The sequence below is a fragment of the Glandiceps talaboti genome, chromosome 18, assembly GCF_964340395.1.
Source record: "Glandiceps talaboti chromosome 18, keGlaTala1.1, whole genome shotgun sequence".
Lineage (NCBI taxonomy): Eukaryota > Metazoa > Hemichordata > Enteropneusta > Spengelidae > Glandiceps > Glandiceps talaboti.
The window spans coordinates 378,685-505,000 of record NC_135566.1 but is presented as its reverse complement, the minus strand read 5'-3'; the positions used below and the strand labels follow the sequence as shown (position 1 = coordinate 505,000).

The 126,316-nt window shown below is 36.0% G+C and overlaps 11 protein-coding genes across 15 annotated transcripts in view; 7 read left to right on the top strand and 4 right to left on the bottom strand.

Annotated features, from left to right (window-relative positions):
• The window catches only part of LOC144449192 (glutathione hydrolase 1 proenzyme-like), an 8,703-nt gene extending 5,783 nt beyond the window's left edge, over positions 1 to 2,920 (top strand). Inside the window, exons 7-10 of the mRNA XM_078139695.1 lie at positions 315 to 502; positions 965 to 1,205; positions 1,559 to 1,672; positions 2,774 to 2,920. Coding sequence (XP_077995821.1) covers positions 315 to 502; positions 965 to 1,205; positions 1,559 to 1,672; positions 2,774 to 2,920 — 690 coding nt within the window. The remainder of the gene's footprint in view (positions 1 to 314; positions 503 to 964; positions 1,206 to 1,558; positions 1,673 to 2,773) is intronic.
• A 4,296-nt stretch (positions 2,921 to 7,216) lies between these two features.
• On the top strand, positions 7,217 to 27,283 carry LOC144448880 (glutathione hydrolase 1 proenzyme-like). The gene is made up of 11 exons (XM_078139220.1): positions 7,217 to 7,414; positions 11,669 to 11,947; positions 12,620 to 12,846; positions 13,419 to 13,611; positions 14,128 to 14,288; positions 15,271 to 15,417; positions 16,328 to 16,464; positions 17,494 to 17,681; positions 18,310 to 18,550; positions 19,885 to 19,998; positions 26,422 to 27,283. Exons 1-11 carry the CDS (start codon positions 7,404 to 7,406, stop codon positions 26,566 to 26,568), a joined length of 1,845 nt encoding a protein of 614 aa, XP_077995346.1. The 5' UTR covers positions 7,217 to 7,403; the 3' UTR covers positions 26,569 to 27,283.
• A 7,826-nt stretch (positions 27,284 to 35,109) lies between these two features.
• Positions 35,110 to 37,884, top strand: LOC144449207 (sodium-dependent glucose transporter 1A-like). The gene is made up of 3 exons (XM_078139714.1): positions 35,110 to 35,367; positions 35,853 to 36,138; positions 36,534 to 37,884. The coding sequence occupies exons 1-3, from the start codon at positions 35,110 to 35,112 to the stop codon at positions 37,772 to 37,774; spliced, it is 1,785 nt and encodes a 594-aa protein (XP_077995840.1). The 3' UTR covers positions 37,775 to 37,884.
• Positions 37,885 to 40,276: 2,392 nt separating this feature from the next.
• Positions 40,277 to 46,419, top strand: LOC144449205 (protein SSUH2 homolog). Its single transcript, XM_078139712.1, has 11 exons — positions 40,277 to 40,380; positions 40,984 to 41,100; positions 41,328 to 41,397; positions 42,526 to 42,652; positions 42,958 to 43,018; positions 43,755 to 43,942; positions 44,151 to 44,260; positions 44,726 to 44,818; positions 45,122 to 45,224; positions 45,722 to 45,832; positions 46,211 to 46,419. Exons 1-11 carry the CDS (start codon positions 40,353 to 40,355, stop codon positions 46,355 to 46,357), a joined length of 1,155 nt encoding a protein of 384 aa, XP_077995838.1. The 5' UTR covers positions 40,277 to 40,352; the 3' UTR covers positions 46,358 to 46,419.
• LOC144449493 (uncharacterized) lies at positions 46,138 to 52,576 on the bottom strand. Its single transcript, XM_078140035.1, has 2 exons — positions 52,465 to 52,576; positions 46,138 to 51,255 (listed from the first exon to the last, which is right to left on the bottom strand). Exon 2 carries the CDS (start codon positions 51,218 to 51,220, stop codon positions 49,394 to 49,396), a length of 1,827 nt encoding a protein of 608 aa, XP_077996161.1. The 5' UTR covers positions 51,221 to 51,255; positions 52,465 to 52,576; the 3' UTR covers positions 46,138 to 49,393.
• Positions 51,950 to 66,365, top strand: LOC144449491 (sulfite oxidase-like). Of its 3 annotated transcripts, none has more exons than XM_078140034.1 (4): positions 51,950 to 52,053; positions 59,716 to 59,854; positions 60,694 to 60,747; positions 61,713 to 66,365. In XM_078140034.1, exons 2-4 carry the CDS (start codon positions 59,757 to 59,759, stop codon positions 63,472 to 63,474), a joined length of 1,914 nt encoding a protein of 637 aa, XP_077996160.1. In that variant the 5' UTR covers positions 51,950 to 52,053; positions 59,716 to 59,756; the 3' UTR covers positions 63,475 to 66,365. The 3 variants fall into 3 exon arrangements, with proteins under 3 accessions (XP_077996160.1, XP_077996159.1, XP_077996158.1); XM_078140033.1 differs by lacking the exon at positions 51,950 to 52,053 and adding an exon at positions 52,653 to 52,749; XM_078140032.1 differs by lacking the exon at positions 51,950 to 52,053 and adding an exon at positions 56,620 to 56,760.
• A 1,600-nt stretch (positions 66,366 to 67,965) lies between these two features.
• On the top strand, positions 67,966 to 84,091 carry LOC144448974 (uncharacterized). The gene is made up of 7 exons (XM_078139363.1): positions 67,966 to 68,108; positions 68,827 to 68,994; positions 76,437 to 76,623; positions 77,168 to 77,249; positions 77,971 to 78,255; positions 79,233 to 79,488; positions 80,376 to 84,091. Exons 2-7 carry the CDS (start codon positions 68,930 to 68,932, stop codon positions 81,001 to 81,003), a joined length of 1,503 nt encoding a protein of 500 aa, XP_077995489.1. The 5' UTR covers positions 67,966 to 68,108; positions 68,827 to 68,929; the 3' UTR covers positions 81,004 to 84,091.
• A 1,092-nt stretch (positions 84,092 to 85,183) lies between these two features.
• On the bottom strand, positions 85,184 to 88,094 carry LOC144449007 (vacuolar protein sorting-associated protein 29). 2 transcript variants are annotated; one of them, XM_078139403.1, is made up of 4 exons: positions 87,655 to 87,737; positions 87,143 to 87,334; positions 86,671 to 86,906; positions 85,184 to 86,153 (listed from the first exon to the last, which is right to left on the bottom strand). In XM_078139403.1, exons 1-4 carry the CDS (start codon positions 87,655 to 87,657, stop codon positions 86,039 to 86,041), a joined length of 546 nt encoding a protein of 181 aa, XP_077995529.1. In that variant the 5' UTR covers positions 87,658 to 87,737; the 3' UTR covers positions 85,184 to 86,038. The 2 variants fall into 2 exon arrangements, with proteins under 2 accessions (XP_077995529.1, XP_077995528.1); XM_078139402.1 differs by lacking the exon at positions 87,655 to 87,737 and adding an exon at positions 88,075 to 88,094 and having other exon boundaries at positions 85,185 to 86,153.
• Positions 88,095 to 88,230: 136 nt separating this feature from the next.
• On the top strand, positions 88,231 to 97,832 carry LOC144449459 (cell cycle checkpoint control protein RAD9A-like). Of its 2 annotated transcripts, none has more exons than XM_078139993.1 (13): positions 88,231 to 88,352; positions 88,921 to 88,991; positions 89,368 to 89,523; positions 90,088 to 90,202; positions 90,569 to 90,668; positions 91,605 to 91,711; positions 92,700 to 92,806; positions 93,487 to 93,551; positions 93,867 to 94,031; positions 94,425 to 94,532; positions 94,963 to 95,159; positions 96,333 to 96,529; positions 97,233 to 97,832. In XM_078139993.1, the coding sequence occupies exons 1-13, from the start codon at positions 88,319 to 88,321 to the stop codon at positions 97,338 to 97,340; spliced, it is 1,530 nt and encodes a 509-aa protein (XP_077996119.1). In that variant the 5' UTR covers positions 88,231 to 88,318; the 3' UTR covers positions 97,341 to 97,832. The 2 variants fall into 2 exon arrangements, with proteins under 2 accessions (XP_077996119.1, XP_077996118.1); XM_078139992.1 differs by having other exon boundaries at positions 94,957 to 95,159.
• A 1,388-nt stretch (positions 97,833 to 99,220) lies between these two features.
• LOC144449598 (protein phosphatase PTC7 homolog) lies at positions 99,221 to 110,261 on the bottom strand. The gene is made up of 6 exons (XM_078140164.1): positions 110,021 to 110,261; positions 105,120 to 105,299; positions 104,422 to 104,617; positions 102,869 to 102,992; positions 100,304 to 100,433; positions 99,221 to 99,336 (listed from the first exon to the last, which is right to left on the bottom strand). The coding sequence occupies exons 1-6, from the start codon at positions 110,259 to 110,261 to the stop codon at positions 99,278 to 99,280; spliced, it is 930 nt and encodes a 309-aa protein (XP_077996290.1). The 3' UTR covers positions 99,221 to 99,277.
• Positions 110,262 to 116,676: 6,415 nt separating this feature from the next.
• LOC144448952 (protein phosphatase PTC7 homolog) overlaps positions 116,677 to 126,316 on the bottom strand; it is a 25,638-nt gene continuing 15,998 nt past the window's right edge. Inside the window, exons 5-6 of the mRNA XM_078139336.1 lie at positions 123,582 to 123,711; positions 116,677 to 122,671 (exon numbers count right to left, since the gene is read on the bottom strand). Of these exons, the coding sequence (XP_077995462.1) occupies positions 122,613 to 122,671; positions 123,582 to 123,711 (189 nt within the window). The 3' untranslated portion in view covers positions 116,677 to 122,612. The remainder of the gene's footprint in view (positions 122,672 to 123,581; positions 123,712 to 126,316) is intronic.

The following is a 126,316-nucleotide window of genomic DNA, read 5'->3' as shown; positions in this document are numbered from 1 at the left end:
TCAAGCATACTGAAATATTTGAAAGCCTTTTTAGTTTAGTTGTGTTTACACCACACCACTATCACTATCACCACGCCACTCCTTCTCTCTTTCTTTTCCGTCACTCACTCACTCACTCACTCACTCACTCACTCACTCACTCACTCACTCACTCACTCACTCACTCACTCACTCACTCACTCACTCACTCACTCACTCACATACTCTCTCTCTCTCCCTCTCTCTCTCTCTCTCTCTCTCTCTCTCTCTCGCTCTCTCTCTCTCTCTCTCTTTTGGTGGCTGATGCGATCTGTACACCTTTATCTTTTATTCAGCTGTTACGTAATATGACGTCACCTGAATATGCCGAGAGTCTCCGAATGAAAATCGACGATGACCGAACTCACAATTACACCTACTATGGTCCAAGTTTTTATCTCAAAGACGACGCAGGAACATCTCATCTCTGTGCTGTAGACCAATATGGAAATGCGGTTTCTGTTACTTCCACGATAAATTTGTAGTATGTAATGTTCACAGTTCGAAAACAATTTTAGTCTGAGCTCTGGCAACAGCATGCGTATCTATGGTCTGAGAAGAAACCAGTCTCCGAATCGGTTACCCAGACCATAGACCCTCCACCTGATGGAGGGTCTATACCCAGACTCGTGTTATGTCAGAGGAGTCTGTGTATTAAATCCACACTAAGAAGAAATTGCTCGTTGCTTGGGAAGAAATTCATCTTGTTTATCCAGACTTATCAGAGGAGTCTGGGTAGCCGAGACTGATAAGAAATTGCTCGCACGGAATGTTTATTCAAAAGATTAGAAATACAATTCTTGACATCAGACGGTCGTTGTCAAAGAAGTACTGGACCGCCGTGTTCATGGTAAACACGCTATGATTATTACCTTGTTAGTCTACAAAATACCATATCTTTTATTGCATTCACACATTCAATAAATTTCCATTCCTTTTCTTTTAGTTTTGGGTCAAAGGTGAGGGGACTCAGAACTGGCATTATCTTCAACAACGAGATGGACGACTTTTCCTCTCCAAATATTACAAACTCTTTTGGTGTACCGCCCTCAGAGTCCAACTTCATCGAACCAGGAAAGCGACCAATGTCATCCATGGCCCCGACCATTGTGGTTGATGAAGACGGGGATGTCCAGTTAGTGGTCGGATCGGCTGGTGGAACTAAAATAACTACAACAAATTCACTGGTATGTGAAAAATACATTGTTTGGTTGATGCATTCCTCTTTTCTTTGAAAACGTCAAAGTCAATTCGAGAGTGAACCTGACTTTGAATGTTGTCACAACCAATACCAACTATACATTTATCTTATTTGAAAAGCTGTACAATCGTACAGATAGATGCTAAAGCTTGCCCTTTACATATCCACCATTAATCACAGTCATAGACACAAGGAGTACGTATAATAATATGGTGTAGCGGTGGTCTAGATCTGGATATATAACCCTAATCTTTTCAAAGACACTTTAGTGTGTGTAAGTTATTTCCAAGAACATGGTGGTTTCTAGATAACAGTCAATGTGTGATTTGTTTTCAATAGATAACAGCTAGGACATTGTGGTTTGGGGATGATATCAAAGATGCAGTGAGCAAACCTCGATTTCATCATCAACTAATTCCACACCGTGTTGACTATGAGTCTGGCATTGATGAGGTGAGTAGTATCAATATAATTCCACACCGTGTTGACTATGAGTCTGGCATTGATGGGGTGAGTAGTATCAACTAATTCCACACCGTGTTGACTATGAGTCTGGCATTGATGAGGTGAGTAGTATCAACTAATTCCACACCATGTTAACTATGAGTCTGGCATTGATGAGGTGAGTAGTATCAATATAATTCCACACCGTGTTGACTATGAGTCTGGCATTGATGGGGTGAGTAGTGTCAACTAATTCCACACCGTGTTGACTATGAGTCTGGCATTGATGAGGTGAGTAGTGTCAATATAATTCCACACCGTGTTGACTATGAGTCTGGTATTAATGGGGTGAGTAGTATCAACTAATTCCACACCGTGTTGACTATGAGTCTGGCATTGATGAGGTGAGTAGTATCAATATAATTCCACACCGTGTTGACTATGAGTCTGGCATTGATGAGGTGAGTAGTATCAACTAATTCCACACCACACCGTGTTGACTATGAGTCTGGCATTGATGAGGTGAGTAGTATCAATATAATTCCACACCATGTTGACTATGAGTCTGGCATTGATGAGGTGAGTAGTATCAACTAATTCCACACCACACCGTGTTGACTATGAGTCTGGTATTAATGGGGTGAGTAGTATCAATTAATTCCACACCGTGTTGACTATGAGTCTGGCATTGATGGGGTGAGTAGTATCAATATAATTCCACACCATGTTGACTATGAGTCTGGCATTGATGAGGTGAGTAGTATCAATTAATTCCACACCGTGTTGACTATGAGTCTGGCATTGATGAGGTGAGTAGTGTCAATATAATTCCACACCGTGTTGACTATGAGTCTGGCATTGATGAGGTGAGTAGTGTCAATATAATTCCACACCATGTTGACTATGAGTCTGGCATTGATGGGGTGAGTAGTATCAATTAATTCCACACCCGGCAGACCGAGTTTAAATCTGCAGTGAATGAGTACAAACAGGACGTGGACCTTACTTTTATACTTTTAAATACATTAAATTTAAAGTTACTGACAAAATGATTTGAGAATTCTAACGACATTTCATCCCCCACCCCCACCCCACCCCGAATCATTTCAGGAAATAATGAATGGGCTGAAAGGCTTTGGTCATGACACAAACGTTGTTAGTAGCATAGCAGCAGCGACCGGAATCCGACGAACCAAGGATGGACTGGAAGCTTACTCAGACGATAGAAAGGCTGGAGGGTTCCCTGCTGGATTTTAGAAGATTAATGAATGTACGACACAGCAAATGCCACATCTTGAATGTGTTGAGTATTCAGCTATGCATCATTTCTGTATGGTAAAACATCATTATCTTAGAAACACTTTGCGGACACATGAATAATTTACATCCTATTCACGATCACTGCATTATCCGTAATAGACAAAATGCCTACACTTTCGATTAGAATTTGTTGTACCTTCAAGTTTATTTTACAAGACTGACATGTGACATTTTCATCACAAGAGCGCCTACAACGGCGAATCGTTCGGTCGAGTTTACCTTCAAACTGGATATGCATTAATTCAAAACTTAAAAACACCAATCTATTGATGATAATGGTGAACTTAATGCACAAGAATTACTGTAACATTCTTTTACAATACTTTGTCTGCTAAATGGCTTTGATTGTAAGAGTTGTTTATTATAGTGGCATGTGAATATACATTATAAATAAAAAGAACAGAACATTAATACATGACCCAGTCCATAGGCTTATTTGTCACTGTGAAATTAAATAACTACTCTAAAAACCAGAAAAATGGAAAGAGCACAACCACAACAAGTAAAGAAAGGTAACAATACTATGGTGAAATATACAAATGATTACACCTTCTGGTGCATGCTTGTTGAATAAATTTACTAAGTTGCTCTGGGTTTATTGATCATTTGCATGGCTCATTAAAGTTAGCAAGATGATTTCAGAAATCCTCAGTGAATGCAAATATTACCACACGCTTTGATCGCTTTGTGTACCGTGTATTTCTATTATTTGTTTATATAAAACTGTAATAAACTGGTACTGTCAGTGGTTACGGTGAATATGACATCATACTATATACATCTGCAGTGCTGCTGACCTTTTCTGTGTGAGGAATGAGAAGTGTCTGGGTCATTCTTTCATGCTGTTGTACTCTTTCATCATGTCTGATCACGGCATAGCTCTATTGTTACGTGACTGGTTTCTTAATGTCATAATTGCATTGTGCAGTAGGACTGCAGTCACTGTAGGCATTGTACTCAAGTAATGTCTGTGGCCTGGGTGAATACAGCTCGATTTCTTTATTTACCTCGTTTACTTTGTTTACTACTGTCGTTTTTCGATTTTGTTATTTCGGGAACAGAGGACAGTAAACGAAGGATATCGAGGTAAACAAAGGAATCGAGTCATATTCAACATATAAGATTTAGATTTAATGAGACTAGCAGGTCATGAAACAATGATTGGGATCAGCTAGTAGCAGGTCGCCTGATCTTCGACACATACGTAAGCCTTTAGAAAATATAACCGCTCCATCGAACTCACATAAATTTGTGTTCCAAGTATTCTCAGGCCTCTATGACCCCTTCAGAAAGCTCGTCAGTTAGTTAACGATGATGTCAGATTGAAGGAAAATGTATGCCCTCGCGAAATGTTTGAAAAGTTACCTATCTCTAAACACATGGATGACTGTAATTTATCAGGAGAACCGTATATAGTCTCATTGGAAATTAGATTATATCTGATAATATTCATCTGAAAAAGCCAAGGAACTGTTTAAATAAAGTTTTTGCTCTGTGTTGCAAAACTTGTCCTCAGCCCTGTTGGCGCGAGACTCGTCAGCATAATTACTTTGCAATTTTACAACACAGATTGCAATTTAGTGGTGAAGCAAATACCCATGCATACATACATACATACATACATACATACATACATACATACATACATACATACATACATACGCAATATATATTTGATTGTTACGTTTCGAACTGTACATTTGTGGGTTCTGTTTGAAGATGACACTGTTTGCAGCACATATATGTACAGTACAGTGCAGTACAGTACAGTATAGTACAGCACAAGGCAGGGCAGTGCATGCAGGGTAGTGCAACTAACTAGTTGTCTGTGGTGTAACACAGTATAGGACAGGACAGGACATGACAGCGGCACAGTACAATGATGCATTAACTTTGGCTTTGAGACATTTTAGGGTCTCATCTTTTTTCTATTCTTTTGCCTTTACTTGATCTTGAATAACATAAAACTATGTCTACATTGAGCTAAAATATTACACTACACCAGTAATGCCACTTATACCAATACATTCACTTGACTGACTGGTAGGAGGGAACCTACCGTATATTAGGGAGCGATCAGTTTTTACGGCCGGGGGGGGGGGGGCGGCAAATCAGAGGGGGTCACCTTAATTTGGGACTCAAAGAAGGGGGGTCATCTTTTTTACGAAGGGAATAAGGGGAGGGGGGTCACCTTGTTTTCAACTAAACAAAATCATGAGCCATGCTCCTGTACTTAAATGTTCATACATTTAATATCATAACTAGGCCAAAGCCCCTAAGCACGCACAGCTGGGTAGATTTATTTGTGAGCGGCTGCCTCACGATGATATCATAGATAGCGCTCTCGGCGTGGAGATTGCACTTCGTACATAGAACGCACATGCGTAGTCATTGTACCGCAATGCATCCTTGGGTAAAACCACCAAAAAAACATCGCATAGTATATAGGACACGCATGCGTACTAGTCATTGAGCCGCTATGCTGCCACTTGCAGCCGTTGTGCGAGCTATTAAACAAAAAATGTATGTGCATAAAATAAACCATAAACAAAAATTGTCAGATTGAAAAATGGGAAAAAAATTTGTTATGCACTAAAATACATTGATTGTGCCAATAAAAGAGCTATTTTTCCTCACTACATACTGGCTTTGTATTCATAGCACTACATAATACTACATACTGATTTGAAATCGATTGTGCTGTGTGCAACAATTTTACCAATTTAGTTAGAAGGGGATGGGGAAGGGGTTCTGAGGCCTTACTAAAAGAATGTTTTTTTTACCTACTGATCTCACCCCTAATGTGTTGATTTATCATACATGTACAAGCTATTGAACTGTTACTTTGCATAGCTATAGTACGAACTACATGTCTTATCAAAAATTACTTTTTAGTGTTTGTGTTTCACTTCTTCTCTGATACCTGTGACCATCACCAAGTTTAAAATGTTACCAGGCTACATGTGAAACCCCCTTTTTTCTTGCTATTGTTTTACACCATAAACTACCAAGAAAGAAATATATTCCAAGGTGAGCACAATATTAATCGGATTCTCGGAGAATATATATTATGTGAATGACTGATAAACAAAGTTATAAACACAGATTTGTTTAATGATGATCTAGTAGCCAGGACTTCTATAGTACTGACACGGTGCAAAGTTATGAGGAAAATTAGATTTTACATCTCCCCTGGAATATCTAGTATCCACATTGAGTGACTGTATACTGCAAGTACAATTTTGTCAGCAGATCATAATATTACATTTCCTTGTTATTAGAATGTATTTATTTTCAAGGCTATCATGTTGCCAGCAATATACTGGACAACATAGCCAATAGTAAGTAAATTGAATTAGTAATCTAGTTTAGAAACTGCTGTAGTACAGAAAACATTTTTATGACATTTTTTAATTTCTATTTTGAAACAATGACATTTATCACATTTCATTATTCAAAACCTTTCAAAAATATTTTGGTTAAAATTAGCAGTGTGGTCAATGAATGGGGTGGGGTGGGGGTGGGGTGGAGTTTTTAGTCAGTGCCATTTATGAACAGGACAAACAAGCGCCTTGAGGAGTGCAAACGTGTACATGTATGGAAAGCCGCAGTTGTGTTAAGTCTAAAGAAAACAATATATTGACTAGTATATGATGTGAACATATCTTTATATGATGTAAACAATTCATTATATGATGCAAGTACATCATTATGTGTGACAGTTATTGACATGGGTTTACAAGTATGTTATCTCCTATTTATAATATTGTACTTGATAATTAGCTGAATTAATCAATATTAATAGTTCACTCAATCTAAGAGATATCCTAGAACTTTTGGTTACTAAAACATGAATATTTTGTATGTCCGTGAACAGACAATCATACTTCTCATAGGGTTCCTATCTAAAGAGCTTTATACATGTGAAGCAATATGTTTTGGTTAGCAATTTACCAGTTACACTTAAAATTACTGAAAATGTAACATGTAAAATTAACTATGCAGTGTGCGATATTATGCTTTGAGAATAGAGTGTCTTTTGCAAAAACGAAAAGAGTGTTTCTTGTCAACAGATGGGGAGGGGGGAGGGTTGGATTGTTTTGTGGATGAATTGCAGGGGGGTCACTATTTTTAAGTACACCATGAACAAAAAGTCACCGGCCCACCCCCGGCAGTAAAAACTGATCGCTCCCTTATACTTGTCAAATGTGCCATTCTTAAAAGTAGTGAACAACGTCACATGACTACCGCACAACAGAAAGTAGGCGATAGACGTTCACAACGCAATTTAAAAATTCCGAGGACGTTAGACAAGTTCTGACAACGTCGTCGGCTGACACATTGAGAAAAGTTTCAACATAAAACAAAGAGGCTGGTTTTGATTAATTTCGGTGTTTGGTAAATTACGGGAGAACAAAACATGGTTAAAAGGTAAGTTAAGAGGCAAATACCATGGTCGCACTTTACACAAACGACACTGGACACATAAACATTCTCGTCTACCACCGCATCAAATCTTTGTATTTACATCATGTTCAAGATCAATGCCGTCATTGGCAGGATCAATGTCATCATATATATATATATATACATTATGCAGGATCAATGCCGTCATTGGCAGGATCAATGTCATCACATATATATATCATGCAGAATCAATGCCGTCATTGGCAGGGCACACAGTCGCATGTGGACTAAATATTCAATTTAAGGCAGGATAGTCCTAGAACAAAAGATTCGTGTTATTTGGCATTTATGACAATTCATGCACCGTCACCAGCCACATACTCGTATTAGAATGCAATGGCCGGTGACGATACTTTCTTCATTTATTGATAAATGCTGTTTGTATCCATTGAATCGATTATTTCTATCGATGTGCATTAAGTGGTGTGTACACGGACAGTCCATATTTGCATTTGTCGATTCGCCTCCGCTGGTTTTCTTTGTTATGTCACAGACAAGTATTAAAGTTATGTGTAAGACAAGCTATAAGCCAACGGTTTCGTCTCATTTTACACGTATGACAAATAAACTTTCCCTTAGATCTACCACCGCGGCAACGTCATACACTTACGTGTAAATGAAGACGACGTTCGTACAAGAAAAAACGCCCAGAACAGCTATAGTTTACAGGTGTCGTTAAACATCAACATGATTGAAGGACGTTGTGTTGATCTAGCCTCGGATCTAGGCATTTTATCAGGACACTTTAGGCCTCTTTCCTTGTCGTTTGCAGGCTAGACCACAGGCTGTGTCAATATCCAAATATATAAGTCCTGAAACTTAATGCTAACTCGTTAAAGGCATCTGTGCATGCACAGTCATTTGTCCAATTTAAATCCGTATCTTGTTAGTGCCAGTGGTGCCGCTATCCTGGTAGAGTTCAAACTAGTCAGCGAAGTGAAGTTAAACCAAGATAACTTTTCAATTGACAAACATCTTGAAGCCAGGGTATAGTTTCTAACCATTCCAATATTCTTTGTATTTGTGTTGATACTTTTTGTCTGCTACAAGATGTTCTAACTACAATCTTCTTCGTATTTGGGTTGATATTTTTGTCTGCTACAAGGTGTACTTACTAGTCAACTTCCGGCTTGAGTAAATGGCGCTTACTTCGTTTAGGTTTCAGTCCAGTTTTTTTCTAAACCACTCGAAAACTTGTTGAAGGTAGTTCAGGTGCTCGTCAAATGTTCTTGAGAACAGTGTGACATCATCAAGGTACACGAGATATATCTCTCATTTAGTCCATAGGGTGATTGGTACCAAAAAGTGGTACCAAATACGATATTTTCACCAGTGATGTATAATGCAATTCTAATATCAAATAATTGTAGCCTCGATAAAAACGACTCTATTAATTGAAATGTACTAGGTGCATTGCACAGATCAATGTATAACATTATATTCGAAAAAAAGACCATTATATGTAATAAAGGTTGTCTGCACTCTGTCTCCAGATGCAACTTCTATTTGCCAATAACCATATGCAAAGTCCATGGTTTAAAAGTACTTATCAAGTGCATCTAGTTGATTAGATGTTTACAAAAATAGTTTTCTTGTTTCAATATCAAATGGTAGCGTTTGCATACAATAGCTTTAATTCTCTTGTATAGAGTATTATGGGGTCATGGTCTCGAATATGTGCATGTATTACCAGCTTTTACCAACTTACTGAAACATGCTTAAGTAGTCTCTGGCAGGACCATTGCATTATGGGTTGGGTATATTGCATTTGCATATGACATATTTTCTCTACGTAACGTGTTTTTATTCGTAGTCCTGCTTGTACTTGTCCCCGAAGTGGTACAAGGACGTGCATGCATCAATTTACGTCATCATACTACAGTCTTCAATTCTCTACCAACACTCCTTAATTCACAAATCTTTGAATAGTTCGTCACGTCAATGCAATAAGGTCGCATCTTTGTCATATAATTTATGTCAGTTACGACCTTATTGAACTGAAGTGACTATTAACTTTTGAAATACAGTAAAATTCACTGATTTACCAAGTAATTTATGGCGCCGGTCATACGTTCAGCATTGGGGTCAAACTGGGGTCAAACCAAACCTTTGAAATGTGATATTTAGTATAGCATCATAATCGAATCTACAAAAATAGTTGGCTTCTATTTTGCTGCAATTTTGCGGATATAATACAATGTCGTGCAATTTTGTGTATTATCTTTACAAATTGTATCTTTTGATGTTGTTTTTCAAGACATTCAAGTTACTAAGGTCAAGAAATGATCTTTGTGCTTTGTTTCTGTATGCAGTCTGGGTCTTTCTGCATTGTAATTCAAATTTTCAACTGACATGTCTCCTGTTAAGATATCCATTAGTACATATAATTTTGGAGAACACGCCAGGAATTGGTGAGAGAGACAATTCAGTGGTTGAGCAAAGCGAGCGCCACCCCCACCCCCAAAAAGGACTGGATTCTAGGCGACGTACACTCTTACTCACCTTTGGAGTGATAAGATAAAGCAGATATAAATAACTACATTCAATTTTGTAATCTCTATTATAACCAAACTATTCAGATATCGAAGCTCTCAGTTTTGTAGAATATCTGCAAAATGGTGGAAATGCTGACTGGCTGGCTTCAAGCCAAACTTAAGCACATATGTCCTGCACAATTATTGCTCTATTGAGTGAAGTATACTAGCATTTATTTGTTGTGTTGTCCAATGGTCAATCTGTGTTACACGTATATACGGTGGCCCACAAGTGACACCACAAACGCTATACCTCTATATGCATTATAGTCTAGTCAAAGTTAGGCTTGACCTTGACTTAATTGCAACAGAAATTCATTTTAGTGAATGCTCTGAATTTTATGCTGAACAACAACATTATCGACAAGCTAGAAAAATCTAAGTGTTGGAACATGGCTAAAATGAGTTTTATTATGTTCATGAAATATTGTGTGTGTAAAAACCCATGCAAGTAACCTGTCTATGGATAGCTCTGACGATGGCTAGTTACCCTAATACCATCGTGTGATCATAAAATCATCCTATGTAGCGTAAACGTGCTTAATGTTTTAGTAAGTATGTTAATTAATTAGTGTGTCATAGCATATAGCCTATACAATATATTCCAACATATGTTTAATGCTAAATTTCTCACTAACCAAACAATATAATACTATGATATGCAACATAAACTGATTTATCACAGCATGTGTAATTAATGCACTTCATGAGATGCATGAAAAAAGAAAATAGTTAGCACAGAGTTAAAGCAGCATGAACTGCAACAAACTTATATATCAAAATTAATTTTGTGTAAAGTGTCCGAGAAGAGTTAAAATACTGAGCATGATTTGCCATAGAAAGGCAAAATAAAAGTTAAATAATAAATCATGGTATCAAATAACACTTAAGTAGAGATCAAATAGTAAAAATGTTGATGTAAAAATAAACTATACAGTGAATAATATAATATTACAGTCATTATTGACATCATGTCACAAACTATATACAGTGAATAATATAATATTACAGTCATTATTGACATCACGTAACAAACTATATGCAGTGAATAATATAATATTACAGTCATTATTGACATCAAGTCACAAACTATATGTAGTGAATAATATAATATTACAGTCATTATTGACATCACGCATGAATGATAGAAATACAATGTATACAATGCATATTTATGTATATACATAGCAAAGAACTTAATGCAAGTCTAATGATATTTTTGTGAGCCCATGCGCAAAATTTATAGAGTATTAAACTTTGGCGTTCATAATATTCATGATACTTATTCATAAACATATTTGATGACCGGCAATGTTATGGTTATGTTCCTAGATACTGAATGACAGGTGTACACGTGTTGTTCCTCTCAAAATCTACCAAAAACATAATGTTGCATATGCGTTTGAAACTTAAATGTAATATTGTATAAGCTATATGCTATTCATGGTACATTAATTAACATACTTACTAAAATATTAATGAAAATGAACAATAGTAGATCGAGCTAAAAAGTTAGAAAACATGTATATATATGATTGCATAATGTAATGTATATTATAAATATATAAGGTGTAGTATGAATAATATGTGCTTTTCGCGTGCATGTGTGTTTATGTGTTTGTGTTTGTGTGATATTGCACGACTTTAATATATACGTTTTTCTGCATCTCCTTTGTCTCTGTAGTCGAGGTGTTTCAAAACGTCACGTGATTGCAATAGGACTATCAGGATTCGTGTTCGGCATTGGGGTTGGCCTTCTCATAGTGTTTATGTTTGATGACTGTTCTTTCTCACGATGTGACTCCCCTGAGCCAATTATCACCACTACTGTCATGGTAACCGAGAAGGCAGAACTGACAACCGAACAACAGAAGGAAGAACTGACAACCGAACAAAGTGATAAGTATTTCTTCAAAACTGCAGCCGTGGCTGTAGATAATGGAGTGTGCTCAGAAGTAGCAAGGTATTGAAGATTCAATTCTTTAAAACATACACGAGACAAGAATGATACGTACGTATGTATGTATGTATGTATGTATGTATGTATGTATGTATGTATGTATGTATGTCTGTTTGCCTGCCTGCCTGCCTGAGCTGTCTGTCTGTCTGTCTGTCTGTCTGTCTGTCTGTCTGTCTGTCTGTCTGTCTGTCTGTCTGTATGTATGTATGTATGTATGTATGTATGTATGTATGTATGTATGTATGTCTGTGTGCGCGCGTCCGTGCGCCGTGAGTGTATTGTAATGTGTATTCATCTATCATTCAGAGAATCCGGTGATTTTATGAAACGATTCTGCTTTAAGTACGCGTCATATTGAACACAGTTATATAAAATTCAATGGCAATCGAGAGAGGCATATAACGTAGCTAACTAGTAATGTAAGTCGTTCTCTTTGTAACATTGACATGGTCGAGAGTAAAAAGCACATAGTTTTATCCAACCTCAACCATGGATGTATCACTAATACTCCAGTACTACTACTACTACTACTACTACTACTACTACTACTACTACTACTACTACTACTACTACTACTACTACTACTACTACCACCACTACTACTACTAATATATAATAATTACATCCATTTTCTGCCTGTGGTAACATTTGACCCTGGTCTTATTAAAATTTCAGGGATATTTTGCTGGATGGAGGCAATGCAGTTGATGCTGCCATAGCAGGTCTTCTTTGTTGTGGTATCGTCAATTCATATAGTAGTGGTATTGGAGGCGGGCACTTCATGACCATTTACAACCGAGAAAGTGGTAAAGTGGAAATCGTCGATTCTAGAGAAGAAGCCCCCTCTGGTGCTACTGCAACTATGTATACAGACGACCCACGTCCCGATGCTTCCACTTATGGTAAGCCATTTTACACAAAAGTAAAACGTTTTCTGTATGTACTACAATCGTTTATAGCATACATATCAAGTGTAAAAGTATACTGTTTCATTTGCTAATTGATCACATTACAAAGGCCACGTGCTAGGCTTGTAATAAACCAATTGAAACAATATACTTTTACATTTGATATGAATGCCATAAACGAATGTAGCATATAGAGAACGAAAGTGTTCTACTTCAGTTTTACTCTTGAAATAAAATAAAATAAGGTGATAAAAATAAAATAAAATAAAAATAAAATGATCGACAGTAATATGGTGTCGTAGGTGGCGCTCATATAGTTTACGTTATCATATAGCCTATTGGAGCGTCACCAAAGATTGTACAATGTATTTTACAGTCTACCTAGCAAGTTTTGTATGTGTACCAAAATCTATATATATATTTGGGGATTATTTTGGGGAAATATTATTTTGGCAATAAGTTTTAATAACATGTATACACAATAATAATGTAGAATCACATTATTTTAGTTCAGTCATTTGTGTTCCATGTGTGTTATCTCATTATGTGTTGGACGATATTTACAGGCGGTTTTTCAGTTGGTGTTCCTGGAGAAATCGACGGTTTCTGGAAGGCCCATACTAGACATGGTCAACTACCTTGGAAAGATCTCTTCGAACCGGCTATCAAATTAGCTGAACGTGGCTTTACAGTTGGACCTGCACTTGCAAATGCTATACAATTCAAACAAAAAGAAATACGCGAAATGGAAGGTTTGAGGTACACCTATCAAACTTACTTATAATTTCATTTGATGATTACATATTATTCTCCAATATTTTTCTTCATTCAGCCAAGGTAAATGAGTTGCCTGTAGGAGGCCATTTAGCAGCTAAAAATTTAAAAAACCATACACACTGTTGAAAGCCATGTAATATATTGTCTTCAATACCGTTCAAGAGATATATATACACAACATATTCTCTGGCAGTCACACACCTCATGATAATACTTCATAGGTTTGGGAACCTATTGTGGCAAAGCGTCAAGACATTTTGCAAATGTACTTGGTAAACGACTGCTCCTGGGATTAAATTTGGTTAAAACTCAGACAACTGAAAAAAGTGATCAGAGTCTGAACTGAGCAAGGGTGTATGTGGTGTTTAAAGAGAGTAATATGTATTCAATTTTTACTCAGTAACATCGATCGATCGAATAATAACATTTTACAATGAAAGTGGTGATAAAACTTACAATATGTTGTAACGTTCTTTTCGTTCTAATAATGTCTACCAGTGAAATTTTCCTGCATGAAAACGGCACTCTAAAACTAGAGGGTGATATCATGTATCAGCATAAACTAGCACAAACCTACCGTGAGATAGCTAATGGAGGACCCGAGGTTTTCTACACTGGTAGACTGGCAGATGATATTGTGGCTGATATACAGGACCATGGTAACAGAATGGTTATATTCAAATGATTAAATGTCATTAACATGAAGGGTCTATTATATTGCATGCTGTCTGTCTGTCTGTCTGTCCGTCTGTCTGTCCTTGCAAGTTCATTTCTCTGACGTGTGTCAGCCTTTTCAACAAATTTGACACAAAGGTCATGTACTTGTGAGGACACGTACTGGGACATATGCATTCCACTTTACGCAACCTTAATATTTGTGGCAAAATCTGGCCATATTTATGATAAAAATATCACATTTTGCCTCTTATCACGCAAGGATTTCTACATACGGACACCATACTATCCTCTACTTCACATTATCAATGGCAAGTTTATAATCAGATATTGACCTTTGACCATAACCACATTTTAAAGTCAAATAGCAAACATTTATCTCTCTATCATCTCAAAAAGTTTGCCATACAACAAACCAGCTGGGTACTTTGTATTTTTTTGTGGATTATAAGCTACATAAACATACTTTATAGGACATTTGTACTTCATTTGTACTTTTTTATCACACCCACCCACGCACACACACACACACACACACACACACACACACACACACACACACACACACACATATATATATATATATATATATATATATATATATATATATATATATATATATATATATATATAATATACTTAATTCAAATGAGTAAGGGTGATGTACATGTAACAAGTTATTACTCAGAGTTTCACGCTTCAAGCGATCATTAGTGTGGAAGTAGAAGTACAAGTAGAAGAATTGAAGCAATGGTTTTTCAGCTTTCATATGTTCACACAGAGACAAAAGCACAACATAACCTTCCGGTACCAAAGAAATACCTAAAACCCATCATGAATGTTATCATACTATCAGAGATATTGTTGACACTGATGGTATAGTGAATAATAACACATTTTAGTAAGTTGTGCTTCAACGTTAACACCGCTAGTGTTATTTAAAATTGTATTTCGGTATTGATTTAGATGGCATTATCACCAAGGATGATATGAGAAATTATCGGGCTAAACTTAAAGAGCCATTGAAGATCAAGTTTGATGGTTATACGGTCTACTCCCCACCACCTCCCTCCAGCGGCGCTGTTATTTCGTTGATATTAAATATTCTCAAAGGTTAGTTATCATTTCACTCGTATTTTACACCTTAATTGTCATGATATTCATAATAAAAGTGGGTGATTATGTACGGTTAACACATACACATTTTTTTGAGATCATTTTGACAATGAACATCTCCTTTATACCATACAAATGTAAACGGCAATACCTGTTGTTTTTACACCATGGCATTTCTGATATTTCTATTTTGAAGTGTACGTATTGGCAAACCCTCTGAAGATGAAGATTTAGAGATAATTGGTTTTAAATCTTGCATACTTGTAGTTGTAACAATGTGGACTTGGAAAATAGTTCGCTAAAATGTAGTCCCCAATTCTGTTCTTTTTCACCGACATAACTGTATCAAACGTAATCATTAAAAATGTGAACATTAGGTCTTAAAAGAAGTTGTCCCATTTATACAACCATACACACCTCCGGTCTCACCCTACTAGCCAGTAACTTGAGATGCCTCGGGGTCCCACACTACGCAAACCAAGCCAGTAACAAGGGGCGACTCGAAGTCCCACTCTACAAGAACCTAGTCAGCCACTAGCTAGATATATGGCTTGGGTGCGACTCTACAAAAACCTAGTCAGTAACTAGGGACGTCTTTGGGGTCACATGCTACGAAAACCTAGCCAGTAACTAATGATGCTCAAACAAAACTTCGTTTCTAAGCAGAAATTTAAATCATCATCATCATCATCATCATCATCATCATCATCATCATCATCATCATCATCATCATCATCATCATCATCATATGTGATGATGTAAAATCAACATTTAAATGTCAGAGAACATTCCCTTTAATACTACACAATCCCCATATTATAGAAGATAGGTTACAATTTATCAACAATTTTCATGATATAGAACGTCAGTTCCAACCTGTCTATCCCTAATTTGCTTAATATTGTAGGTTACAACTTTGATGAAGAAAGTATTGAAAATAACAACATGAACATCGTAACATATCATCGAATAGTGGAGGCCTTCAAGTTCGCGTATGCTAAGAGATCTTTGCTTGGTGATCAAGACTATGTAGACATTGAAGAAGTAAGTTGTTAAGATAATTAATCCTACATTTTCAGTCCATTCAACATCAAGTTTGACAAAAATATACTTATGGCGCCTTCAATAATTACAAGGGGCTTGGGAATGGGGGGGGTCCACTTTTTATAGAAATCGGTTCTAAGGAGAGGGCCATATTTTAGACAATGGGCTCAGGGCGGGTCACATTTTCCTTCGACTAACTGCATTGTCTAGCTTAGCATTATTTTGTGGTTTTGGCATCTATGCACAGTTGTGTGCAAACTCCATGCAATATAGCCAATATAGTGGTAGGTGCACACTTAGTGACTCCACAAAAAGTAGTATTATTTTGTTTGTTAACATTGTGCTTAACATTGTTATTTTAGCTATGTATATGTGGTGCTCAAAACATCTATCTATCTATCTATCTATCTATCTATCTATCTATCTATCTATCTATCTATCTATCTATCTATCTATCTATCTATCTATCTATCTATCTATCTATCTATATATATATATATATATATATATATATATATATATATATATATATATATATATATATATATATATATATGTATATATATATATATTGTTCAGCATCATGTTTGACAGCATTTAAATAATTTTTTAAAAATATTTTAATGGGAGGGTCACATTTTGGAGAACGGAAATTGAGGGAGGGTCACTTTTTAGCATGACGGAATCAGGGAAGGGTCGCGTTTAATGCAACAGCCGTGGCCTGATTTCCCCTGGTCCTCTCCACTTGTAATTACTGAAGGCTCTCATATCTTGATATGAGAGCCTTCTCATATCTGATAATGTCCTATATTAACGGGGTGAAATCTAGTAAGAATATTTAGAAAACGTTTGGCTTGATTTGTGTTTATACCATGTCTGTCTGTCTGTCTGTCTGTCTGTCTGTCTGTCTGTCTGTCTGTCTGACTGACTGACTGACTGACTGACTGACTGTCTGTCTGTCTGTCTGTCTGTCTGTCTGTCTGTTTGTCTGTCTATCTCTCTCACTGAGCTGACGTGATTTCTTTTCAGCTGTTATATAATATGACGTCATCTGAATATGCCGAGAGTCTCCGAATGAAAATCGACGATGACCGAACTCACAATTACACCTACTATGGTCCAAGTTTTTCTCTCGAAGAGGACGCAGGAACATCTCATATTAGTGCTGTAGACCAATACGGAAATGCGGTTTCTGTTACTTCCACGACAAATTTACAGTATGTAATGTTTATCGTCAATTCCAAATAATCTTTAATAGTCTCTGGCAACAGCACGCATACGATGCATGGTCTCAATATAAACTACAGTTGAAAAGCAGGCATGTAATTGATTGATCGATCAATCGACTGATTTCATTGATTGATTGATTGATTATTAGATTGAATGATTTATTGATTTTTGAATGACATATACTCTCTTTTATACCAGTTTGCACATCACTGAGTGTTTGTTTGGTTTTATTAATAAGTTAAGTGATAAAGCAAATTGTGGGGTAACCAAACGGCCTGGTAATTATGAAATTAGGGGTGTAGTTTTATATCACCACAAAAATCAATGTCAATTAATCAATATCACACGAAACATAAGCTATGTTTAACCACAAAACTTAATAATTCAATCGATCAAGTAATCAATTTTACCTTATATTTTATGCTTTGCTTCCAATATTGCATTGTGTACTGTTCTCCACTAACTAACCAAGTAACTATGAACTCTCTCTCTCTCTCTCTCTCTCTCTCTCTCTCTCTCTCTCTCTCTCTCTCTCTCTCTCTCTCTCTCTCTCTCTCTCTCTCTCTCTCTCTCTCTCTCTCTCTCTCTCTCTCTCTCTCTCTCATTTTCTTACAGCTTTGGGTCAAAGGTGAGGGGACTAAGAACGGGCATTATCTTCAACAACGAGATGGACGACTTTTCCTCTCCAAATATTTCAAACTATTGGGGTGTGCCGCCCTCGGAGTCCAACTTCATCGAACCAGGAAAGCGACCAATGTCATCTATGGCCCCGACCATTGTGGTTGATGAAGACGGGGATGTCCAGTTAGTGGTAGGATCGTCTGGTGGAACTAAAATAACTACAACAAGTTCACTGGTATGTGACAAAAATACATTGTTGGATTGGGGGTGATGTTCATGCATAATTGTTATCATCCAGTTGTCTATCTGGTCTTATATAAATTCCATTTTCAAAACGTCACAGTCAATTAGAGAGAGAGAGAGAGAGAGAGAGAGAGAGAGAGAGAGAGAGAGAGAGAGAGAGAGAGAGAGAGAGAGAGAGAGAGAGAGAGAGAGAGAGAGAGAGCGAGCGCGCTAAGTGTATTTGATTAACGAAATATGCACCTTAGAAATTAAAATGTCAAACTTTTGCTATAATTACGTTCTTCAAGAAAACCCAAGCCCGTTTTCAAAGAAAAAAAACAAGAGATCAACGTACATATTTTTTTTTAAGTAGAGGTCAAAATTATAATTATCAAAATTCAGTCATTTTAGGATTCACCATGAATACTGTTGTAAACTGTATAGGAAAGTAAAGAATGCTGATTTCCGGGATAAAAAAACGAAATGACTTTATTATTTCAAAAGCACTAGCAACAAGGTTTCATATGGCAATATGTAGTGATAGATTTGAATGACTTCAAAAATATATGTTTGTTTATTGCTTTATATAGAATGGTAACACAACAAAAGAAAAAGAGTTTACCGAATACACACATACAAACAAAGAGATTTGACCAAGTAAATTCGGCAAGTCCACTTTCTGAGATGGATGTCCAGCTTGTCATTTATTCTTGCAAGATACAATTCGGTTTCATGCAATGTCTTAAGAACTAAAACAAGACATGCGAAAGATTGGAATACGCACTACTAAACAAAGAAAATGTAAAATGACTTATTCCCTTGGATTACCCCAAATCATGCAAAGTTGGGTGTTGAAGAGATCCAAAGTGATCCTCCTGCAACATTTACAATATCTTTATGAACACATAACTCCTACTCTCATCAAACTCCATTGGTTACCAGTTCGTTCTAGAATCGACTACAAGATCTTACTCCTGACTTACAAGGCAATTCATGGTCTTACACCGGAGTACATTTCCGACCTTATACAAGTATACATACCAGCTCGCACCTTACGCTCAAAGGACAAAAACCTTCTTACGACAACAAGTTACAAGCAAATCAACTACGGTGGACGTTCTTTCGCTTATGCTGCTCCAAAGCTTTGGAATACACTGCCAACTGACATTAAACTTGCACCAACTATTGATTGTTTCAAAAGAAAACTGCAGACATATTTGTTTTGTAAAGCCTACGGTGTTGATATTGTTGATAGGTGTATAGAATGTTGTGTCGAATCTTACATTGAAATTCCCTTGATTTGCTATCTATCTAAACCTTAAAACCAATTCATTTTGTTTTCAATAGGTAACAGCTAGGACATTGTGGTTTGGAGATGATATCAAAGATGCAGTGAGCAAACCTCGATTTCACCATCAACTAATTCCACAGCGTGTTGACTATGAGTCTGGCATTGATGAGGTGAGTAGTATCAACTAATTCCACACCACACCGTGTTGACTATGAGTCTGGCATTGATGAGGTGAGTAGTATCAATTAATTCCACACCATGTTAACTATGAGTCTGGCATTGATGAGGTGAGTAGTATCAATTAATTCCACACCGTGTTGACTATGAGTCTGGCATTGATGAGGTGAGTAGTATCAACTAATTCCACACCGTGTTGACTATGAGTCTGGTATTAATGGGGTGAGTAGTATCAACTAATTCCACACCGTGTTGACTATGAGTCTGGCATTGATGAGGTGAGTAGTATCAATTAATTCCACACCGTGTTGACTATGAGTCTGGCATTGATGGGGTGAGTAGTATCAATTAATTCCACACCGTGTTGACTATGAGTCTGGCATTGATGAGGTGAGTAGTATCAACTAATTCCACACCGTGTTGACTATGAGTCTGGCATTGATGAGGTGAGTAGTATCAACTAATTCCACACCGTGTTGACTATGAGTCTGGCATTGATGGGGTGAGTAGTATCAATTAATTCCACACTGTGTTGACTATGAGTCTGGCATTGATGGGGTGAGTAGTATCAATTAATTCCACACCGTGTTAACTATGAGTCTGGCATTGATGAGGTGAGTAGTATCAACTAATTCCACACCACACCGTGTTGACTATGAGTCTGGCATTGATGAGGTGAGTAGTATCAATTAATTCCACACCATGTTAACTATGAGTCTGGCATTGATGAGGTGAGTAGTATCAACTAATTCCACACCACACCGTGTTAACTATGAGTCTGGCATTGATGAGGTGAGTAGTATCAATTAATTCCACACCATGTTAACTATGAGTCTGGCATTGATGAGGTGAGTAGTATCAACTAATTCCACACCGTGTTGACTATGAGTCTGGCATTGATGGGGTGAGTAGTATCAACTAATTCCACACCGTGTTGACTATGAGTCTGGTATTAATGGGGTGAGTAGTATCAACTAATTCCACACCGTGTTAACTATGAGTCTGGCATTGATGGGGTGAGTAGTATCAACTAATTCCACACCGTGTTGACTATGAGTCTGGCATTGATGGGGTGAGTAGTATCAACTAATTCCACACCGTGTTGACTATGAGTCTGGTATTAATGGGGTGAGTAGTATCAACTAATTCCACACCGTGTTAACTATGAGTCTGGCATTGATGGGGTGAGTAGTATCAACTAATTCCACACCGTGTTGACTATGAGTCTGGCATTGATGAGGTGAGTAGTATCAACTAATTCCACACCGTGTTGACTATGAGTCTGGTATTGATGAGGTGAGTAGTATCAATTAATTCCACACCGTGTTGACTATGAGTCTGGTATTGATGAGGTGAGTAGTATCAACTAATTCCACACCGTGTTGACTATGAGTCTGGCATTGATGAGGTGAGTAGTATCAACTAATTCCACACCGTGTTGACTATGAGTCTGGCATTGATGAGGTGAGTAGTATCAACTAATTCCACAGCGTGTTGACTATGCGTCTGGCATTGATGAGGTGAGTAGTATCAATTAATTCCACACCATGTTAACTATGAGTCTGGCATTGATGAGGTGAGTAGTATCAATTAATTCCACACCGTGTTGACTATGAGTCTGGCATTGATGAGGTGAGTAGTATCAACTAATTCCACACCACACCGTGTTGACTATGAGTCTGGTATTAATGGGGTGAGTAGTATCAATTAATTCCACACCGTGTTGACTATGAGTCTGGCATTGATGGGGTGAGTAGTATCAATTAATTCCACACCGTGTTGACTATGAGTCTGGCATTGATGAGGTGAGTAGTATCAATTAATTCCACACCGTGTTGACTATGAGTCTGGCATTGATGAGGTGAGTAGTATCAATTAATTCCACACCGTGTTGACTATGAGTCTGGCATTGATGAGGTGAGTAGTATCAATTAATTCCACACCGTGTTGACTATGAGTCTGGTATTAATGGGGTGAGTAGTATCAATTAATTCCACACCGTGTTGACTATGAGTCTGGCATTGATGAGGTGAGTAGTATCAATTAATTCCACACCGTGTTGACTATGAGTCTGGCATTGATGAGGTGAGTAGTATCAACTAATTCCACACCACACCGTGTTGACTATGAGTCTGGCATTAATGAGGTGAGTAGTATCAACTAATTCCACAGCGTGTTGACTATGAGTCTGGCATTGATGAGGTGAGTAGTATCAACTAATTCCACACCACACCGTGTTGACTATGAGTCTGGCATTGATGGGGTGAGTAGTATCAACTAATTCCACAGCGTGTTGACTATGAGTCTGGCATTGATGAGGTGAGTAGTATCAACTAATTCCACACCACACCGTGTTGACTATGAGTCTGGCATTGATGGGGTGAGTAGTATCAACTAATTCCACACCACACCGTGTTGACTATGAGTCTGGCATTGATGAGGTGAGTAGTATCAACTAATTCCACACCACACCGTGTTGACTATGAGTCTGGCATTGATGGGGTGAGTAGTATCAACTAATTCCACAGCGTGTTGACTATGAGTCTGGCATTGATGAGGTGAGTAGTGTCAATTAATTCCACACCACACCGTGTTGACTATGAGTCTGGCATTGATGAGGTGAGTAGTATCAACTAATTCCACACCACACCGTGTTGACTATGAGTCTGGTATTAATGGGGTGAGTAGTATCAATTAATTCCACACCATGTTAACTATGAGTCTGGCATTGATGAGGTGAGTAGTATCAACTAATTCCACACCGTGTTGACTATGAGTCTGGCATTGATGGGGTGAGTAGTATCAACTAATTCCACACCACACCGTGTTGACTATGAGTCTGGCATTGATGAGGTGAGTAGTATCAATTAATTCCACACCGTGTTGACTATGAGTCTGGCATTGATGAGGTGAGTAGTATCAATTAATTCCACACCGTGTTGACTATGAGTCTGGCATTGATGAGGTGAGTAGTATCAATTAATTCCACACCGTGTTGACTATGAGTCTGGCATTGATGAGGTGAGTAGTATCAACTAATTCCACACCACACCGTGTTGACTATGAGTCTGGCATTGATGGGGTGAGTAGTATCAATTAATTCCACACCGTGTTGACTATGAGTCTGGCATTGATGAGGTGAGTAGTATCAACTAATTCCACAGCGTGTTGACTATGAGTCTGGCATTGATGAGGTGAGTAGTATCAACTAATTCCACACCGTGTTGACTATGAGTCTGGCATTGATGAGGTGAGTAGTATCAACTAATTCCACACCACACCGTGTTGACTATGAGTCTGGCATTGATGGGGTGAGTAGTATCAATTAATTCCACACCGTGTTGACTATGAGTCTGGCATTGATGAGGTGAGTAGTATCAATTAATTCCACACCGTGTTGACTATGAGTCTGGCATTGATGAGGTGAGTAGTATCAATTAATTCCACACCGTGTTGACTATGAGTCTGGCATTGATGAGGTGAGTAGTATCAACTAATTCCACACCACACCGTGTTGACTATGAGTCTGGCATTGATGGGGTGAGTAGTATCAATTAATTCCACACCGTGTTGACTATGAGTCTGGCATTGATGAGGTGAGTAGTATCAACTAATTCCACACCACACCGTGTTGACTATGAGTCTGGCATTGATGAGGTGAGTAGTATCAACTAATTCCACACCGTGTTGACTATGAGTCTGGCATTGATGAGGTGAGTAGTATCAACTAATTCCACACCGTGTTGACTATGAGTCTGGCATTAATGAGGTGAGTAGTATCAACTAATTCCACACCGTGTTGACTATGAGTCTGGCATTAATGAGGTGAGTAGTATCAACTAATTCCACACCGTGTTGACTATGAGTCTGGCATTGATGAGGTGAGTAGTATCAACTAATTCCACACCGTGTTGACTATGAGTCTGGCATTGATGGGGTGAGTAGTATCAATTAATTCCACACCGTGTTGACTATGAGTCTGGCATTGATGAGGTGAGTAGTATCAACTAATTCCACACCACACCGTGTTGACTATGAGTCTGGTATTGATGAGGTGAGTAGTATCAACTAATTCCACACCGTGTTGACTATGAGTCTGGTATTGATGAGGTGAGTAGTATCAACTAATTCCACACCGTGTTGACTATGAGTCTGGCATTGATGAGGTGAGTAGTATCAACTAATTCCACACCGTGTTAACTATGAGTCTGGCATTGATGAGGTGAGTAGTATCAATATAATTCCACACCGTGTTGACTATGAGTCTGGCATTGATGAGGTGAGTAGTATCAATATAATTCCACACCGTGTTGACTATGAGTCTGGCATTGATGAGGTGAGTAGTATCAATATAATTCCACACCGTGTTGACTATGAGTCTGGCATTGATGAGGTGAGTAGTATCATAGACCCTACACCAGTTGGTGTAGGGTCTATGGTAGTATCAACTAATTCCACACCGTGTTGACTATGAGTCTGGCATTGATGGGGTGAGTAGATATCAACTAATTCCACACCGTGTTAACTATGAGTCTGGCATTGATGAGGTGAGTAGTATCAACTAATTCCACACCACACCGTGTTGACTATGAGTCTGGCATTAATGGGGTGAGTAGTATCAACTAATTCCACACCGTGTTGACTATGAGTCTGGCATTGATGAGGTGAGTAGTATCAACTAATTCCACACCGTGTTGACTATGAGTCTGGCATTGATGAGGTGAGTAGTATCAACTAATTCCACACCGTGTTAACTATGAGTCTGGCATTGATGAGGTGAGTAGTATCAATATAATTCCACACCGTGTTGACTATGAGTCTGGCATTGATGAGGTGAGTAGTATCAACTAATTCCACACCGTGTTGACTATGAGTCTGGCATTGATGAGGTGAGTAGTATCAACTAATTCCACACCGTGTTGACTATGAGTCTGGCATTGATGAGGTGAGTAGTATCAACTAATTCCACACCGTGTTGACTATGAGTCTGGCATTGATGAGGTGAGTAGTATCAACTAATTCCACACCGTGTTAACTATGAGTCTGGCATTGATGAGGTGAGTAGTATCAATATAATTCCACACCGTGTTGACTATGAGTCTGGCATTGATGAGGTGAGTAGTATCAACTAATTCCACACCGTGTTGACTATGAGTCTGGCATTGATGAGGTGAGTAGTATCAACTAATTCCACACCGTGTTGACTATGAGTCTGGCATTGATGAGGTGAGTAGTATCAATATAATTCCACACCACACCGTGTTGACTATGAGTCTGGCATTGATGAGGTGAGTAGTATCAACTAATTCCACACCGTGTTGACTATGAGTCTGGCATTGATGGGGTGAGTAGTATCAATTAATTCCACACCGTGTTGACTATGAGTCTGGCATTAATGAGGTGAGTAGTATCAACTAATTCCACACCGTGTTGACTATGAGTCTGGCATTGATGGGGTGAGTAGTATCAACTAATTCCACACCATGTTGACTATGAGTCTGGCATTGATGAGGTGAGTAGTATCAACTAATTCCACACCGTGTTGACTATGAGTCTGGCATTAATGGGGTGAGTAGTATCAATATAATTCCACAGCGTGTTGACTATGAGTCTGGCATTGATGAGGTGAGTAGTATCAACTAATTCCACACCGTGTTGACTATGAGTCTGGTATTAATGGGGTGAGTAGTATCAATTAATTCCTCACCACACCGTGTTGACTATGAGTCTGGTATTAATGGGGTGAGTAGTATCAATATAATTCCACAGCGTGTTGACTATGAGTCTGGCATTAATGAGGTGAGTAGTATCAACTAATTCCACACCGTGTTGACTATGAGTCTGGTATTAATGGGGTGAGTAGTATCAATTAATTCCTCACCACACCGTGTTGACTATGAGTCTGGCATTAATGGGGTGAGTAGTATCAATATAATTCCACAGCGTGTTGACTATGAGTCTGGCATTGATGAGGTGAGTAGTATCAACTAATTCCACACTGTGTTGACTATGAGTCTGGCATTGATGAGGTGAGTAGTATCAACTAATTCCTCACCACACCGTGTTGACTATGAGTCTGGTATTAATGGGGTGAGTAGTATCAATTAATTCCACACCGTGTCGTGTTGACTATGGGTACGTATAAATTTTCTTTCTTTTTCTTCCACTATGTATTTGAACCATTTGAATCCTTGCATTTGAAGCTGTCAAACAAAATATTTAGTGGCTGTCACACACAGTGTCCATCGTTTATTGTTCAGTCGTGACTTTACTTATTACTAAAAACAACAAAAAACGATTGTAGAATTCAAACTCTTTAAATCTACAGTGATTTGAGTACAAACAGAACGTGGACCTTCAAATTACGTGCATTTTAAAAATGAAAGTTACTGAGAAAATACGTTGAATTATTTCAGGAAATAATAAATGGACTGGAAGGCTTTGGTCATAAAACAAACGTTGTTAGTAAGATAGCAGTGTCAAACGGGATCCGACGAACCAAGGATGGACTGGAAGCTTACTCAGACGATAGAAAGGGTGGAGGGTTCCCTGCTGGATTTTAGAAGATTTAATGGTACGACACAGCAAATATCACATTTGGAATTCATTGTAATCAGTTGTGCAAAAATTCTTCATAATATTTGTATACTAAAACATCAGTATCTTAGAAATACTTTGCGGACACATGGATAATTTACTTCCTCACGATCGCGATCACGATTTTTACCAGACTGACGTATTCGACATTTTTTTATGACAACTTCAGACAAGAGCGCCTACAACGGCGAATCGATCAGTCAAGTTTACCTTCAAACTGGATTTCCAATCAGTGTATGCATTTATTCAAAACCAAATTATTACCAAGAATAAAACACCACAATAATTGACGATAATGTTGAACTTAATGCACAAGAATCAAAGGGGTATTTTTGGTAAATGGGTTTGATAATAAGAGTTGTTTATTATAGTGGCATGTCAATATACATTAACAAATTATTAATAAAAAGAAAAAAAAGAACAGAATATTAATACATGACCCAGTCCATAGGCTTATTTGTCACCATGAAATTAAATAACTAATCTAAAGAAATGCAAAAATGGAACGAGCACAACCACAACAAGTAAAGAAACGTAACAGTACGACAATGACATATACAAACGAATACACATTTTGTTGGTGTATGCTTGTTGAATACAGTATATTTACTAAGTCGTTCTAGGTTTATTCACAAATGTATAAGATTCAAATATCTATTCACTGTAAACCACATCCCAATAAAAAAGCTATGCTTTATAATTACTCTATATTAATAGATGAATCCATACAAAATATATAATGCAAACAGTGGAGAGAGAGAGAGAGAGAGAGAGAGAGAGAGAGAGAGAGAGAGAGAGAGAGAGAGAGAGAGAGAGAGAGAGAGAGAGAGAGAGAGAGAGAGAGAGAGAGAGAGAGAGAGAGAGAGAGAGAGAGAGAGAGAGAGAGAGAGAGAGAGAGAGAGAGAGAGAGCGAGAGAGAAATGTCATGGCAAAATAAATGTGGTACCATGCTCTTGATATTGATGGAAAAAGTACATTTTCTATTTTGGGAGACATACAGACTCCTTCCTGTCATGTCAGGGAGTGAAATGAAAGTGAACTTGAATGCTACACTGTAAGTCACAGTCATCCCGATTTGACGTAAACTATTGATTTGTAAGAAATAAATAGACAGACACGTAATGTAATGAAAAGATGTGGACAAAAATCAAAACAACTTCGGTCAGTAGGGCTTACAGGTGATGTAGCGGGGTTCACGATGAAGTTAATTTAGTAGCTTGGAGCCTGCTTTGCAGATGGTTCTAAATACCTGTAACTGTGTACGTGTGTCTTGCCAGCTACATCGTAATAAAGTTGTCAGTCTTGTCAACTGATCAAAGTTGTCATTGTACGTAAATAATTTCAGAAGACAATGGGCGAATTCGAAGACAGGTGGAATGTTACTGAGATTAACATTCATTCAGATTGGAATCTACGAACGTTGGAAATTCGACGCTGTGATTGGCCGATGACTGGTTCAGACCGCAATCGCACAAAGTGTTCTCACATTCCCATAGCAACACTGCTGTGCCCATCGGGTAAAACATGTGCTGTGACGTATGAATTACCACTTCGCATTGTCACATCAAAACTGCATACAGTCGACAATTTCTGGTTGATGGTGAAGTTGCTACTCCTCTTTCCAGCGTATTCTCCGTTGAATGACAAGATTAGACGGGTCTTACAACAAAAGAGTCAACCGCTGCCGTTTACGGAGCGAAGTGTGGGCGAATCGATACTGCCTTAAGATAATCCAAAGACCGTAAAATCATGGTAAGTTTACCTTATGTGTCATTATTTGACAACTGACCCTAATGTCCATCAAAAGGGCAGTTCGTCCACGGATAGGTAAACATGTGGGGTACTCGACTTAGGAATTCTGAGAAAACACAAATTGAAAGAAATAGATAGTAATGGTACAGACATCACTAAGGATTTGTCAAATTTTAACGTCAAATATTGAATGATAATTGAAAAAATGAAGCAAACCAACCCAAAATATAATTTTAAAGGCCAATATTAGTACTAGGTTATGTAGTTAGTTTCGTAACTAAACATAAGGAGTAACAAGGGTGAAAGGAAGTTTTTTCAATAAAAGGTACAAGATAAGAAGACTGTTTTATTAACGTACCATACAAGAACGCAGTTTTGAATTTGTATGACAAAATTATGCTTCAAAAGACGAACAAATCTCGCCATGTAAGATGTCCAATGCTATTTAGAACTACGTTGCTGAAAACCAGCATCATAGGCTGTTTCTATTAATATAGGCTGTGTTTTTGACAATTTTTTTGACGGCATCCCCCCCCCCCCCGATATAGTTCCAGTGTAACCTACCACTGTCACTGATGGTACCGCATTGTACATGTCCCCCCCCCCCGATATAGTTTCAGTATAACCCACCACTGTCACTGATGGTACCACATTGTACATGCCCCCCCCCCGATGTTGTTCCAATGTAACCTACCACTGTCACTGATGGTACCACACTGTATATGCCCCCATCCCCGATGTAGTTCCAGTGTAACCTACAACTGTCACTGATGGTACCACACTGTATATGCCCCCATCCCCGATGTAGTTCCAGTGTAACCTACAACTGTCACTGATGGTACCACACTGTATATGCCCCCATCCCCGATGTAGACTGTATATGCCCCCATCCCCGATGTAGTTCCAGTGTAACCTACTACTGTCACTGATGGTACCACACTGTATATGCCCCCATCCCCGATGTAGTTCCAGTGTAACCTACAACTGTCACTGATGGTACCACACTGTATATGCCCCCATCCCCGATGTAGTTCCAGTGTAACCTACTACTGTCACTGATGGTACCACACTGTATATGCCCCCATCCCCGATGTAGTTCCAGTGTAACCTACAACTGTCACTGATGGTACCACACTGTATATGCCCCCATCCCCGATGTAGTTCCAGTGTAACCTACAACTGTCACTGATGGTACCACACTGTATATGCCCCCATCCCCGATGTAGACTGTATATGCCCCCATCCCCGATGTAGTTCCAGTGTAACCTACAACTGTCACTGATGGTACCACACTGTATATGCCCCCATCCCCGATGTACACTGTATATGCCCCCATCCCCGATGTAGTTCCAGTGTAACCTACAACTGTCACTGATGGTACCACACTGTATATGCCCCCATCCCCGATGTAGACTGTATATGCCCCCATCCCCGATGTAGTTCCAGTGTAACCTACTACTGTCATTGATGGTACCACATTGTACATGTCCCCCCCCCCCCGATGTAGTTTCAGTGTAACCTACCACTGTCACTGATGGTACCACATTGTACATGCCCCCATCCCCAATGCAGCTCCAGTGTAACCTACCACTGACGTCACTGATGGTACCACATTGTACATGTCCCCCCTCCCCCATGTAGTTTTAGTGTAACCTACCACTGTCACTGATGGTACCACATTGTACATGTCCCCCCTCCCCCATGTAGTTTTAGTGTAACCTACCACTGTCACTGATGGTACCGCATTCTACATGTCCCCCCCCCCCCTTACTAAAAGAGTCGTCACTATTTGACAATATAATCATCCCTCATATCCGCCGCCACCACCACCACCACCACCACCACCACCACCACCACCACCATGTCAAGTCATAATGACATGCCACTACATCCACGTAAATTAATTAGTTTGTACAGACATGGTTAAGGATATATTTTACTACATGTTTATCTAACACCCTTTTTTTCCTATAAATTATTTTTAAAGGTGACATATAAGTCTATTAGGTTGAGAGGTTATCCATTAATTGTTCAGAGAATGTTTACTTCATGTTACTGTGATAAATAAATGAATTACTTGTTGTGTAATAGCCACTTAATTACTAGTACTTATAACCATTTTTCTTCCCTCCATGTAGGGAATACAAATTTTCAAACGATTTTGGTCGGCGGTAAAGCGTACAGTGATGACTGGGCTACTCCTTCTCGGAGTGCCGGTCTGGGTTGCTGTAGGAATACCCATACCAGGATTCTCCAAGAAACCAGAAAATGGTCAGGCGACAACGAAAGACCAACAGGAGTGATCAAATGAATATTAACATTTGCAACAACGGTGCATACAACCATATCTGCCTCATACTAAAGTAGTATGGCAGTACAACGATATCTAATGACTGCTGTATTATTCATGGAGGAACATATACACTATACAAATATAACCATTGCAATAAACTATGGTTTCTTGTAATTCTGTGTATTAATATTGTAATTGGACTCCATCTATTCCAACAACATGACTCTATTTGATCAAACTTTAAGATTTATTGATGTATAAACAAGACACGTTATTGAACATTTCGTTAAATGTGTATTGTGTTATTAATTTGATATTTGATGAAAAGACTGCATCTAGACTATAGATAGACCCATGGGTACATGTGCCTCTCACCTTATGTTTGCATTCACATCATATCATATGGTAGACTGTTAGACACGTCATATCGTTTCGCCCTCATTGGCCAGGTCTGTTTGAGTGCTAGCTGATGGGGTGACACGACACTTTGTATCTTACAATACAATAATACAATACAATACAAAATAAATACCATATATCTTTATTATCTCAACTTGGGCAATTCTTTGTGCGACAGTACTTGGAGAATAAAGCCATATATGAAAGATATTTCAAACAAGGTCACAATATACATTACAATGGAAACAGTAAATACAGTTAAAAAATGAAGACAATCACAAATTAAAAACAGATACATTAAAACAATGGAACAATGAGTTACTAATCATTTCTGAAAGTGCCTGCGACGGGATTGTAAAACTTCAAGTTCCTGGTGAAGGGGTGCTGATTGTTGCTAAAAACGTGTTTTTCGTACAACTTGGCAAGGCTAGTCTGTTGTACACCAGTGATTTTACTACAAGTGTTAACAATTCTACTAAGCCTATTTTTGTGTTCTACATTCTTATTTCCAAACCAGCAAATTATGGAGAAAAAGAACTTAAAATTAATCTTACTGAATGATCTATAAAAGAGAATTAACATATTTTATTTTTTTATGTCAAGTTTTGAAGAAATTCAATTTCCTTCAGAAAAAATAAGCACTCTTGACTTTTACGTAACATCATATCAGTGTTAGTCTCCCATCTTTATCTACCAATGAACCCAAATATTTATAACCCTTCACTTTTATACCTTTCATGACTGTTGCCTTAGGTTGTGGTGCATCTCTCCTGAAATCTATTCACATGTATTTGGTCTCATCAATATTCAGTTCGAGAAAAGAAGTAAAATTCATACCAATTAACAACGTCATCAATTGCAATCCCATGATCGCTTTCGTGATCTTGGAGCAAACTAAGAGCAAACTTGGAGCGATTTCTTGGAACTTCACTTATACACGAACAAATACATGGATAAGTAATGAAAGGCTGTCCGCTAGTCGAGTTTTTCAACGTTTTATACATACACAGTCGTTATCCATACGTGACTAAACATGTGGTCACAAAATCCCTTGCAAGTTTTCCGATCATTCTTTTACAGAAATATCAACACAAACCATATGAACAAATAAAAATAGCCAATTTTCTGAAAGTACCAGTCTCAATTTATCATTATTAAACTGAAGTTGAAGGACAAAACTCCCCCAAACTATATGGTGCACTATCGACATTGTCAGAACCGATGTCAACATCCCCACTCCATCACATCATCCCCATTATCTGAACCACACTGTTCTCTCTTCATTCCCGGGACCCATTCATTCCTCACACCGAAACTATTCACTGATTCACAGCATGGTTGTCAGCAGTGATAAGACTGATATGTTCAGATACTACAGTACAATATCGCTAATGGTAGGGTGTGGCAGCAGTGAGATTTGATAGTGGTGGCAGCGATGGGATGCCAAGAATCACAAAGTAATGCAAAGTCAGACAATACAATGAGTCAAAGTAAAATGTGACCCTCCCTTATTTTCAACATGGCTCTCTCTCGAGAAATAATTTGTAAAAAGTAACCTCCCCCTTAATTCCCCGGCCCTACCCCATTGTGGCGATGGGCCATCCGGCGTAAACATCCCTAACTAACAAAAGCGAATGACCATCAAAAGAATAAGTTAGGTTGTTTCGATATAATGGTCATACAAGTAGTTCTAGCTCTGATTGGGATGAATATACTTATGGCAGAAGCGTAAAGCATTACCGGGCCACAGCATGTACCGGGCCATTGTTTTAGATATACCACTGTACTAGTAGTAATAATAATACGGATAGAAGTGACGTTGATGAGATAAACCGGCAGGTTGAAACGAACGTGACATTTCCAAAACCATGTGCCTCACTTGAATTGTACAGAATTGTATCAAATACGCGACTGCTACATTTAGGATTTAAAGAAGAGAGATCAATATTGGGATGTAAACATAATCTAATGATTATATCTAGTGAATTTCAGCAAGTAGAAACCTGATGACGTCACTATTAGTTTCTAGCCAAATGTATGCAAATACGTTTGACTTTTAGCATGGGACTTCTACATATTAGAGGCATAACGTATTACAATAACCTTGAATACAAATTGAAAATAAAGGCAACACATTTGTTATGTTGTCAGATACCGTTTTGTGAAAGCACAAAAAGTTATAATTAAGTTGGAAACACATAGTGTCTATGAATGAATAGTCAGATGTTTGGTACAAAATGACAGTTATGTGAAATTGAAGTATAAGATGTTATTCTTCAGAGGTATGTCTTTGTGAAGCTCCACATCTTTTCTGGAAGAATACAAGAATCAATAGGCCAATTACCATCACCACTAGAAGGCCGGGGCTCGAAACAAACCGGTTCCCATCATGATGAGCGCCCTCTAAAGTCTACCATAGCATCATGTCATTTCCGACTATTTTTGTATGTATTCGTATATACATAATAATACAAATGTACGTGCGTGCATGCATGCATGCATGCATGCATCCATATGCATAGAGTTATTCCGCATCTGACTATCTTTTGGTGAGAAATTGCTGTCTTTTTTTTGCATTGCCGGCGATTGACCTCCATATTAACATACCGTATGCAATGTCAAGGTCACATTACTATTGTTCCATATGCATTGTATTTAAATTTGTGTCTGGGCTGCTATCGCTGGAACGATGTGTGAGCCGGAGTTCCCCTGTCTGTATTTTCAAGGTGAGTACCTTTATAATACCTATGTATTACATGTAAGTAATATCAATACAGTTGTACTTTCATTGCCCAGATCGATGATATACAGTCTATAACTCATGACTAGTTGTACAATATCGCACTCTGTTCAGACAGACCCGTCTATATCACGAAAGCCCAGCTGTCAAGATATTATCGTGATTACATAAAGCCCCGTTTGGTTCGTACTCTGACAATTTTATCAACGTGGTTGCGTTTAGTTGTCAAACTGACAGGTTCGGATTATACGTCGCCTGAACATTTAGTTTGCATATATGGTAAGGTTCATTTCAATACAATAGCAGACCTCCATAGGAATTTATTCCAACACATAGGAATTGAATGTAAGACAAACAGACGATACACATTCATGATATACTGGACATATCTGTGTATGTGTATGTTGTTTAGGGAAACTACACGTATATATTTGTAACATCAGTGCTAGAGACGATTTCGCAATATTGCAAAGTGGGCTGTGAACGGTATCTTAAAGCCTGTCGTCATTCACCCTAAACAATGGTTGAAGACCTTAGTTGACACGTATTGTATGTATGTATGTATGTATGTATGTATGTATGTATGTATGTATGTATGTATGTATGTATGTATGTATGTATGTATGTATGTATGTATGTATGTATGTATGTGTATGTATGTATGTATGTATGTATGTATGTATGTATGTATGTATGTATGTATGTGTGTGTGTGTGTATGTATGTATGTATGTATGTATGTATGTATGTGTGTGTATGTATATATGCACGTATGTATGTACGTATGTATGTATGTATGTATGTATGTATGTATGTATGTATGTATGTATGTATGTATGTATGTATGTATGTACTTACGTACGCACGTATATGCGTGCGTGCGTGCGTGCGTGTGCATGGTATGGATTTGACTGGTCTACTGACAAAAAGACTGATCTTGTAATAACCTGGCTGATTGACGGAATGACAAACCCAACTCTAGTTTGATACTTACAAGATCATCTATGAAACAATTTTTTTAAATAGACATTGCCACTGTAGAGTTTTAGTATGTACACGTTTCGTTCAGGGGCATTATTGCGTGTTAAACTATCGAAGTCCACTTCTATAGTTGTGATAAGTGTTCAAGAACACCACCTAATTCCTATGAAACTTATTTTGAATTTATCAATAATGTAATGAGTGTTCTTTCTCAACAGGTCGACTTCCACATTCTGGCCATAATTTTCAAAAACACAAAGTATGAAAACGTGTTAATAAAGTAGTTATTACTGTAACAGTACTACTACAGCTGACAGTTGTGAAATTCGGACAATTTATCGTTATGTCGCAAATTAAATATTGCCGATCCATTGACAATGAGTTCGTTATTTTTACGAAACTCGAAACTCAAGTTGATAATGACAGTAATAACTGTGTTCCTGAGAAAGCAGACGACACTAATTCTAAAGATACTAGTATTAAATTTACACGGCTTCACGACGAAGTGAAGAACTCACAACAGGAGCAAGATTGTAGTAAAGAAAGACTTCCAATTTGCAAGTTAACAGCTGTTACTCTGTCTCTTGCATTCTTCAGTTTGGTAAGTTTAGTATTCTCAAATTTTGTGAGAGTGAGATGTGGTATTGTTTTGCAGTTTATTTGAACAGGCTTTCAAGAAACCACAGACATTTCTTCCTTGTTTGTGAAGAAACACTAACGGACAGAGAAACCACCAAATTAACCACCAAAGAAAACTAATACACACATACACGCGCGCATAGACGCACAATCGCACGCACACATATAACATAAGGTAAATTTCAATGTATATCAGAAATAGTTCAGTCGTCTAGAGGAGATCTTGTTTGAATCACAGTATAACATTAGGCGAAGTTGTACAAATGAAACGAAGTTGGAAGTCATAAAGCTATTACAGTAAAGGTTACCTCAAGATCATGCGTGTGCGAGCACACATACCTACATAGGGACATACACAGATGTATGCATATATGTGTTTGAGTATACTTTGTGTATTTTGTGTGTTTGCGATTACATGATAAATGTTTATTTATTTTTATTATGTAGGGTTTATTCTTAGCAATGATTGGTCCAAGCCTGGTTGATTTACAGCACAATGTTGGCGTGTCCTTCCAGTATATTACATTTGTATTTACAATCCGTAGTGTCGGCTATCTCTTTGGTGCTCTTATTGGAGGCATTCTTCAGGACAGACTGAATGCCTATCTTATCTTAGGATTTTCACTTGTCGGACCTGGTGTAACGGGATACATTATTCCCTGGACACAAAGTTTTACAACGCTCCTGATACTGATGTTAGTCTCTGGAATGTTTCTGGGATCCATCGACACAGGTACGTAACAACACATGTGATGTGATGTGATGTGATGTGATGTGATGTGATGTGATGTGATGTGATGCGATGCGATGCGATGTATGCGATACATGATACGATATATGATATATGGTATATGATATGATACGATACGATATGATATGATATGATAATATGTTATGGTATGAGTATGTGATCTGATTATGATATATGATTTGATTTGATGTATGATATGATATGATATGATATGATATGATATGATATGATATGATATCAGTATTTTGTGTTTTAGCATATGTTCATGGTGTATTGATATATACAAAGATTGTTAGGCTGATCTATATTCTATGTATTTCATAATCCATCAGAATATTTCACTAGACCATCATAATATAATCACTATTCTCCTTCAGGTGGTAATACATTATGTGTAAAGCTGTGGGGACGAAAGTCAGCACCATTCCTTCAAATGATGTATTTCACCGGAGCCCTTGGTGGAACTGTGTCTCCATTGCTCATCGCAGCTTTCGTCGACAGTAGCGTGGTAGCTGGCGGCGAAACTTTGTTGCAGACAACGATCCCACCATCCTCATTATCAGCTCTACCAGATGACCTTAATACATCATTATCACAGTTCATTCCGGTCTATTCTTTCGACAATTCTGAAGTTTGGAATTCTACTAATACACTGCCAATTCATAGAACGAACTTCGTCAGTGAATTGCCGACACAATCTGCTGAAAATACAAATAACGTTTTATATAGAAGTATGATGGTGTTTGAAAGTAATAACTTAAACATAAAATATAATTTCTCGACCGGTACAACCGAATCACATGTTATCGTTCTGAATGGTACCAATGGTGATAATACGTTTTCGTCATTCCTTTGGATTCCACATTTTGTCGTATCTACGTTCAGTATTGTAGTGTCCTTTCCATTCTTTCTGTTATTTCTTAGAACACATGCTGAAAAGTACAAACAGGGTAAAGAAACTCTGACAGTTGTATCCCAAATACAACACAACTCTTCTTGGAAGATTTCATTTGCTGAAAAAGTGCAATTGTTAAGCTTACTAGGTGTTTTCCTCTTCCTATGTGTGGGTCATGAGGTTGTTATCGGTGGTTTTATTTACACGTTTGCACTGTCATCTCAGCTCAACTTTACACCACAACTTGCCAGCTATTTAAACTCTGCTTTTTGGGGAAGCTTTGCACTTTCACGAGCCTCTGCCGTTTATATTGCAACAAAGATATCTCCAACTACGATTCTAGGTGTCGATCTCGCCGGTTGTCTGATTGCATCTACACTATTACTGGCATTAGGAAACAACCATAGAAATGTTTTATGGATTTCAATCATTGTTCTTGGTATTGCCGTTGCTCCCATATTTCCAGCAAGTGTAAGTTGGATTGAAAGACGAATTACAATGACTGGTAAAACCACTGCATCATTTATTGTTGCTGCATCGGGATCTGAAATAGTTTTACCATGGATTTTAGGGATTCTGTTCCAGAAATTTACATTATCAGTAATGGTATACGTCATTTTCAGTCTGTCAGTTGCCGCCATTATCGTTTTTATTATTATGCAAGTCAGGGCAAAGAAATTTACATATATACAAGTCCCAGTTTATAATGGTGTTGTCGTGTAATGGATGATATTTACTTATATCAATATAATTATAATCCAATTTTCGTTTATCAACTTTATTTTTATTTACATGTGTAAAGATTTAGTCTGTAATGGGACATGAGCTAACTTCAGACACTAATTTTTCTAAATTTTAAATACTTACAAAAAACTTGTAATGAGTATTCATGTTGATTTTAGCACTGAAAATATAGCATATAATATGAATATAGCACCAACAGATTTGAAAATTGTTCATTTATTCTGTGACCCTGATGTGAATGGCACTCTTTATGGGAACCGAAAGGGTACCTTATCAAATACTTGATTTGTTTGACTGGTATGCTACAGATGTCATGGTTACAAGTGATATTCAGACATATTTCAGTAACTACAATAGAATTAGGCATTCTTCATTTGAATGATAATAAGCTGACGTTAGCATTCCAAAGACAAAGTCACCAGTGTGTCCGATTTAAGACAAAGTCACCATTGTGCCCAATTTAAGACAAAGTCCCCAGTGTGCCCAATTTAACACAAAGTCACCATTGTGCCCGATTTAAGACAAAGTCACCATTGTGCCCAATTTAAGACAAAGTTACCAGTGTGCCCGATTTAAGACAAAGTCACCATTGTGCCCAATTTAAGACAAAGTTACCAGTGTGCCCAATTTAAGACAAAGTCACCATTGTGCCCAATTTAACACAAAGTCACCATTGTGCCCAATTTAAGACAAAGTCACCATTGTGTCCAATTTAAGACAAAGTCATCATTGTGTCCAATTTAAGACAAAGTCACCAGTGTGTCCAATTTAAGACAAAGTCACCAGTGTGCCCAATTTACGACAAAGTCACCATTGTCCGATTTAAGACAAAGTCACCATTGTGTCCAATTTAAGACAAAGTCACCATTGTGTCCGATTTAAGACAAAGTCACCATTGTGTCCAATTTAAGACAAAGTCACCATTGTGTCCGATTTAAGACAAAGTCACCATTGTGTCCAATTTAAGATTATTGCAGTCTCACAACCCAGAGTATTTTTTCTGCTAACGCAATGAATTAAAATAGAACCAGAAAATGTGTAGTGTGTAACTGCGAGTCATGTGATACATGCTTAATTAAAATGACACCCAAATTAAAGAGAAAAATGCTGCAATATTAGTTGTGACTCGAAAAGTCGAAAATATTTCACATACACAGCACAGCCTTGTCGTCCTCTAGTTGCAGACGGAGTAAGTCTGGACTCGATTCTGACTATATATGTCCCTCTCATTGTCAGAACCAAGTTCCCTACTCCGTGTGCAAGCAAGTCTAGTTGTCCTCGTTATGGAAAAGACATTTAGTGTGTTTTTGAGCAATTCCTCGGTAGATCAAAACTTCTAAGGATTATTATAAAGTGACCCAGTCTATAACAAGTTAGATTACATAGCATACACGTACACTCACTCAGACTTCTAATGTGCAGCAAATCTAACTAGACATGGCCACGGTGTATAATGAAAGTAGTTAAATAATTATATACCAATACTGTGACCAGTTACAATATTTGTCATACCCTTATATCTGCATATAAATGAGGTGAGCTCCAATTACTAAACCTTGATTCAAAATATCTACCTACCTACCTACCTACCTACCTACCTACCTACCTACCTACGTATCTATCTATTTCCAAGGATAATCTACGGGACGAATACCAATTTCAGGCTCCAACAACAACAACAACAACAACAACAACAACAACAACAACAACAACAACAACAACAACAACAACAATAATAATAATAATAATGAATTAATATACACAACTAACACCATAATATGGGCAGCACTTGAAAAACATGACAAAACGATTTGTTTGTAGGGACAGTAAAAATACACCAAACATAGCAACTGAAAAATAGAGTCAAACAGCATCAATGCAAAACAGTGTTACGAATCGAAGTAAAAAGGCATGGGGGGGGGGGGGTTAAACATATCAATGGATATACATATATACATAATACATTTAAGTCAGTCAATTCATTGCATTTCTTCCCATCTGTGGCAATAGCAAACAAGATATTGTACATGCATAAATAGAGATTTAAGATAATATAGTGGCGTATGTAACAGCTTTCTAGACTCAGTGAGTAAACAATCTATATATATCAACTCGTAAGATCTTTTACAATGGGTGACCCCATTTGCTTTTAATACCTTTTTGTTAAAGACGACAGTGAAAGGTAAGGAAGAGGTCATAGTTCAAAGTGGAAATACAAGAGAAAGGAAGTGGGTCATATTATCATCCTGTATCAACCTGTGGATTTTTCCATTACGTTTTAGTTATAATCACACATACTTGTCTACATTATTACCATCTGTACTCCTATCTGCCAAACCACGAATTATCTAGGATACGATATATACCCAAAGTTAAGATGAAGCGGTCATGTTTCAGACGTCAGCAGTGACATCGATAACCAAAATAAGTTTATAGTTGTTAACTCACTGATTCTTCCCATTTGGTTTACTACAGAGTATATGCTGAATTAACTTGGTCTACCAATTTATGGTCAAAAAGCAATACACGTCAAAAGCAATTTACTCGATATCCTTGCATGGACCAACCACCGTCTTACGACCAAGGTAAGTTCTTTACAGACAAGGTGTGATTTGATTACCAGTGGACTGTTGTCTAAGCATTTACTTGATTCTTTTACAAAATACAACACCGACGGGGTTACTTTTGTGTTTCGCTCCTATATACGATATGACATTTTTACACTCTCTCCGGCAATGTCAGTATGTCAAATATGCCATTATAGAGGTGCCCTGCACAGTTTGGGTGTAGAGAAGCAGTCAAGTATTCACAGTGTTGTTTGTAATTGTATGAAAGTCAACAATTGGGAACCATTTATCACTAAAACCATTAGTGCTCTCGTTACAACAGAAGCTTGTTCATATGCAATGTAAAGGAAAAGCAATGTTTCTCGCTTCCCAATGTGATTAGTTGTAGGATTCTCCTGTGTGTGTACGTGTGGTGTCTAGTTGAAATGTGTCTCATCGAGATCTTTATATTAAAAGCATCATGTCCCATTAGTGAAACGCCCAGTTTGTGCTGTAACTGCTTTGGACTGACCCTACTACTATATACTGCCCCACTTCATCAATACAAAGGGGGCATTTCGTGTGTTGTTCACCATATCAAACACGTACCAAACACTGCACTCTTCACGTTGTTATTTTCAGCCCAAGCAAGGTCACATGATGGCCAAGCAAGAGGTGAGGGTGTTGATGAAAGTGGTGTTGATATTAACATAGATGGTAATGCTGCACCTCCAGGATATGAAACATTGGGTTTTACAGGTAACGATTCAGACTAAGAGCTTAAGTTTATAACAGTGACCAAATCAACCATAACGGTATATTTGGTTTGGCTTGCTGACTCTGTATGTATCAATGTGTGGATTGATGTTGTTGAATTATTCATATATGTATATGTTAGGAGGGATGAATAGGTGGAACTTCAAGGATGGTGTTGCAAGACTCGGAAAACAAAGCTTTAGAAGACTTATACTCTTTTATTTCCTTAGATACAAGTGTTCCCCCACCGCCATATACAAGCGTTGTTCAACCTGATGCATCACTGCGTCAATTTACACCGTAAGTATATAATAAAGTTAATGTCTATATTATACTATATTCATTAGAAAATGATTTTTTCTCCTTAGATGTACAACTTTTATAGCAGCATTAAGTAACACTATGTCAATTGTTTCTTTGTGCTAAAGTAACAGTCAATTGTTTCTTTGTGCTGAGTAACATTGTGTCAATTGTTTCTTTGTGCTAAAGTAACACTGTCAATTGTTTCTTTGTGCTAAGTAGCATTGTGTCAATTGTTTCTTCTTTGTGTTAAGTAACACTGTGTCAATTGTTTCTTTGTGCTAAAGTAACACTGTCAATTGTTTCTTTGTGCTAAGTAGCATTGTGTCAATTGTTTCTTCTTTGTGTTAAGTAACACTATGTCAATTGTTTCTTTGTGCTAAAGTAACAGTCAATTGTTTCTTTGTGCTGAGTAACATTGTGCCAATTGTTTCTTTGTGCAATAGTAACTGTCAATTGTTTCTTTGTGCTAAAGTAACACTATGTCAATTGTTTCTTTGTGCTAAGTAGCATTGTGTCAATTGTTTCTTCTTTGTGTTAAGTAACACTGTGTCAATTGTTTCTTTGTGCTAAAGTAACTGTCAATTGTTTCTTTGTGCTAAAGTAACTGTCAATTGTTTCTATGTGCTAAGTAACACTGTGTCAATTGTTTTTTTGTGCTAAGTAACACTGTCAATTGTTTCTCTGCTAAATAGCAGTGTCAATTCTTTCTTTGTGCTAAGTAACACTGTCAATTGTTTCTTTGTGCTAAGTAACACTGTCAATTGTTTCTTTGTGCTAAATAACACTGTAAATTGTTTCTTTGTGCTAAATAACACTGTCCATTGTTTCTTTGTGCTAAGTAACACTGTTAATTGTTTCTTTGTGCTATGTAAAAATGTGTCAATTGTTTCTTTGTGCTAAAGTAACACTGTCAATTGTTTCTTTGTGCTAAAGTAACACTGTCAATTGTTTCTTTGTGCTAAGTAACAGACAAATCTACAAAATCAGAAACACAAGAGGGGTCAATTCATAGTATGTTTGAAAAAATAAGACTTTTCATGAATAGTAAATAGCTTTTTGTATCTTGAGAAGGCTCCTAAATGGAAGTATTAACAGTGAAAATCCAACTTTTTGAAATACTTTCAGAATCAATTTAAGTGAAGATGAAGTCAGAGAAGCCTTACTGAGTTTTGTACAGGATCACCGTTGTCATAGCAACAGAGCAGCACGGGAAATGAACATCAATAACATCCTACCTTCCAGTGCATTACATGTAGGTACTAAATTGCACTATGTACAGTATGTAGGCTTGTAGTGTTATGCCTATCTGCCAGCATTCACTAGTAAGTGGACACTGTCATGGTTTGGGGTAAACTACAAATACACCACGTCTTACAATCTCCATTTATACCACTTAGCAGTTTTTCATAAATTTGTTTTGTGTAGATTTCTTTACAGTTTCAAAGAGAGAGCGGATGTAACTTATAATTGACACGTCTGTTTTATACGACTTATAATCCTAAAACTGAATGTCTATTTCATATGATTTATTATCTGAAATTTGATCTTTTTCCACAGTATGAGCTATTGACATTCACAGAGAGTCGAACAACAAAGTTTATGCGTATTCCCTTTAACGGTGAGTTTGGGTATTCTATTTACGTATTACAACAACTGTGTGTCTTGACTGAGATTTGGGTTAGCAATTTACATCATGACATACCTCGGTAGAGTCCATGGCTACCACATTATCATCATACACAATACCCAATTAAGCCTTTATCTTCTTCTCTTTCATTTTTGTAGGACAGGATGGTTCATAACAGATATGTTGGGTTCAGATTTCTCTAGTCATGTTGATTATTGATATTGTATGTTCTGGTATTTGCATTTAATGCCGCAAACCATAACATCCAATGTATTGATGAGGCTTACATCTCTTTATCAAAATGACATTCATTACCAAGAATTCGCTACTGTCCATGATGTTAGGTCATAGCGACAACTAAAACTCACGGAGTTACTGCTGATCTCAATTTACTATCATTCTACATTGATCAACTCCATTTCAGTTCATTTTAGTTCCATGTTTTCATGATTGTTGTATAATTGCAAACTATACATGGATGACTCTTGGTGAGCAAATAATTATTGCAATTTCACATAATTATACAACAAGACTTGTGATTCGCTAGGTTGAATAAAAGTCCCCTGAACATGTTCACAAAATATTAAATGTTAGTCACTGTACCCATAGATAAAATATTAAATGTTAGTCACTGTACCCATAGATAAAATATTTTTTGTCCTGAATTATTTGATGGTTGCATCTAAACAATTTTTATTTTTATGAAATCTGCAAATATGATATTTAGGAGAAGAAGTTGATGGCCCTTCCAATGGAACCCCACCAAATGCATGGGATGTTTCGTGTTCACCGAGAAAATTATTTGAACCAGATGTACACTTTGTTGAAATTCCACACACAGCTACCGTTGGGAAATGCCATCGATGTAATGGGTCAGGTGAAATGAAATGTGTTCGCTGTTCAGGCACGGGAATGGTAAGATTGCATTCTGATGATATAATCTTGAAGACCATGATTACAGTCAACTTATATATATATAACTTGTGTACTGATTAAACAAAACACATGCTCTGGATGATTCATACACCCATCTATGTACAGATCTTTTTATTTGAAGTTTTGGTCATTGTATACATTTTAGTATGAAATCCAGCATGTGATATGTGCTACCCTTTGCTTTCAGTTTAAATGCACTTTATGTGGTGGACGAGGAACCAAGAGTCAATTTAATAGTAGTCTTAAAGAATGGGCACCAGCCAAATGCTACTCATGTGATGGCAGTGGACGATCAAGGTCAGAACAAAAAATATTCAATAATATAAAGTCATATATTTTCCTTGCATGCTTTCAAAATAAACTGGCAAATACATGGGTGATTGTGAGATAGTAAATTCTCGGATGGATAGATGGACAGACACAAGCAAACAATTGATTCAGTGCCTCTTTTGCTTCACCACTGAGTCAGTAATTGAGTAGTGAGTTACTTGCTGTTCCAAAGCCAAAGAATGGATACGTACGTACATACAGTAAACATACATAAAGACATGCATGGATGCATACATAGATACATACATATACATACATATGCACATACATACATACCTTCCCTTACAAATACAATATTTGGTAAATGATAACGTATAGTTGCAATGAGTCTAACTAACACAGTCAGATAACATACATAACATGGAAAACATATTGCTGTACATATCACTATGTATAATAATTATATTACCTTCATTTTCTTTCTCCTGGCAGTTGTACAAATTGTTTTGAAAGAGGAAAATTGACATGTGCAACATGTTGGGGTGCAGGGAAGATAACAAAGTTTGTGCAGATGACTGTCACATAGTGAGTTCAATATACATATATGAATAATTCAACACCATCAATCTTACTAGATGGGTATGTGGATTATCCCCCTATCTGCCCCATTCTCTCGCAAGCCAGACAAAATATTTCCGCTGATGCAACAAAAAATATATGATGCGTCTTAGACGATGCCATAAAAGAGAAAGAGGCTCTGGTTTACGATATACAAAATATCTCTACCTTGAATGTAATTAATACAAGTCTTCTTACAAGTTCTTACAAGTATAAAAGGAAGTATAATCTGATGATACACCTAAACCAATCTTCTTTCGCCCCATTTAGTAAAGTTCACAAAAATAACTGTGTTGTTGAACATTCTGACTTTCCAAGTGAATATATCCAAGGGATTGAAGGAATGACTATCTTTGAAGAGACAAAGGACATGGTAAGTAAAATATATGATAAAAGACAACACAATGGCAAATTGAAACTAATGAGAATGTCAAATTGAGAGTATGCCTTTCTGTGTGCATGCATATACTTACTTACACACACATTAGATTGCATTAGACTACATACATACATACATACATACATACATACATACATGCATACATACAAACACACACACACACACACACATATATATATATATACATATATATATATATATATATATATATATATATATATATACATACTGTATACATGCATACATACATGCACACATGCACGCACACATACATACATACATACATACATGTACATACATACATACATACATACATACATACATACATACAAACACACACACACACACACATGATGATGTGGGGTCTAAAGCTATATAGCTATATAGCAAGTTGAATACAGCAGAATGATTTGGGGTTTCCTAAAACTGAAAAAAATTGTATCAGGATGTATTTATCCGTTTATCTATAGGTACTGCCTATTGTTACATATCCTGATGAAGAGTTGGTGGAAAACTCAAAGCGACTTGTTAGCTTACATGCCAATAATGCTGAGGATAACATGAGGAAAATTGTTAAACAGGTAAAATAAAATGTTTCACTTATTATACTTAACCCCTTCAATAGAATAATCTTTGTTAGTTGCAACTTTTATAGCACATAACACAACTTCCTCTCAAAATTTAACACCAACCTAAATAAATATGCAAATACACACACACACACACACGCACGCACACACACACACAAATGCACACTCACATCAGACAATAGCAGACAGACTGTCATTATGTTGTGAAAACAACTACATTTGTTGATAACTTTTTTTCACAGTACTAATTTACTCAGATCTTATTAAAGTTTAGATAACTATTGTTCATGGATGCTATTCTTGTACATTTCTCTTAATTGTTTGATACTAAACTGATATTCTCATTTCGCATGTTTTATATTTTCCTAGCGACACCAAATTAAAGCTGTACCTGTGTCAGAGGTTCACTGGACATGGCAAAGCAAAGGAAGCAGGTTCTGGGTTTATGGTCAACAGAGATATGTGTATAGTCCCAAATATCCACATAAACGTTTTAAGGGCTGTGTCATTTCATAAGCTATGTGAAGTTGTCTTATAACTATGTATGATGTCACTTGGTTATTGATGCTTTCGAATGTGATGGACAGTTTATATGTGAAACACAAACCTATCAAATGAAAGTACTCACTTGCATACTGAAATTCTTATATATACACAGAAGAAGGGTGACGGCCATAATAACATGCATTGTATTTTTAACTTTATCACACTTACACGTACATAGAAAATTGAAACAAATGTTTGAAATTCCAGCATTACATTACGTACAAAATTTAGATTTGTTAGTCGTAAGATTTACCAGCAAATCAATAATGAATGCTCCGATGTATGGCTTTGGTTAATAACATCCATTATTCTCTTTATCCATTATTCTGTTCAGTCTTGGCCCTGAATGGTCTGGAACTCAACATGTTTTCCATAATTGAAAGTACATTAAATAATACTTATACAAACTAATCTAATAAGTAGTAATGAAAATTTCTGTCAAAAACATTTCTTGGAAGGGAATCCCACATTTTAGTTGATGTCTCATCAGCATTGTTAGAGACATACTACAATCTAGTCAATCTAGTAATTTTAACTGAGGAAATGCATCAAAATATCTTCTGGTGTTATTTCCAAATAATAAAGTTTGCGTTGACCTCGAACTGAACGAGTAATCCGCCATGATATAAAACAGCTTGATTTCAAAACCTAAATTAATCACCATGTTTTTCAACAAAATTACCATACTTAGATTTGTAAAATTTAAATACAAAAAGGAAATGAAAACCTTGGAGTTTTATTAGTAGAAGTGATATCAATGTGAAGCTTAATGCAGTTCCTTGTGCCATTTGAGTTGGAGGGTCAAGCTTGAGAAAATGTCATATGTAAATGCAGCAGTATTGAAGCCAATCATATAAGATTTCTGTCATTGACTACAAATGCTTACGTATGGTTCAGTAAGTAGTAAATCATAAGTAACATTTTGTTTTCATACAGAAATGACAAAATATTTGCCCAAGTTCCAAACCATGTCCATTACAAGAAAGCTGTGAATGGCATTTTCAGAACCTAATATTTTGAGGAAAACATATTTGCTTAAGCTACACATGCCAATTTTATCTAACTGAGTTTGTGTATATTGTATACATATATATTCTCTGTATTCATCCATCAGTTTATGTATAATATTTATTCCACTGTCGTTTTTACTTTCTCTCTTGTTATATGTTGATATGATTTTGAGTTTGTGGCAAATAAAATACTATTACAAATATATCCATCTTATCTTATATTTTAATAAATTTACCATGCATGGGCAATCACCATGGCAGTTTTCAATATACTTATTGGTTGTGTTCTGAATTCAATCATTACACATAAAAATCTTTTACATCCAAGGACAATTCAGGTACTTGTATACACCATAACTTGATGTACGAGTATGGCTCAATTTCTTTTATTTATCTCTTCTTGACTCATTCCCTGAGCAACAAATTTGAAAAGAAATAACATTAAACAGAGAAAATAGAGATAAATATAGAAATCAAACTGTATTCATCATATCAGATTTTACTCATATTAATTAACACTAAATTGGATGTGGTACACATTATATAAATATTACAACTAAATATCTCTTTGGAAGATCTTGTATTAATGTATGCTATTATTTATTTGTGCATATTAAAGTCCAATAAAAAGATTTAAAGGTAAATGACACTGACATTCCACTACTATGGGTTGGTAAATGACACTGATGTTCCACTACTATGGGTTGGTAAATGACACTGATGTTCCACTACTATAGGTTGGTAAATGACACTGATGTTCCACTATTATGGGTTGGTAAATGACACTGACGTTCCACTACTATAGGTTGGTAAATGACACTGACGTTCCACTACTATGGGTTGGTAAATGACACTGACGTTCCACTATTATGGGTTGGTAAATGACACTGACGTTCCACTTCTATGGGTTGGTAAATGACACTGACATTCCACTACTATGGGTTGGTAAATGACACTGACGTTCCACTATTATGGGTTGGTAAATGACACTGATGTTCCACTATTATGGGTTGGTAAATGACACTGACGTTCCACTACTATGGGTTGGTAAATGACACTGACATTTCACTACTATGGGTTGGTAAATGACACTGACGTTCCACTACTATGGGTTGGTAAATGACACTGACGTTCCACTATTATGGGTTGGTAAATGACACTGACGTTCCACTTCTATGGGTTGGTAAATGACACTGATGTTCCACTACTATAGGTTGGTAAATGACACTGACGTTCCACTACTATGGGTTGGTAAATGACACTGACGTTCCACTACTATGGGTTACTATTTTCCAGACACTATCAGCTGCGTATATTCAAAACACTGACACCCACTCCCACCAGCCAGTTGAAACTGACCACCTTACACCATTACTACATAGGACAGTAGCTATTAATTGGTATATGTTACAATTTTTCTCAAGGTAATTTTCAATGTTGGGAAATCTGTGATCATATTGATCAATGTTCTTATGATTATGTTACTATAAAAAATTATTCCTTGGAATAGTAGGAAAATAAGTTTCTCTTTGATCAGGTAATTTCAGAAAAATATGTTATATGTCTCTATCTGAGAGATAAGGGTTGGACTACAACACTACTTTTTACTTATAGTTTTATTTTTTTATACTACATATATGGAGATTTAAGAAGTAAATCTCTCTACCAAGTTACATGTCTGGCTCACAATTTTTCTTGTCGAAAGTTGATGACAACACATCAATAAATGCTAATACAAAGTGTTGTACTGGGTGTGTCATAATTTAGTGGACTAGACCATTGACTAGTTTTCCTGTCCTTTTTTTGGTTTCATGCTTGACTGGTTGTCTTGAACAGTTGTCTGCTAAATTGGCTTTACCTAGTACATATACAACACATGAACCCCAGTGGTTTTATCCCATCTGTTAGTATATGCTAGATGAGTATATGAACCCCAGTGGTTTTTATCCCATCTGTTTGTATAGGCTCTGAGACTTGAAAGGATCTCTAGGAGCAGTTAATTTTGGGGACAAAAAAGTTTCAAAGCCACTCGTATATGCCTTTTCATTTTCTCTTTACTGTCAGGTTGCACTGCCTTACCAGCTGTAGACTGATCTGAACTTGATATTGAGGTTTCTGGAGGATTACGTATAGACAAGGTTGTATTGGTGAGTGGGTCATACACTTTTGGATTGCTATCTTTGCAAGAGTCCCTGTACCATACACTGCAGAGGTCTGGGTCAATTGCACAACCCCATATTTTTCCACCAATAGCAACTGTTGTGTCTTGATTAAAAAACACATCCTTCTCCCTACTATAACTATTGTCTGATTCTGATTGGGGGAATGAATTGACCCCTGTAACAATGCCTTTTGTAGGATCAATGATCACAGAGTCAAACCCATCAAATATTGCTCTACGACGAGCATGCACTATCTTCATTTGGTTATCTTCAGAGGACATAAAAAACATGTTACAACCGTCATCATTGGTAGCCAGAGTCTTAGGATCTGTCCACTTTCCTTTGGTCACGTCAAACAAAGTGTAACTGACACACCGGTCCACTTCAAACATTTCACACCCTGGAAACCACTTTAACTCTAGAGCAAGAATATGTGTGGCACTGCTTACTGCACCCACTACTGCTGAACCTTCAAAGCAATATTTATCAGCATCCCTTTGGAGTTCTGTATATGGGAGAGGGGGTGGTTCCAAAGTGTACCATTCACCTCTTTGGGGATCAAAGCATAAATGCTGACCAGGTTTGCTTGCTTTTCCCTGTATAATAAGATGTAGCTTATTACCTACTTGTACTGGATACAGCAGAGATGGTGTAAATTGTATTGATTTCTGTTTGGTTGTTGGGTGTAAGACTTCCCAAACTTTCTTTCTGATATTGTAGCAATATATGTGATCTAAATATATTGTTGCTATGTCATCTTTAGAACCGGGGCCATACCTAAGTAAGTGCAGTCTTCGCCAGTATTCCTCTAAAGAGTAGTAATAATGAGTATCAACATTACGCCGCCCGGTAAGATCAGCATGTGCTTTCAATAAGAACACACAGTCATTGACAGAAAACACAGCTGGCATTGTACAGAGCTTTGCCATTATATCTGCAGGTACAGTAGTTAAAGTTTCCCAAGAAGATGATGTTTGTTGCCACATATTTACTGTTATGTTGGTTTTAACTTTACTTTCCTCATTATGCCCACGATATAAAGTAAATAATTTTTTTGCTACAGATTTGGTATTAACTGTATACTTCTGATGTTCCATACAGCAAAGGGTAAATGTTTCTGTACCCTTGTATGGCCCATATTGGATTTGATCTTGCAGGTCTTTTGGTAATTCCTTGAAACCTGGTGAATTCCAAATCTGACCATAATGTTCTCTCATCCATTCATAGATAACCAGTCTTAGTGGTTCCTGAAATCTCTCATCAACGGTGACCACTGTGTCCAGGTATTGTTTCCATGTTGTGATTGCTATTGAACTGTAGATCAATGATATGAATTTTGACATACCCTCAGTGACTTGAAGGAAGTCTGCACCAGCAATAACTTCATTAACATTACAAGGAGTTACGGAGAGGCCCTCATTATTTATGTATGCAGTCAGTACTTTCATTGCATTGACAGTTGGAACCTCTTTCAACTCGATATCAGTGTTGTGCTTTTCAAAAAAGTCAGACTCGAACAATACCTTGAAGTACTCGCTTTGTTGTTTGAGAACTTCTCTATTGAATTTAAAGTTCATACCACTAATTTTTACTGTGAAATCACTCATATCACTTGGTGAGGGTAAATTACAAGGTTCTTGATAACTGGTCAGTTCAGCCATAGCTCTCCTATACTGGAAACTGAATCAACAAGTATCTAATGAAAGAAGAAAAAGAAGACATTGTAGAATCTGTATTAATAAAATTAAATTGTTGTGTATCTTTTCCCCAATCTGTTTTCTTCATTCAGTAGAGGAAAATATGAATAACACAATAGGCTTTATCCCTATGAGAAGACAATTAGTGCGAGTAGTGACAAAATATTTATATTTATTTATTTTCAAACTAAATTTGAAAAATAGAGCCAAAAGTGCTGAGTCACAACTACATACTTTATGCAAAGGTCAAAGGTGACAGATGGGACATTACTAAGCCAAGATGGCTTGATCAGTAACCATCATTATTTTATTTTGTAATAAGACATTATTGTTGATTGTTGCTATGGATATGGCCATTGTTGCTATGCACATTTGTTACTATTTTTGAACTGTCTGGGCCATCAGTGTTGCTACATTAATTGTAATATATAATGTTTGGCTGTTGCTATGTGTGTGATATTTGTTGCCAGGTGTACTTGTATTTATTTATTTATTTATTTATTTATTTATTTATTTATTTATTGTTTGTAAGCTCAAGAAATTGAATACAGTGTTATCTTTCTTTCTCGTCCTCGCACACGCCATCTAAAATCATGCGCGTCACAGTTTCTTTTGCAAATAGGAAGAGTGGTTGATACCATTTACCGGCCTGGGTACGGGTATACGGGATAAAAGCATGTATTGTTCTGTACATAGGATCCAGGAAGTCTGTCACTCCTCCCGGAATAACTACTTAAACTAGTAAGGCGTAAAAAAATTGTGTGGTTCCGATTACATTCACTTTTAAAATAGGTGGGGTAGGTAGATTTTTTATTTATTTATTTATTTTCATCATGTGTGTGTCTAGTTCAGGTTTTCCATTGTTTTCCAAATGGTCTGTGTTGTTTATTTCTTCCCGGATTGTACAGCCATAATAAGATTGAAAGAATAGTTTTATATGTTTTTTTTATGATGATGTCAGTTTCCGCATCCACTATTTCTTGCGATCGAGACTTCACGATTTTATTATTATTTTTCTCGAATACGTAAAAAAAGTTTAGGGTCGGCGTGAAAAACTAGGTGGGGTAATCGGAACCAAACAATTCTATATGGCTATGAGTATATGTATAGTATCCGGGTTTAATTTTGTCAGTCCAGTTGCGTGTACACTGATTTGATAGTAAATATAAAACACTGTACGAGTAGTAAGATTGGTAAAACTGTCTTACCTGCTGGTATGGTAGATGGAGCACTCAAAACCAAAGGAAACGTAGATACCATCCAGTCCCCGGATCTGAAATTTGTGTACAATCTGTGTAGACGACAAAGCACATTTGCGGGGCCGTGTGGCCATGCGCATGTCGGGAATAGCGCCACCAGCGTTAGTTCAAAACAGTGTGAAGGCCTTTTCCACCAACGTGATATGGCTACGTAGGAATGGACTGATATTTCACACAATGGTTACATTTTAGTCGAAATGATAACGCTTGGGGTGTAGATTACGAATTAATGAGGTAAGCAAAAAGATACTGACGAAACCTACGCAAAATTTACATCATACAGACTGTCTAACGTGTGATGTTTTTCCTGTTTCACGACGATTACCAACTACCCAAACTAACTGGAAAGGTCATGACCTAGACAGAGCTGCAGAGTTCCCAAATCAATTTTGAATTTGACAGTTTGCAAATATTTTCAAATATTTTTATTCAACATTACTTTTACCACATTATTTTTGCATGAAGTCTTTCAGCCAAACAATAGACGTGGAATACACGGGACTCGATTCTGACAGTGCATTTAAAATTTCATAGATTATCATTTACTAATTTAGTAGATTCATAGATTCATTCTGACTTTAATTAATAGGCCTATCTGGCCCGTACTGTCAGCTGTCTGCCAACTTAGTGACGAGGTTCCTGTGTACTGCAGTCTCTATATAGTAAAGTGTGATTACTTTTTTCCTTATAATCATAATACAAGGATTGGTTTTCCCCCAGTTTATCTAGACGACTTTTAAACATCCGTACAGTTGATGATGATACCACATTGACTGGCAATTTGTTCCATATTTCAACTAATATGTACATCATTGTGCATGTCCCTAAAGAGAAGGACATTGTCAGAAACGGGTCCCAACTTACTCCGTCTGTTAGCAGTCCTTACTAACGAGTGACCTGCCAGACAACATGACATATGATGAAATTAGAGATTACGTAACCACAGCCACTTGAATCATGTCACAATATTGTTCAATGACCCTGTTCGCTTATATTTCTTGAATAGTATTCAAGTGCCTTTGGGGGAGAGTCCAAGGTAGTCTCTGACTTGAGTATGGAGTCAGATATATGTGGTCGGTATGACTCTGTTCTCACTGAGTCAGAGATCCAAGTGGTCTCAAATGTGCGAACGATGCATTTGAATAAAAGTGGGCCCTGGTGAGTCCTGTCATTTTACCAGGGTTCCCCATCAAAATTATGGTATAATGTATTGGAAACTATGGCAGTTTTACCATATTCCCCCTTTCTGTTGTGTGGGTTCCCCAACCTTGGGAAAACCAAACTTTGATAAGAGTAGTGTGGTGATGCCTGCTTGTCATTTACCTTCACAAACAGAAATCATAGGTATTTTGTTGTTATGTTATCTTGCAGTCCTAGATGGCATTTGAGTTCACCATTTGTGACAAAATAATGTTTCCCAGGAAAGGGCATATCCTGTTTGCATTGTGATCTGTGATTTTGCCACATAGCCTCGCTATCAACGGCAACCATGCCCCAATGGCATTTATCATCGTTCCTGTTTGCAGATAATTTACATAATATTTGCTGTGTGTAACTTATTTACCTCATTTGAATATAGTCGCTGACTTATGTTATCACTCCCTATTGCGACCAATCAAACCAATCAATTTTAGTGTATAATTTTCAAACCACATTAATTATTTGCTGTTGATAGCATTACAAGCAATTAGATAGTGAAGCAAAATCACACATCACGATGTTAACAGGGTAGACATGTCAACAAGTCATCACTATTGTAGAGAAAGAGGTGATAAGAATATTTTTGAAGTGTTTTACACAAAAGAGATACAAACATTACCATGATAGGTTGACACATGTCAATGTTCCTATGAACCTACTAGGATAACCTATAACCTATGATTTGGAAATGTCAATAATAGTCGAGAACAGTTCTTTTGTGAAGGCTTTGGAGTCTTGTAACATATGGGTGTTGCAGTATCAGTTCAAAATTGCACTGATTTCTATGTCATCCACCATAATGTGGATGGGAAACCTAGGTACAACATATGGAAAACTTAGATAACCCCCAGCCCTAATTAGCTACACCTAAGAATGATTACTGACAGTGTATAACTGGCTATTTGTTCAACAAGAATGCTAAAACTGTTGTTTTTACCAAGAGAGATACAGTTGTCAAGAGTACAACCGCTAGGAGTATTTTTCATTATTTATATACTAGTACAAATGTATTAGATTGAGCTACCAGAGAAATGCAACATAGTTTGATAAACGAAATGTCTAGTACCACCAATGTCCATAGTGACAATACAATGTAGCCACTCCTCACTCAAATGGCTATTGACACTACCTGTGATATTTCTCTTCTTTGGATATTTTTCCACAAATAAATTACACAGCCCCTTCAGTAAGCTTGTGATGTCTACCTCAAAACACTAAATGGAAACATATTAATTAATGAATTGTTTAGTTTCTCACATATCATCAATGATACAAATGCCTGTAACTCAGCCTTGTACAATGTAGTACAGGTATATGAACGTACTGTATTAGGCCGATTCCCATACTTATATCCCCCCCCCCCCCCACCCATGCCATTTTCCAAAATAAATATCACACAATTGCACAAGTGCTTCTTCAGTAAATATCATTTCATTTTTCGTGCCACGCATTATAGATACTTATACATGTTACATATTAATTGTTATGCCTGACACCAATGCTTCACCCGCAAGACATTGATCCAGCGATCGTGGTGGACATTCCACAAACAAACCCTAAAGTATCTCTTTGGGATGAGGACAACAGGTTGTCAGCTGTCACACTGCATATTAAATAAAACTAACCAGTATGAACTTTAGTTACACAGGTTAGTGTTCTGGCAGCTGACCGTTTAGTTTAGTTGACATATCAATAAATCAATTTCAACCAGTCATCATGAAGTAGGTTCAGTATATTCAGACTGGTTGTCCTACAAGAAGTGACACTGGGACAGTTTCAAAATTGAGTGCATGATTTATATAATGTTACCGTCACCAATGGTTTTTAATGTAATAAGTTTAAGTTTAAGATTAAGTTTATTTATTTTCTAAAGCGCCTTTTCTATTTAAAATATTCAAAAGCGCTGCACATAAAATACAAAAACATAAATAAGGTGAATGCTACAAAGACAAGTATATCGTTAACACCCTTAAAATGTCAAATGTTAAAAGGATAGTGAATGGTCATTAAAATTATAGACTGTGACTTGTTATAACAGCCTTAAAAATGTCAAATATTAAAACGACCGTAAATGACCACTAAAATAATATAAATTACCTCCTTTATCGCTAAGACTTTAATCCATAGTACTGCTACAAGTTTCAATCCTATGCACAACATGCACTTGTATTTGAAGATGGCAATAATAAAGAGTAATACTCTAGAATAGCTAGGCAATGCAAGTAGTTTCCAATAATACCAGTACCATAAATTGAGGTTGTTCAACCCTTTAAAATGATGTGAGGTGGAAACAATGCTGATCTTCACAAAATCACTAAATGTAATATTGATTGATTGATAAGTTTTGTACCAACATTTCTTGATGAATTGTGCCAACTTAATGTTTTAGATCTATCATTGCATACAATGTATAATTCACCTTGTAGACACTATGGAATTTGGTATTGAGGCGCAATTTTATCTTGATCAATGCTTATCCCTTATGTCTGTGTTTTTGTTGATATTTGATGTCTTTGGAAAAGGACACTCAAAGTATGTTGTAGTGTACCAGGTTTCTGAGCAGGTTACAAAAACAATGTACCTTTCTGCAAGTAAAAATAGCTCAGTTTCACCAGGTCCATCACTGCACTATAGCTCCTAACCTATCAGTTACATGTAATTAGTACTATACTCCAAATCATGACATTGTCTGCCATGTTGCCCATAGAAACCAGGGGAGGTTATAAAAAAATACACCCAGTCAAAGTACAAATAGTTCAATGTCCTCGTTTTAGATAGTGATATCAAAACAGGGAAGCATTTGATAACAACCCAGTCATATGCAAATTATGACTAATTTAATATTCATGACGTGGTGGGGTCAAAGCAGGTTGTTTTCAAGCGAATGTTGTTTACGTCGATTCACATGTGACTAGTCAAAACCAGATCTCTGGTTAAAACTGGTTTGATGATATTACAGCAACTACAGTGAAAAGACCTCTCTGTGCATGAATTTCTCTCAACCATTCCATATTGACCAAGTACTCAGAAAGAAGTTACCATCAGGTATGCAACATTTTAGAGAAAAATTTGCCTTTTACAAAAACAGTGTACTTTTAAAACGGGGTTCACAGCCTGTATCATGATACACTGTATGTTAGATTAGAGAATGGGTCGTAGAGGTTATATCATTTTCACTTCTTATGTAATACTAAGGCATTGAATACTTATTCTTTTATAGCATTGTTTTGGCAGGCCTATTCATGAATTCACAAGGCAGGGGCTAGCATATTGATTTTAGAATTATTTTGAAGATTTACAGTATTCCTTCCTATTAAATTCTGTACTAAATTTCAGGGATATAATGATGATAGTGGTGATGTATACGTGTATCCTTGATTTGTTTTTGTTAGTCAAACAGATAAACAACTTGAAATGGTACAAGTAAAATGTATTTATCAAAATAATAGCATAATCATTTTGATGTTAAACATGTAGCATATATGTATATTAATTAATGAGTACATTGTAGTTATAATCATAATATTTCAGAGTGAGATGGTTGATTTGGCATTTTGTCAAATTTTGGTGCATGTTATTGTACAGTTTTCAAATATTATTTGGGGGAGACAACTAGATACTGTATACTCTCATAGACAAGTGATATAAGATATGATCTATTGAAAATTCTGTGAAATTCTAAAATTTGTATTTGAGGATTTTTTTTCGTATTGCTTTTTGTAAATACAGTCCCACTAAGAAACACCTCATTCAAAGTTACCATGTGTATCATCCTATCAGCAAAAAATAGGCCCATACATGTATATGCAAGCACAAAACAGACAATGTCTTTTCAGTGAAAATTAAATTTAAAATCCATATAAATAATGTCCACATTTTCTCACTGCCTGAAATTTGTAGTCTAGAGGCTATCCTTGGCGTCAAAGAGTGAGAAGGGTTCAAAACTATGGGTATTCTCTAGAGTAGAAATCTGTTGATAGCTTTTGCTGTTGTCGGTATTGCTTGTTTTTTGTTTGGAGTCTGTTAGATTAGAGGATTGCTTTCTCTCTGTTCTTTGACTTTTTTATCTTTTTGTTTTGTTTTCTGGAAATTGTTAATACCAAGACCATTGTTTGTGTAGTGTAAAGAGTATCAAAATATATGCGACGTGTTTAAAAAACAGGAAAAAAGATGATGTCAAGTTGAAGCTGATGTTTGACACAGTGTTTGGAAGGAAGGACAATCAAGATTTACCAGTTAATACCTGACTCGGCCCATCGCCAACTCGGCCCACACCCTGCCAACTCGGCCCATTGCCAAAACACAACCTAAATAATTTTCATTTTCCCCAGTTGCAATATGTTCTTGTATAGAATCTATCAGTCTTGAGACCAGTTGATTCCGTATTCTATGCAAAACATACAAAAAATGGGAGCTCAGAGTCCATGTCCCAGGCAGCAGTTTGAATTTTCTCATTTGCATGGATTAAACAATGTGCTTTATATAGGGGTGTATCGTCTGTAAATGACACTGGCATTATCATTAATGATGGTGGAATAATTCTCTATATGTTGTCTGTCATGTCTTCTGTATTTATGAATTCAGAATATGTGGGCATATACATGATATATGATGACAAAGTAGAAACTGTACCCCCACCAACGAACTCTACTACATGGTGGGCTGAGTTGGTATCACTGAGTTAGCACAGGTAGGCTGAGTTAACAATCAGATGGGCTGAGTTGGCAATGGGCCCCTGGATGGCGATAGGCTGAGTTGGATCTACCCTGATTTACTTTGTTATATTTATAATTATGTTGATGAATTAATTTGGTAGATTTAATGGCCATCATATGTTAACATTATAGTATTGGTAAGATATTCTTTAAGTAATGGATACCTGAATTTCAAAAGCAGAGAAAAACTGTCTTCAATCACTGATAGCACTGCAGAATAATTTTGCAGAATAATAGATTTTTAAATCATGTCAGTGCACATATTTACTCCAAGAGATTTGCCTATCTCACTTGCCACACTGGCCAGAAATCTATAAATGTTATCATGAAATCTGATGGATAGATGTAGTGTTGAAGGTCAAAAGATAACTCCAAAACAAACCTAATGATGTAGTTACTAGTTATGAATATTAGAACGTTTTGGCTACATTATAGGTATTGTGTGTGATTTGTTATTGTGTTCATGTAGAGTAGAATTTAATATGCTTCACATTTCTTTTGTGTTAATTATGTATCTTCTCATATACCAGTATTAGCCCTAGCCCATCCTATGTACATCATATTGTTTATTGTACCTCATCAACAATTCAACCATGGTAACCAACAAATCTTGAAGTCTAAAGCACAAATTTGAAATTTTGAACTGTCAAGTTTTTGTGGTTTGCCTGTCTCATCAACAACTCTTATCACATATAAACAAAAACAAAACAAAAACACAAACAAAACAAAAAGCTCAGTGTAAATAACTTATGTCAGGGCTACTAGTCTTGAGATAATAATACTATCACAGACAGTTTTTAAATTTTAGACTGACTAGAATGTAACTTATCATCAGTTTACATATTTTAGCAGTAGCCTTAAGCTTTGAACCATTACGGTATGTAAGGTGAAGGACATGGGGTCAAAGAATCCATTGATAGACAAGTATTGTACTTTGTTTACAAAGTTTATGTACATACATGTACAGCAACCAATACATTTAGGAATAATTGCATCATAATAATAGTAGAAAGACGATATTATGTTAGAATCAAACATGCTTTTTTTAATATTATAACATTGTAAATGTCGAATCTGCTTACTTTGTTTACCAAACAGTAGTTAGTCATCATCCTCAATCACTGTCTTTTCTTTGTGTCATTCATGCATATCTATTTCCATTGCAAAATATATCAGCTTTTTAAAAAATTGTTATAACCAATTTCAGTCAACCAGAAATAGAAAAGAATTTAATACTGAGAGCTTTTATATATTATTTATTATTTATAACTATTATATTTTGCAGTTCTGAAGTGGATTGGTAGCACAGGTTAATAATGTAATAAGATGGCATCTCTAACTACAAAACTTCCAGCCAGGTCTCTCTCCTGTACAGCAGGAACTGTCTCAACTTTTAGAGCTTTAACAAGCAGAACACATATCTGGTAGGTACATGCACTGATGAAGATTTTCACCTTATTTCACCTACATGTTCACTTATTGGCAGTATGCCCTCTGTTGATAGCCGAATTGTGTTGTTGCGAGTCAAAATGAGAAAAACTGGGATCTCTTGTGAGTCACCACATAGTGAGAGATAGGGGAACACCAAATTTTGATACGTCACTAGAAATTGTGTGTGTCAGTGGCACGTCAAATTGGCTTAGAGGACACACTGGTCACCACATAGTGAGAGATAGGGGAACACCAAATTTTGGTGCGTCACTAGAAATTGTGTGTGTCAGTGGCACATCAAATTGGCTTAGGGGGCACACTGGTCATCACATAGTAAGAGATAGGGGAACACCAAATTTTGGTGTATCACTAGAAATTGTGTGTGTCAGTGGCACATCAAATTGGCTTAGGGGGCACACTGGTCATCACATAGTAAGAGATAGGGGAACACCAAATTATTTTGGTGCGTCACTAGAAATTGTGTGCGTCAGTGGCACATCAAATTGGCTGTGAGGGCACACTGCTTATCAGTCAACAGAGGGTAACTAAATAATAGAACTTATTGGCCTTGGTATGTTTTGAAGTATCAGCAGGATTAGAAAGATAGTCATCTTTTTTATCAGTATTCACAGATGAGATCATTTCATTCTGTCATACCTTTTATCATTTTCTCTATTCTACAATTATTGCCCTTCCTGAAAAGATTAAAAACTGCCATCTCACTACTTTAAAGGAATTGTAGTCTGAAATATGGTAATTTTCTATCTGTTAGGGTTCCTGGAAATTATAATGTTTGCTTCATTAACACAAATGTTAACTTTATTTCTTGTAGGAATCCATGTATCAGATACCATTCATCACCATTTACATCAGTACCTGTTTATAGGTAAGGATTAAACAGCGTAGAAGGTTTACTGAAGTAGAGATTTCCATTGCTTTCTCAATCAATGTCTTTTCCATGTGACTGATGAACCGTTACATACTGTATGATTCCAAAAATGTTTTTTGTTAAGAGTGGTGAAATACAAGAGACAAAAGGTGCCTTGTCACTATTAGTCACTAGATGAGCAGTAACAAACCCTTAGGTTATGATTATTTTTTGACAGAATGAAGAAAAATATTGGGAATAATATAGTTATACCTCCTCAAGCATAGTTTATGAAAATAAGGAAAAACAATGGCGATTTGGAATGTTTTGACTTGTAATTTGAACACCACAGAACAAGTGATGTAGACACAGGTTGTCATGATGTAGAACAATTTGAGTATATAATCCATACTTTCTGTTCAAAGACAAAAACTTGGCTTGTGCATGGTGTACTTAGAAAACAGTTCCTTTCCTCATCCCTTCGTGTGAAGTTATTATGTTAACACTTAAAACCTTTTTCTAAGAGAATCTTTGTAGGTACAGAATTAATGTAAACAGTGATTATTTTTGAATGCAATTTGTATTCATAAATGAACACTTGCAAGTAGTTACAAATTTTTAAAACTTGTTTTTAGCCATACATTGGCTGATTTGCAATTGTTTTACTGTTTCTATCAGCATTTTACTCAGATATCTGAATTTATCTCTCATACCACTCTTGTGTTCAGACTGTTAAAAACTGATTCTGTAAACCACATTCCAAAAGGTTGTTATCAAACACTGTGCGTGTACATTTACATAATGACTTCATTTGAATAATGCCACGTTCACAACTTCAACACAAGTGAGAGATAAACAGAGTATCACAAATGCCATAAAAAGGCTACTATCTAGCAGGTCTTCTGAAATATGACAACCTTTTAGCATCATTCTCTTCCATTCTATCAAAATAATGATTTTCATTCCCTCCCTTCTTTGTACAGGTACATGTCAGCACTGTCTGTTAAAGACTTGAGCTACTACCCTCAACAGAATTATGTAATACAAAGAACACAATCCAGCAGTTACCAACACTGGCAAAATGCAGGACGACGTAGATTTGCAACAAGTGCTTCACAGAGGTCAAAGCTCGGTGGATTGTTGATAAGTGCTGTTGTGGCAACAACAGGAGGTCTTGGTTTCATGTTGTTCATGAAGCAAAAGACCACTCTGGCTGAAGAACAAACTGTAAGAGCAGTTGAAAGTAGTATGTCAATGATGGAAGCAAAGCCTGACATGCTAGAAGATATACCGGTAAAAACAGAATCTCCAGAGGGTAAATGCGGAGTTGCTATTCCAGGGTTACCAGTATACACAGAGAGTGAAGTAATTCCACATGATGACAAAGTGAAAGGGATCTGGTGCACTTATAAAGATGCTGTTTATGATATTACTGAGTTTGTGGATCAACATCCTGGAGGAGACCGTGTTATGATGGCTGCTGGCGGATCATTGGATCCTTTCTGGGAAGTGTTTGAAATCCACAAGAAAGCACATGTCTTTAGTCTACTGGAAGAATACCGTATTGGCAATCTCTCCAAAGAAGGTCGCACCAAGCATGAAACTGACCGAAATGATCCTTTTTGGAATGACCCTCCTAGGCACCCAGCTATTATCCCAAGCTCAAAGAAACCATTCAATGGAGAACCACCATCAGATATTCTTATTGCAAAATACATCACTCCAGAACAGTTCTTCTATGTACGTAACCATCTGCCTGTGCCAGAAGTTGACCCAGTAGAATACAGTCTGGTCATTGAAACAGATGATGGCCGAAAAACCATTGAATTGTCTCTAGATGAATTGAAAAAATATGAGAAACACACCATCACTGCTACTCTACAGTGTGCTGGCAACAGAAGAAGTGATATGGCCAGGTACAGGGAAGTTAAAGGCCTGAATTGGAAGCAGTCTGCTATTGGTACTGCTAAGTGGAGTGGTGTAAAGTTACGTGATGTTTTACTGCAGGCTGGTGTGCGAGAACATGACCCTGACATCAAACACATCCAATTTGAAGGTCTGGATACAGACCCGTTTACATCAGAGCAGTATGGTGCTTCAGTGCCTGTGAAGAAGGCCATGGATCCTGAAGGCGATGTCATTCTGGCATATGAAATGAATGGTGAGCCCTTGGCTAGAGACCATGGTTATCCAATACGTGTTATTGTTCCTGGATATGTAGGTGCTCGTAATGTTAAATGGTTGACCAGGATTATCGCGTCAGATGAAGAGAGTCAGAGTCACTGGCAACAGAATGACTACAAAGGTTTCTCCCCATCTATCACCATGGAAACAGCAGATTATTCCAAAGAGACAGCAATCCAAGAATATCCAGTCCAGTCAGCTGTATGCATCCCAGTTGATGGTACCAAAGTTCCTGCAGAAAGTGGAGAGGTCACAGTGAAGGGATATGCATGGAGTGGTGGTGGCAGGGGCATACTTCGTGTGGATGTGTCCCTTGATGGTGGCAAAACATGGAAGAGAGCTGATCTCCAACATGAGCCACAGTCATATGGACGTAATTGGGCATGGACATTTTGGGAGTTAGATGTACCACTTCCAGAGAATCACAAAGGGGAATTAGAAATCATCTGTAAAGCCGTTGATTCTGCATACAATGTTCAGCCAAACAGTTATGATGGACACTGGAATTTCCGTGGTGTCCTAGCAAATGCATGGAGTCATACTAAAATCTATGTTGAATAAACAAAAAATACTGTGTAGAACATGTGATTGGATTGTTGAATCCTCCCATTGAATCCTCCCATTGAACTAAACAAACAAAGTACATACATTCATTGTACTTTAAGATAAAGAAATTTTGAAATTTACGTGTATGTAAATAGGTGAAAATGACAGTTCTTGTTATTGTAGGTGTATTCTTACTGATTCAGTAAAGCCTTGATATAGTTTTTATAAAACTGGTACTTGCCATTGCTATGTAAACATAGTATCTAATCATACACTGTGCTACTTGTGAGTTGGATTTATTCTGCTTTTGTACATAGTGAGACAAATAGTAGTCAGTATCACAAACCATAACATACTTTCTTCTGTGGCACAATGAAAAATCAAGGGCTGCCTGTTGTACACTCATTTTGAGAATCTAGTGGTTTTACAACAATGATGTTAGTACAGTGAGTAAGGACAACATTCAATACATATACCACCAGTAGATGCACTATATAACAAAGAAATCTGCACATATAATGTTGATACAGGGATTGTTTTAATGCTAGGGTAATTATATCATAAAATCTTTATTTTCACAAAAACTTGAAGAAAACGGTGGAAATTGAAACAAACATAAAACTGGAAAACTTGGAAATTCAAATGCAATATCCTCCAAGTAAATTTTTAAATCTGTATTTTTTTGCAAAACTAGGGGAAAATGAAAATGAAAACACATAAAAACAAAATATTTAAAATGTGGGAATTCGGGTGTAAATCATAACATAATAGTCATCTCCATATAAATCACTGACAGGAAATTTTGCTTGAATGGGATTTTCTGTGTTTGTTATATAGACCATGTGGTATTCTGATGTTTAGATTTGATGCTTACAATTAAAGAGAACAATAAATAAGTAGAGCAATGTCCTTTTACCTGTCAAACTTGACTAAACTGACATTAACTCAGCAATATGTCGGTTATTATGAATTATGAGCTGTAACCTTCAATCTCCAAGGTTGCCAAATAAGGCATGGCATGAATATTGATATATAATGTCAGAGGTCATATCGTGACCAATCAGAACATTTTGCAATTATTAGTTGCATAATAATGTACCCCAAGTTCATGTAAACATTCGACAAGTGAGGAACACAGACTATTTTCCACATTACCATATAAGCACTGTCGCAAAACCATGGCCTCTTTTACGGCACCACCTAAAACGTGCGATTGCTCATTATTTTGCAGTAAGGCTGAAGAAATAACAGCCCTGGTTTGCGAGAATGCATATAAGGGGATGTGAGAGACTGATATTTGCTTTTCAAAATTGTACTATGCTTTAGAAGCAATGGAAGGAGAGAAAACACCCTTTCTTCAAAAAACAGCAAAGTTAGTTACAATTCTAGAGGGCGCTCAAACGTGAATATATCAACCAAAAGATACACAAGTGTCTGCATCATATAGGAATCTTAATGGATAATCGTAATTGGTTTGCTGCAAACTTTACAGTATGCAAGTTACTGGAAATTTGACATTGTGAGAGCACACAATAGCACCTGTAGTTACTATTATAGAAGTTCTACATTTCTTGAATGGGTAGAGTTAAGTAAGAATGAAGATGATGAAGATGTACATTAATTGTAAAAAAGTACATTTGGGTCATCTTAAGTTGTGTCCATATTATATTTTTGAGAGTACAAACATCTTGCACTTGTTTTATTGCAGAATATATATACAGAAAAGCATAATTGTCTTGGTTAGATCTGATGTTACACCATATATACTCTTACATTTGTTTATGGTTGTTGGTATGAATATTTCATCTTCTATATCCTGGACTTATACATGTATTGTGTTCAGAGAATTAATTTTTTCCACACTAGGTTGATTGATTCATACCACATCAGAGGATACAGAAATATCCAAACTTCATTTTAATAATGAAGCAGATTTTTTTTTTCTGTATTGTTGATCTCTTTTATGTATAAGCCATATTCATGAATGGTTTGTGTAATTCATAGGAGAAGTTTGTCTTTGCAAATGCTGAATCATTATCTGCCATGTATAGATATTTTGATAGTGCACCCTCTAGTGTTAGCGATATGGTTTAAAAAACATTGGTAGTGCGCCCTCTAGTGTTAGAGATATGTAAATGAAAAAAACATCTGGGTCTGTTATTTGCATTTAGAATTGATACTGGCCTATACAAGAATAGATTATTTCCAATTTTGGACACAGAGGGTGCAAATTTTACAAATGGTGTTAAGAATGTGTTCTGTTTGCATGTTGCTTACGCTTTCAGAAGTGAGAGATGTCATAGTCGCAAACCACGGCCTGTTTTACGGCAACGTTCTTAACGAGCCTCCCATTGGAAATTATTTTGAAACGTAGTGGTAGAAATAATAACTCTGGTTTGCAGGAATGGAGAGATGTGTGCACATGAAGAAAAGAAATTGGTCATAAAGGATTAGATTACTTTGTTAATGTTTAATTGAAAGTTACTGTACTGGGCCTCCAGTTTTATCTGCTATCCTAATCTACCTTTAGCCATAGAAAATAGATATATCATCTATGCCTTGACGTATGAGGCTGCATTTACCATATACACAATGTACAACAGAGAGACAAAAAAGTGTATTTCCTAGTTCAAAATACATTTGTTAGTAGTGGTGCTATTAATACTAAAAGGCTGACACACCTATATAATAAACTACTTTTAAAATGCCACTTTTTCACTTTATAGGTAATTTGTGGAGTTTTATGTATTCATTGTTTTCAATCTAAATTTTGTGTATGGTGTTGATGAAATTCATGTCGCGAAACAAACAATTCAGATATATACATTACTAGTTAATTTGATGTGCATATTGTAAACAAAACAGTATGTATAAATTGATTGATTGCAAAGTAATAAATTAACATTTTGCCAGCTTTGCTGTTGTCTTTATTTGGAAAATCTTAACTTCTTGTTAGTTAATTAAACACCAACATAACTTAATAATTTTTATTTTATGATAAATGGGTTGACATTTTAGAATCTGTCTATATGTCTGTCTGTCTGTCCGTCCGTCCATCTGTCTCTGTCTGTCTGTCTGTCTGTCTGTCTGTCTCTGTCTGGCTGGCTGGCTGTATGTGTGTGTTTGTGTGTGTGTTTAACCAAATTGCAATTTATCAGATATAAAAATTTGAATCGATATACATATACAATGTCTTTACTTGCTGAAGCTAAAGCCCAACAAGTGGACTAGTTTATACTGATGTGCTCAATATTTAACAACTTGTATTTTTTTGACAAAATGTTTAAAACAGTAGCATGACAGAAAGATGCAGTTAACCAAAGAGATGATATCACTTGCATAATGACAAAAAAACGAACAAATTCACGACAACAATTAAGGAGGAGACAAAAGGAAAACTGAGTGAGGGGTATTAATAGTAAGGTATTTGTTCCGATCATTGATGACCTCAGCCATCACGATCAAATGCCTTCTCTGTATAAATCCACTTAAAGCGGATAGACTCGATGAGGAAGGGTACTGAAAGTCCAGCTCTTACTAAATTTACACAGTATGCCTTGTTTATGGAAACCTACCATTATCCTGATTATCCCTGTTCAGAAAAAGATTGGAGCGAAAGCAATGAATAACCCCGTCGCACTGACTCCAATAAATCGAAAGTCCTTTGAATGTATAATTTGTAATCATTTAGTAGAATCCGTTGCCGACCCACTTCAGTTTGTGGATAGGTCCAAGAGAAGGGTTGAGGATGGAACACTTACCTTTTTTAATTTAATAGCTAGTTAACCATTTGGATAGGGCTGATTCTCAATGGTTGGCACCTGCCTCATAAGGAAATATACATTTAAAGCCCTAGGCTATAATATATGCTACAAGACAAAAAATGTACAAGGGTTCAAATCTTGAGCAAAATTTATCATAGTCCCCGCTTTCAGACCATTAGAATTTTCAAGTTCCCCTACACCCAATTTTTTTTGTGCCCCTCCCATTTTCTTGTAAAGCCTCCTCTTCCACATAAATTGTGCTCATTTCTAACTTGATTAATGTCAATGTGATGTCAACATAGCTCTATGCCCCTGTAGTTGTTTGCATGTTCTTCCTCGTAAAACAGTAAAATACACAAGTTTATATATATATGGAAAATCACATGTAAAATGTCTATACTGGAGTAAACAGTACTCAATTCATTATAATAAATAACAAAATATCAAGCAAGGCTCCTGAGTATCTTGTTTGATTTGGTGTTTTTATATATAAATAAGCAATTTCCGTGTGTTCATTATTCCGTTCTGTCACAGATAAGTATAACCACAGATAAGTTACTTTATCTGTGGTTCTGTGCTCTGCTTCTGTGTATATACCACATCCCTCTTTTAACGTACTCCCCTCGAAGTGTTAAATGGTTTCGACCACGACGGTCGCGGGTATCCACGGCCGACAGAGGTGTAAACAAATCCCTTTAGCATGATTGGCTATCAATTATAATTATACTAATAACAACAGACGACACTCCGTCACCTGGCCTGTTCCCCTCTATTGAAACTTCGACAGAAACACTCCGTGATCACTACCGAGTGCAATTTCAGCAGACTTATTGGAGTTTGGTGACGGATAACAAAGCTTCGTTAAAATGAGTATTGAACTTTGAGGTAAGTTTGGGAAGTTGGCAAAATATGTACATGTACCAAATTATACCAATTGTATACATCCATGGTACTATACCGTGTCCAGTCAGTGTTGTAAGCAGTGTTATATAATGCTATATTCGGATTGATTTGAAATATTTCGAGCAAAATCTGAGTGTGCTAAATATATTTGCCTCGCCATAACAGTTAACACTATCTGTCGCTAGGCAGCAAGCACGAACTTGTGAATGCTTCTGAATTCCCTCCGAAACTTATGAAGTTATGTCGTGCACTGTACTATTGTCGATCACACTATGCCAGCAATGGCGGCAAAACGCCATATTCTTTTGCTTGTTTGACTATAATCTCGTATTGTCGTACTACATGTAAACCCTGGGCAGTTTGAAGAATTATAGCATGACATATTTGCGTTGGTACGTCCATCGGGTAAACCAAAAGTCAAAGGAGTACTGTGGAGTTTAGGCGATAATCCCCCCAGACACGATCAGCCATTTTTCATGTGTCATGCTTTAGGCCAGGGTCAGTCGACCGATAATAGATAATAGTTTATCGTAGCTTCGACTTCGTGACTAAAACAGTAAATCTTTCAAAGTCCATCACAGTGGTGATTTTCATTGAGTAGGCGATTGAATACATCTCTTATTCTAAATGGCTCCACGAGTAGTACTGATACTTTAAAACGTTACGTAAATTATAATGTGTTTCGCTTTGTGTACTGTAGGCAGTTGCATGTAATCGATGGCTTTTGTTGAAGTCGCAATCTAACCCCAGGGGATTGTCAATCTTACCCATCCGTGACTTGTAATAACGGTGACTTGTCCAACATGCCGACAGCAACGAAGTCAGGCGCTCGCAGTTCTGGCAGGACTCAGGACTGGACTAAACTACAGTAAGTATTACTAGTTTACATATACGTACAGCTGTCTGCATTGTACATACGTTGTAACTTTATTAATATTAGATGCACTACTGTCCCCCACCCCGCCCCTCCCCCATGTCCCAGTGAAGTAAACTTAAAAAAGATGTCAAAAATGACTACATATTTATTGAGGTATTTGGCATAAAATTCAATACATGTTGAAGTAATTTTTTAATTAGTTGTTCTGAATAAAATATTAAAGATCATCAGATTCTAATATTAGATTTCCAATTTGATCTATTTGATGTCGATATTGGTCATAACTAAATCTGTTACAACTTTGGGGACACTTATATACCTACAGCAACTAAAAACTGCATGCGAGAATGATTGTTCATGGACTCTTGGTTCATACATGTACTTAGTTTTGAAATTTCTACTTACAGTCAAAAACATTCTTGGAAGCGAATCCATCTTTGAGATTTGCTGCCAAGAATTTATTTTTAACTCTGTGAGTAGAAATTTCATTACTAAAAAGGCATATTGAAAGGAATTCAATTTTATATGGATGAATGAAAATATACTTTAGTTTTAGCATCTCAGGTAAAGCACAGACACAGACAAAGATATTTCCTTGTCTGTGGGTAAAGTGATAAACATGCATGTATCTAATTACCTCAGAAAGGTAAATTAATTCATATTTATTTGAGAATCATTTGTAAATATTTATTTATGAAGAAATGTCCACTTCAGTAGAAAATGACATATCGATTTATATACTGTTGTATTTTAGCCTGATATATTTTATGGTTGTTCACAATGAAAACAAATTCAGAAAATAGGACAATACATGTTTGTCACATTTTAAGAAAAAAATGTAACAAACACCATGTTCTGGTTCAGTGCTGTCATGTTCAATGTATTTGGTTTATGAAATTAGTAAATTCAAAGAATTGCTTCCTGGAGCATGTATTGTGGACATAGTAGGAAATGATTATTACAGTTAATTAATTATTGAGAGTATACTCAGACATTTATTATTGTAGTGAATTTCCTGTAGTTAATAATTTCTTAAACTTTAAATTGATAGACTTCATAAAAATATGACGCTTTTCAAAGTCATATCAATTATTCTAATTGAAAAATAAGAATTTATGAATGATGGAAGTGACTGAGAGGTGAATGACTCATGCCATGCTGTTGCTATGGAAATACTTAGAGATACTGACTGCTTACTAATACATGGTCAAACTGCTGTTAGTTCTTCTGGCAGTTGGTAACCTTGGTAACATAAGGGGAGAAATCTGGAAAATATTTGTATAGATTCCTCAGATAGTATGTACACTCACTGTCACCACTGTTTTGTCTAGTCAGCAAAAATGGTGCCATATACACCATCCTGTACATGCATGACGTGTAGTGTCCCGTGTAGTGTGGCCTTGGTTATTGCTTGCAAACAGGTCACCTTGAACCATATGTCAAATATATATAAGCTATGACCTCAAACACTTTTTAGGAGTCAATTAGTTTGTGATGAATAAAGAAAACAAATAATTATGAAAGTTATAGTTCTAAGTGACACAAGCTGAGTTTATAAACTTTTCACTTATATGAAAATACTTACACTCTATAAAACTAGCCGTAAATCCACCACTAGCCGTAAACCACCGCTAGCCGTAAATCCACCACTAGCCGTAAATCCACCACTAGCTGTAAAATCACTGCTAGCCGTAAATCCACCACTAGCCGTAAAACACCGCTAGCCATAAAACCACATAAAAATCATAAATATTATGTGACACTTTAAGTTACATTTTTAAAACAATCTCCACCAACCTACTCAAAGCTCTTGACAGTCAAGAGCCACTCATTTCAATGTAGCACAAAGTACCAGACAAGATCTATTGTGTATATGCTGTGACAATACACCATTGTTATGTGTTTGCTTCAATCTTATAATTAATTACCATTGATTGCTACAATGATTAATAATTAACTAGTTAACCAGGGTTACATTTAAAGGTGGTTTCATTGTTATGTATATTGATTTATTACTAGCTTAAAATCATTATAGAGAGAACAATAGTGTTATGATGCTACAGGAATATTTTACTTGCTAAGGATTAACTTTTTTATGAATTTTTTAGACACTTTAAACACAAAGATAAGCAATGCACTGATTTTAAACAAAATGCATGGAAAGTATCAGAAAGTGAATTGCATGAGAACATAAAATGAGTGATGTGAAGTGGCTATTCAATTTTTGAAAAAAAGAAAACCCTCTCAGCCCTTCATTTAGTGGCCATCCATTCCTCACTATGTGACCTCTCAAAAAGGTGCTTACCAATTATGAACAAATGTGCATGAACATATTGGAAATAGTAATTTGGGCAATAGCTTATTTGCTCAATCGTTGTTTGCAATATCACTGAGCCTCCTGCCACTCAATTTGATGTAGGCGTGGTTTTCATTAAGGTGATATTAAATTACATTAATTTAAAATCTTCGAAACACAGTTACTTGTACATGTATGTATTTTTTGTATGCTTTGATTTATTGTGTATGGTGTTGGCAATGGTCGTTGGGAGGGGACCAAGGTGGAGTAAATAGTAGATGAGATAGATGTCACATGTACTCAATCACATGTGTATAATTTCAAGTCTATTCAGATCATTATTGGGACCTGATTTCACCATATTATTTGTTGAAACCAATATATGTATATAACGATAGTATAACTTCTGGCATTAATTTTCAGTGTGTTTTGGGGAGGTCATTTATTTTGTAGTAAATTTTAACTATAGTATGGAACCACAGAGAGAATGACAACATCATAGAGTATATATGTATGGCATTCTTTTGATAAAGGATCAGATCATTGCTTGGGGTTGCATGTCACTGTCGTAGATGATGACTTTTAAGGGATTTGTAGAAACTCTACTTCTTACTAAGTCAACATTCTATCAGACTGAATAACAAAAGCTTCTTCCAGTTCTAGTGGCATTTTTTGTCAGGCTAGCTTGATAACATAGGTAGATTGAAGTCTCTTGTATTGCCATAAAGTAGATTGCAATCTTTTGTATTGTGTTTAAATACAATGAACAATCTTGTTATTGTGAAATGGCTTTATGCTGTCAGCTACGGAATAGTTAGAATTAGTAATTACAACACGTCCCAACAGTCCCACCACAATTAATGCTCTCACACACGCATCACACTCCAACACTGTGTATACATACACATAGCTACCTAGGTGACAGAGTGGTTAATATGTGTATTGGCATACCGTAATAGTATGGGAAATATGTCAGTGGTTTAATATATATATTAACCTAACTGCATCATGGGAAATATGTCATTTACTTTGAACTACAGAGCTACCAGACTCGTGTTTTAGATTGTTTTAAATATAAAGTATAAGGGACAATGACATTACAATACAAAGTAATGGGATGAAGAAACTTCAAGGATATGTGTTGTCTCCAATTGTTATTGGTTTAAGCCGTGGAAGGTTGTTATTACAATAGGTTTTGTTTGTTATCACAAAGGCATAGTGTTTTTGAATACTGTGTCAGAGACATGACTACTGACTTGGTCTGTTTATGCATAGACTGTCTATAGTTTATGGTGGTTATGAGTAGAGTATACAGTGTAAGTGCTATAAACAGGCTATGAGAGATTGAACAGAATGTACCCTATAAAGCATCATAAACAGGCTACAAGAGATTGAACCAAATATACCATAAACAGGCTATGAGAGATTGAATAGAATATACTGTAAGCACCAAAAACAGACTACGAGAGATTGAACAGAATATATCGTAAGCCCCAGAAACAGACTACGAGAGATTGAACGGAATATATCGTAAGCCCCAGAAACAGGCTACGATATTGAACAGAATATACCATAAACTAGCCTGGAATCCATGCAGATTGGATTTTTTACAGTCGTCTTTCCAATCACTATTCCAGGCTAACCATAAACAGGCTACGCTATGAGAAATTAGATGGAATATATAGTATATACTGTAAGTTTAACTTGTAAGTACTAGTGCCATAATGGTCTACAGTTCTGTAACAAGGTGAACTGTTTAGATACTAATTGTCGATATAAATAAATTTAAAACTTTAAATGTTTCAATGTTTGTGTACACCTAGCAATAGTTATTATGATACTCTTGGTACATTACTTCTGGCATACTTTTACACAGTGAAAACAATAGTTATTATGCACTTCTACACAATGAAAACAATATATTATGGTACTCTTGGTACATTACTTCTGGCATACTTTTACACAGTGATCATGATAAGAATGTTTGATGTCACCATGTAAACCAAACTTGTTATCACCTGGTTATTTCCATGGCAACAGTAGATCAAACTTTGGCCTTGTATTTTGTAGATAAAGACAAGTATAATTAGTTTGACCTTTGACCTGGTCTGTTGTGCTGTAGACTTTTAAAGTTTGACACCTTAGCTTCCTGTCTGCACCCATACTATTTCTTTGATTGGTTATTCATATGCAAATATGTAAGCAATCACTTAGCTCTGTTATACATTGTACTTTCAAATTTGAGTTTACCTCAGAAACCACTGCTAGGAGAGTACTGAGCTGTATGGTGTACTATAATATAATGTGATGTGTGGTAACATTGCTATCAACACATTATGAATTGTTGTGTTACTAGTACAGTAAGGAGACATTATGTCAGTCACATTTTGTAGATAATCTCATGGCCTATTGTTCCTTTGATCTAAAAATGTTTGATGACTGATGAATTTCTTGTGGTAAGGCATTCCAAAGTTTTGGAGCACAGTTTGAAAAGGCACGGCCACCATACATCTTGTTGTTAAATGTTGTTGAGAACAACAAGCCCTTATTAATTGACCAGCAGGAACGTTGTGGTGTGTATGACTTAATCAAATCACTGATATATGCTGGGCTTTATTTCTAACACATATTGACAGAAACTCTGGTACAACATTAAATTATCATAAATTCAGGTACAACATTAAGTTATAAACTCAGGTACAACACATTAAATTATCATAAACTCAGGTACAACATTAAGTTATCATAAACTCAGGTACAACATTTAAGTTATCATAAACTCAGGTACAACATTTAAGTTATCATAAACTCAGGTACAACATTTAAGTTATCATAAACTCAGGTACAACATTAAGTTATAAACTCAGGTACAACATTAAATTATCATAAACTCAGGTACAACATTAAGTTATCATAAACTCAGGTACAACATTTAAGTTATCATAAACTCAGATACAACATTAAGTTATCATAAACTCAGGTACAACATTACATTGTATCATAAACAGTATAGAATTAATTTACACTGAATCACATTTTCACCGTCACTGCATACATTGTAATTAGAGTAAAATGTGCTGTGTCAGTCTTTGTACATAATGTTGACTCTAATAATACAATAAGTTTTGATACATGTATTCATTTGTTTGTGTCGTACGTGCAGGATTTTTTGAGATGTAGACCAGTAGAGTTATTCTAGTAACATGCTAAAACATAGTAGAATAATAATCCCATATAATCTCTATCTAATACTCTTTATCCCATGGTTCCTGACATCTCCCTGTGGTTTATTGATAGTCTTGCCTTATATTTTGCATGATTTGTCTTTCAAAGTTTCTAGATCAGCTGGATGTAGTGGACTGGATGTGAAGGCTCATACTTCAATGTCAGGTTCTGTCATCAGTAAAATCATACGATATCAGTAGAGCAATAACTTGATAAGAATGAGATAAGGATTATTGTTTTGTTCTGGATCGGATCAATTTTTTTTTCTGTACGTCTGTTTCACAGCTGTTATTTTCACCCAAATGTTAATCCTGTAGCCTCAGATAGACTAATCCACAGTCCCTCTATCCATATTGGGTGGAGGGTCTATGCTCTATCATAGATAGAGGTGATAGAGGGACTGTGGCTATCCAACTGTGGTCTTTAACTAATTAGAATATGTAACAAGATAAATAGTATTAGTAATGCAAGACAAACCCTGTGGATATAACATTTGTTTACATTGACTCTAATCATGACATATAACATTAGTATTTATCTGGATATCAAAACACTTTAGTGTACATACATAAAAAAAACCCAGAAAGTAATAATATGTAGGACTAAATGTGATGAAATAAATATCCACTTTACAAGTCAATGAATGTATATGTTGTAATGTGTAGGTTTGTGTACAATACATAGTTACTGAAGCATGTCATACAGTATAATGAAAAGAACTCAATGTACTTGGTTTAAGCTGCCACTCAGTGTTAGCAATTCAACAATGCTGTATGGTTAGTTTCCGTTCGGCAAGTAGAAAGTTAGGAAGCTTATGCATTAAGTGACTTTAAAATCCAACTGTCGGAAATAAGCAATTGCTCCTAATACAATAGTGTACATTATGAAATCTCTTCACACAGTCTCGTGAAAGAGATAGATTTCATAAATGTGCTCTATTCTTATATGTTTTGCTTTCATGTACACTGGGTGTTGTCATGGTAACATGTAAAGACTTGTCAGATTGGATTTAAATGACAGGGGAGAATGAAATGTCACTGATTTGTTTCCACCCACCCTTTTGACCATTATTACATGTACTTTAACTTTATCTTTCAGTAATATATCAAGTAACATGTATTTAGTCAAGGATTAATCTTAGGTCATCTAAATTATTAGTGTTTTGACTCAGCAAGTCAAAGTGTCACCACTCACTGGATAATAAAACATTGTATCAATGGCAGCCATACATGTACTTATATATTTCTTTGTTTCTTAATGATCTTATGACCTGACAAAGTGATAATAAAACATTGTATTAAAGGCAGCCATACTGATATATTTCTTTGTTTCTCATGACCTGACAAAGTGTCACCACTCACTGGATAATAAAACATTGTTGTATTAAAGGCAGCCATACTGATATATTTCTTTGTTTCTCATGACCTGACAAAGTGTCACCACTCACTGGATAATAAAACATTTTATTAAAGGCAGCCATACTGATATATTTCTTTGTTTCTTATGACCTGACAAAGTGTCACCACTCACTGGACAATAAAACATTTATCTGGACAAAGAAATAAAGAAAAATATTAGAAAATTATATAATCATACTTCTGCAGGCTTAGTCTTTAGGAAAAGGAGGAAAACTGATCATTCTAAAAGTTATGAATCATATTATTTGGAGTCATGCAAAACCAATGATGTGGATGTGCTTGTCATAACATAGAATGACTAGGGTATAAATTCCATATTTTCTGTTTTAACAGATATAGCTGGTTTGCAAGTGATATAATGAGCTGTGTCCTACAGAACCAAATTATCAAAGTACAGTATACAGCAAAAGGCACATTGCTAGTGTGGTTGGGATAAAGTTTTTAAAATGGTGAATTGTTACTGATATTATATGATGTTGTGTCTTTGATAACAGACAGGGTAAATCCAGTACAAAGAGTACAAAGAAAGGAAGCACCAAGAAAAAAGAGATCCATGTACCTGCAGCCAGCAAAGACAGTGAATCTGATAGTGAATACACTAGTAGATCTGAGATGTCATCTCGAACTTCTACCACAACATCTTCCACCGATTCTAAACTTTCAAAACGTAAACAGAATGAAGTAAGTACACAGTGTTCTCATTCCTACTTGATCCATCTACGGTGTGTGTGTGCGTGCGTGCGTGCGTGCATACATTCATGCTTGCATGTACATGTACACCAGTTTTCTTAAAGCAGTAGCCCCGGCCTCTGTTAGGATTTTTATAGTACATATATTTTGATATATTGTAAAAATGCTAGAGAGAAGCTGTGGCTTATAAGAAAATAGGTTTTAGAGTGACAATAAGCAGTAATCCAAAGTCACTGTGTGGTTTTTATACTAAGTTTTGTCCACTAAAATTCTATACAATTAATTTAACTTTATTTCCTTGTCATGGAAATAAATGTTTTTCTGAACTTGAAAGTTCCATTTGAGAGAGTCAAGCACTATTTGGAATATGACTATAAATGTTCAAAAATGTTGTAACTCAGTCATAATTTCTATCATTTCCAATGAAGAGACAATAGCTATTTTGGATTTTATGAATCACATAATGACATTTGTTTCCTTTTTTGACACATTTTCATAGAAAACTATAATATCTTCTCTGATTTTATCTTTGCAGCCAAACAAAATAAAGAGTTCTAAAGAGCAAAGGCCACACTCAGTTCCATCACAAACACCCAGAAGGAAAAAGCAATTCCCAGGTGAGTTTAGTAAATTCAGATCAAAATGTTTTCTACATTATTTGTTTCATATGAAGAATTTCTTGGCTCCCTATGGTATAATGGTTAAAGCTTGATCAGACTTGCAGTCGGGGGTGGGGTGGGGGTGGGGGGGGGGGGTGGTGTCATGGGTTTAAATCCCACTAGAAACAGGGGACTGACCCATACCTAGGGTGAGACTGCTGTACAGATTTGATGGGTGGGATGGCTGTATCACTCGACAGCTGTGTCTCACTCGTAAGACAAATGTGAATATGGGTGGAACTCCTGAAGTAATGACCCAAACAGTTAGGGACAATACACACACAGCCCACACAGGTGCTACAGAAATATGCATTACTTGGACTGGGTAACACTAGGATAACTATGAACTGACTTGGAAAGCCTTGACCATTTCATGATGACGTAATAGTGAGTGTGCAACATAGCCCTGTCATGTATAGTCCCAGACCTAAATGGAATTCTGACATAATAGCGAGTGTGCAACATAGCCCTATCATGTATAGTTCCAGACCTATAGATTTGTTTTAAGACTTTAGGAAAGGGATTGAAGTTGATTGTATAATGGCATTACTGTATAGCTCTGTATAACAGTCTTAGCCAAATGCACTTTACCCATCCATTAATGAATAACATGATAGATTCAGTCAGGTTTGAATAATGATTTCTAAAAGTAATAAGAACAAAAATGTTTTCATCACAGATGGTTCCAAGAGTGAGACTCCGTCCGAGGGCTCAGAACGAAGTAGTTACATCCACCCACAGTACTATAAATATTATTTGTGGTATACTCCATACAAGAAGCCTTTCCGTCGAGTCAATCACTGTCCTAATTCATTTAGTGACAGCTATCAACTTCAACACCCTGATCTCAAGTATGGACAGAAACTATATCTATGGCACACTGCATCTATCTATAGTATGAGTAATATGAAGAAATTACAACAGAAGAATTATGAAAGAGTTTTACTACGACAAGAAGAATTAGGTAAGATTTAGTTTGCAAGATTTGCTGTGATAGGGCACCCGCACACATCAACCAACAAGGAGTTTGGTAAGATTTATTCTGTACGGTTTGCTGTGATATGGTGCCCTCACACATCGACCAACAAGGAGTTAGGTAAGATCATAGACCCTCGTGGAGGGTCTATGGTAAGATTTAGTAGTCTGTAAGGTTTGCTGTGATCTAGGGCATCCTCACACATCGACCAACTCCATTATAGTGAGTGATAAGTGTGGCATATGACATGTCGTATCTTGCAGACTAGTAAAGACTAAAAGTAGAAATGTTAACTAGACTTATTTGGACCATTAGAGTGTCATAAATGTGATTTAAAAAAAATGGATATGTTCAATGTTATGAATTTTGATGTTTTTTGTAATGCCAAATTTTCATTCATATTGTCGACCTGTTGACTCTATTAATTGATAACAGACCTGGCAATGATCATAATGATTTGGGAAATAACATGACATCATTAACATAGATGTATATATTTGGTGCATTATGAGAACTTAATTCTGATTCAGAAAATACAAAATACCAATTATTTAAATTTTAACAAACAATTCCCAAATTAAAAATCGAGATATCTCAATATATCAGGTAAGTTACACATTTGTGTTTTAGGTCTTAAAAATTGAAAAATGAATGTTGGGTACTGTCTATTGTGATATTGTCTTCCCAGTGCCGGTAGAGTAATATTAACTTAACCCTGTTAATCTAAGGAAAATTAGGGAAAAATGGCCAGTAGAAATTATATGGTATGATATATATGATGTATACATTTAAAAAAAAAATGAAAGAACACATTCATCTGTAAGTGTCATTGGCCCTTTGCACAAAATAAGCTTTCTATTCATTAATTAAGAAATTAAGTTTGAAGTCTTGAAAAGTAAGGCACATTCAGTAAATCCTTGTTTCTCTTTGACTAACTTATATTAATTTATGTGGTCACTTTTTAGGTTGGCATGAACCAGGTTTATATAAAAAGTATCAGAAATATTTTGGCGGAGCTAGAAAGAAACAGTTTGAAACTGATCCTAGTGTGTGGCGAGACCCACCAAAGACACCGGTCAGATTACGACAGAGAGACATGATTTACAGACGAGCGTTCAGTAGTGCGTCTTTCTATTACGATGACCATGGTAAATATGATGATAATGATGATTTTGAAGAAGAGGAAGAAGATGGTGGTGGAGGCAAACCTAAAAATAAAAGGTATGTAAAAAAAATTTATTTTGTCTTTAAATGAGTTGAAATAGCCTTACTTTACTGTCTAAGGCTTGGTATCAATATATATAGGACTGTCATGTCAAATATCATGTTGTTGTAATAAAGTAAACAGATTGATAACTTCAGTACCAGAACTACATGTAATCTCTCTCCTACTTTATCATATCAAAATCATTTATGTTTATCTTTTGTTTCAAACACAAACTTGATAATCATTACTTGAAATTTACAACAGCATACTTCAGTTTTTGTTAACAGAATATTCACCACTGTAATTCAGCACAATTGTCACCTTATGGAGCTTAATAAGGGGTCATAGATGCCTGGAAGTTTGTATCACCCTTCATCTCTGTTTGGTGTGTGGTTGGTACACCAGTGAAATCAATCATCAGTTCTGACATTACAAATACAAAATATTTGAGATGTTGAAATCACAAAAACAGAAGAAGACATCCTGTTATCTGTCTATTATAATATTTCTGTTTTTATATAATGTTTCTGAATACATGGTTAACCTGTATTTTAATACCCATCTCTGGCTTGTAATTCTTTGTATGGTGTTTTACATGTATCCAACCATCCATGACAAAAGTACTATAGTACTTTCATACACAGGGCTACATGTCTGGTTTCAGAATTTATTATTTATTTGAATTCTATATATAACTTTTATTGTGTGTTTCTGAATTTATGGTTGACTCATATCAATTTATTGCAATGGCCGTCTCAAAGTGGTATCTCTGTAAGTGATGGTGTTTTGGATATAACCTATTTTGACTAAAGTGTTGCATCTCACACTGCCCTCTACATGTCTTGTTTTTGTGCCGATTAGAATTGTAGATAGTGAATGTACATCATTGTTGTATTTGCAGAGCCCAAAGTAAATCAGCAGAGCCTTCCCCTAGACCTCCATCACGTATGAGTAGTAGACCAAAGTCTTCAAAGGGGCGGACTAGACAGAGGCCAGGTGAGTCTGACAGCCCAACACCACAGAGACGGCAATCTACCAGTAGTAGCAGCAGCAGCAGCAGCAGCAGTGACAGTAGTAGCAGTGCTAGTAGCAGCAGTGACAGTAGTGCAAGTAGTAGCCGAAGTACTACACCAAGAGAAGACACCAAGAAAGACTGGACAACGCTTGTTGATAATACAAAGAGCAGTGAGAGTCAAACAGAAAGTGAAGATAAAAACAAGAATGAGAAAAGTAGCAGTAGTAGTGGTGGTGAAAGTAGCAGTAGAAGTACTACACCAAGAGGTGACAGTGGAGCTGGTCAAACTGGCTGGACTGTACTTGCCACCACCACAGAGAGTGGAGACCAAACAACAGAAACTGATGACCAAACCAATCAAGAAGAAACACAGAATGATGACACGTACACAGAAAGTGATGACCACACTGAACAGGAAACATCAGCCTCTCAAAATAAAGGAACAGAGACAGCATCCCAGGATCAAGGTGATGAAAAGGCTACAGGTACTCCTTGGAGTACACTTGCAAAATGATAATGTAAATTGTATGATATACCAAAGAATTGATGATCAATGTGTCAATGAAATAGCAAGAAAAGTTAGATATGAAAGTTTATAACTAGTAAGTATACTATATACAGGTATTTGTTAATTTGTTAATTATACATTATATTACCACCTATAAGTGATTATTCAAAATATAGAAATCTATTTCAAAATGGTCTCACTTATTCTAAAATTTTCAATGGCATTTATGAAGGTAGGTGGAATAAGAAAATATGGAAATAATAATAGTGCAAAAAGAATGAATAGATTTAATTCAAGTAAAACATAACTTAACTGTTAAAATTTTGCTTACACATGTACATGGGAAAACTTCCCCCTGTAGAAGTCAGTACAATGTATATATTGTATTATTATGTTCCTGTAAGTAGTATTATGTTTTTTGTAAGACTTTTAAAATATGAAAATTAGTTACTTATTATACCATTGCAGGGTATTGCTTTGTTTGAACATCAAAATTTAAAAAAACAAGTAAAAGTTTGACTTTTGTTTAGTTCAGACTGACTCAATAAACTTATTTTCCAGAAAAAAAAGCCACCGAGGTGTAAAAATAATGTGTACTTGACAACCGCATTTTTTCTTTTCAAAGAGGTCTTCATTCTACTATGTATGAAACTGAAACAGCAAAGAAAATCTTGTCTGTGAGGGTACTTTTTAGTGAATTCTTGTATTTAGCCTTCAGTTTGTCAGTCAATGGGTGCAGCAAGACCACAGATAAGAAGACTTATTGAAATACTCATTCAGATTTAAAAAGGTCTATGGATGTTAGTGATTTGATAGTATGTTGAAATCTGTATTCACAAAGTCATCGTGAAATTTGCTGTAAATGTGAAGCTAAAAATTTTAGTAGAGAATTTTTCATAGAAAAAATAAAACTTGAGTTTGCTAGTGTAAATATTTTGTCAAAATCTTTCTGATCTTGTATGTATTTTAATAGGCAATCACTGTCAGTGCCAGATTGATGATTTTGTATTTTAACTTTTTGTATATTATAGACAAACTTATTTCAGACTACAAAGAATGAAGTGAGAAATGAAGATTGCTCTAAATTACTCTTGTACCTTATTGTGTGTATGATAGTATCTGTCGTCTGCTACATGCAGCTGACATGTGATTAAAGTGCTGAATCATGTGACATGGTCACATGACAGCATTGTTCTTGTGACTTGGTCATTTTCCGAAGCATTGATTCATGTGAGATTTTCATGTTTTCTGTGTGTTGAATCATGTGACTTGATCATTTTTCTTAGCAGTGATTCATGAGGTCATGTGTTTTCTGTATTGAATCATGTGACTTTGTCATGTGATATTATATAACCTATGCAAATGAATACATATCTTCAAAGTCTTAAACAATAGGAATATTATATTTTGTAAAAAACTTTCTGCATTTTGGAAATAAATGTTTTATACATTTACTTTGATGTTGATAATCGCTTTTGTAATTTATCTTGCAAATATCATTTGGCTATTATTGTAACTACTGGTTCAAAATAACCATTGTGGTATAATAAATGTTAGAATTCACTTTGAATTTTTTTTTTGTACATTGTATATTGTTGGTTTGATCATAGCATCTGTGTTATGTACAATACAATTCAATGATAAGCTGTCCCATTTTTCAGATTTTACTTCCCAAAGACATCTATCATGTAAAGACAAAATAGGGCTTATTTGTATCTTCCTAGAACCTCAGCGAAGGTAATACAATGAGAATAGCAGCTCAGAATAATGAATTAAGATCATCTCATTTATATTTTGTTTTTCTAGAGAATAACAAAAGTATGTATTCTTTCACATGCTTTGTTTCTCGCATCCCACTATTCCAAGATGTGTTTCCATGGTATAAATTTACTTTCAAATAAGTTAGTTTTACTGCTCTTATCCATCAACAGCGCCCCCTACAGTTTATGAAAGGCCTGGGGCGCATTTGAATTGCCCAATCATGATAGTGATTTATCTGAAATGAGTTTGTAAACAAAATGATCATGATTACTGACGTGTAAAAATTAAATTATTTTACTTTGTCTAAATGATTACAATGATAACAAATTACCTATCTCACCGAACACAATTTATTTACATAATGTTTTCCGTCATTTTGAACTTGCCGTCAGCCACACGCTCACAATCCCCTCATGATATTACATTGTCTGCCATCTTGTAATCACTACAATAATATTTTGGGGCATGATACTGTGATTACCAATCATGACTGTGATTGGTACTTATCAAATGCGAAATCATGAATATGATTGATAAATCATGATTATGATTGTGCAAATCGAATATGCCCCTGTATAGATGACTACCCAGCATTTATTTACAAAGAAAGGCACATAAATCTAGGAATTTGACATTATTTGGTCAAGATTTATTTTTTGAGTCTATAGTGACTTGTATGTAGTTAGGCTGTTACTATATATAGCTATACACCAACCCATCAGATACAGTCACCCCCAGTATTGATAGCACAGTATTTTTATTAGGGAAGGAAGTGTGAGTGAAATAAACCATACATTAGAGAGACACTGTATATTTGATCAAAGGAAGGGTCACTTTTAATTATGTTCTTGGATTTGAAGGGTTTGTAGATCTGTTCTCCTCATAGATCGAAGGACATTTGGCCATAGATATACGTGTGCATAAAGTATTGCTTCAATTGCTATAAAAACAACTTTTTATCGAAGCAACTGTACAACTACATTTGATATATTTTCAGTTTTACATCATACACTTCATTGCATATCAATAAACTAAAATAATAACACATGGACAAGGAATGATTGTGTAAATTTAGAAAGAGACATTTTTTTAGAACTTTCTAAGTAATGAGTCTGCATGAACCATTTTCTGTCAATGAATTCCTACACAAATTATAGTGGTCTAGAAACTGATATTTACGAGTTTTAAAGCAATCGGTAGATGATCTAATCATACTGGTAAATACATTTTAAGCTTTTAACTGAAGTGCACAGTATACACTTGTAGATACCATCAATACTCAAAACAAATGTTTAGTACTCTTATTTGTAATTTGTATTAAATATGTAAAAATTGCAAATCATGGTGTATTGTTTTGTGTAATATGTGAATGGCTGATCATGGTCTATCTAACAAATGTTTTTTATTTTCTGGTTAGTTGCACAATAAGGACCAGCGTAATTTTACCATCTGTATTTCTCTTGCAATCTATATATCAAAGTACTGCATAGCTGTAAACTGTCTAAGACTTGGGGAATGTATGTAATTGTAGGAATTAGATAAGTCCCGAGATGATATACTCACAAGCCAGAATATTTTTTGTTGCTGCAATATGACATGCTACTCTTGATTGAGCATAATTATGCAAGGTAGGATTGTGGTAAAGAGGACTTTGGTTTATGACAGAGCAAGATGGCACAGATAGTATTGTCTTTTAGAGGGCAGTGATTTACAATGATGCAAGGTGGCACAGTATTGGGTTGTTCAGATACAGACTAGGCACATTCCTATTACTACCTCAAGACACTGACAGTGCCAGTGGGTTGTACAGATATGCACAGACTGGACACATTCCACCTCAAGACACTGACAGTGCCAATGGGTTGTACAGATATGCACAGACTGGACACATTCCACCTCAAGACACTGACAATGCCAATGGGTTGTACAGATACCTGTATGCACAGACTATACACATTCCTATTGCTACCTCATGACAGTGACAGTGACCATGGGTTGTACAGATATGCACAGACTGGACACATTCCACCTCAAGACACTGACAGTGCCCATGTAGGAATGATAACATGAATCAGAATACTTACAACATAGGATAGTTTTTGTCACACAACACAACAAAACTAAAGTAGAAAATGATTACAAATGGATTACTATTATTACTTTATTATCCTTCACGGGGAAATTTGTCTTGCAACAACACAGAAAAAAACATACATATAACCTTACACATTAAAATACCAAGAACAATAGAAGTATGAAGACGTTGAAATCTGAGTAAAAGACTACATAAAAACAGACCCACACTTCATTTACTTCTTACATTCTCTGCATTTAAAAGATATACACAGACTCAGGTTTGAACAAGCCTGGTGATTAAAACTAAACAAGCATGTTGAAGGAAGAGGATAAGGGAGCACATGGTAGGTAAAGTGGGAGGACAAGAGTTACACACAAACAGCTAGACATGCACTCAATAAAATACACACATCAGTTTTCATATGTATATCTGCTTTATTTTCTAATGACGCTATAGCTACTGTACAAATGGGAATGATTTGCCAAGCTTACATTTCTCTATTAGATTGTGAAATAATATAACTTTGACACTGACTGAATTACAGTGTGTTTAGGAACCTTTGGACATGGCTCAAACAATTCAACCATGATTTTGACCAAGTGTCTAAACAATGTCACCAGTGTATACAATAGATACTTGGAATTTTTACAACACAATGTATAATGTGTATTATTACTTATGTACAAGAGATTACTTGGTGCGTGCACATACTAATGGTATTCTCACTGCAGTGCAATACTGAAAATATTATTGCATACCTGCATGCAAATGAGGACACAATCGCTCACTACACGGGTGTGATCACGCTGTATGATTTTTATTGATAAACACATGTAATAATAACAGAACTCCATGCCACGTGATTTCCAGTGTGGTTGCTCTGGGGTATTTGCAGTGCTGGCAGTTTTCTGCAGCACTTTGAAATGATTATTATAGGTTGGCCTCCTATTTGTTTCCTCATGAAGAAAAGTTCACGAGGGGTATTATTTCTGTTGAACAGTGCCCTCAAGTGTCTGACTGTTCACTTGTTTAAGGGTCACCATTGTGACAAATTTGAATACCATAGCTTCACTTTTCACATTCTTTGTCAATGCCAATGTCAGTGACCTCTGTGCTTTCCATAATCTTGATTGGCAAAGTCCATTAAACAAAGAACTAGGTTAATATATATAGTCTCGTAATAAAACTTGTAAAACTTTGTGATTACTTTTTGTATTCTATTCTTTCAACTTTGACCTCTTCACCTAGTAACTGGTAAACATATGTTACTACTGTTGATGCCTGGATATCCATAAGAACAAATGATGGTGACACATTCCTGAAGAAAAGACAAAGGAAAAATATATCAGTCAACAACTGCATCTTAATATTGTCTTTTTTGTCAAGCCAAAGCTGAAAATGTGAGTTTCCATGAATGCAATTTGGTCCATACAAACTGGCAAAAAATGCCATCACCTCTCTAAAATCTCCCCCTCTCCCTTCCCAACTGAAACCATAGTTCAAGGAAAACCAAGAATTCCCTATAGAGTGCACAGAGTGGCTACATATAAGAATATTTGCCTGTATTTTTGCATCATTGGAAATTCCAACATGGAGATGGTGGATTTCATGTTAGTAATGATTTGCACATACTATTGATACTCTGCATGCAGCTGTATGAGCTTGATGTTCAAAATATTCCAATGATATATTTACAAATACACAATCCTTCATATTCCAGTGTATAATATATACAGACACTGAGAAAAGATCTTTCAGTGTACAATACTTACAGACACTGAGACAGGATCTTCCGGTGTATATTATATACAGACACAGACAGAAAGAATACTTACGTATCAAGAGGACTGTAAGCTCCTGTAGCTGACCCTGGATTTATGAAGAATTTATTTTCATGTTCAAATGCTTCAAATTTATGTGTTTGTCCAGAAATGAGAATATCAACATCTAGCTGCCTTGCTACCAATGCTAAGCTTTCAATATCACCCCACGGAACCACTTGATGTCCGTGACATAAGCCAATACGAAACTGTCCAACTGTTACCACCTTCTGTTCTGGGTAATTCAAATTCTGACAAGAAAAAAAGGCAAAATAATATTAATTTTCATTTTTCTCAAAAAGCAGAGAAAAAAGAATTAAAAGATTTTGGAATGACACCCAGCCCACCATTCTTAGAGATGAAAATTTGGGATCACAGAAAAATAGAAAATGACATAAATTTAAAGAATTGCATTAACTATTCAAGAGCTGAAACTGGCATATTTAACTTTGATAATTGAACACTATCAATAATCATTGACACCTACCTCCTCAAAGTCTCCCCTGACAACATGGACATCACTTGCTAATGTTTTGAGGTAATCAACAGACTCCTTGGTACACAGATTACCTGTACATAAAATATGTTGGATCTTTCCTGGAACTAACAGCTTTTTAAATTTAGCAGGTAAACTGTTACACCTGTATGGTATGTGAAGATCTCCAAGTACAAGAACCAACTGGGGAGAAAAAGAAGTATATTTCCTTTACGTCTGAGCTTCAAATGGTAAAATGTTTCAAAATTTAATGAATAAGGACTTCATCTGATAATGATTACTGTACTTGCACTATAAATTAATAAATACACCATGCAAGTACATAGAGACAGTAAGTAAGAATAAAACACTTTCTAAATTTCACATATATCTACATTTATCTTTGTGTTTGTATTCTTATACTTTATACACATCATTGCATGACAATACATAACCCTTCCATGAATTCAAAAATTAACCTTGAAGACTATTACATGTAATGAAACGCACTGCCAATATCTTACCATGGAGGTATAATGTATGAGGACTAGGATAACCTCAATGATCCATGCATGTACAGCTTGCTCGATTCCTTTATTAGGCAATGAAGTAACAAATAAATAGTAAAATTGACTTTCTCAGTAATTTAACAATCATTTACAGTTCACATTCTCAAATTATCATAATCTCACTTAATATACAACATCACATGACGACTAAAATCTGTGTGCCAACATTTTATGATCGACCACTTCCGGGGTCACATGACTAACATGATATTTTGACCAGCTAGTATCTCAAAGAGATGAGTCGTTATTCCTAAGTTAGTTACATCACAATTACCTTAAATATATATTCAATCGCATCCTTGTTTTAAAATAACATTAAATTCGGCTAAACCGAAGAAAATAAGCATAAAATGAACGAGAAAGAGAGACACCCACCATTTTGACTGATGCGCAGAACTACTGGCGCATGTTGATGGCGTCACCTAGTATTGTATAAGAGAAGGAGTTGGGTTGGCTTAGAGTTACCATATGCGTCAGTATGACCAATCAAAAATAAGATCACATATTATCTTCGGGAGAGAGTTGGTCAATTAGAAAAATGGCGGCCCTGTTGAAAGTTCGTCAACAGTAGTTTGTTCGATTTGTAGTTTTTCCCGAAAAGCGCACTATCTGATGCAAGATGAAGTGTATTATTCCAGGAAACAATGTCAAAGGTTAAGGAGAATCCTTGATAAGTTTTATAATCTTGTTTTACATAATATTGCACAAGACAAGAATGCCTGTCAAATATGCAGTCGAGTCGTGTTTGTTGTTGCACGAATGACATGCTATTTTCCCGCAAAAAATGTCACCTCCCTATGATATTGAAAATTCACAAAAAAGCTTTGTGTGTGTGTGTGTGTGTGTGTGTGTGTGTTTTTTGTTTTGTTTGTTTGTTTGTTTGTTTGTTTGTTTGTTTGTTTGTTTGTGGGTGTTTTTTTTTGTAATGTGGTAACCCAATAATAATATTATTGTTTTTAATTTTATTAAAAATTCACCATGTGCCGAATTGATGTAGACTAGGTAAGTTACGTTTCACAAGGCTTTACAAAATGAATACATTAAAGTTAATAAATAAATAAATAAATAGACAAATAGATATGATTAACGAATAACGTGTGAGTAATAAATGATCAACACATCCAGCTGGGTTTAATTATATAAAGTTCTATTCAATTATAGTGAATTAATGTCTAATACTTGTACTTTTAAATTTTGTATCAACTATCGTTTTCATTACAGTGTTTGGACGTACAATCCATTGCCTATCAAAAATTGGTGAAGATCTGTACATTGAGCCACTTGATCATGGGGTGAGTAAAGATCAGGTTGTCAAATTACACTTGGAGCTTTGGTGTATAGCTAATTGCGTAAGATACATATACAGTACCAACATTTGCAACATTTCCTAATTAAACTAGAATTCATAATTTAAGAATTTTAATGATTTACGAATATAATGATAATTAACAAATGTGCATTTTAAGAATAATGTTTCACTACTCATCAGTATAGTATGTAAATGTTTTGAGATGAATCTAAATATTACTACTAGTAGTGGTCAGTATTATTTTGGCCATCCACAGAATTTGGACAGTTTAATGAAATCAAATATCATCTTTAATTTGCAAAACAAACAAACAAACAAACAAACAAACAAACAAAACAAAATCTTCTTTACCTTACCAGCTTGCTTTGAGAACTGTGAACTCCTCGAGGTCAGCTTATGCCTGTTTTACCTTCGCACCAACATTTTTCTACATTTATGATGATGGTAGAGTACTCAATTCATCTCAACAAATACAGGATGAAGACAGTGCTTTCAAATGTAAAATTACCATGAAGGTAGGTCATTTACATTGTATATTCAATCACTCCTCTGCCAAAACAAGTAACGGTACACAAAGCCACAGGAAAGAATACATTGATAAAGACACTCTGAGGAAACTTATATATCTGAAATGCACCACTGTGAAAGATTATACAGTAACATGGTTATTCAGGTTTGAAGGTGGTACAGTCACTGTCTGTAACTAAACAATGTGTTTGACTGAAGTGACAATGTACTGTAAACTTAAGCAAACTAATCTAAGTCAGTACATTTTAGTAGAGATTGTTAAATATGCATGGAGCATGGACACTAAGTTTTAGACCATGGATATTGGTGTTTGATATTATTGATACTCCAAAATTATGTCACATTTATATTCGTGAAGACAGCTCAACAAACTGTCATCATCGCCATCGTCATCGTCATCGTCATCGTCATTATCATCGTCATCGTCATCATCATCATCATCATCATCATCATCATCATCATCATCAATATGATACAACAATGACATGATAATGACAACTGAAAATAATTTATTGGTATTTGTTATCAAAAAGTAATTTTCTTTATTTTAGTCTTGTTTGTCAGTGTTTAAGTCACTATCAACAATAGAGAAGACGGTTGAGAAATGCAAGATAAAATTAAACAACAGTGATTCCAGACTTACATTTACATTATATTGTAAACATGGTAAGTAGACTTACATTTACCTTATATTGTAAACATGGTAAGTAGACTTACATTTACCTTATATTGTAAACATGGTAAGTAGACTTACATTTACCTTATATGTGTAAACATGGTAAGTAGTAGTCGTATTAAAGACTCCAAAAGCTGTTAACTGTGTATTTTTCATAATTCTGTTCTCATGATTTTGTGGTACACTTTATGTACATTTGGCTAAAGTCAATTGAATCCATGCAGTCTTGATATATGTAACAAAGACCACTTAAAATCTATAAATGTCCATGTCTTAGAACTGAGGGAATTATGAAAAAGTCATAATGATGCCTGGATATCTATAATGTTGATAAATATTTATGTTTTATTTAACAGGTATAACAAAGACATACAACCTAACCTATCAAGAAACTGAATCACTGCAAGCTGTCTTCTCCAAAGATCTCTGTCCAAATAAATTAGTAGCACAATCAAGGTAAATACTTAGTCTTGCCTCTATGTGATCACTACTGAGCTGAAGGCTTACTGTTCTTGTGATGGCCAGCTGAACCCTTACGGAAATGTCCTATAGGAATCAGGACCATCGTGTCCCAAAGGATTTTTATAGGAGTCCTATAGGATTCCTAAAGGACATATTCCCTGAAGTCCTAAAGATGTGTTAAAATCGTTTTCTGTCATTTAAAAAAAATCTTCAGGTAGACCAAACTTCAGCACTTCTATGTCACTTTTTATGGAGATTACAATAACAGAACTTTGAATTTTCTGCATTTTAACACGATCAGTCATGATTTCATATATTGGTATGTTCCACCATGCAAATCCTTTAGGAAACAAAATGATTCCTATAGGATTCTCTTAGGAAATTACTAAAGGATTCCTATAGGAAATCTTTTAGGAATACTAAAGGATTCCTATAGAAGGTCTTTTAGGAATACTAAAGTATTCCTAAAACTTAAAAGATATCCTACAGGAATTTTCAAGTATTCCTAAAAGACCTCTTGTAGGAATCCTTTTGTATTCCTAAAAGAATCCTATAGGAATTCTTAAGTATTCCTAAAATATGTCCTATAGGAATTTGTTTAGGCTTTTCAAATTTGATAGTTTCTTCATTTGGTAGACAGAATCAGTGATTTGTTTCAACATGTTTGTAGTTCTGTATAGCAATAAACTGTATGTGTACTGACATATGTACATGTGTTCCTGCCATTTTCTTTTGAGATACAACTTTGACTGTCAGTTTCTCTACCTGTTTCTAGCACTGTGGAACAATATACTATATATACATGATATATACTGCATGTCACCGTATTGTATGTGTTGCTTCCATTTTCTGGCTGACATATCTATCACAATGAGACTAAGATCCATTATGTATTGCCATTTAATGTATCATTGATCAATTTGTTAACAGGTTGTTATGTGATGCAGTTAGTAATTTCCAAACATCACAGGAAGAAATAAGTATCATTGTTTCCCCTGAGAGAGTTAGTTTAAAAAACTATGTAGATGATGAACCTGGTAAGTATCATGCAAATAAAATTATGTAGATGATGAACCTGGTAAGTATCATACAAATACAATTATGTAGATGATGAACCTGGTAAGTATCATGCAAATAAAATTATGTAGATGATGAACCTGGTAAGTATCATACAAATACAACTATGTAGATGATGAACCTGGTAAGTATCATGCAAATAAAATTATGTAGATGATGAACCTGGTAAGTATCATACAAATACAACTATGTAGATGATGAACCTGGTAAGTATCATACAAATAAAACTGTAGATGATGAACCTGGTAAGTATCATGCAAATAAAACTATGTAGATGATGAACCTGGTAAGTATCATGCAAATAAAATTATGTAGATGATGAACCTGGTAAGTATCATACAAATGAAACTATGTAGATGATGAACCTGGTAAGTATCATGCAAATAAAACTATGTAGATGATGAACCTGGTAAGTATCATGCAAATAAAACTATGTAGATGATGAACCTGGTAAGTATCATACAAATAAAACTATGTAGATGAACCTGGTAAGTATCATACAAATAAACTATGTAGATGATGAACCTGGTAAGTATCATGCAAATAAAACTATGTAGATGATGAACCTGGTAAGTATCATGCAAATAAAACTATGTAGATGATGAACCTGGTAAGTATCATACAAATAAAACTATGTAGATGAACCTGGTAAGTATCATACAAATAAAACTATGTAGATGATGAACCTGGTAAGTATCATGCAATTTTGATCCTAATCTGAACTTGACCTTTGAACACATCATAAAATTGACTTACTCTGGGTTTGCACCTCTTCCATTATCATCAAAATTGAAACATGTAAATATTCAAATTCAGTGTCTCAATTTCAAACCACAGTAACCGTAACTTGTGCTGTATTTTATTATTTTATCTGCTAGAAAATATAAAATTGTCTGACTCTATGGTTCAAACTATTGTTGATTCATTTATATTGTTCATCCTACACAGATCCTACAAGGGTAATGCATACAGAAATGTGTTTACTACCTGAAGAATTTGAAGATTACACAATAGGTATAGACACAGAGGTTACATTCTGTCTAAAGGAATTGAGGGTAAGTTGACATGAAATCTCTGGGGTGGTGGCGGGGGGTCGGGGTGGGGGTGGTTGAAGGACATTTACACGGATTACATTGTCTAAAAGAATTGAGGATGTCAGCATGAAATCTCTGGGGTGGGGGTCAGGGGTAGGGTGGTTGAAGGGTATTGACACAAAGGTTACACTTGGTCTAAAAAGAAATGGATCAGTAAGTCAATGTGAATACCCAGTGTAGACTACCACAATATTGATGTGTTGTTTGTAATATACAAATTAGATGTACAGTGTACTCTCTGGGATTTTTATAATGAGAGAGCTTACAAACCCATGACAACTTTCTTTGTGAATGGTTGAAGATAAGAAAGGATTGTTTCCTGAGTTTAGCCATGATATAGAGACAAAAATGACTATTACCTATGGTAAAGAGATTACACTTATTGATTCTGATGACTGCTAAGATGTAACTGTGCATGACTAACTTTACATGCATCAAATGAAAGACAGCCAGACTACAGTATAAGAAGTTACTAGCGGACTCACTGTCCCTTGACACCTCATTTAAGTTTGTAGAGCACTGGAGAACAATTAGTATATTATTGCAAAGTATACAGCAGGGTTATGGATAAACTTACAGAGTTTTATCTAATTCTCCTCATCCATGGTTTTGTTAATATTCTTCTTTTTAATTTATCGCAGGCAATATTATCATTTGCTGATTCTTGTGGTCTTCAAATATCAGTTATATTTGAAATGTTAGGAAAGTAAGTATCAACTTTTATGTAGTGATTATTGTACATAGAACAACATATATTAGGTGCTGTGTACAAGAACAATGCATTTCATATTTGATAAATTCTAATTCAGTAAAGAAATGAATTGTCAGCAGAGAGTGAATTTGTCTGTTTGACTGACTGACTGACTGACTGGCTGACTGGCTGACTTACTGTCTGTCTGTCTGTCTGTCTGTCTGTCTCTCTGTCTGTCCATCTGGCTGGCTGAGGGTTACACAAAAATCTTCAATTTTGGAAAAATAGGATTGAATAACATCTTGTAACATTTGATAACTTTATTTTCAGACCCATAGTATTCTGTTTAGACGGAGAAGGTGTATTTGAAGCTAGTTTTGTACTTGCTACACTAGCAGAACCATCATCAACACAGAACTCTGCTCAACAACATCAACAACAACAACAACAATCCTCTATTTCTACTTCAACACAAAAAACAGTACAGAGGCACAGGTAAAATTGGTTGTCTTTTTATCAGCAAGCCTCCAAATCTGTAGACTAAATATGTCGTCATTAACCCATGTTGTTGTATGCTAATGTCTTTATGCATTGGAAACCTGCAAAATGAAAGATTAAGTAAAATTACTAATTAGTAGTAAGGGTTGAGTTAGTGTTTAGGAAACCATTTTGATAACTGAAGACACTACTTGGTTCACTGTTCTTAAATTGTACCTTTTACCTTTCGTTTATTATCAGTTTTGTGAGAAGTACAGTTTAATTAAAAGAATGGCTTTTATTATATTGACTAGTACTTTCTATTATTAACTTTGTTTGAGTGAAATGTAGAAGATTCCTGAAAATTGTATGAAGTCCTAAACTTAGGATTTGTACATGCATTGTTTTCAGAACTAAAGAAACACCAATACAGGCAAGACAGCAAAACAAGAAACCAGACAACAGGAGTGAGAGTAGTATCAAAGAAATTCATAGAGGGACTAAACCATTTCAAAACAGGTAAATAATACATCCTACTAGAATGTTGTTTTGGTGTGATAAAATATGCCTTTCTTTCTGCATAAGTCAATGTGTTGTTGAGCTACTACCGGTAGTATTAAATGTGTACCACTCTCAAAATTTCAGCAATAAAAACTTTACAACATGAATAAAGTCAAATGATTAACATCAGCTGTAATACTAATCTTTACAACCTGAATGTGGTTTTTGCAAACCAAGGATGTACAGTGAAAGTGAGCTGACTTTAGGAGGGACCCATAAGCCATACTATGGAGGTCTATAAAACCCACTTTCCAGAAAAATTTATGAGAAATTTAGCAAAGTGATAATTCATTTTGATTGTACTCCTGAAAAATTCTAAGTACAGGGATGAGATAGGATATAAATAATTTGCTTTGATGTATTTGAGAGAGTGTATTTTTAGTTTTAGGACGACTGATTTGTCCAAACCATCTACAAGTAATACAAGGAAAGGGGCTGGAGATGCTAAGCAAAGTGATGAAACAAACCGATTTCTACCAAAGTGGAATAGTGGAAAGGAAGATGTAGTTGCTAGGAGACCAAGAGATGTTGTAGATGAGGGAGATGATAACAGTAATGCCTCAAGTGAATCATTTACATTCCAAGGTGATTCTGTTAATTACTTTAATGACATGTAATGTAATGACTGGCAGTTTGTTATGGGTTTGTACACATGAGCTTTATATAGATTCCCACCAAAATATCAGAAAGTATGTGAGTTTTACAAAGATTTCTATGTTCTCTGTATCCAAGGTTCTAAAGCAATAGCCTGAACTCTTGTCATTCTTTTGTTTCTTCCTTTGATGAATTATTAGATCTATGGCCACAGTAGGGAGCCATCCAAGACACTCTCAAGAAAGGGAACCTGTCTATATATTTTCTTTCAAATGAAACTCCAACTTCATGATTGTTTTTTGTTGTGTTTGTACCACCTATTGTCTACACAGAGACAACAAAAACACATAAAAATGCAGTGATTTGAAAATGCCGCTGAAAATGGATTATTTTGAAAATTATTTGTTTCTATTCTAAAGTGCAGTCCATGTAGACAGGTGTAAGTGGAATAACTATGTCATGTAAAAGACCAAAAACACAACAATTCGAACCATATTTGACATTAGGAATGGCCCCCACCTATGATGTACTAATGTTTGCACGTATGCAACAACCTCATTTTCAATTTAATCTGTCTTTGGTGTTTCCGTATCAGTGGTCAAAAACGCTTGTTGGCCTATCATGTAACTTCATCATGTAATGCATTACATGAAAGTGATATTTGCATTTTTATTTGAAAACGTTGTGTAAAGATAGCCTATACATAGATTTATTATAAACAATCTGTAGAGAATACGTACAGTATCAAGATGTGTTTGGTTTTCTACCTACAGTGTAGTTAAGATTGAAACCTCAAGTTTTTGATACACACATACCCATACATTGTATCAACAAGTTGTTTAATATGCTTAAAGAGGTTGATTTTGAAGTTTAATCGTGCATAGCACCATCATATCGAGTGTCCATTTTTTGTTAGAACAGATATTTTATGAAGTCACCATACATGTAACATTGTTATTCTTGTATGCATACTACCACCACTGTTTTTGTTATGGGGTGGGAAGTAGTTAAAAAAACGTTACCCAAGTTCCCCAGGAGCTTTACTAGGTTCTGCATTCAAAGTATTGCAATCTGTGTCATATTTACCAGATTTCCTCTCTCTCTCTGCTACTGGGGTTCTCATACCATAGTAAAACACTGACAAGACACTCTGTTATATTGTAGGACCAGTTAGGCAGCAGGATAGGGGTACCAAGACAGTGGAGTCTGTAAGGAGTACTACAACCACAGACAAACAAGACAAACCTTCCAGTGATACTGTGGGTGATCTTGACCAGACAACATCAGATGTTGATATGCCAAGTGATGATGATAATGACAATGAGTTTGAGTTTATACCCAGTACACCACCAGCTAAAAAGGTGAGCAAATCATATTATTTGACTCTTTAGTAGTGTCAAAAGACAGAGGGTTACATGACTATTGGGTGCAATGGTTCCATCTTAACAATGTCACAAAAACACATTATATTCAAAGTGAAAATCTGTTCTTAATATGTAGATTTAAATATTTATTGATGACTGGTGAGTGGAATAACTGACATATCATTTCAGTTTTATTCATGAAGTAGTTTTTGAAACAGCAGGTTTGTTTGGATGTGACATATAATTTGTGAAAACTTGTAAGAAATGAGTTATGAAATGGATATACTTGTACCCTAGTATATGTACTTGGTAATGTCACATTTTATCCATATTTATGGCTGTGTTTGATTTCTCCTTAGAAATGATAACACTTCATTTGGGGGTTTTTGACCAATGTAATTATTAGATTTTACTAAAAACATATTTCTAGTATGTATACTACTTACAAAATGTAATGAAAATATCTACTGTCAAAACTTTTTTGAAAAATTGTTCTTACATTCTCAAATGTATACCAGTAATACTGTTTGTTGAAATTGCTATGATATCTACCCAGTATAATATTAATAGTGTCAATATTCAGGTAATCTTACTGTATACTGACATTAGACAATCTTGATATCTACCCAGTATAATATTAATAGTGTCAATATTCAGGTAGTCTTAATGTATACTGACAGTAGACAATCTTCTTTTCTAGTTCAAGTCTATCTTCTTTGGATCATCTCAATCCCAGAATACATCACAGCAAGTAAATATCAAACCAGCTGTTGTACTAGCAGAGGATACAGATGAAGAATCAGATTGAAGTGGTGAACTAAACACTCTAACCAGTTGGATTTGTATCCTAAAGTGTGATTGGCTGGTTGAAAAGCTAGTGAGGATTTGATAGGCTTATTTTAATCAATTTTGAGATGTGATTGGCCAAACAAAGAGCATTTGCTTAAGTATAGTCAGATTTAAAGTGTCACTGTCAACATTCTGCATGTTTTCAATTTGTATATTTGTATCAAACTTGAGGTGTGATCAGCCCACATGAAGAGTGCTTACTTTATGTAATTATATCACTCATTAGCATCAAGAATTCGGAATATCTTAAGAGATACAAGTATTGTATACTGCAAATATAAAGTGAACACAGGCTGTGCACTGTTCTGGAAGCTTGATCAGCTAGAGGACATTTCATTGAATGGTGCCCTCTAGAGTTCAAAGAGAACTGTGTGCACAAGTAAGGACATTCTCCCAGGCCAGAGTTAAAATTATTTGGACTCTTTGTTTGGGTAGCATGGTGTGCCTTTGCTGCAACAGATGTCTTGTAATTCTACCACTATGCAACTGGATGAACTTTCTGAATAAATTACATTTTATGACATTTACTGAAGTCTATGAGTCTCTTTATCCTTTGGAGTAGACTGGCACCAGTCCCTGGGGAGATTTTTTTAAAATATTGTATTCTTCAAATGTTTTAAAGAACTCAGCTGTGTTCACTTTTCAGTAGGTAGTATTGTAACACTGATATTAGTTGCAAGTTTTCTAGCAACTCTTCAGAAATATCTTAAATTCTATTAATTTTGTATCGTCTAATATTAACCATGGGATATATACCGTCTTCCATTTAATCTCTCTCCATAAATTTGCTAAGTAGAAGCTATAGTCTGATCACTGACAGATGTAGACTGTAAGATATGTTGTGTCCCACTGCCCTCACCAGCCAGCTCTATGAGAGGAGTTGACTGATGTGTGAGGGCACCCATCATGGTGTACCTTACAGACTAACACAGTGCACTAAAAGACAATACCTTTCTATACCCACTGCATTCTGTTGACTTCACTATGTCCATTGATGTGGTATATTCAGACTCAGTTCATTAGATTACAAAAACCAAACATGTAACACAAACATTTTTATATACTTTATATTTTTATTTAGGGAATGTCAGGCAGTTAAGCAATAGAAAAAAAAGACAAAGTTTCAGAATTTATTGCTATAGTGGTGAGTACAATTAGTTCATGTTTACTGTGGTATATCACTCATAAATTGAACACTATAAATAATACAACATATGGTATACAATGAGCAGATAAACTTCCCATTTTGGAAATGCCTTCAATGGTATGTGGATATACACTGTAGGGGCTGCAATATACACAACTGAGGATACACAATTTCCTGCATTGACAAAATGACCAACTTTTACACTGAAATGACAACAATTGTTAATACTAGGAAATACAACAAACTGGAAAGTTCTATCCTGCATGGAAAGAAATATTATGTCTTGAAATGGTTCCCCTATGGTCCCAAGCTATAACCAGATAGATGTATTGGTACAAAATGTGTTAGTCTTGTATAGACCTTGGACTGTTTCTAAAGATTACTGAACCGAAAGACAACAGTACCTTTAAGGTTGAGCAGTGAGGAATGACTTTGGAAGTCAGTGTGCCATAGTAGCCCTACAGTCTAACATCTATTAACTAAGGTATTTATTTCCAAGGTGTCATTTTGATTGAGTAAATGTTGACTCTATCAGTATTCATTCATTCCAATGTGTCATTTTGATTGAGTAAGTGTTGACTCTATCAGTATTCATTCATTCCAATGTGTCATTTTGATTGAATAAGTGTTGATAGAAGCCATGGTAAAATATTGATATACCAGTGGTGAAATGGTTAGTAAAGCTCTAGCATATGATTTAATGCTCGAAATATGAACAGCAGCAACATTTGCCTTCTTCACTTTAAACTTCACTCGTCATGACATTCAACTGTGGACAATAATACTGATATATCGTCTGGCTTACCACCTGTAAAAATAAACAAGAAAGACAATTTGTTAGAGTTTAAAAAATAAAGGATATTTCAATACAACTTATCTCTACAAGGCAAAACTCTGACTAGAGTTTAAAAAATAAAGGATATTTCAATACAACTTATCTCTACAAGGCAAAGCTCTGACTAGAGTTTTAAACATAAGGTATTTCCATACTGCTAATCTCTGCAAGGCAAAGCACTGTACAATTATTAGTACTCATTGCATAGAGCTATAACAGCACAACAGAACTTTATACTTTCTCAACTCCCTATAGTCTATAGGCTATCCATGGCTTTGAGTTACTGGCATGGATAGCTTCTAAACCTAAATTCCCTAGGAGGTATACAATGTCTGCAGCATTGAGATTCACATACTTTATTGTCATACAAAACATTGGCATGTGATTATTCATGAGTGTGTGAGGTAAATAGGATTAAAGCTGTCCTCTGTCCTACCAGGTTCCCACTTGTACAGCTGGGTTGACTAAAGCACAGTGGTGATTGTAATCTTGCCCAATGTCTAGTTATTTATAAATAAATACAAGTGGCAATGGCTAACCAGGTAACCTACATATTATCTCAGACCACCATATGGTACATGTAGACTGAGATAATATATACCAGTCACGCTAACTATTTGACTATCATGATTATGCTAATTATGTACAAACATAGCTGAAGTGGTGGAAGCTATCATTGCACATAGCTAGATACCATCAACAGTGAGTTGTAACGATTTGTTGCCAGGTAACCACAGAATTGCCATGATTCTGTATGGAATGGTTACAATTCATATCACAGTAGATTTAGCTATTCTGGGACATTTATTGACAGTTTACATACAGATATAACGAAACATTCTAATCTAAACTCTAAGTGTCTCCAATGGTTTCACTTCACTCTAAGACCGCTAGACTAGAAATAATTTTCACAACAATTCACTTGAGATGTGAGCCTTACCTGTAAAGTCCAATCCATTCTCTCTTGCATGTTCTGCAAATGGTGACATATAGGTAGAGTCATATGCTAGTTGTCTGGCATGCTCAGCTATTGTATTTACCTTGCTTTGAATGCTTTCAACTGTACGGTCCTGTAATGTTAATTCATTTCAGGTTATGAGCATGAGATTTAATTAAAAATTCCACCAACGTCTGACTACAGTCATGTACCACCATAAATGGTGACATATTAAAACAAGACATATCTGACTAGTCAAGTACCACCATAAATGGTGAAATATTAAAACAAGAAATGTCTAACTACAGTCATGTACCACCATAAATGGTGACATATTAAAACAAGACATATCTGACTAGTCAAGTACCACCATAAATGGTGAAATATTAAAACAAGAAATGTCTAACTACAGTCATGTACCACCATAAATGGTGACATATTAAAACAAGACATATCTGACTAGTCATGTACCACCATAAATGGTGACATATTAAAACAAGAAATGTCTGACTAGTCATGTACCACCATAAATGGTGAAATATATTAAAACAATTTACAAATGACATATCTACAAATTATAACAAGACCATAACACAGATGGTTTCATACTTAGTCCAGCCAGGGGCATAAGGCAACAATTTTGGTGAAACTCGAAAATGATAATGATGTCATACAGGTAATAAAGGCCCAAGTTAGCTATGAGTCACATTTACATGCTTACTTCTTTATTTATAGTATATTTTAATATACTCATTATACACATCTACACATATTTGTTATTTTGGGTATAAGGCCAGAAATGGAATGATTAAAAATATTATATGTATGTACTTGTACACTTTCTGTTCACAGAAAAAAAAGTTTATATAACTATGGAAGACTCCAAAAAAGAATAAAGAAAAAAGAAAGTATACAGATAGACATGGCTGACGCACGCCGCTGCTTGGCGTGCTCGAGCTCAAACGTATTCCTTGCTTAAATTTGTGTGACAAAACACACTGTGTCTACTACAAATTTAGATTGTTTGTATTACTGTTGGAATGCGGTTTCATATAGCACGCCATGTTTATTGTTATTGAATAGTCTAGACATAGTTAGCTTATTGGAGTATAGCGCGGAGGAACAAGCAGACACGGTTTCTCTAGTTCGATTTGATCCTTTTATTAGCCCCATTCACGTACCTATGTATTAGTATAGCAATTTCCTATTTTTTTTTTCCTATTCGAGTTCCTAAGAGTAGTAAAGTTTCTTGACCCCTAAGGCAAGACTAGTAAAGTTTCTTGACCCCTAAGGCATGTCTGTAAATTTTACGTAATGTGATTGGCTAACGATCCTTGAACTTGGCCAGCATCCAAGTCAGGCCCGGCGTACATGATAATTTACAGGTCAGACGAACTTTAGTTATGATTGACCGGTCATTTTGACCACAAATTCGAACCGCGGAGTGAAATGTCGCCAATTTCAGTAGTTAGAGAGTTATTTTTAGTCTATTAAAGGCCATTCATATGTAAATTAGCAGTTTCCTATATAAGTGGTAAACTTCAGAGCCTCGACGAACAGATTTTGCCAGTCTGTTCCAGGTGTAGCTCGTCGGATAAAATACTAGTGAATGTACTGAGTAGACTTTACCTGTCAATCATAACTTCTTTACGCTATTCTGTTGTGCTGTTGCAGCTGAAGAACTACCCGAATACGTACCGGCGACAAATACAGTAAATCACATGACAATTAATGAAACAATGACTACCATACCTTCGCATTTACAACCCCTACGACGAAAGCGTTACCGTAGTAGGCGAAGAAAATCGACCGATAAAAACAAACTTTCTACATACTTGGCAAGACATTTTCTCCAGCGATAAGTACGATGTAGGATACACGAACGTGGCACGACATAGTATTAATACCGGAGACCACCCGCCGATCAAGCAACAACCCCATCGCCAATCAGCATTGGCCTGAAACGAAACGACGAAGCAGAGGAGGCTGGAAGGGTCCATCTGAGATTACGCTACACTCATGAATGGACTAGAGAGAAACTCCAGCTGAGCGCAGCTAGACAGAAACATTACTTCGATATGGGAGTACATGGCAGTGAACTTAAACCCGGACAGTTTGTGTGGTTAAGAGTAGAAGCGTTTAAGAGAGGAAAGTCTAAGAAATTGACGTCCAGACATTGGGATGGCCCCTATTTAATTACCGAATTACCGAATTTGGTGCCATAGAGTTGCGGTAGGCTCTAACACACAGTCGATTCCTGTCTATATTATTTTTACCTAGATGTCTCTGAAATAAAGATTAATTACTACTACTTCAGAAATCAAGCTTTAGGCAAACTAAGATACACACATTCTGAAACTATTGGTAAGTTGCTGACAGTGGTGTATTGGTAAAGTGGCACGTAGGTCAAGTTGTATTTCCTACTAATACTACATTATGCCATCCTTTGTGATGAATTGATGATTTTCTCTATACCACTACGTCCCCATCTCTTTCACGTGTACACTTGCATTCAAACCCAGATGTAGTTGTCAGGGGCAACATGGTATGAAGACTCATATATCTCACCTTCAATGTAGCAAGTTCTTGTAGAATAAGAGTGTCTGGCATATTGTCAAATAAACCATCCGTTGCCATTAATATCAGATCACTTTCTTTTAAACCAACTGATGAACTTGCTGCTGACTCTGGTCTATAAAAGATACAATGACAACATTAAGGTGAGGAAGTGACAAATTATACTGTTGGCTTCAGGATACCATAACTTGACATGACCCTTGCTGAGAGAACAAAGGTATTACAAAAGTCTAGACATATGAAACTATTACAGTTGGCATTTTGCTCAGTTTTCAAATGTTTAAAAATGACTAAAATTAAACTAAAATAAATTATGCCATCAAATTTTGGACTAGGTATGACACCACAAGGATATGCACTTTCTGATCTTAAAGATGTTTCCACACTGAATTTATCCGGACGTCATAATAACAAAGACTTCATTTTAAAATGGAAAAATGAAAATAAATTATTTAATTTAGAACCAGCGGCAGTTCAAACACACGAGCATACCACCAACAATTTAATAGACCTAAATGACATAGATGAGACAATCGAAGACATCTTACTTGAAGACAGGGTTACCCCACATCTTACTTGAAGACAGGGTTACCCCACATCTTACTGAAAGACAGGGTTACCCCACATCTTACTTGAAGACAGGGTTACCTCACATCTTACTTGAAGACAGTGTTACCCCCCCCCCCCCCCACATCTTACTTGAAGACAGGGTTACCCCCATCTAACTTGAAGACAGGGTTACTCCACATCTTACTTGAAGACAGGGTAACCCCCCATCTTACTTGAAGACAGGGTTACCCCACATCTTACTTGAAGACAGGGTTACCCCACATCTGACTTGAAGACAGGGTTACTCCACATCTTACTTGAAGACAGGATTACTCCACATCTTACTGGAAGACAGGGTTACCCCACATCTTACTTGAAGACAGGGTTACCCCCCATCTTACTTGAAGACAGGGTTACTCCACATCTTACTTGAAGACAGGGTTACCCCACATCTTACTTGAAGACAGGGTTACCCACATCTTACTTGAAGACAGGGTTACCCCACATCTTACTTGAAGACAGGGTTACCCCACATCTTACTTGAAGATAGGATTACTCCACATCTTACTTGAAGACAGGGTTACCCCACATCTTACTTGAAGACAGGGCTACCCCTCATCTTACTTGAAGACATTGTTACCCCACATCTTACTTGAAGACAGGGTTACCCCACATCTTACTTGAAGACAGGGTTACCCCACATCTTACTTGAAGACAGGGTTACTCCACATCTTACCTGAAGACAGGGTTACTCCACATCTTACTTGAAGACAGGGTTACCCCACATCTTACTTGAAGACAGGGTTACCCTACATCTTCATAATGTAATGAGTTCCATAATATGATTTAACTGAACAATACTTTTTTAAGATATTTAAATTTCCAATAACCCAAATCATTTTCTAGAGGGAAAACTGAAAGACTTTTAGTACATCTCATTTCTAAATAGACTCAAGAGGAAACACTGACCAAACAGTGATTCTCCTTCTACTCACCTGTCACTTGTAACTCCTTCTAAACCCGGTGGTGATATTGATAACTGAAAAGGCATATTAAAAATATGTTGCTGCTCTTCTGATCTGTGTATAACTTTATTTCCTCTGACAATAAGAAACCCTGAATCACCTAGATTGGCTGTGTATGCAATGTGGTTCTCATGGTCAAATATTAGTATGCACGCTGTACTGCTACCTGGAAAGACCAAACAGAAAGACAGAGGTCATACCAAAAACAACAACAGAGGTCATATAAAAAAGAAATAGAGTAATTATAAGTACTGAAGCTCTGAAAGACAATGGAGAGAGGGATCACACAAAATAAAAAGAGGTGTAAAAATGAGAGGGGTTGTGAATTTCCAAGCTCTTTGTAAAAATTCTCGTCTAAGTGAATCTTTTGATTACCATATTCCTAAAAATAAATATTTCAACTTACTTAAATTTGCAAAGCTGAGTTTACATGTTTTGGGGCATAATTTTTGCTGCATATTTTACACCCCCCCCCCCACCTCCTTTGTAGCTTTACTCAGTGTATATACATGTAGATTTACTCCAACCACTAGAGACAATCAGGGTGGGCACAGCATATTTCTTTATTATCACCACAAAATATAAAGAGCTTGAACAGTCTTTTTTATTACCACCACAAGGATGAAGATTTATGATAAATTGTGATCATATTTGTGATTTGTACTTACCTATGACTGGTGCTTTATTTTCTAATAATTCCTTGTAACTTTCAGATAAAATTCCTACAGGAGATGTAATACTAAATTTTCCTTGCTTGACAATTCTTTCACATGTTTTCATTAAAGTACTTGAAAACAGAGATGGGTCAACATCATACTTTCGCCATCCTCCGACACCATCAGCAACACCTATCAATAATTCAAGTTAAGTGGAATTCAGATTCATATTACACACAAAAATATGGTAATCTAATCTACTCCATGTGACTTAGTCTAGACCAATCAATGGTCTGCTTGGAAATGTAACTGTGTGATATATTACACACACTTTTTGTTTTATTATAGTGTCATGTGAATTTTTATACATTTGTACACACATAATATAATAAAGTTCAATGTCAGATGGAGGAAAACATGTCTCTGGCAAAAAAAACTTGGTCTAGAACAAACGAATCATCCCTAATTCTGTAAGGGTCCAATAATAAGTTGGTGCTAAAGCTAGCACAGGGGATTTAAACATTCCTATAGATTTATAAAAATACAGTTGCGTTGAACAATCACCCAGGCTAAAAAATAATTTGTACGGGTCAGTGTTTGAAATGAGAGATCTTCATGGATAAGTTTGGGCATGGAAGTACAGTATACTTCTATGGTTTGGGTGAAGCAAGCAGAGCTAAAGTGTTTCTATGAAGATCTCTCTTTTAAACGCTAACCGACTAAGATTGTAAGAAGTCTGCCATTGGCTTGGTTTGGTTATTGACAGTGTAAAAATTGTTACTCAGAACCTCAGACCACTAGAATCAGAACACAGATCCAGTGTTTTGGGGAGGTGTGAAGCCTAAGCCATTGTTCAACTGCTCTCAATAAGATGTTTTATTCATGAGATAGATAATTGTAACAAATGAGCTGGTGAGATTTCTATCAGTGAATACACTGGGGTGAACAGAGGTTGACATCTACTTTACAATATAGATAAAGAAACAGTGGACAGGACAATAAAACAAATACCATTTATCAAAATTCAATGGAATTAACCACATTATATCTGTAAAACCATGGCGGTATAAGGGGATATACCTCTATGGTAAAACCAAAGTTATTTTTTCTACCATAAAACATGCACTTTACTTAGTTCACAGTACATGTACCATTTGAGGTTATCTATTCCACTAGTGACCTATAATGTTCGTGTACTGACTAGATACAATGATCTAACATAGTTATAATACTAGCAATGAATGTAGCATTAATCAGAGAAAAGTATGGGCATAACCCTAGTTTGACATACATGTACATTTGTACATATGTCTAACTATTTTAATCACACTAAATATACATTGATGCATTGACATTGCTCTGTGTTAGCTAAGTTGCTATGACAACCACGATGTCGGCTGTTATCACTAGATATGCCACCGAACAGAATATCATGTACACAGAAATGATCATTGAAATATCATGTATCAAATGTACACATATATTCTATTTCATTCCATCAATAATAAAATAAAATTTCCTAAATGTATCACATTAAATAATTTTTTAACATAAATGATTAACAAAAGTACATACAAATATACATTGTATAGATTCTATGTATACCAATGATTAGACTGGTAAATTATTACAATGTCCAATTACAAACAACTAACACTTCATACATGTATACAACTGCAGTGTTTTTGTGAAGCTAAAGGTGTTAAGTAGGTAAAATCTACTGGGGTTCCTCTGTCATTTTACCAGGGTTTCCAAACACTATTATGGTAGATTGTATGGGAAACTATATGTATGACAATTTTACCCTTCAGGGTTCCCTAACCTTAGCAAAAACACTGAACTTACACTCATGAAAGCATAAATACTAGTACTTTCTGAGGAAGGAACTTTCTTGAAAAAAATATCGATCACACAAGCACTACAGAATATATATTCAGTATAATTTACACTCATGAAAGTATACATGTAATTTACTTTCTGAGGAAGGAACTTGTTGAAAAAAATCTTTCTATTCATTTATACTCATATAGGGCAACGATTAGGGGTTGAGGGTTGTCAGTGGCAGGGCAACGATTAGGTCTTGAGGGTTGTCAGTGGCAGGGTAACAATTAAGGCTTGAGGGTAACGGTTGTCAGTGGCAGGGTAACAATTAGGGGTTGAGGGTTGTCAGTGGCAGGGCAACGATTAGGGGTTGAGGGTTGTCAGTGGCAGGGCAACGATTTGGGCTTGAGGGTTGTCAGTGGCAGAGTAACAATTAGGGGTTGAGGGTTGTCACTGGCTGGGTAACGATTAGGGATTGAGGGTTGTCAGTTGCTGAGTGGTTAAATAACTGGTCTCTTATTAGTCCTAGCACAATGGCTGGGGTTTGTATTTTTCCATGTAAATATAAAATTACCTTGTAAATGGTATTATAATGGTTCTTGTTGCATGACCAAAACATGCCTGTGAATAACATTTCGCCTGACCTTGTAAATGTTTTGTAATCTTCAAAATATAGATGTACATCATGTAAATTGCACACAGAAACAAACAAACATGTCTACCCACATGCTTAAAATAAATGTTATATGGCTTTATGCATGTATGTGATCTTGTCTATATGTACATGTACTAATTGGTCATGTAAATTGTAAGTCAGTACACTGTTTCCCCCTTTTTGAGAGTAAATGTAAATTAATCAAACAGTATGGTTCCTATCCAAAGTACAACTACTGCATGTATCATTCAAATCTACACACTATTTTCTATTTTATTAGCCTTTTTTTACATGTAAATCATAGCAACCTTTCAGCTAATGCTATACTTGACAGAATTTTCCCTGAAGCATATGGGTTTTTATGATCTTTATTTATAGCATGGCTAATTTACCTGTAAATGGAATGCATGACATGTTTCTTGTTGATACTATAAAGTATTCTACTCAACTGCCCAGTAGCTACACCTTGAGCTAGTAAATAGTAGTATAAATAACCAACCAACCAACCAACCAACCAACCAACCCTTAAGTACACTTGTGGTAATTCAGACAATTAAAACATTTAGAACAGTTGGACCATTCCTACATTCTAGTAATGGGTTGTTCTATTCCAATTATATTGTAAAAGAAGTGGAAAATAAGCTTTGCTTGGTAGAACTGTATGCTGTCATGGTTTCTTGGAATAGACACACAACTTCCTGACTACTTGAATGTACATAGTATACTACCTACATGTAAATATACATGTAGACTAGTGTATACATGTATTATGATAACATCTGTGTTCCCTGTGATTCTGAACAAATATTTCCACAAATTCTTTTGTGATAACAAATTTATCAGATTTTCATGTTATTTGTTATGAACGTTCGTTCAAAAGCCTGAAGGATGTGATAAAGTAAGGTTTCTACCATCACTTGCAATATCCAGGTATCATCATCATCTATACAGATTGGTCGTCTGGTTCATAATGTTCAATTGTCATATCCAGATATTGCCCACAAATATCTTTTGAGCATGATTCAGTATTTTTACTGGAAAACATAGAATTGGTACCCAAACTGTAAGTGTCATTGGTGAGGAAATGTTCTGATTCAAAATGTACATACCAGTGCAATGTATGTAAGTGCTATCTAATCAGTTCTATACATGTCTGTCCTTGTTATTTTCAGTAATGAATGGATTGATGTAGGTGATTAAAACAGTTGGCACCTCTCATTAAGTCTAAAAATGCACAAATTCAACCTCTGTTATTTGTTCTGTAGTACATGTACCATGGCTACAATGTACATGTAATGGCATGATATTTACACAATCTGATTAAAATCTGATGTGGGAGTGGGACCCGAAAACTCTCGAAGTAAATCCTTAGGGAACTGACTGAAAAAAAGGTCATTTTAAGGTGTTTGCAGACGCTTTTTTAAAGTTTTAAAACCAGTATACATTTCACAAACATGTCGTCTAGCAAAATACCAATAGTGAATGTGAGTATTTTGAATCACCTTTAAGTTTGTGTAGTAACAGTGGAAACATCGATGAATGAAGTAAAACTACATTACATGGTTCAATCATAGATCCTACACGTGGTACAATTTGCAGTTTAGAGGTCGCATTGTTTGAATAATAATAAACCAGAAAAGAGTTCTATCAGGGGTTATAGTTCCATGTTCTATCAGATTGATCTGTCTGCTCAGTTAAATATTCACCTCATACCATCATAGTGGCAATTTTGCAAAATGTTACTGTTCTTCAGTTCCATAGAAATGTTTGGCAATTTTTAAAATTAATTTATAATATTTAAATGTCTCTTGATAGCACTTATGTTTACATACAAAGTAAATCATTCTACTGAAAAATTCCTCATTTAGAATTCAATTAAATCAACTTATAAGGTTATCTGTAAAACGATGTATAAAAAGAAAATCCTCTCTGGATCATTAAACTCACACAAAAGAGTGACGGTCAGTTCGACCTGACACGCTAGTAAGTAAAATAATATAGTCCAGACGTGGAGTTCATAAAAAAATTGATTCTCCATATTATAAAGTAAGACAATAAAGTATTCAATGCGACATGAACGTATCACTCTCACCGATCGGTGCTAAAAATCGGTGGACATCGACAAGGTAAACTTCAATAATATCGGCTGACCCGCGTACCAGTTCGTGTGGCACGAAAGTCAGGTGAAGTTGAACACATATGATTAAATTATGACAAATTTTGGTACCATAAATGTCATCCCTTGTCACTCAGGTTACAGGAAAAGAACCTATAAATATTATCCCATCTTGTGAGAAATGTTTAAAATTTACACTGTCAGTGTCATATATCGCCAGTTGTTATGAAATTGACAAGTGTCATTGTGGTATCTCGATCAATAAAACTGACCGACAACTTTCAAAATTTCAAGGATACCGCACTGGTAGTACTCACTCACCTAAGACATCGACGTACTTATACCTGGAAAAAAACCAAGCATCAGCTCCAAATATTCCCTTTTCGAAGACAGAATTGCTTGGGTCCTTGGCAAATCCACATGAAGCGGTCACTAGGTGCATCAATCGCCGATTCCTATTTCGTTCATGAGGACCATGCTGCAAAAGGCCGGTGGCATCATACGGCAAATAGCCGACCACAGCACGAGCAAAAATTCGTCCACATACCAAAACAGACTGCATCTTCTGCCTCTGCGAACTACCTTGTACTATGATACTTGTTTGCAAAAACGCAGTATTTGGGACGAGTATTAAGTTGGCATCAGATTCAGATTCAGATAGTGTCATATTGAGCGTCAGATCCGAAGACACCCGACGGACTCGATCAAACCTGAAATAATACCGTTGAGACTACAGGGAAAGATTCCTCTTCACAGCCTTTTGATGGAAGTTGGGGTGTCTCTGCTTGCACAATTTTTATTTGGGAAAATATGTGAAATAAGAGTTGAAATACTTGCAACCGAGACGTTGATAGCCCCAAGTTCAGCCACTGTATGTTCGTTGGTTGATACATTGGGCCATTTGATCGAGGGTGATGTCACCCTCACTAGCGACTTTCGGTAGCCATCACAGTGTGCAGAATAGCCCGAGGGTCTGGCAGCAACTCCAGGGCATAGTAGTCTGTAAGGTACGTCATGACGGGGCGCCCTCACACATCGGTTAACCCCGAAACAGAGACATACGAACGAATCGAAATGACATAAATTTTTCGCGGGCCTGAGAGCAATATTTCGTGACCGTTACCAGGGACCATTAGCATGACACCACAACTCAACGTATCTTGCAGCATATGAGCCCAGGAACTAAATATCACTATTTATTGTGATTCGAGATTTTTAGTTGTTAGGGTTGTGGTTCTCTCCTAAATACAACAGCACATTGGGAAGAATGTAACCACATTTGGCCCTTTAAAGCCTGATACCCTATATATAAGGTGTAATTACAAAGGAAGGCATATATCGAATTAAAAAAAATCAGTACTTACTAAAGAAGTATGAGAATTTTTTGTTTCACGTCATGTGAAGTACTTGTCAGTTTGAGTGGAAAAAGTCAGATATTTTGGACTTGCTTTTGTGAATCGAAGTATTTTGGAAAATAGAGTTGTAACATGGTTGTCTCCACAAACCATATCAAGAAGTATTTCTCTATAGTCAATAAACAAACTCGACTGTTGGGAGATTTTGTAAATTGAAAATGTTTGTGTCCATTATTTGGCAAGCCCTAAAGAAACCAATTTGGAATCTGCACTAGATGTAACATGAATTTGTTGTTGTTTTGTTTGAAACTACTGTGTTAGATGTAATGACTTACTTGTAATACCATACATACTGAGCAGTAATTAACAACCTAAGCCCAAACATATAGGTTTAACTCTGATCTACACATATTACGGTAGAAAAAATAAAATGAATTTGATTTTAGGTCAGGACCCTAAAATGTACAATGTCTTATTATTGATATTGTAACAATCTTCTGTGAATATCTAGTCAAACAAATAGTACTCCAATTGCAGCTAGTGTAGCTTTAGAGAGTCTGTCTTTCCAATAAATTACGTCATAACATATCACTTGTAGTCGATGTCATCATACTACTGGCATGATGCCAGTGCAGGATATGATGTACTCGAGATGAATACTGCCCTCTAGTGGTAAAATTATATACTGGCCACAAACAGAAACTGTGCATGAGCTCAAACTGTCTATACCGTAGGTTTTTCACTGCAGACCCTAACTGTTTTTTTACCCTCAACTGGTTCAGTCTCATCACAGTCTTCTTCAGTCTTTCTTGCCAGGAAGGCAGTACCATCTCTGTCAAACCATTTGCACAACATATCAACATGATACACCTTCTTAGTTTTACCCTTTCTTCCCATCTCAATTTCGTAGTCAACAGGAGAAACTTTCTTTGTTATATTATATGTCCCCTGCCACTGTGCCTGTAGTTTGCTAGTAGAAGAGGGTAGTAATATCAACACCTTTTCTCCAATCTTGAACTCTCGCTCTCGCGCAGTTCGGTACGGTCATACCATACTTTCTGCCTGTTCTGTGCAGTACTAAGGTTCTCTTTAGCAAGCTCGGACATTTCTGCTAGCCTATCATGAGCTTCTACAAATTGTGCTATGTTTTCCTCAGCCTTCAACTCTCCAGTCCATGTCTCTCGCATAATAGCCAATGGTCCTCTAACTTGTCGGCCATATAGAAGTTCAAATGGAGAGAAGCCAGTAGTCTGCTGAGGCACTTCTCTATATGCAAACAACAAGTAGGGAATATATCGGTCCCAACTGTCTGGATGTGTTGCTGCATACTTCTTTAGCATCGATTTCAAAGTACCATTGAAATTTTCAACAAGGCCATTCGCCATAGGGTGATGAAGCGTTGTTTTCAGCTTCTTAATGTGTAGCAATTTACACAAATCTTCCATCAAATGTGACAGGAAATTAGTACCTTGATCCGACAGCATTTCTCTAGGTACTCCAACACGGCTGTATACAGTAATCAGCTCCTCAGCTATCCTCTCAGCTTCCAAAGTGGGTACAGGTATCGCTTCAGGATAACGAGTTGCATAGTCAATTATCATTAACACATAATGATTTCCACGTGCAGTACGTGGTAATTGAATTGAATTGAAATTTATTCCACCAGAAGAGAAAAATATATACACAAACTCTGAAAGCAACGGATAAAACATTACTGGTGAGGGCCATGGAAATAGTTCAATAGTAATGGACCTATCATGTCCATAGCAATCCGTTGGAATGGCTCATCCAGCACTGGCATAGGGATGAGCTTTGCTTTCACACCAGCTTTCCTATTTGCTGCTTTCTGGCATGCTTCACAAGTACGGCAATAACTTGCTACATCTGGAAAGATTCCTGGCCAAAAAAATAGTGTTGTAACAAACGTCGCCTTGTCTTCTCCACTCCAAGATGACCTGCCAATGGTATGTCATGGGAAAGACGAAGTAGAGTTTCTCGACAGTGTTTGGGCACTACCAACTGGTTTAATATTCTACCATCCTTGACCTTGGATTTCCACTTCCTGTAAAGTAATCCATCTTTCCAATAGAAGCATACATCTTCAATAGTCACTTGACTAGCTGCAACTGCCAATCTGCGTGGTCCAGATAAAGTAGGACAGTTCTGCTGTAGCCGTCGCATTTCTGCAGGGTCAATGTCAAACACATCAATCATATCCTCTGTATGTGGGATATCTTCATCTGTCACCTCTTTGCTTTGAAAAGATTCACCATCTTCACTCAGAGAGTCACCTTCTGACTGTGGTTCTTCAGCACTCTCTCACTCTCTGCCTGTGATCTACTTCCTTCACATGAGTAATCTTGTTCAGGTCTCAATACAGCATCACTTGTTTCAGTCAAACTATCTCCTTGCTCAAGTGAGACAGGTAAACTATCATGCGGTATGGGTGTGATGCCCTCTGACATGTCACTACGGGCAACACTTCCATCAATACTATTGCTGTATGGTTCATCACACTGGGTTTGCTCACATGGGGAATCTGCATTCGTACTGACTGACTTAGGCTGCACACCAGTCTTCTGAACATCAATTAATTCCTCATGATGCTGTTGTCATTGCAATTGTGCCTGTCTACGGGTCACCAGAAATCACCATCATCATCAGTATCTTCGATATTATTTCCTAACAAAACAACTTCTGGCAGGGTGTCTAACACAGCAGCCAAAATCGGACCTTCGTAGCACTGACATTCCACATGGATGACAGCCAATGGTAGTAGCTTAGTGTTGCCATCTGCAAATTCAATGTTAACATACTGATCATCCAAGTAAGAATCTGGTGATACAAGGTTTGAACAAGTCATTGAGAATGACATAGCCCCGCTATGATTGGGTTTTAAGGAACTAGCAGTTGATGTTGTCATTTTCTTGATATCACTACTCTGATCACACAACAACACTTGTGAACCTAAATCAAACAGACTTAGATATGTTGTGTCTGCTTGTTGGACATGGAACATGCCTACAACAATAAAGTATGGGTCGGGTATGGGGATCGTATCACGACGAAAATGGATATGCACATGTATGTCATAGAACACTGTCCTAATACCAACTTTGAATGAGATCTGTTCAAGCATGTCTGAGTTATGGCTTTGGACATAGAAAAATCGCAAACAAAATGGCATATTCATTCAGTACCAAGCTGTAGAAGTGTCTCAGCGGCTTCCTGGTCACATGCTGGTCTTTCACTGTCACTCATCCTGCCTCTAATGAAGTGCACCCTTAAAGCTTACTCAAGTACAAAATGGGAATAGAAACCTGGAGAGCTGTACATGCAACAATATAGTGATTAATTAAATTGATTAACAATGAAAAGCTCACTTGTATACATGCACAACATTAGCAAAACCCGAAACAGCCTTGAAATGGAATGGTTTAATTAGTAAAGCTTACTAAAAAAAATACAGAAAAGTTCACTCAGTTTGTTACACTTGAAAATGGTTCACTCTGGCCTGAAATATACTTATGTTCAGTAGCACCATGTACTCATTGCCTAGCAACCAAATGACCTAGAGCTCAATGTCTCAAAAATAATTTGCAAAACTGTCTCTAATATCGACTTACGCAGAGATAATTTTTTTTATTCAAGTCAAGTATCAAATAAACTACACTTTGCTGAGTCTAGTCTCTCAGTTCACTGGGAAAACAGTCCGCGACTTGCAACAGTACTAAACACAATTTAGGTTTCAGGTACAGGTTTCAGCTAGCTGCTAGCCTGTGACGTCCGCACACTCTACCACTGCACAACTTGCCTCTTGCTCTGAAGAGTTGAATTCCTTCGGGTCCGTTTGTTGACTGACGTTGGCACTCGCCTTCCACATCAATCCCTTATAGCTGCCACCAAATGTGATGCTTTCATACCAAATCACACGGTTTACACAAAACACAGAGAGGTTTCGTCTTAGAACTAAACATTACAACTTTATTACAGTCCGCCATAGTTCGGAAAAAGCACATGTAACTTCTAATGTATCAATACGCCAGTGATAAGGCTACTAATAACTCAGTACTGGTATACGTATCTTTGGGTTAACAATAAAGTAGTTCCAAAATCATCACAAACCCACTTATAATCATAACCACAAAGTTAGATTTATATCAGTCTTAAGTGCTGACAACAATGTGTTGCAATTACTTCCAGTGGATTTTTGAGCAAAGATGAAAATACACCTTTGACCATATATAGACAGAGTCTATGATGTGACACATGATTTCAATATCTGGTGAAATTGACTAGAAATTATAATGCTGCATAATGCACACTTATTAAATGTCAAATAGGTGTATTTCAAATGCCTATTCAAAATTTATTGACAATTGAAAGATAGAAAAAGACATGCCTTTAGTGTAAATTCATTTTCTTTTCACTTCGAAAGGTCGATTTTAGTGAATTCATATTGAAGTGAATATGTTAAATTGTGTGTTCATCATTTGTATTTGCGTTTGTGTATCAGACGTGAAGGTGATTCAGTCACCCTGTACAACATATCATATCTTGTCAAACAACAGTATGCTAATTAGGGGTGTACCATTTGATATCCTGGGGGGGGGGGGGGGCCTGGAAGATTTCGGGGGAAAAAAAGATGCCAACTGGAGTTGCTTGAAAAAAAAATCCGGATATGAGTGTGTAATGGAAAAAAAAGATGGACCACTGCTGCTAGAGAAAAAAATATCTTGGCAGGGAAATTATGCACAAGTTCAAGTGTACTTTTCAACCTACTCGTACCTCTCCAACCAGGACACTTGTCAGACCACGACAAACATTTTCAAACACATGTCAGGGACAAAAATCTGTCAAAATTTTTTTGAAAAATTGTTCTTACATTCTCACATGTATACCAGTAATACTGTTTGTTGAAATTGCTATGATATCTACCCAGTATAATATTAATAGTGTCAATATTCAGGTAGTGTTACTGTATACTGACATTAGACAATCTTGATATCTACCCAGTATAATATTAATAGTGTCAATATTCAGGTCGTCTTAAAGTATACTGACAGTAGACAATCTTGTAAGATATCTACCCAGTATAATATTAATAGTGTCAATATTCAGGTAGTCTTACTGTATACCGACATTAGAGAATCTTGATATCTACTCAGTATAATATTAATAGTGTCAATATTCAGGTAGTCTTACTGTGTCAATATTCAGGTAGTCTTAATGTATACTGACAGTAGACAATCTTGATATCTACCCAGTAATATTGTAACACTGATATAAGTAGCAAGTTTTCTAGCAACTCTTCAGAAATATCTTAAATTCTATTAATTTTGCACCGTCTGATATTAACCATGGGATATATACCGTCTTCCATTTAATCTCTCTCCATAAATTTGCTAAGTAGAAGCTCTAGTCTGGTCACTGACAGATGTAGACTGTAAGATATGTTGTGTCACTCTGCCCTCACCAGCCTGCTCTATGAGAGGAGTTGACCGATGTGTGAGGGCACCCATCATGGTGTACCTTACAGACTAACACACAGTGCACTAAAAGACAACACCTTTCTATATCCACTGCATTCTGTTGATTTCACTATGTCCATTGATGTGGTATATTCACACTCAGTTCATTAGATTACAAAAACCAAACATGTAACACAAACATTTTATATACTTTATATTTTTATTTTAGGGAATGTCAGGCAGTTAAGCAATAGAAAAAAAAGACAAAGTTTCAGAATTTATTGCTATAGTGGTGAGTACAATTAGTTCATGTTTACTGTGGTATATCACTCATAAATTGAACACTATAAATAATACAACATATGGCATACAATGAGCTGATAAACTTCCCATTTTGGAAATGCCTTCAATGGTATGTGGATATACACTGTAGGGGCTGCAATATATACACAACTGTGGATACACAATTTCCTGCATTGACAAAATGACCAACTTTTACACTGAAATGACAATTGTTAATACTAGGAAATACAACAAACTGGAAAGTTCTATCCTGCATGGAAAGAAATATTGTCTTGAAATGGTTCCCCTATGGTCCCAAGCTATAACCAGATAGATGTATTGGTACAAAATGTGTTAGTCTTGTATAGACCTTGGACTGTTTCCAAAGATGGCTGAACCAAAGGACAACACTACCTTTTAGGTTAAGCAGTGAGGAATGACTTTGGAAGTCAGTGTCCCATAGTAGCCCTACAGTCTAGCATCTAAACTAAGGTGTTTAGGACAACCTTACAGCATCTACAAGGGTTTCAATTTGAGTGGCATTACAACTAAACACCAGTGAAATTAAAATAGTGAATCCCATAACCCATTGCCTTCTAGAAAATCTATACAAATATTACAATTATACTAAAAATAGGATAGCATAACCTTTAGAGGGTTAATGTTCACTTAATATGATTGCAATCACAGCTGACAGCATTAGTGTTCCAACAAGGCTGTACTTACTTGAGGTGTACTAAGTCAATACAATCAACACTGCAAATGGAACAAAACTTTGTTACACTTTTTGGTCAGTTGAGACAAGAGTTTATTACTTTCCAGGGTTCATTAGGGTAGAGGTCAGGGTTGATAATGTAATCAGAAGAAGGGTTGATAATCTAATCTGTTAAGCTATCACAAGTGATTAGTATAATCTGCACATTATTCTGTCTGCTATCAAAATACTTACATTAATACAAAATAGGGAGGCCACAGTGTAACAATAACAACCAATACTAATACTAAGGGGGAGGGGGTTGTTGTTGTAAAAGTTCATTATAGTGAAGCACATACTCCATCAGAAATGCAAGATAGGGGTTGTTGTATAAAACAGTGTACATTGTAACAGTGTTCACTGTGAAAATGTACACAGGATTATGTATAGGGGAGTTGCATAAATAGGTGTTTATTGTAATAGAATTAATATTCACTGTGACAGAAGTTGAAAAATGGTTGTCTTCTAAATATGGTCTAGGTTTTCATACAATGCACATTTGGCATTTCACCAGAGTTAAAGGGTATACATACATCTTTAATTTGTAGAGTGTCTACATCCTGAGTCTGTATCTAGAGACTTGGACTAATAATTCATGGCTATATTGAATTGGTGTCCACAGGATCAACTTCATTCAATAATTGGTGGGGGCTTATCAGAATAAGAAAGCAGAGGAGAGGACAACAAAAAAATAGCACAGTGCATGATTTTTGTGACTAAATTCATAAATTTTAGTATTTGAATTGTCATCATACATTTTGAAATAAGACATAACATTGTGGAAATCAACACAAAAGAACCTCACACCATGTACCACCACACCTAAAGTATATGTGAAAGTCAAGCACACCACAAAATAACCAACTTACAGCTAATTTGAAGAAGACATGAAATCCATTTCAGTTAATATTGCTAGCACCTTAAGACACAAAACAGTCATTCAGTTATATTACATAGTATCAAACAATGGATAAACACTACTCTTGTTGAAATATAATGAAATATGGTCACAAAATAAGATTTACTGTAGACAGAGTTTTGGCAATCCATCTTGACAGCAATAGTTTACAGTTTTGTTACATTCTCCTGTTTTTTCCTAGCCTGTCTAAGTTGCCGATCTGTGTCATGATCACAAAGTTAGCGTACCTATTATTCAGAAGGACTAATGCTACTACACTATTTCAGCTATCCTAACTGTAGCCTACCTGAAAAAGATAGGCTACAACAAAGTCACAACTGATAGAACTCATCAATGATGTCTATTTAACACTAACTTTCAAAATATCACAATGCTGACACTGAGAGATCTGTTACAATTGTCAGCATATAGACACAACATATTTGTACAGATCTACTGAACATGAGATGAATTTTAAGGAAACCTTCCTAATCTTTGGTGTAAGACAACTGTTACTATGTAACTAAGTTTTGGAAATGTAAACACATACATTGCTGAATACTCACTGAAAAATACATCCACAACCCATGCACCATAATATGTCACATCTTTAATTCATTCAAATCTTCTGTGACTTTTGTAGTTGAGGGGAAAATGAGCATGTGAGATCTTATCAAAATGATCCATAGACATGATAAAATAACTACAGAAAAATTGCCGGATTAATGTGAAATAATAATTGTTACCCCAATATAGATGTACCTTGTGTGAGCAATGTTTTACAAGTTTATGGACAGAAAAAGTTGTTAAGGGATGTCTCTTTCTGTTTTAATGTAACTGCACATCATTTAAAATCAATCAACTTCAAATTGTGTGTTTCCATAGTTACTAGAGAAACTGTTGACAGGCATAGGTGAGGACTAGCCTAGAATCCAGTCATGTGAGGATTTCACTCTCACTTTTCCTCTACCATACCTAGCATTTCACTCTCACTTTCCTCTACCAAGCCAAGCATTTCATTCTCACTTTTCCCCTACCAAGTCTATTGTTTTGCTCTCACTTTCCCCCAACCAAGCCCAGTATTTTACTCTCACTTTTCCCCTACCATGCCTAGCACTTGCTTATGACCCACTTCTGTAATAAAACTATGGCCAGAAAACAGGTGCAAATTCTTATTCGGTTTTTAATTCTTCCCGCTGTGTGATGACGTCACTAGCATCACTATGTGCTTAGAACCAACTTGGAGGGTTGAGCTGTATGATGTAAACATTATTACCATATTCAACATCACTGCAAGAAATTGTAATCTAATTTTAGGTTGGAATATACGACTGTTCTAGCAAAATGCCAGGTGTGGTAGGAGAAAAGTGAGAGCAAAATGCCAGGTGTGGTAGGAGAAAAGTGAGAGTGGAATACCTACACAACTGGCTGGTGTGGTAGGAGAAAAGTGAGAGTGGAATACCTACACAACTGGCTGGTGTGGTAGGAGAAAAGTGAGAGTGGAATACCTACACAACTGGATTGTAGGTTAAGATGAGGATATGCTACATATTTATAGGTTAACAGTTTAGCCAAGTTTATCAAGATTTGGAAAATAATGGATAATTTCAATCCTTATCCTTGATATTTCAGCTACGTGACTGATAAAGACAAGCATTTCAGTAATATTGAAAAAATAAAATAATACAAATTAACAGTAAACATGACAAACCCCCCTCCCCAGCAAAAATCCAGCTTTAAGTTTAACTAGCCTACCTGTAGTCTAGACTTGAAGGGCTATCACTATTACACTATCCTGCTATCCTGATATTTTTCATTTGTCCTCAAGTCTATTCTGACTCCTATTTCCAGCTGGTATTAAAACCCTGCCATACACATAACTTTGGATAGAATTTGATATATGTGGGTAGACAGGGCAAATTTACAATTACCGATTGCATGATTTAAATATCTAACTATTTACTAGTATTCAACAAATCACAGCCTATGGTGGAATACCATTCGAGACCAGCTGGGGCAGGAGTCAGAGTAGATGAGAGGACAGGGAAAATTCAACAAATCAAAATGACATTTAAGATAGTGGAATAGCATAGTAGTGATAGTCCTTCAAGTCTACAGGTAGGCTAAACTTTAACACATGGTAAATTATTTACTAGCACTCACTATAACAGTTCATTCAGTAAGGTAGTCACAATCAGTTTTAAAATTTTGTAAACATTTCATTTTTCTATCAATAAATAAGTTTTTTTTTAAACAAGATATTTTCAACTGAATGGCATATAGAGCACCAAGTGCAGCATTACTAGGAGTCCTGGGATACAACATAAACAATTTAACCACACAACTACATGTACATCTGTATTCAAAGTTAATAACACTGAAATATTTCACATAAACATCTCATACATACACACACACAGGGGAGTTAGTGTCTCATTGACACTGTCATTACTACATTAAGTGTGTTTTAAAAACCCAGGAAAAATGTTGCTTTGCATTTGTACATCACAATTCTTTTCTAAACAGAAAGTGACATTGGCTTGTTGGCAGATGGCATATACTGACACCCTCGGTTGGTATTACATATCTGTGCTATTGTTCCTACTTGTGTCATTTTTGTATAATTAGCATAATATTTGTACATATTAAAGATATACCGGTAATATAGTTATAGACAACTGTACTCTATCAGTATTCAGTCATTCCAATGTGTCATTTTTGATTGAATAAGTGTTGATAGAAGCCATGGTAAAAGATTGATATACCAGTGGTGAAATGGTTAGTAAAGAGCATATTATTTAATGCTCGCAATATGCAACCTTTTTGAGAATGTCAGAGATTGATTCATAACATAGATATTCAGCCATGAACAGCCGTGGCTGACTGAGAGTTCCACTGAATGTCATCTGCCAAAAACCTTAAAACACTTCTTTTTTGGACAACATGCACACATCAAACAAATACAGAACACATTTTTCATGTTTGAAAACATTCCTAATGCACTTACAACAGTACCAGATATATGTTTTAATTCACCCTTTAAAAGTTGAACTATGGCAAGCTTGCAATGAAATCACTGCATTGACAACATTTTTGGCATATGCATATCTCATGAAATTGTCACAAATACATGAAATATATTCACACACACTGTAAACACATGTTATTGGTCAACAAGCACTCTTGATCCAAACAAACTTATTTTCTAGATAATTCACCTTTTTTTTTTAGAACTTTAGAATAACATTTTTTTTTCTGTTCAACGCTGTTATGAAGCTTTGAACATTTCTGAGCCAAATAATCACAATAGTCCATATATAAATATTGTTCACTGCTAAACCTCACCAAGCTATGAACACTGCATATCATGAAAGTCCGAGAGAATACACAAATTCAATGGACACTGCCCTCTTGTGACATACCAGATGTCAAAGGTCAAATATTTAAATATTGTAGCTTTCACTGACACATCCAGACATCTGTACAACAGGACATTCATCTGGATTCTACAAGTGCACTTAGCGTATTCTTGATGGTTTCATTTACAAAAGTGCTAGAAGTCAAAATGCAAAGTATGCAGTGCACAGCTCTTGCACCTGCCAACCAACCAGTAGCATCTGTTGTAACAATTGATATCGTATGACTAACATCAGCTCAACTAAATATCGAAACCAGACTCACTACAAGTTGTGACATAAGTTGCAAGTACCATATCACCTTCACTGTACACACAACAATGACATATTTTCCAACAATGACATATTTTCCAACTCAGCAAAGTTCACAATTTTAACCCTGTCTGTGTTTTAATCTGTTTAAAAGCTTTTTACCCCAAATAAACATTGGATACAGCTCCACTTCATCAGCACTTCAACATGACTTCCTGAGATCTTGCCAAAAATTAAATATACCGCCTACGACCTAAATATACACAAGTGCAAACATCTCATTAAGTGAGCCAATCAGGACATGACAACTACCTTGACAGCGAATATAATATATTTTCTTATATCATATCTATGTAAAGGATTTCAAAGGAAGTATAAAATACACTATTATGTACACTTTGGCTACGTCATTTTTCTGTAAATATCACACTCCTTTATAAAAAACGATAAAACAGCAACAACATTTGTCTTCTTCACTTTAAACTTCACTCGTCATAACATTCAACTGTAGACAATAATACTGTTATATCGTCTGGCTTACCACCTGTAAAAATAAACAAGAAAGACAATTTGTTAGAGTTTAAAAAATAAAGGATATGTCAATACAACTTATCTCTACAAGGCAAAGCTCTGACTAGAGTTTTAAACATAAGGTATTTCCATACTGCTAATCTCTGCAAGGCAAAGCACTGTACAATTATTAGTACTCATTGCATAGAGCTATAACAGCACAATGGAACTTTATACTTTCTCAACTCCCTATAGTCTATAGGCTATCCATGGCTTTGAGTTACTGGCATGGATAGCTTCTAAACCTAAATTCCCTAGGAGGTATACAATGTCTGCAGCATTCAGATTCACATACTTTATTGTCATACATGCAACACATTGGCATGTGATTATTCATGAGTGTGTGAGGTAAATAGGATTAAAGCTGTCCTCTGTCCTACCAGGTTCCCACTTGTACAGCTGGGTTGACTTAAGCACAGTGGTGATTGTAATCTTGCCCAATGACTAGTTATTCATTAATAAATACAAGTGGCAATGGCTAACCAGGTAACCTACATATTATCTCAGACCACCATATGGTACATGTAGACTGAGATAATATATACCAGTCATGCTAACTATTTGACTATCATGATTATGCTAATTATGTACAAACATAGCTGAAGTGGTGGAAGCTATCATTGCACATAGCTAGATACCATCAACAGTGAGTTGTAACGATTTGTTGCCAGGTAACCACAGAATTGCCATGATTCTGTATGGAATGGTTACAATTCATATCACAGTAGATTTAGCTATTCTGGGACATTTATTGACAGTTTACATACAGATATAACGAAACATTCTAATCTAAACTCTAAGTGTCTCCAATGGTTTCACTTCACTCTAAGACTGCTAGACTTGAAATAATTTTCACAACAATTCACTTGAGATGTGAGCCTTACCTGTAAAGTCCAATCCATTCTCTCTTGCATGTTCTGCAAATGGTGACATATAGGTAGAGTCATATGCTAGTTGTCTGGCATGCTCAGCTATTGTATTTACCTTGCTTTGAATGCTTTCAACTGTACGGTCCTGCAATTAAATTCACGGTAATGTTAATTCATTTCAGGTTATGAGCATGAGATTTAATTAAAAATTCCACCAACGTCTGACTACAGTCATGTACCACCATAAATGGTGAAATATATTAAAACAATTTACACATGACATATCTAGGAAATTAAGACAAATTATAACAAGACCATAACACAGATGGTTTCATACTTAGTCCGGCCACTCTGTAGCATTAGCACTTCATAATTTATTACAGTAACATATGTTGTCGTAGCAGGGAAAATACCCAGAAAAGAGTTATTTCCTTGGTCTAATTTTTTATGACTGTATGTATGCATATTATAATGAATAACATCCTCATATAATCAACCATGAGTAGTAAAACATACAATAGTTTAATTTTGTCAAATACTCTAATTTGTATAATTATCATCTTTAATATTCAAAGGTGAGATCAGTATCAATAATAGTGAAATCTTTTTTTGTTTACTTCCTTAATGTAAGAATATTGACTAGTAGTATTAGTACAGCTGTTTTGTCTATCTATATCAAATGTACAACCAAGTAACAAAATTACATTGTAGCTGGGTAAGTGATTGGGTTTCATAGAAGCTGATTAAGTAATTATGCTGGGTTTCACAGAAGCTGAGTTAGTAATTATGCTGGGTTTCACAGAAGCTGAGTTAGTAATTATGCTGGGTTTCATACATCTGTACATCAATAAATCAGAATTGAATCAAGTAGCAAACATATACGTATCCATTTCTGTAATGTTACATATATATAATATAAATCTTGATTTATGGAACACTAAAACATAAAATTGAAACTATCAAAGCATAAAGTGTAGGAACTAGTGAGCTTAGTCAAATACTGTAATATACTGGTGTGTTAATCAGTCTATCACATTCAAACTGTCCATGCAAGCAGGGTAACAATCAATCAATCAAAGAATTTATAAAGTGCCAGTTTCCACTACAATGTAGAGTTCAGAGGCACTGTACAGTTAGAATGCTCTGGAGAATAGATAATGATGTCTTTAAGATCTTTTTTGAAGGTGCTATTTGTAGGTTTTTGTTGTATTTCTAATGGCAATGTATTCCATAAATGGGGCACAGCACATGAGAACGCACACCCACCATATAACACTAGTTTCAACTTTGTACTTGGGTTCACGCAAATAAACATTTGGCAGATGATTGAAGTGTCCTGGGAGCTGGCTTCATGTGAATGAGGCCAGATATGTATGCTGGTGATAGTCCATTCAGAGATTTGTGAGTGATCGATAAGAGCTTAAATTAAATTCTATCCTGAACTGGTAGTTATTATTTCACTGGCTATGATAAAAACCTGGTGCTTTGATTAGTCTATAAATTACAACCTGAATGGAATGTGTGAGCTATTAAAGAGCACAAACAAAGACTTGCTAGAATCACCTACAAAATCAATAGTTTTCATTTACAGATTAGAAGGTTACAATTAATAGCGAGGGAATTCAGAAATTCATAATTTGAACGTAATATACCAGTCTGGCAATTAATAAACAAGTCTTTGAGAACTAGCTGAAGACTCAACATTTTCTAGTAGAGAAAATATCTAGGATTACAGTACATATGGTAGTAGTCTTTTATTGTTGTGTATTTAGGACTACATGACTGTTATCAGAAAATTCTGTTTGAGAAGGAGATGGCAACTCAATTACTGTGTTTGCTCAAATATTACTTATAGTGTAGTAAGTGCCATTTTGTTATTTTTCTTTCACACTTGGACATAATTGTCGTTGTGTTTGATAAGGTCCAAACACATTAGCTAGTAATGAGTAATGGAAGAACAATGTATGTTCCCAAAACAGCATCACTTCTGACTTCTGATAATTTTATTTGGACAGTGAACATTTTCATGTACTGTAGTAAGACCTAATAAAAACAATTGTGTGGTTCTGATTACACTTAATTTTAAAACAGGTGGGGTAGGTAGATTTTTTATTTTATTTTATTATATTTTTTCTGGTGTGAGTGTCTAGGTCAGGTAGTTATGTGTTTTCCAAATGATCTCTGTGTTATTGGTTTCTTCCCATTATATGTACAGCCATTACAGATAGGAAGAACAGTTTTTTTATTGTCTTTTTATTAGTTGATGTCAGTTCCTGCATCCACTCTTTCTGGCGAGACTTCACAATTTTCACGATTTTATTTTTTTCCTTGGACATGTAAAAAAAATGTTTAGGGTCAGCAGTGAAAAAATAGGTGGGGTCGGGTAACCGGAACCAAACAACTTTTTTTCTAGGCCTAAGTTAAGTATTTGCCTCTTGTTATTCACAACCAATCACATTAAATTTGTACATTTTATAAGTCTTGGTTGGTTTTTTCCATAATTTGAAATAGATGCTAATCTGTTCTATGGCAAGAGAGGAACTAGTCTGTATGATTAAGGTATGACATTATGCCAGTCTCTATCAGCCACCACCTCAATTCACTTGTAAAGAAGTGCCCATTGTGTTAGAATAACACAACTTATCTAACAGTCAAGAGACAGATCTCAAATCTCTTTTAATTTACAGGAGTGTGCATTTCAAGCAATGATTTTCAACTACCAAATGTTCAGTTCAGATAAAAAACAACTT

Bases quoted from the DNA above. Each gene is read 5' to 3' on its own strand.
- LOC144448880 (XM_078139220.1), top strand. The intron at 15,418-16,327 runs GTTAGTTATCAT...TTAATATTGTAG, and splicing joins GATATTAAATATTCTCAAAG to GTTACAACTTTGATGAAGAA. The intron at 19,999-26,421 runs GTGAGTAGTATC...GAATTATTTCAG, and splicing joins ATGAGTCTGGCATTGATGAG to GAAATAATAAATGGACTGGA.
- LOC144449207 (XM_078139714.1), top strand. From the start codon at position 35,110: ATGTCGCAAATTAAATATTGCCGATCCATTGACAATGAGTTCGTTATT. The intron at 35,368-35,852 runs GTAAGTTTAGTA...TTTATTATGTAG, and splicing joins CTCTTGCATTCTTCAGTTTG to GGTTTATTCTTAGCAATGAT. The intron at 36,139-36,533 runs GTACGTAACAAC...ATTCTCCTTCAG, and splicing joins TCTGGGATCCATCGACACAG to GTGGTAATACATTATGTGTA.
- LOC144449205 (XM_078139712.1), top strand. From the start codon at position 40,353: ATGGACCAACCACCGTCTTACGACCAAG. The intron at 43,943-44,150 runs GTAAGATTGCAT...CTTTGCTTTCAG, and splicing joins GCTGTTCAGGCACGGGAATG to TTTAAATGCACTTTATGTGG. The intron at 45,225-45,721 runs GTAAGTAAAATA...GTTTATCTATAG, and splicing joins TTGAAGAGACAAAGGACATG to GTACTGCCTATTGTTACATA.
- LOC144449493 (XM_078140035.1), bottom strand. From the start codon at position 51,220: ATGGCTGAACTGACCAGTTATCAAGAACCTTGTAATTTACCCTCACCA.
- LOC144449491 (XM_078140034.1), top strand. From the start codon at position 59,757: ATGGCATCTCTAACTACAAAACTTCCAGCCAGGTCTCTCTCCTGTACA. The intron at 59,855-60,693 runs GTAGGTACATGC...TATTTCTTGTAG, and splicing joins ACAAGCAGAACACATATCTG to GAATCCATGTATCAGATACC. The intron at 60,748-61,712 runs GTAAGGATTAAA...TTCTTTGTACAG, and splicing joins ACATCAGTACCTGTTTATAG to GTACATGTCAGCACTGTCTG.
- LOC144448974 (XM_078139363.1), top strand. From the start codon at position 68,930: ATGCCGACAGCAACGAAGTCAGGCGCTCGCAGTTCTGGCAGGACTCAG. The intron at 68,995-76,436 runs GTAAGTATTACT...CTTTGATAACAG, and splicing joins CAGGACTGGACTAAACTACA to ACAGGGTAAATCCAGTACAA. The intron at 76,624-77,167 runs GTAAGTACACAG...TTATCTTTGCAG, and splicing joins CAAAACGTAAACAGAATGAA to CCAAACAAAATAAAGAGTTC.
- LOC144449007 (XM_078139402.1), bottom strand. The intron at 86,907-87,142 runs GTAGGTGTCAAT...TTTTCTTGTCAG, and splicing joins TCAGGGGAGACTTTGAGGAG to AATTTGAATTACCCAGAACA. The intron at 86,154-86,670 runs GTAAGTATTCTT...TCTTTTCTTCAG, and splicing joins GCTTACAGTCCTCTTGATAC to GAATGTGTCACCATCATTTG.
- LOC144449459 (XM_078139992.1), top strand. From the start codon at position 88,319: ATGAAGTGTATTATTCCAGGAAACAATGTCAAAG. The intron at 90,669-91,604 runs GTAAATACTTAG...ATTTGTTAACAG, and splicing joins AAATTAGTAGCACAATCAAG to GTTGTTATGTGATGCAGTTA. The intron at 95,160-96,332 runs GTGATTCTGTTA...GTTATATTGTAG, and splicing joins TGAATCATTTACATTCCAAG to GACCAGTTAGGCAGCAGGAT.
- LOC144449598 (XM_078140164.1), bottom strand. From the start codon at position 110,261: ATGCAGTCTGTTTTGGTATGTGGACGAATTTTTGCTCGTGCTGTGGTC. The intron at 105,300-110,020 runs GTGAGTGAGTAC...AATTATTGATAG, and splicing joins TAAGTACGTCGATGTCTTAG to GTGTTGCTGATGGTGTCGGA. The intron at 102,993-104,421 runs GTGAGTAGAAGG...TATCTTTTATAG, and splicing joins GAAGGAGTTACAAGTGACAG to ACCAGAGTCAGCAGCAAGTT.